The following is a 144,179-nucleotide window of genomic DNA, read 5'->3' as shown; positions in this document are numbered from 1 at the left end:
TCCCAAACATTTTGTTTTGGCTGACTGACAGGTAGATTTGCTCTATTGCTTAAAGCAACAGATAAAAGCATGAGCATCATGAAGCTCACGACTTCACCCTTATAAAATTTCATTGTCATGCTCCCACTCAAAGCCACAAAGGAAAAAACCCCCCAAAGTTTTTATTCTTTTCGTTTTTCTTCCGAGTCGCTGCTCACAGCTTGAGTTTCCTCCTCTGTCTGCGTACTCGTTTCTCTGCCTCTGGAATCTGTGCTCTCCTGCTCTCTTCCCCGAAATGGCTTCACGTGCCGCGCTGACACCCACTTCAGCCCTCGCCCTGTGGAAACACAAGCGAAACCCTTGCCCCAAGTGATTAGTTTGAAAGGACCCTCTATTTGTCCTGTCTCTGGGTTTCTGATCAAAACCAAAGGATTCTCCCTTAGTTTTGCCTGAGAGCTGTTTGAAAAATGCCTCACGATTGGCGGATTGGGTTCAGAAGACGAGCTGTTAAGAAAATTCAACACATACAATGCTTTGTTTAATTTCATGTGTGGTGTCGCCTCTGGCTCCCCCCTTTTCTGCCTATCTAAAAGGGATTTCAGGGTGTGATGTGTTCTTTCAATGATTGCCTGACCTGTGGGTGAATGTGGAATGCCAAATGTGTGTCTGACACCCCATTTTTTCAGGAATCTGTCAAGCACCCTGCCTGTATATGTTGGACCATTATCTGTTTTTATTTCTTGAGGCACACCTAATGATGCAAATGCTTGCAAAAAATGTCGACAAGCATGTTCTGCTGTTTCCCCTGCATGTGCTGAAGCAAAGACTGCCCCTGAGAATGTATCTACTGACACATGAACATTTTTGAGTCTCCCAAATGATGGATATTTTGTGACATCTGTTTGCCACAGCTGAAGACTTTGCAGTCCTCGTGGATTGACTGCTCCTGTTGAAGCAGGTGGTTGCACGAGTTGACAATCTGGACAAGCACTAATGATTTCCCTCGCCTGAGTTTTTGTGAGACGAAAGGATTCCATCAGCGCCTGTGCATTCTGATGAAAAAATGCATGACTCAGTCGTGCTTGCTCAAAAATGTCCGGAAGTGTTTGTGAAATGGGCATTGTCAATCTGTCTGCCTGAGCATTCCCTTCCGCTAGAAATCCTGGAAGTGTTGTGTGCGCTCTGATGTGAGTGATGAAATATTCTTCTTTCCTGCTTTCTAGCACCGTTTTCATGCTCACTAGATAGGAATATAAAACTTCATTGCTGACTTCTTTCAAGAGCAAACCTTCCAATCGCTTGACCACACCTGCAACGTATGCAGAGTCCGTGACCAAATTGAGCGGTTGTTGGAACAACTGAAATGCTCGGACAACAGCTGCCAACTCCACAATTTGTGGAGAGCCTTGAACCGTCTTCACGTTTGATTCCCATTCCCCTGTCGTTGAGTTCATCCACGTGATCACCGACTTGTGTGTCTTCCCTGAGCCATCAGTGAACACTGTGATCCCGTCCAGAGGTTCTTCACTTATTTTTGGCTTTGCTCTGTAGCATATTTGCGATTGCAACATTCTATGTTGTGGAAAATTGATTGTGCAAGCTCCTGGAAAAGCTAACAATGCAATTAACAAATCTTTTGATTTCTGCATCGCCCAATCAAAATAATCTTTTTTCAAAGGCAGATAAATTTTTGAAAATTCTCGTCCCGCCATTGTCAGCAATCTTGTTCTCCCCTTCATGATGATCTGTGCTGCCATCTCCAAATCTGTCAGAATTGTCTTTGAAGGCCTATACGGTAGGAAAATCCACTCTATAATTATTAAAGGATCTCTCTGAGATGCGTCCCATTGGAAGATCAAACCATGGAATTGTGCTTTCTTTCCCATCACTGCCAACTGGAAAGGCAACGATTCAACGAATCGATGTGCCTGTCTCTTCTGAATGGCATCTGTAACTTTCTCCAACTCCCTCTTTGCTTCCTTGGTGAGCGTCCTGGGAGATCGAATGTCTGCATCTCCTCTCAAGAGATCAAGCAACGCTGGAATGTCACTGTTTGTGATTCCCAAAATCGACCTCATCCAGTTGATTTCCCCTAGAAGTTGTTGTAAATCATGCAGATTGTTGACTCTTGTGCTGATTTCCATCTTTTGAGGCCTTATTGTTTTCTCTGAGATTTTCCACCCTAGATATTTCCAAGGCGCGACCTCCTGAATCTTCGAAACACTGATTTCCAGACCTGCCTTTTGCACTTCTGCAATAACACAGTCACGAGCCTTTTGCAGCTCTTGTTGTGTTGACGCCGCAATGAGCAAATCATCCATATAATGAATGATCCTCACCTTCGGGAACTTCTTCCGCGCTGGTGACAAAGCTCGTGCCACGTACCATTGGCAGATTGTCGGCGAGTTTTTCAGACCCTGAGGAAGGACCACCCAATGATACCGCTGCAGAGGCGTTTCCTTGTTGATACTTGGAACTGAAAAGGCAAGCCTTGGAGCATCATCCGGATGAAGTGGAATGCTGAAGAAACAGTCCTTGAGGTCAATGACCACAAGCGGCCAATCTCTGGGAATCATCGAAACAGATGGAAGACCCAGCTGAAGTGGTCCCATGTCTTCGAGGACTTCATTGATCTTCCTGAGATCGTGCAACAGCCTCCATTTGCCTGACAGCTTCTTCTTGATGACGAACACTGGAGAATTCCAAGGGCTGTTTGTCGGCTTGATGTGTCCTTTCTGCAACTGTTCCTGGACCAAGGTTTTCAATGCACTCAACTTTTTTCTCTCCAGGGGCCACTGATCCACCCAGACTGGATCATCTGTTTTCCAAGTCAACTTCAATGTGGAGAGTGCCGCAGTGACCCCTACTAAAAATCCACCTCGATCTTCGTGCCCCATTGTGCCAAGAGATCTCGTCCCCAAACTGTGATTGGCTTCTGCACAACGAAAGGACGAATGATCGCCGTCTTGTTTCCTGGTCCCGTGACAACGATGGCATTCTCACTCTGCAGACACAGAGAAACTCCCCCTATGCCTGAGAGCGATCCCAAGGGCGCAATCAAGCTCCAGTTGCGAGGCCAAAAGATGTAGGATATTACTGTGACATCTGCTCCTGTGTCGAGCATGCCTCTGACCTCTATTGTTCTGTCTCCACAAGTTAATTGGCATGTGAGTGTGGGTCGATCTCGACCTATGTGTTTTACCCATGTGGTATGTATTTCGACATGTTCCCTCAAAGGAAGCCCTTCTTCATCGAAGATTGACATGACTTCAATGGCGTGTGGTGGCAGAGCAAAAGCTCTCGCGATCTGAGTGTTCTCCGCCACGGTCAATGGTGGACGAAGTGCTTTTGCCAGAACTGTCAGTTCCGTATTTTTATCTGCGGAAACAACTGATGGATAAACAATAAGTCCAAGGATTCTGCTCCTGTCCTGTCCTATTATTAAGAAATCTTGTTTTTTGTATGAATCTCCGCGGATCCCTGTTGGAACCTCCGCATGACCTTCATCCAGAAAGCAAATTAATTTGGAAGTTGCCAGTGTGCACTGTGCCCCTGGTGGAAGGAGTTCTGGGTCGCTTGAGAATCGGCTGAGGAGTTTGCTGAGGGCGTCTGCTTGACGATCCCCGATGACTGTCCTGTTGATAGTTGTGTCACCGCCATCACTTGTGTCGACGCGCGCTGACGGTTTGTGGGCGCGCTCCTTCTCCCGTTTCCCGGAAGCGGTAGAGGATTCCCTTCCACGTCTGTCTGGGAAAAACATTCTTTCACAGAGTGTCTTCCTCTTCCGCACCGCGCACAAAGTGGCTTTGCAGGCTTTTGTGTCTGCACTTGTGTGTGTGCATGTGGACAATTCTTTTTCAAGTGTCCAAACGCCCCACATTTGTAGCATTGTCCTCTTGATGGAGTGCTCTTCTTCTGGATAGTTGCAAGAACTTTATTTATGTTTTCATTCTGTTGTTGGAGTACCTTTTCCAGCATCTTTTCAACCTTGTTCTGATCTTCTGACTGCCTCTCCGGGTTTCTTCTTATCTGTTCTCCCCATTCTCCTCTCAGTTCATCCCTCACGATCGACGCAACGTGCTGAGGTGTTCCCACTCTGCTGCATGCCTCCACCATCTCTGCCAAGGATGGCCGTCCTGGCATTGCGCTGATGACCCGTTGACAATCCGGGTTGGCATTGCCGAAAGCTAGACTTTCCATGAGAGGTTGCTTCGCCTCATCAATCGTCACCTGTCGATCCACAGCTTGCGTGAGTCGATCTATGAAAGATGAGAATGGTTCTGTGGGACCTTGCCTGACGCATGAGAATGGGATGTCTGGAACTCCCGCCGGAGCAATCTGCAAGATTGCCTTGCGTGCTGCTTCTTTGATGTCATTCAACACCCGTCGTGGAAGCCGTGCTGCTTGCTCCACTGGATTGTCATCTGGAGGATCTCCTGCTAGCTGTGCTTCTGTGAGGTTTGCGTTTGGCCCACCTTGATAGCTGGCTCTCAACTCTGTGAGATATCTTCTCCATCTTCTGTCCCAGATAAGACTTTGTGTGTCAGTGAGAATCATTGACACAAGACATCGAATGTCGAATGGCGTGAAATCATACGTATTGAATGTCCCCTTCAGGAGCTGTTTGAAGTACTGCGAATTCAGACCATTGTTCTGAATGGCCTTTGATAAGTCCTTGATCACCTCGTGACCCAACCTTTCCCACCTTGGATTTTGGCCTTGTGCATCATACGTCACTGGCATTATTATGTCTCCGGATCCTCTGATCAAACCCTTTTCTTTTGATAATTCATTCCTAATTTCCTTCCAGTCTATTGGTTCTATTGGCTGTTCTTCTTCCTCCTCTTGAAACTCCATTGGCCATTGCCTGCACAATGGAATCGTGGAGGCTCTTGGTGATCCTTCGCTCCATGTCCTTCGACTTGAGGTCTTTGGTCTTGCTCCTAAATCTGGAAATGAAACTTGAGGCTCTCTTGAACGTGTTCTTTTTGCTGCATCAAAAGACTGCAGGAGATTCTTTGCTGCTTCCGCTGCTGAAAGCATCCATGCTGGAATTCCCTCTCTTGCTGTAATGTGTATCATTTCTTCTTCTTGAGGCTGTGCTTCATCGGAGCTGTCTTCAACTTCATATGATCCTGAAGTTGATGGAATATTATCCTTTTGCTGTGTTGTTTTTGTTTTTGTTTTCTTTAATGTAGCTTTCTTTTTATAAATTGTTGGAAAAAATTGCTGCATTGTCGCAGTTTGGCCAGCAGGTGATGTGGTGGCGCTGTCGAGCAGTCCCGACATGTCCTGCAATGTGGTCGTCCCTCCACGAGGTGGCGCTGTCGCCTGCCTGGACAACCTTGATGACGACTCGAACTCCGTCACTTCCTGCTCGGCAGACTGCAACGCTCGCAGCCGTGTTTGAGACCGAGTTTGCATGGCTGTTAACTGAGCTGACATTGAGGGCTGAATACTTGAATGCTTTTGAGTGGAAGGGGTTTGAACCATAGGATTTGAAACTAAAGGCATCGGGCTCGGAGAGGGGGTGGAGCCCCGGGATGTCGAACCCCGAACGTGGCCCCTCCTTTTCGCCCCAGACGTCACAGAGGATCGGACCCGCCCCCGACCTCGCTCCGCCGGCACTTCCCGCGCATGCGTGCCTTCGGGGACGCCCCCTGCCTCCCCTGTACTGACGTCACTGTCTCCGTCCCGCTCCACCTCCGAAGTCTCCTCCCTATTGTCTGTTCCTGCCCCTCTCTCCTCCTCCTCTGACGCTGTATCCACACCCCCCGCCGAAGCGCGCAGCCCCCCCCCCGCGGGTGCCCCCCTTCGCGCTGCAATTCGAGCCGATCTCCTGGTCCAGATTTCCGGGTCTGACGTCACCACTGCGCGTCTCCTGCGTCCCTCCGTGGCAGCTCGCTGGAGCTCTGCAGCTGCTCCGCCCTTGCTGCCCGTGTCTGACGCCGCCGCATCGGTTTGAAAGTCCTCCCCGGCCGTCCTTTGAGTCTTGCTCGACCCGCGCATTTTTGACACCGCGCTAAATGGAGCCGCCGCTGCTTTCGGCGTTGTGCTCGCAAAAGCCGCACCAGAACCCGTGTCTCCCATCGCCTCCACGCCCCCCCCGCCGGCCGCCGCCGCTTCCGCGTCGCCGCGCATGCCGCGAGAGAGCGCATCCCCCCTCCCCGCTTGTTCCCTTTGAACCCCCCTCCCCGACTCCGCCACTTTTTCCACCTCCTCTCCCTCTGATTCCTCGATATCGCTAGGAGAAAACTTTATTTCATCAGGGAGTGGAATGGCATCATCTGTGTCTGAGTCAGAGGGTGAAGCCCCCACACTCTCTGGAGTTTCGGGGCGCTTTGGGGTTCCCTTGGGTTTTCGGGATGGTGGGACTGAAGGCAATGACATTTCTCCCGGTCCCCTTTTCTCGGGCACCTTTCCCCCCGGGCTAATTGAGATCAGAGCCAATCTCTGCTTGGAGCCTTGCTCTGGTCCCTCCGCCCTTTTGGGACCCGCAACAACTTGTTGCCTGGCTGACCCTCTCAACTGAGTCGAGGTCGCCTCTAACATAATTCTTGCTGAAGACAGCAATTTCAAGGCTGTCTTATCATCATTGGTGGCTAGAAAATATAGGTGTCTGTTAACTTCTTGCCAAAAGCCTACCTCAAATAACAACCGTGTTTCTGAGTACGGGTAATTACACCGCACCCACAGCAATAATTCTCTAAGCTTTTTCTTTGGGATCCCCCTTGTGTGTGTGTCTGCCACGCCCTGTAGGTCGGACAGAATTTCTATTTGTTCCTGGGAAAGTGTACCCCCCATGTTCTTAATTCTTGACCTTCTCACCGAATTCCTGTCGTCAGAGCAGTCCGAAGGCTCCTGGTCTCTGGCCTGCAGGTCACAGGAGATGGATTCGGAGGCGCCTTTTCCGATTCCGATCCGGGCTGTCCTGCTACGAACTTTCTTCGGTGGAGGTGGAGTGCGGTGTTCTCTGCGGCCGCCGCTTCTGCAGATTCTGCTGGCTGCTTTCTGGCTGTTTTCCCAAGGAGTTATCAGTGCTCTCCTGGGAATGAGTCCAGTTCGGGAGCTGCCCACTCGGTGCTTCAAGGCTGCCCGGGTGCAAGAGGTGCACAACAGAGCTCACCGTGGCTCAGCGAGTGCTGCCGGTTGCTGCTGGATCGCCGGTTGCTGCTGAGTAGCTCACTGGGTCGTCCGCCGGGTGCCCACCGGCTGCCCACTGGGTGCCCACCCAGGGACGCCAAATGTCGGGTTCGGCTGTCTGTCTCTGCCCCGACACGGGTAGTGTGGTTCTTGGGTGGCACGCGTTTTAAAGGATGAGTCTGGACTCTTCAGCTTTTCGGTCTTCAGGTTGTTTATTATTTCTTATCTACAAAATTTTCTGTCTGCCCAACAGAGGTCTGATCTGCAAGCAGTCACAGGCACTCTCTGACCACCCACGGGGCGGTCATGTCTTTTTATACTAATATCTACGTACACAATATTTACCTTTATTTCCCAATGCTTTTCACCCATGTTGGCAAGTGCACCTTCACCATAAACCAATCCCCAAATGCCAACATCACCACAGGAGATGGAGGACAAGAAGAAGGAAGAAGAAGGACAAGACACGCCCTGATCCCTCCATCTTGTCTCCATAACCCCCCTGTACCTAAAAAACCTTAAAATCTATATTTCACTTTCTAAATGTGTCTATTTTACACCTTTTACTCTAAAGTGATTCTCTTGTCCTCAAACTCTTGTTATTTCTGTGGATGGATCAAAATCAAGCCACCAGACACTCTTGGCAACATTCCAGGATTTTCGAGACCCCCAAGGGTTCTCCTGGCATCTCTGAACATCAGGAATGATGTGCTGAGATCCCACATTTCCCCTATAAGTGTGCAGGGAATAAAATGTGTCAACAAGGCTTGTATCCAAAGTAGAGCTCACAGCCTTAAAAAATGGGGTAATGAAAATGGTCTGATTTCAAATGTGTGTGTTCATGCATGCCATTTGTACCTGCACATATTTTCTCTTGACTCTCAAAGAATAATACCAAAACTTCTAATATTATTCAGATGTATTCAAAGTTGCATCTTACAGTAACATTACTTAATAGTTTGGAATTTTGTAGAATTCCTCATAGCTAATGAAGAATGATTTACAAAACTAATTTTTATACTATATTATTGTAAAAAAGACTAATAAATTTTATGCAAGCGATTCAGTAATGTTTGCACTTACTGGCAACACTTTTGTAGGATGTTGCTATGCATGATGCAAGTTTATAAGAAAGTGAAACTTCTGTTAAATTATTGACAGAAGAGTTTCCATAAACCTGAAATACAACTCAAGGTTAACTTAAATTAGTAAAATTACAGGATGCAAAAAAACAAAGTTCAGAACTCAGACCTTTTTGAACATTTGCAGTTCTAAATTCATATTACATGTAGAGCAGGAACCATTAAAATCTTGACATTTACTGCTGATGGTAGTTAAACTTCACATGGTATTTGCAGTACTCCCCATTCAAGCTTAGGGGGACTGCAAATGCCTCACTAACAGCAAATACCATAGTGTGATAAATGTCAAGACTTTAATGGTTCACTGTAATAATTATGGGATAGATCCTGATAACTCAGACTAATATGTGTAGCATCTTTCTCCATGAAAAATCTCACTGACTTTAGCAGGACTGTTTGTGATAGTGTTTGATCGAAGAGTGAGCTCATTTTTGTAAGCATCTACTGTGAATTTAAAGTCAAATAACAGTCTGTATTATGTTCTTCAGCTTTTTTTTGTAAAGCCAGGTTTTTGCAAACCTGTTTCCAAAATAGGAATCTCCACTAAAGCTTAGTCCAAGGTAATGCCTGCTTGATACAGTATAGGAAGATTCGTAAATGCAGGAAATACATTAACACAGCACTGATCTTAGTTGCCATCTGGGGTTAAAAACATGAAATGGGATCAGCTGTCCCAGCTGTGTCCCCTCACAATCTCTTGCAAATTTCTAGCCTACTTGTTGCCAAATCAGCATGAGAAACAAAGAAGGCCTTGGCACTTTTCAAGCATTGTTTACCAACAGCTAAAGCATTGCTCTGTTATTAACATTGGTTGGTCACAAATCCAAAAGACAGTGCATGCAAGTTACTATAAAGAAAATTATCCTAACAAAAACCAGAACAAAATTTGGTTCCCAAAACTGGAACCAGTAATAATATGTTTAGGTTATGCTACTTGTCAATACATTAAATTCCCCAAGTCTATTTTACCCTCAAGAGTAATTAATGAGTGATTTTCCTATTTTCTTTTAAATCCACATGTTTTCTCATTCATGTTCTTTCCATCTTCTTCCAGTTCCTTCTAGGGAGACAGGAAGTGAGTGAGCAAGTGGTTGTGTGGGAACTTTGCTGCTAGCCAGGGCCAAATCACCACAAGTAGCAATTTTCTAGTCTTTTCCTAGTATATGCTTGCTCCCAGTAGAGCATGAATGTGCAACTTAAGTAAGGCAAAGAAAAGTCATTCTAGTCATTCTATCTGCATCCATAGATTCTTGGGGTGGGATTTAAACTGATTGTTCTTCTTTAGTTCTTATCCTGAAATCTTGTAATGAAGTATGTTTTAGTCATCTGAATTTGAAAACCTTTTACTTGTTTTTTTATTGTTTTGTCAGCTTTCTACTTCATTTACAATGCAATTGTGCCTGCAAGTGTCTGATGTATTTTTAGAGAGCATTTATAGGTAAAACTTGCTAAATATTCAGGCCTTGCAAGTCTTTTTCAGCTGTTGTGATGTAAACATGACCGTTATGTAAATTTGAAGTTTTTCAATGTCTAACAAGGAAGCTAAACTCTCACTAGCTTAAGAATACTGACAAGTTCCTTTCTAGACTTCTGCATCTTTAACTTCTGTTTTTATTAAAGATGAAAGCTAACATTGTAATGCTCTAAGGTAAATTCTTTTGTGTAATATTTTTACTTGTGTAAGTCCCTCAAACAAAGAGATCATGGTTCTCTGCAGCTGTGCAGATCTGTAAGTAGAAATGTTCTTTCAGCTCCAAGCTTGACAGCTGAAAGAATAACCTGAAAGTGAAAACTTATAATTTCAACTCTCGTAACTACTTTATGTCTATCTTATCTTCTGCATGAAAATACCACAAAACATCCTTTCATTATAGAGGCATGCAGTATTCAGCAAATACAATGCAATAAAGAAAGTACAAGATATACTAATGCAAAATAATGGTTGACATTTAGCACACACAAAAGTCAGTAAAGTCAATGTTATGCTCCCCAAAGAAACCATATCTCATCTTCCTTGCATAAACTTATTCTTTAATACATGTGCACAAACCGGCTGAATTATTGTTTCCATGGGAACAGTGTCTCTGGATATCCACATTTGTTATTCCTCTGTGTAGGGCACTCATTAAGAAATCGCCTTTATTGATAACTTCAGTTTCTTAGGCTCCAGCAAAACATTCATAAAAATGTCATGAACGTTGTGGACACAGTAAAGAGTAATAGCTTATTTTCAAATTTTCTGAGAATGTTAGTCTGAACTTCTCCTTCTGATCTTAACTATTGATTTTTTTGTTTAGTTATGGCTTCTGACTATGATTCTTATCAGACTAGGAGTTTTTACTGCTCATGCATTTAAAGACATTGTTGGATGTATATCACTCAAGGATGTGGCAAGATAGAAAAACAGACCTATTACGAGGTTTCATAACTTTTGAAATTTAAACTGTGCTGCTAAAAAGTCTTGAATGTGATTAGAAAAACAGAAAAGAGCCAAAGGTTTTGAAGACTTTGATTTTACAGATTGAAGAGAACATAGGTTAACTATTTGATTAAATATACTAAATAATGAAGTGTAGGATGCTAATTTCCTCATCAGAAGGAACGTGTAAAAGTGCACTTTCTGTAATCACAAGTAATTGTAGTTTCATGTTTGTGCAATACAGCAATGACATATTCAATCATTGTTCATGACAAAACTTCATAATTAAAACATTCGCTTCAGGATATTTTGTTGTTGGGTTTTTTAATAAGGAGGTAGATTTCTCTTTTTTTAATAAGGAGGTGGTGTGTCATCAAAAGACTGAAAATTATTTTTTGTTCATTCTTAGGGCTTTTTATTGTCTTTATCTATTTTTATATAAAAATTATTTTCAAGACAGCTGTGTGTGATCTGCTTCAAGATATTTGTAGAGTCTATTAAAAATAAAATTTTCTTACTCTGTTCCCATCTGCATTACTCTAAAACAACTATAAAAATTCTACCATGGGTTTTTCTACTTTTTTCAGTGTTGGGTTTTATTTTACAAATTAATGTGTGAGTAGTTACAAGAATGAAGTAAAAGTTTTATATTTCATTCCCATAAATTCATACTGTCTGATGTAGTAATGCATGTGATGTACTTATTAAAAGCATTATGTGTAATGTTTTTTGTGCACAACCCAGAAAAAAATACTATGGGGAGGTTGTCCTTTCTGAATGTGCATCCAAAGTTTTGCTTTTAATTTTGCTTACATAATTATTATTTCAAATAAACCTACTTCAATTCAATGAAAGATTTGTAAAACTTCAGGAAGCTGTACTGCTACTGAGATTGTTCACAGATAATTTTGTTTTCCCTTAGAATTCTGGTCTTGGGCCATCTTTGAGACTTGTTTCAAGTCAAGAAAAACAATATGTTCAAGACAGAAAGAAGTATTCTTCATTTGGAAAAACTCAAAGTAATATATTTTCTAATTTTATGTGAAAAAAATGAGTGCCCTGTCAAAGGACTGATAACAAAAGAATTAAAATCTTAGAGATTTATGTTGAAAAAGAAAACTGCAGTCTCTTTTGTGGGCTTCATGACCATATCTTGGACAGGAGTGGGGAGGTTTCGACTAACCTGCTTATCAAAGGCCTTTCATATTGGTTTTGGTTGATATAACAATATTTTAAGTGTATTTTTCTCTCTCATTTTACTTTAAATCTCTTCATGTTTTAAAAAGTCTTATTGCTAGGCTAGATCTGATTTATTTTGTATATGTTATATCTTGATTTACTCTGATAAGTATTCTAAGGTATTAGTAAAATAATAATATAAATAAAACAGAAAGAGATCTCGGAGACATCTCTGAGCTAATTTAAATTAGCTATAAATTAGCAATTTTTTTTTCTTCTGTAAAGAAATACACTATGGGTAAGATGATTAATGTAGTACATTGCTTTTTTGCAGAAAAACTGATGTGGATTTTCCAGAAATGGAAACAGAGGATGACCTGGTATTAACTAAAAACATAATCTATTCAGACATCATTGTTTATTTTGATGGAATGTATACAGACTGGTTTCCCTGTTAGATTCAATACAGGGTTTAGTTATAAGAATCATGGCACATTTGGTTTGAAGAAGTAAATATCAATGTTGATGTAATGTTCAATAACAAAGTGGAGAAGTATCAGTGAAGATGACATTTGATCATTGTTTAAGCATACACTCTATCTGAAAATAGAAATATTACTCTAGTAAGTTAGGACATAAAATATAATGTTTACAGACAGGTTTGACATAGATGCTTTTTCAAAGATGTTTTAAAAGTTTATGAATCATCTTCCTTTCCCCATATCACAAACTCCTTGGCGTAGATACATTTTGTTTAGAGTGCTTCTTTTGAATTTAGCAAGAGAAAAAGTTACTTCCATCCAGTTTAATTTTTACCTGGCAGAAATGACTGTTACAGACAGAGCTATTATAAAGATGTTCAAAAGACTGAATGTGTAACTATCTCTGTCTTAACCTGTTGGACAAGAACAATTCTATCTAAAATTCTATGGAAAAGAGAAATTATCAGTCAGAGCACAAAGACATGGATAGCAGATTGCAACTAGTGCCTGATGTGAGCCTACACTCCAAAGCATAGAATAAAAAAAACTTGAATGAGGACCTAAATCAACAAGAAGTGTCAGAACACTGTAGAGAAAAGACATCCCAGTCTTAATTTTCTTCACTTTTCTGGTATGAAAAAGAGGAGAAAATGAAATGAAAGAATGAAAGAAGAAGGAAGGAAGGAAGGAAGGAAGGAAGGAAGGAAGGAAGGAAGGAAGGAAGGAAGGAAGGAAGGAAGGAAGGAAGGAAGGAAGGAAGGAAGGAAGGAAGGAAGGAAGGAAGGAAGGAAGGAAGGAAGGAAGGAAGGAAGGAAGGAAGGAAGGAAGGAAGGAAGGAAGGAAGGAAGGAAGGAGAAAGAAAAAGAAAAAGATAAAATACAAATCAAACTGACAAAATCCCAAGTTTTAAATAGTTCCCTGAATTACAGGAATATTACTTGTTCTAGTTCCCTCTTCTAGGGTTGTTGGAATTTTCAAGACTACATCTTAAAGAAAATGAATTATGAAATACCATTTTTGGGATATAAGACATAAATATGCCAGGGTAAAAGTAAACCCCACATACCAGGTTTGAGAAGCTGACACTGAAGTGTCTGATCTGCAACTATAGATGGTAATAAACCTTTCCAGAGCTGTGATCTGAATATGGCACCACATGCAGTAACACCTGCATCAGTCTGAGACTAGAGACATTGAGTGAGATGCATCACCTGATGCTGCAGCCTACGCCACCAATAGAAGACATTAAAAATAGGAAAGTAGACTCCTCTCAACACATACACAGATTATTTACATACAGATAATATTATTTTTTCTCATTTTCTCCAACTTCAGACACCTTCAGATCCTTTAGTATCTTCTAAAGATGTGGCAAGCGTTTGGATAACAATAGTGTTATGATTGCAACATAGACCAACTTAACTTAGAGGGAAGAGTTAGTCTTACATCCTTTAGCTGTTTCTGGAATTCTGGAGTGATTCCAAATACTAATAGCAGATGAAGGAGGTACATTTTATTCAGAACCACCTGAATTTACAACAAAACTACGATCATAAATCAATATCTTACCTTGAAATTCTTCACATATTTTTTTTCCCTTATGGAGGATACATGTGACACCAGTGCTGTCATCTGAAGCCTGTTGTAGCATAACACTGTCTTCTAAATAGACCCATATAGTATGCTTTAGGATTTTACCAATATCATATTCAGGATAGGGTTGTTTATTGTGGAATAGTAAAGTGCTTAAGGTGCAAAAGGTGTGTGTCCTTCAGTTATTGATTGTGTAGCCGAGCAGACATAAATATCTAAATAACATAATTACATAACTAAATTTTCTGATATGGGCAGCTCTGGCAATTTTATGCAAGTTGTTAGTCATGGAAAATGCCTTTTTATAATAATCTAATAAAATGATGGAACCCATCCTGGAAAATCAACATAAATGTTATTTGCTCTTGCACAATTGCATACATAATTTATGGAGATGGCAGACAGGTTGACAGCAAACTGATTCTTCGAGAAATCTATTCCACACAAGTGCAGTTAATCAAGATGCTCTTTGGCTGTGTTGAACGGAATATTAGTGGTTGTAATCCCTAAACACATCAAGGAACCAAAGGTATTTGAAAAATTGTCTGTCCAAAACATGCAACACCTTCCAAATTTTATGTGAACATTAAAAAGGAGCAATATTTCCCTTAGATATCATATAACAAAGGCATAGTCTGTCTTTTACTCCCTTTGGAGGAAAATACATTTAATTTTTCTATGTTTATCCAACTGTCTGTCTCTTCATACTAATTTTGTCATTCATGGGAGAAATAAGCCTTAAAATATGAATAGAAGTCTCAGAATCTTTCTTATTTAAATAAAAAAATCAGAGATTTACAGAGTTTTAGAGAAAATAAAAAGCTTCCTTGATGCTTGTCTGAGTGAATGAACTGCTGGCTATATTCTGTCAGTATTAGTACAGCCAAAGTGTTAGAGATTCATTTTGGGTTTATGGTTTTAGGTTTTTTGGGGGTTCTTTTTTGGGTTTTTTGTTTGGTTGGTTGGTTTTTGTTGGTTTTTTTTGTTTGTTTGGGTTTTTTTGTTTGTTTTTTTTTTGACAGCTGTATTGCTAAACAGAAAAAGTCATAATATACATCTTGTCTTTTGGAGTGGGAATGACTAATTATGAAAACATATTTAGAACTTGGAATGTTATCTAAGAATCCAGATACAAAACTTGAATCACCAATGCCGTATCTGAGCTAAGTCTTAAATCACTGTTAAAAATCATATTTTTGAAACTAGTTTGAATATTCATTAAAAAGTTTGGCAACTTTTCAAAAGGGAAAATATGACTTAGAACACCATACAGAATGTCTTACTTTAAACTTATTCAAATACTGTCTTTTAAAATATGTATGTCCATGCTCATAGGCAATGTTTCAGATATATTGTCATTCTTTTATATTCTCATACTTTTTAAATTAACTGTGTATGTAAATATTTAACTGGTTGTATTTCATCAGAATTGACTATCACTTCTTGTACTACAAGAAAGTCAGATTTAAGGATACGTGGGGTGAAATAGCAATCAATAAAAACTTTTTGTCTTGGTTTTGGAGCACTCTGAGAAAAACATTGAGAATTCTAAGAAGCTAGTAAACAGTTGTGTAGGAGATTTTTCTCTGGCAAATCATGAGGGATTAGATTATTGAGTTATAATTGTAAAAGAAGTATTGACTGTTAGTTTCTAATCTGTGAAGAGAAAAACAATCTTGAAGAGAATCCAACCTGTTATTATACTATAGATCTTCAAGAATTTGACAAATATCTTGATGATTAAAATATAGAATCAGAATGTGGGAGATTTGGATTTGCTATTTCATTTTGATAGATTTGGGCTCAAATGTCTCATGGAAATGTCCTAAGCTCCAGACCAAATGTGTGTAATACACTAAAAGTTGTTTCTTCACCAATTCCTGAATTACTGTGTATGTAAGATTGTGAAAGTCCTAAAGACAGAGACAGGTGGACAGAGAGGCCTGAATGTAGTCTCTGAACCTTGAACTCTTTTATCTTTCTATGTTACATAATCATTACCCAGAAACAGAAAAAAAACCCAGAGGAAAATCAAGCAGAACAAAAAATTTTCTTCCTCTGGTAAAGCTGCTCTCTCTCTCAAATCAAACTTATTTTTTGTTTTTCGTCTTTATTAAAGGGAAACAAATTCAGGCTGAGGAATGTTATTCTACCTACATTAGAAATGCACTTGGTGAGGTGCATTTGATCCCACAGTGTGTATTACTGATGAATTATTGGTCTCAGTATGGCACCTGGTGAGACACCACTCATTTTTGGTTTCTACTTGGACATTGAGAAGTTAGCTGTACCTCTTGGGAGCAGCCATCCAGCCAATTTCTTAGCCATTTAGGAGTTCCTACATCAAACTCATACTTCTCCAGTTTAGCAGCAAGGATATTGTGCAGTACTGGAACAGCAGCAAAGGTCTTACAGGGTCCAGGTAGATGCAAACAGTAATTCTTCCCCTACCCACTGACGAAGTGTCTCAGCTCTAGAAGGTCCCTAGATTAGTCAGGCACGGTTTGCCCTCGGTGAAGCTATGTTGGCTGCCTCTAATCACCAGTCTTCCACGTGTTTTGACATGTCCTTGGGGAGGATATGCTCTCACAGAGTTCAAGAAGACTGTTCAGTAGTTCATAGACTCCTCCTTTTTTAAAATGTGTACAATATTCCCTTCACTCCAATCATCAGGAAACTTTTCTGACTGTCATGCCTTCTCAAATATGATGGTAGTGACTTAATGACTCCATCAATCAATTCCCTCAAGCCTCTAATATATTTAAATAACATAAAGTATAGCTTGTTTTCACATGATGGTAAGCCTTAAACATGAACCTAATTACAAGATATCAAGGGATTAGAGAATTCTAATGTAAAAAATTTTGCTGCACAAATAGCATAAAGTGAAGTCTGTCAACCTCTGCACTCGTACCTTTGTTCCCCACAGGTGCTACTGAAATAATAAAACATGCTTTAAACAAGCTTCCTTTGGTACTTCTGAGCAAGAGAGATGCATAGACTATCCACCATGCAGTAAATGCTGTGTACATGTAGACAGGCCAGCCTGTTTCTGAATTGTTTGTTCAAAATTTCTGCTTCTTTTTCCTTCTGTGAAGGCACAGATTGGGATTTCTCTGTATGCCACGGTGGCATTTGTCACAGAAGTTTTAGGAACTTAATTATGTTTAAGATTTCTAGCTCTTTCCAAAATGTGATTGAAGCTGTCTCAGAGATCAAAAATAACTTGCAGATGTAAAGCAAGACAGAAAATTGTATTACTCATGCATGTAACAGTTAGATAAGCAGACTATAAACCAAACATGATGAAAATAAAGGTTTTATAAGGCACTTAAATAAATATATACATTAGTATACTATCTAAATTTACCTTGCCAGATTCAGAAGAAAAAATAATGATAATTATTAAAAAGAAGATGGAAACTACAAAAAAATAGCACAGAAAAATACTGTGTGCCACATATTTTATTTGGGATGTATGATGCAGTATTTCCTTGACTCACAATAATACTTTTATTGCCATAAACAGCTCAGCTGTGGTCTCCATTATCTGTTCTACTGCCTTTTGAAGTTGTGTATAATTTCACACTCAGTTTCCTAAATTGGATTAGCTGAAAGACTTTTTTAGCCAGAAAAGCATGTTCATCTCTGTTTACCTTCTTGTTTTCCTAAATGCACCCCTGTAGAACCTGACTAAAACAAAAGGATTAACTGAAATGGAGCCAACTCAGCAGATGAAAACTGCAAGAATACTGGCAGAAATAGCACCCAGCTTCCCAAGTTTGACAACATAAATAATTTTAACTGTTATGCAAATTTTTTCATGAAACTGTTGTTTATTCTGCAAACATTTGTGCAATTCATGGAGGCAGCAGCTGGTAACCATTGTTAAAGCACTTGAAAACCTAACTGGGAATATTAAAAGGAACTGGACTTAATGAATACACCAATTTGTGGGTTTATTAATTTGTTTCCTCTAAGCACTTACTGGATAACATCATTTCTTCGTGAATAAAGTGATGCTGATGAGTTTCTAGACAAAAGGTTTGAAGGGATATAATTTACAAGCAGCTCACATAAAACCTTAAATTGTCTTGGTCCAACAGGGGCAGTATCAAACATTAACTCCAAATAATGATTGGCACACTAAAGTGTTTTAGGAAAAAAACAGAATAAATTGTGACCTGCAAGATCCGTGTGTCTCCGGGCTGTTGTATGGGTCCAATCCAGCTAGCTCGGGCCCTGGCCCACACGGTCTTGCATGAACAAAGTTACAGATGAGAAGCACTCTTCTCCACATGGGGATGAGTGTCCTGTTTATTGGCTTGGGACTGGACGCTTCCGGTTGCGGTGACCACGCAAGTAGAAAAAAGAGCGTGACACGCCTGCAGTGGAGTTTTATACCCGAGGGGAAAGAGGACCGCAGCCAATGGGATACCCTTGAGGAGGGGCGAGGGGCGGGGTAACAGGGAACAGACCACCAGGGGGTGTAGTATGAGGGATGGACTATGTGATGTGGGAGGGGAAATAACACTCTGCATGACATACCATACTCAGTACAAATTTCCCATCACCCAGGGCAAAACAACTTAATAAACTATTTAGTGCAATACAACAGTGACCTACCTCAGACAGTTGTCTGACGTTTGAGAAAGGCTGATTCTCCCACCTCGATATCCCATTTCATAATATGAACTCACTTCTCTGTCTTGATGATCCACTCATTTGCAAGATTTTTTAGAGCTTTTAGATGGATAGCTTCTAATCTAGCTCTTTGGGAGGAAGATAGGAGGTGGGTGTTGTTCAAGAAGTGCAAGGAGCTGGTATATAAATTGTGTGCATCTCATGGATGTGAAAATGTCCATTTATGACTTTCCCCCATCACAGAACAAGTGCCATAAATACTATGTGTACCTCCTATGCACAGCAGTGGTGAAGTTGTTTCAGTGACATATCTTTTGGAAACAGTAATTCTGAAAATAACATTCATACGTAACAGCAAGAAAAGGAGGAGATAATTCTTACTGCTCCTGCAGGAGTCAGAAATAGAGAAGAGACCAGTAGCAATTCAATTTTGATGAAATTTTTTTGCAGACTGCCTGATCAGGGCAAAGAAGTGGATGAAATTTTCTTAAACAATTTGAAAAACTTTCCATATCACTGCACTGGAATAGATTGACCAGGACTACACTTTTGAATATCTCCAAGGGTGGATATTCCATTTTCTTCTGATAAAAAGTTATCGGTGAGAACCTTGAGACAGGATCTGCTATTCAGTGAAAAGGAAGAACTGGTCAGTGACTGTCTTGTCAGTAGTGGCCACAAATGCTGGAGTTCAAGATCACAGATTAGACATGATTTTTTAGAAAAATATCAGCTGGACTTTTGGATAATTTTTTTCTTGCCTTATTCATCATGTGAATTAAAAGACAGTTACAGTGCTAGGTTAAGATTTGCATTTCATATATCTATTTCACTGAATTGAAAGCAAGTTACTTCTTTCTTACATCATTATTACTGTGGAGATTTTTAATAGGTCAAGTTTATTGACTCTGATGTTGAAACCTCTGTTAAAAAAATCCAAATGATACTGCATGCTGTGGTTTGTAAGATCAAGTTAGCAGTTCAGTTTTTTCACAAATAAATGAAATGGGTATCAGTCATCTTGTTAAACTCTCACATCAAAAATTATTATGTAGAGATGAATACTAAGAGAAATCTAGCCTGACTTGCACTGATACTCTAGTTGTCATCTTAATGGTCCTTATTCCAAAATAAGACAATATATGTATCTGTTGATCCCCAAAAAATTTAATATTTCTTCATTGTAAAAGTTAGTTTATGTTCATAATCTTGGTTGTCAAATTTTGCTTTTCAGCAATATATGACAGGGGATAACAAAATTATATCTAAAGAGCAAACACCAGTTTAATAGAAGTGCTCATTCTTCTTTTTTTTCTTCTGTGTTTATCCATTTCCAAACACAAAATAAAGAGAAAAAAACCAACCAAACAAAAAAAAAAAAAATAGTATAAGGAATGTATTCTTACATGCAATCTTATAAAAATATCCTTCATGGGGGCATGAAATGGTGTCAGACCTGTGTCTATTTGGTTTTCGGATCCATCATGATAAATTTTCCTTTATAATTTAATTAAATTTACTAAATTTACTAAATTAAATCTCGATTCTTTGGTTATCAGATCAAGTAAAAGTAGTTAACCCTCCCTGGTATGGATCCCAACAAAATTTTTACATGGAATTAGACAGTATTCTGTTCTTTATTTTGCCATTTGTGAAGGTTTTTAGATGGTATCATGATCCCCCTAGAGTCTAAAACCATTATTTTCTTATACTGAAAAAGTATTCTATGCATAGTGGAAGAGAAAAGAAAAGCTGGGCAGCTTTCCCTTTAGCTTTCTACTTTGAAATTTCAGCTAGGAAATATATCTTGACCCAATACTTCAAGGTTCCCCAGTTCAGATGAGACATCATAAAAGTGTCCATGCATTTTTTTCCTGTTTCATTTTGTTACCCCACTATAACAGCTTCCCTAGAAAATCTCAGATTCAGCAGCAGATAACGAGTGAAAAAAGTAATTTCTAGTACATATTGCATACTATATGTGTAGACCAGTAAGGAAAACGTGATATTTAAAAACCCCATCTTTCATTATTACTGCATTTTTGCTGCCTCCATTGATTCATGACACAGTGCGCAGCACACGAGAGCATCAGTGATGAGAGATCTGGTGTGGTATCATAATGAAAACTCTAATCCTAGCAATAATAATAGAATTGATTTAAGGTTGCTTAGTAGCACCTTAAGGAGTGCCATGTAACTCAAATTTCCTTAATAGAGATACAGATATGCTACATTTTATCTGTATGAGTTTATTGCTGAGACCATTTTTTAAGGCTATAGATACTGAGAAGTGTACACTTAAAGATTAATAGCTAGATCCAGTGTTAACATAACATGATTTCCACCAGGGAACTATAAAGCTTCAAGAAGGAGATTATAATGAGGTAGAGAGATATTATGGGTATTGTTTACTGTATGCTATAAGGTGTTATTATCTTGTAGATAAACAAGGGTGTACTCATTATTTTACTGTCCTGAACAAAGGGTAAGCACAAGAGAGGCTGATGTGACTTGGGTGCTGCCAGAAGCACCTGTGAGAGATTTAAATGGCCTTATGGAGCACCAGCAACCAGGAGCATGGCAGGCAGGGTGGGCAAAGAGGGACTGAGAGGCCACTGCAGCTTGTGCAGCAATACACACAGAAGGGTGTGTGACAAGGGCTGTGCACCCTGTGCAGCAGGTCCAGAGCCCCGCAGGGGAGGGCTTCACATCTCTGCCATAGTGGTGGGCACTCACCTTGGAGCAGAAACCAATAGTTCTACACAGAAAACTCCTGAGATGTCTGGAGATAGGCAAGGCCCCAGAAGACTAGAGGAATATCTACCTCCTTATGCCCATCTACAAGAGCATAAAGGACGATCCACAATATCATAGCCCCATCCATCAGTCTTATTCCAGTTCCTGGGAAAGTTCTGGAATGCATGCTTATGTGGGCCGTTAGAAGTCCAATAAAGCATGAATGGCTGGGAAAAGTCAGAATGGATTCAGCAATGGCAAATTGTGCTTGACAAACCTGTACATCTCTTATGACAAAGTATCCTGCTTAATTGATGTAGGGCAAGTGGGGGACACTGTTTTCTTGGATTTCTCCAAGGCTTTCCATATGGTTTCCCACAGCTGCCTCCTAATGAAACTGATGCATTACCTGTCTGGGGAGCAGCTCTGTGGAAAGGGACCTTGGGGGTCCTACTGGATGAACAGTGTGCTGTTGTGGCAGAGAAAGCCAACAGGAAGCTTGATTACATTAACAAGGACATCACCAGCAAAGACAAGTCATTATCTCGCTTTGCTGCTCAGGGCCTGCCAGGCCACATCTGGAATACTGTGTTCAGTTTTGGCCTTGGCTCTGCAAAAGAGATGTGGACAGGCTGGAGAGGGTCCAGAGAAGGACCACAAAGATGATCGAAGAAATGAGAAGCCTGCTATGCAAGGAAATACTGACAGAACTGTGTCTGTTCTGCCAAAGACTTTGGGAACATCTTACCACCATGATCCAGTTTTAAAAGGGTGACTAGAAATAAGAAGACTCCTTTTAAGAAAGGAGTCACTTGGTAAGGGATAACGGCTACAAATTACTCCTGTGGGGATTCTAACTGGACAGAAGAGAAAAAATTTTCACAAGAGCAATTAGCCATCATAATCTCCCCATCAGTGGCAATGTTGGACACTTGTATGATTCAGGTGGCCAGGGTGTTGGGACATATTGTCTAGACCATTCTTTTGACAAGAAAGGTTGGTCCAGGTGATCCCTTCCCACCTGGTATTCTATGATTCTATCAAACATTAAAGATTTTCCTGTACTGAATTTATATTAAATTCAGAAAAAGCACTGCAAGAATTTAATGTAATACTAGAACTTCAATTTCTTTTCTTTATTTTTAAGTGGCTGTGAGGCAAAATAGCATTTTCATATATATGGGTATTTTAACAAAAATGAGTGTATCCACTTGAATAAATAAAGAGCTAACCTAGTATTTGTTCATTCCTTGAATTAAAGTCCTGTTGATATTTGGAAATGTCATAGCATTTTCATGTTTTCAAACCTGTATGTTGTCTGATCTTGACTCCTGCTTTGGTATTATCAGACCAGAATACTGTGAAAAAACTCTGTGTTCCTATACCCTGAAATAAATCTGGTTTTGTCCAAAAAAGGTACAAATAGAATTGAGCAACAAAAAGTTTGGGTTATTATTTCCAACCTACAGCAATTCCCTACTGTATAGCAAGATGGATGCCACAGCTTACAAAATTTTATTTGGAAAAACAGAGGCATCAGACAAGTCAAGGCACTTGCCTGGGAGATTTTGCTCATGCTTGTCAGTCTCAGCCAGGTAAGCATGTATTTGAAGTTGACTTTTTTAATCCCATACAATCTATTTGAAGTGCTAAGGATACCCTTTCCTTTCCTTTTGAATAGAAATATTGTCCATATTGTATATGAAGAAGTTTCTAATACTAGCTACTATTGAAAACCCTTTCAATTTGATAAATTTGTATTTTAGATTAAAAACTATTCATTGGAAAAAAATCTAATTCTTCATCTCAAGACAAATTTTCATATATAAGTCACAAAAAACCTTAGTTTTAGTTGGGATTTTTCGTCATATTAAATGAAAACCAAAAAGATCTTGATTGTTATTTCTTTGAGAAAGAAATGAAACCATATAGTTAAAAAAGCCACAGATAATCCAACAAAACCCAATAAACTTACCTCTCTCTCCCTCAAGTTATTAGGAAGAACAGGTTCTGATCAAGTCATTTGGTATGAGTTCCACCAATGCTTTTACAAATCTTGTCTGCTTTATAGATGAGAGTTATAGTGGGCCAAAAGTACCAGTCTGGTGCTTTAATAATGTGTCAGTCATAGTTTTATCAAGTTAAATGCCAAACTGTTTTTCCTGGGAGAACTGCAAAACTGGCTTCTACTTTATATTAAGTTTGAAAAGTAGATAAGATTTGAATAGAGGATGCTCTTCATATACCAAATGTTTAGTGGTGTTTGAAGGTTTGTTTATTTGTTTTGGAAGCAAGAAGAAACCTGTGAAAACTCATAACTATTTTATTTTAGAGCTATGCTCTAAAGTCAAGTTCTATTTGGTCTAGAGTAAGAATTTTTCCACTTGAAATTCCATTTGTTTTTTTTTTCTTTCTTTCTTTTTTTTTTTTTTTAAACTGTAACCAATTAGAATTATCATCTTAATAGTAGCCGAAAGGGTTGGACACCTGAATCTTTACAGTTGGGATTTACCATCAGACTTCTAAGATTTGTTTTCATGGGAAATATATGGCTTTTGGAAGAGAACTCTCAATTTGTTTTATAATACCGAGCCAAGACTAAACATAGGAAAGATAACAAAACCAAATTCTTTGGCTTTGTGCCATTATTTCTGAGCTATGAGCAAGTGCAACCATTTACTGCCAAGTTTAAAGGAGGAGAAAGAACAAATGTATTTATCAGCCTCAAGCAGAAATAAGCTGGAGGGTTTTGCATCATTATATTAATTTCTGGATGAAAATCCACTATAATAAAATTTGAAAACATAATGTAGCAGACATAAATTGCATCTGAAATATTTATTTTGGACAAATGAAGTATAATGGCTACTAAAAGACAAAGTGAATTTGTGCATTGTATCTGTTGCCAACTTCAAGAAAGGGGTTTTTCAAAGAAGGGGGTCTGGTTTTTTGTCTTTTATAGGCATTAATCTGAATTTGATTTTTACCCCTAATTTTGTACAGATGACATTGCTTTTTTTTCAGGTTTCCCAAAGAAACTGTTCTGCTACAAATGGAAGGAAAAGAATGAAAAATATGAATAGTTAATTTTTGTACAAAGGAGAATTTATTCCTGCCTGCTCATTATGAAGATTCTGAAAGAGGTTCACTTTTTTAGTCTCACATGTGCTTCTCACAGAAGGCACCTTGAAACCCTGCTGCTACCAAAACCTTGCCATGCAATCCCAATACAACAGAAATTAACCATTTAGAGGATCATGTGAATAATTCATCTGGGACAGGAGCAAGCAGCGGTAAAGATTTTGGAGGATTTCACTGCAATGAAAAGGCCTTGTCTCTGTGTTAACACTGCTCAGCACTACCAAAAACATCTCTGTAATCATCACTGCATTCAGCACAAATCCAAAACAAAGACCCATATTAGACATATTGTAGCCACTGTGAAGAAAATTAACTCTGCCCCAGCCAAAACTACAACAGTGCTTAACAAGAGCATCCCATGACTACTTTGGCATTGTTTCAATGATTTAAATGGATAATGCAGGTGTTTTATAAAGCAACCTTTGAGGTCTTCAGACTCCTGTTGCTTAACCTCCCTTTTGTATTCCTCAGTTGAATAAAAAATCCCCAAAGACAAACAAAAACCAACCAAATGAAATCCAGACAACAAATTAACAAGAAATCTGAATCTCTTTCTTGGCTTAAAATTACACTGCAATCAGTGTTGCTCTGGCTTCTACCATGTGAGCACAATACAGTATTGTCCTATGTTTGCACTCAGTTATTAGGCACTATGGTGTGAAATCTGCTATATTAAATGTTAAATAAAATACTTTCAATAGCAGAGTTTTTTGACAGAACCAGGTATAAAAGCAGTACCTAGTAGAATATTTTAAGTAGTGTAAGTGGAGAAAACTCTTTTAGAAAAGGGGTGAAAATCAGGTGCTGTGGGGCAGCAAGAGCCACCTTCTCTCTTGCTTCAGTTGCAGCCACAGAAACGTTGCTTCTTAAACCTGTAGTTTTATCAGGAACACCAGGAAAGTAAATAAGATACCTCTGAAAATGGATCATGAGTGACAGCTTAATGGTATGCAGGAAGACCCAAGAACTTTGCTACTCTTGAAACCAGCTGTAGGTGCATGCAGATGCTTATAGTGGTTATTATACTAAATTTCATGACAATCAGCAGAAGCACTGCTAGCAGAGCAAAAGCTAAACTACAAAGAGGGCTACTTTTGCAAGGCAGATTGACATTTCCTTCATCCTAACAGAACTGATACTTTAATTTTTTTGGGGGGGGGAGTCTTTTGGTAATTCTGCTGAAATTTAATAATCAGATTATCATATGAACCAAGGAATGTTAGATTGAAAAATAAGTATATTTAAAAAGAAATATATTTTAAAAGAATAAAATTTTAAATTTATAAATTATAAAGAAAATGCAGAAAACAATTGAAAGATGAGCCTTTGAGACAATGGATTAGTTAGAATGGCATTTATTTAGTCTGTGGAGTGGTAGAGAGGAGAGGGGAAGTGAGAGGAGAGAGAGGAAGAAGAAGAGGAAGAGAATGGGAAGGCCATGCCTAAATTAAGGTCTATTATTAAAGCCTATGTGTAAAAATACAGAGAATATATATATAATTATACATATTAGGAATAAAATAATTAGCTCTGAAGTCACCTTTTTTCTCATTTTTAATAAATGTGTATAGACACAAACAAAACTCAAAAGAAAAGTGATATGAATGAGGAAAATATCACTGATCTAGAGCAATTGCTGCTGAGAGCCCTTGGTCTGACAGGTAGTTCATCAGATGGTGTCTGGCTCATTTCTCCAGCCTGTATTATGACATGGCTGAACTTTCTGGGTCTGAGCAAAACCCTGTTGGGTCTTTTATTCTCTTTTTTGTTGTTGTTGGTTTTTTGGGGTTTTTTCAGTAAAGCATCACAAGCTAGTGAAAAGGAGACAGAAGAAAAATGGCCCTTTTCTCCTATATGACATTTACTCTATAAGAAAAGACAACAGTGAAACTCAGTGTTTCTTACTCGTATTCTTATGATTAGTTGAGTAGTTTCAAGTTGTTCCCACTCATCAGCCAAGGTCAAGATATAGCAGGAAGTCCTAGTGGACTCAAAGAGGGTCCCAAGTAAGCCAAGACATTAACTTTTCAATCCTCCTGAAATTTTCCCATCTTCAATTTTTCCTTTTATGAGAATTCTCAAATTCATGAGAAAGAGAAGGTCTTATTATTTTATCTAATGTAGAACTACTTTTCATACCTTAACTTTCAGAGTTTTTACTTTTTAAGAGCAATCTAGATAGAGAAGATATACAATTAATAAATATTATGTAGATACAATTAATAGATATTATATAGATATTATGATTTTGAATTAATATTAATTATTATTAGTAGGTATTATGATTTTTAATTAATATGTGTTGCTTCTAGCTCTGCCTCTCTTCTGAGACATTGAGATGCAGTCCCAATTCTGCTGTTTGTGTTGTCTTTTTTTTTTTTCAGATTTCTCATCACCCCTTTTTCATTATATTTACTTGGGATATTTTAAAAATTTCCCCTTTTTTATGCAGAGTCCTCTTTGCAGACTGAGTCTTCACACAATGAAATACATCCTTTATCTCTCTGTGAAAGCAAGGCATTAACAAAGTTTCATGTTCTGTCCTTCCACACATAAACTAAAACCTAATTCATTGCTTATCTAGCTTTCAGTGATTTCTAACCTTACATTTCATCTTAAAATTTTTAGACCTCCTCCTAAATTTGCTCAGCGCTTAAACAATAGGTTAGAGGAATTAGCAAGATAAACTACTACTGTGTGAGAATTCCAGCTGTGCATGCTATTTGAGAAAGCTTGTAATTACACTGAGCCTAAATGATGAATCAGTAATGTTCAAAAGAACAAAGACAGCATTTCAAATACTGTGTTACTTTCAGCTGTCATCTAATTTTGTACAGAACAGAAAAAATTTCTCCTACTGACCCCATGCTCCTGGTGAGTCTTGAGCTCTTCTACAGCTCATCATGGAGTATATTGATCAGGACTGCCATCTCAGTGTTATACTTAGAGTTTAGACGTGATATGGGGGTTCAGCTGCAGCCTCATGCAAGCCCATTAGGGAAGGACTGATGGAATAGTCACATGATACTTCCTTTAGGAAGCATGAAAAGACAGACAATGATCCCACTTCAGACAGCCGGTCTTGCAGAGAAATGCAAGATAATTAATATGTGGGAATTGATGGATTCACATTTAGTTTAATTATGTTTGAGAAACCTATATCTCATAAAAATATTTTAATGAAGATCAGAGAGCATAACAGTCTGTTTTAAGAGACTGTTATGACAGTCTCTTGGGTGAGCAGTCTCTCAATCCTAAACAATAGCTTCTAGAGCCAGAGTGTAAAAGCCATAACCTGAAAAAACTCCGAAGACATTGACAAAAAGTCATCAATATACTGTGAGGATACTGTAGCATGAGAAGTTATTAAAGAGTTCATGTTCTGTGGGATTGCCAGCTCTCTGTGTTAGATGTAGTCTGCCTAAGAGCAAGAGGCAGCAGCTGCTGGCAGAGCTGTAGTGTGGCAATGGTAGCAGAGGGAGAGCAGCACATGAAATTCAGGCTGTTGTAGCAAAACTTCACAGCCATAATATTCAAGTCAAGTGTCAGTGCAGGAGAAAGCAAGCAACCAGCTGGCCTCAGAATTGCCTCACCAAATGAGAAGACTGTTAATAACAGATTATGTCATAGGAATTAAATATGTTCTGTCTACCTTTAAATATTTTCTTTCCCTCCTTCATGAAATATTGTTTGCTTAAATAACTGACTTCTATTTGCAGTAGAAGAAAAATGATCTTCACACTGTATAGTTTAGTCCTCTGATGTCTTTGGGTGGAGTCCTGAACCAGTGCTTTATCAGCTATTCAAATTACATGAAAATTGTTGTGTGAAAATTGTCGTGCTTGTTGCCAATCAAGTATTGGCAGAAAGGTTACGATTACTTTGTACGCAAAAAAGGGATGAAGCCGACTTTTTTTCCATTCTATTTATCTGTAAAGTTTTTTTTATTATTAATATATTAGCAAAAAAAGCCTTCTCATGAAAACAACAAACTGGCAGAGATGTGAGAATAGAACAAGGTGTAAATAAAAAAAGTTAAAATCTAAATGTTATTCCAATTAAATGAGAAACAGAATACTGTCAGCAACTGCTTGCTCCCCATTGTTGTAGAAAATGATAGTAGTGATTGGAATTGAAAGGAGGAAGATGCTGTAAATGAAAAGACGCACAGGTGGTAGAATGATTAATGTTGCATCTAAACAGTACAGGTGTCTGGCATTTCTTGAAATGCCCGAGAAATAAATGGGATATATATTCTCCTTGACAGGAAGAGGAAAAGTTTGTGCTTGATTCTCCATCTCAACAAATGAAGTGTTGAATGAACTGTTCTGTTGATTTATTATAGTGGTATCAGCTAACACTCTTATTGAAAAATTTCCCTTGGTATTTTCTGTATGGGCCACTGTTTCACATATTTCCTCTCTAACCATAAACATTTAAATTTAGAATACACTGCATTCAATCTGGTAAAGCAGATGGACATGAGAGATCTCTGATAGAGCTAATTCTGCTCTGTCTCTGTCTCTCTTTCTTACATTGTGGTTTAATCCCAGCTGGCAACCAAGCACCATCCAGCCACTCGTTCACCTTCCCCATGCTGAGCAGGATGGTGGAAAGAATCAGAAGGATAAAAGTGAGAAAACCTGTGGGTTGAGATAAAGACAGCTTAATAGGTAAAGGAAAATGCACACACACGCAAGCAAAATAAAAGAAGGAATTAATTTACTACTTCCCATGGGCAAACAGGTGTTTAGCTAGCTCCAGGAAAACAAGGCCCCATCATGCAAAATTGTGACTTGGGCAAACAAATGCTGTCATTCCAAACATCCTACTTCCTACTTCTCTCAGCTTTATATGATGAGCATGATGCCATAGGGTATGGAATATCCCTTTGGTCACCTGGAGTCAGCTGTCCCGACTGTGTCCCCTTCCAGCTTCTTGTGCACTCCCAGCCTCGTTGCTGACAAGGTGATATAAAAAACAGAAAAGGCCTTGACTCTATGTACAAAGCACTGCTCAGCAATAACCAACTAATCTCTATATCACTGACATTCTTTTCAGCATAAGCACAAAATATAAACCTGTGAAGAATATTAGGCCTACAGTAGCCAAAATCAGCACATATGTAAAGCAAAATATGAATCCAAAGCTTGCATATTTTCTTATCATTTGTTTTTGTAACTATTTGATTTAGAGGATCTTGATCTTGTTCTTCTGCTCTAGATCAATAGGTGCATCAATATCTATTTAGATTTTAGTACATACCATAGTCCTCTTCCAATGACTTACTCATCTGAACAGTTTTTCTTCTGTTGCTTCATCATGAACGGTCTGGAACTCAGCCACTTAGGAATTCTGCTAAGGGAAGTTAATCTCCACCACACTTTCTAAAAATTCATATGCTTGACAAAATTGCATCAGTTCCTGGTTTTACTAGTCCATTTTTGAAAAACAAACAAGCAAACTACTACAACAAAATCATTCTCTGATGTACAGTAGCTTGAAATTTCACTGAGAAAAAAGTAATTCACAGATGTAGATATATTTTAAACCTGCTATCCATTAATATTGTTGTAGACTCACAAAAGGTGTGCATTTCCATTTTTCTATTCAACAACATAGAAAATTAACTTTTGTTAGGAATATTGTTATGTGAAAATAAATGTGGAAATCTTGGAATAATTAATGAACCTGGCCTGATAAATCTGCTAATGTAATTGTCACTTGCCTTTGTAGCAGACAAATATTTCAGAGTATTAGTATTTCAAAGAAAAGTTATTTGTATTAGGTTTGTTTGGTATTTTGTAGTGAGTTTGTTGTTTGTTTGTTTGTTCTTCTAATAAGACTTCTGTTCCTTTTTTGGATAAATCTTTAATATGGAGTCTAATACCAAGAGTTGGGAGTTCATTTATGTGTTTTGCAAGATTTTCTTTCTATTCATGTTCTGTTAGTTTCTCAGAGAAACAGGAAGGAAGGAAGGAAGGAAGGAAGGAAGGAAGGAAGGAAGGAAGGAAGGAAGGAAGGAAGGAAGGAAGGAAGGAAGGAAGGAAGGAAGGAAGGAAGGAAGGAAGGAAAATATCTATTAGGATTTTGCTCAGAAAGGTATATTGTGTATTCTGCTCAGAACCTACCAGAATCTTCTGGAAAAAAAGTTGTTAAAATGCTTTATTTTAACAGTTTGATATTAAAAAAAAGAAAAAAAAAAAGAGAAAGCTTGTTTTTATTAAGAAAATTAATTGAATAATTGATTATAGGCACATTTGATGAAATAGATATGTTCTAACAAAACAGTATTTTAATCCAATTATTATTTTCCAAAGACAAATCTCTCCACACAGACATTTTAAATTACTTATTTTTCTAATATTTAATAACATTTTTGAATTATTTTGAGTGTATAATGGTTTCTATATTTTTCAATATAACAAATGCACTCTCTAGATACAACCTTTTTCTCTAACATGCATTGAAATAAGAGTTTAATTGATAATGCTAATTAATTTTAATGTAATACTAATTCCTTGTTATTTGAAAAGGATCTCTACCATTGCTCAATTTTTGAAGTAACACATCACATATACCCTGTTTACAACAGTCCTGTGAAACACCTCTTAGTGTTATTTTTTCATAAGGATGATGAAATTGTCATCCTGTTACATTATATAATCTCTAAGTAGGAAGCTCTTCATAACCTTGCTATTGTTAGTCTGATTAAGTCCTATAATTAAAACCCTTTAAATATAGTGATTGACAAAGGAAACCTGTTGTGAGAAAATGACAGATGCCAGCAGGGCTTTTTTTTATTTGCAAAAGTTTAGTGCACAGTCCTTTCTAGAATTGCCATTTGCTGACTTTGTTATTTGATATTGGTCCCCTTTCATTACATTATTCCCCAACAGCAACCACATCCCGTGATACTGTCATGACCCACTTTTTTCTTGACAGTTATCCTGGCTGCTTCATGTAAGTGGCAAAGTAAACTGAATCACTGCCTCTGTATTCCAACCTTCTTCCAATCTACTGAGCAGATGGTTTCACTATAGCTTTGTCTAACATTTTCAGTTTAAACGCCAAACATTTTGGAGAACAAGGCTAACTTTTTAGCTATACTATCTCTTTTTTCCTTTTTTTTTTCTTTTTCTTCTCTGATTTTAGGATGCAAAACTAACACAAATCAGTAAATTTATTTTTATACTTCATTAAGTTTGATTCAACTCATAGTTATAGCTCTTTTTTTTAGAAGTTTTCCTTTTGTATGCAGGGGAGGCAAAGTTTACCTATGGACACAACAAACAAGTGCAGCTTTTGGTGATGCTCTGATGTCACCAACTCTGTAGAAATCTGAATTTAAAAAAATTAGCTAATTAATGTATTAGATACTAAAACAAATCCAGGTTCAGTCACAGGCCTTTTGAGAGATTTGAGCAAAGGTGCATGGTCACAGATTCATCTTAGCCAGCTTTATGCTCTCATTAGCCTTGTGCTAGTGATAGCAGTCTCCTGTCATAGTCCACGTAGAGAGATCAGTTCTTCAAAGAGAGATAAAATTGGCTTAGGAAGTTTCTGAAAGTTTGTCTAGACTGCAGAATTTCTGAACATATTCTCAAACCTTATTGTGACCTGCAAGATATGCTATTAGACAGTATAGAACAGTCTTTATCTAAGTAATAAATGCACACTCTATGTTTGTACATCATTCTCATATTAAATCCAAAACATAGCACTGTACCACTTACTAAGAAGAAATTCAATTCTATTACAGTGGAAAACAAAAAAATCTAGGAGTTATGTGATATAAATTATATGAGCATTTAGGTGTTGACAAGGTACTAATAAGACAACTATTTAAGAGTGTTTTGGCAGTTTTTCTTAGTAATATTTCTGGAAAGCTACAGGGAATTTACGAGCTAGTATCCTCTTTGTATAAAATATTTAGGTGTCAGTTTTTAAATCATGATTGCAAGTAACTCACTGTAAAATGACCTATACATGACCAAAACTTAGTGCTATTGCCCACACATCGGGGATAACACAATGGGAATCATATTCCCTCCATCATACATTTCACTTCAGAATTTTGTAGAATTTACTCCATTAACTACGAATACAAATCTTAAGCATGATCTTATGGGACTGAGGTGAAGACTTTATATAATTTTTTTATTATCCTTTCACTGTAAATAGTAGATTAAGGAAACTGTTTAGGCCTGGCAGTCAGGGACAATAATTTACTTAATCACCCTCTCAATAATCAACAAAGCCTGTCTTCTGGACCATTAAAAAAATCAAATCAACAGGTAGGAACCTGAATATTAGACAACAAAGACAAGATTTGTAACCTAAAACATTTTAATGAATCTTTTTTCTAGGTTTCAGAGAAATGGCGCTTTATGTTATGAAAGGGTTTGGTATGAGCTGAGCATGGATTTGAGTGAGATATGGTGTCATTGCCATTTTTACACAGTAATACTGAATAATTCTTTACTGTTTGTATTGGTGTAAATGGGAAGATGTTAGCCTGCAGGTGTGGCAGAGGGAACATGAAGATCAGAGCCAAAAAAGAGAAGGTGCTCCATGACACAGGAGATACTACAGCCAATGGAGAGCATGAGCTAGAGCAGATTTTTTCCTGAAGGATTTGTAGCATGTGTGAGAACCCACTATGGAGCAGATATTTTTTTCCTGAGGGACTGCAGCTCATGGAGAACCTACAATGAAGGAGAGGAAAAGTGTGAGGAGAAAGGAGAAACAGAGAGGAGCTATAATGGACTGACTACAACCCCCATTTCTTATTCCCTGAGTGATCAAGAAGAGGACAGAAGAATCAGGAGCAAAGAAATGAAGCTGAGATTAGAAAAGAGTGAAGGAAAGTATTTTGTCTTTTTCTGTTTTCCATGACTCAAATTAATAATTGTATTTTTCTTTCAATCGCTTAATTATTATATTAATACTCCCCTAGTAAAGTCTATTTTTCCTGCAGTGTCAAACTTGTGTCTCCATCTTTCAATCTGACTTTTCCTACTTGTTTGTCTTATTTTCTCCTGCTGTCATGCTAGGAGAAGGTGTGAGTAAGCAGTTGGGGTGGGCATTTGTTATATAATGGAGATGCTCTGGATAATTTTCCCTCAGAAGATTTTGTCTGCATTTAGAAACTTTAAAGACACTTTTACCCATTTTTTCCATCTCCCCTTTGTGTCCCACTTTTAGTTTTCAGCAAGTATATACATCATGGTGAATAAACCCACCACCAATAGAACCTAAAGGAATATTTTCTAAGTTCCAGTTCTGATGCAGTTGAAGGAATACAGGTAAAATGTATTCTGCTTTGGTCTGTCAGAGACGTGCATCTGATTTGGACTGTTTTATCTTACTACTTGTGCAAAAAAATGCAAATAACTTGACTTTAAAATGTAAGAATAATAATACCTCATTAATATTGTTGCCTGTGTGCTTAAATACTGAAGCAGTTTAAGACTTGGGCAAATATATTGAGTTTAAGAAGTTAGCAGGATCTTAATTTTTAGAGCAGCATGTTCATGCCACAGTATGTGAGATGGTGTTACCATTTCCATTATAAATAATTTAAGCGGTTTTAACTCAGTAAGAGAAAAATCAGTAGTCTTACTGCATTTTAAAGAAATTATTATGCTTATGGCATCTTCCAGGCTGCGGGGAGCATATGATAAAATTTGACATTTTCCTCTAGGGGCTTTAGTAAAGAATCTAGACATTCAGCTTTAACCAGACAATTTAAAAAGGTTTCTAAATACTACTTTAAATGTAAAGTTTATTTAAATGTGATGCAGTTATGTGCCAGGATAGGATGATTTTGAATGTATTTCTACAACATACACTGCAATGACTACCACTATTTGTCAAACAATGAGTGATAAGAGTAGCGTTACTCAGAGGACAAGAAAGAAGTCACAGGAAGGAGAGGATATTTCTTGTTATCCAGGAATCATGGGTGTGCACTAAAAAGGAGAAAATATAATTCCAAGGCTTTAAAAGAAATACCAAAACCACTTAAATTTTGATTTATTTGTGTACTAGTAAAGAGCCTTACTGATTTCTTCTGAACTATGCATTTGGCTGAAGCAGACATTTAAAGAATTCCTGGATTTTTTGCTGACAGTGAGATGTTTTCAGTATTCTCATCCATCTTTCCTAAAGTCTGGAACCAAAAGGGAAAAAACAAATCAAGAGAAATTGAAGAATGAGTGCTTGCCTGGCAAGCAGGTTTCATGCTTTGGTCTACTTTTTTAACAAAATGAGCTAGGAATTAGAAATAATTTAAACAGTGTAGAGACCTTAAACACTGAAGATTCTTCTGGAGCCATCTAAAGTTCAGTGATATGAGTTCTCTATTTGATTCTAAAGCCCAATTTTTTAAATTCTCACTTTCTTTCATCAAGGCTCTGCAGCAGGATTAATGAAGTTAAAGTTAATATTGAGAACTTGATTATGACTGTTGAGAAACAAAGCCGGAGTGTTTTGCAGTGGATGAGTTATCGTTGGTCAAATGCTACCTGTGTCATTAAAACAATGACACTGACTACACCACAGTTTCTGGATTTAAACTTGACTTTTCTTTTTTTTTGGTCCCTAGAGTGTTAATGATTATACAAAAATTGTGCATGCAGTGATCTAAAAGAGCAGCAAACACTTCAAGTAAGCTTTGCATTAGGTAAATACTAGGATAAAAAAAAAAAGACCTGTAGTGGACATATCTAGCCTTCACAAAACCTGAACAATTATGACACTATTCTGCATTTCTTATGAGAGGTTTCAGTTCAGGAAACATCAGGTGTTGCATTTTTGTATCATTGGTTTGGAGCTTTTCCCTCTCTCCTAAAGAGACACCGCAAAATCCCATTTTGTTAAACACTCTTTGTTTTGTCTTAAAGCACAGTCAGTTTTGTCCACTTGGTATGCCCAAATCACTTGAAGGGCTATTGTATAAAAAATTTAAATTATTTCAATCTATTGAAATCAGAATGATCAGATAAAGGTTTTAATTTGTAGACTTGATGAAGAGCTTATTGGATATCCTCAGAAAAATTTTGCAGACCCTGGGATGTTTGTAGTACCAAATTCTTGCACATGTTGCAGGTGGACCACCTAAGGAGCTAAAGGGGCACACATGCCTTGAAGAAAATAAAGCTTTTGAGGTTTTTTTTTTTCATTTTTCTCCCATAACATCCTATTGAGCTTTCAAAAATAGCTGCTGCTTGCTTTACTTTTTGATATAGTATTCTGTCTTACTGTAATTATATCTGGAATTTTATCCTCCACAGTCTTTGAAAATCTCTAACCATATTTCTTGTTTGTGAAATAATCATCCAGGTTTAGGGCTTTAATTTAACACTGCTTTTGTACTTTTAGAAACACTCCATTTCTAATCACAGTACATAGAGCTGTGATTTAAGTATCTATTCCTCTTACAAGAAAGATTACTATAATGTTAATTTGCCTATTGTGCAGACTGCTTTTAAGCATATAATATAGATTTTAATATCCTATTTATCCTGATTGATTTTTCAGAAGAAGCAATCTAATTCTCAACAAACTCACAAGAAATGGTTTTCTCAATTTAAAAAAGTACATTCTCATCTAGTCCTGGCTTTAGGAGCATGGCAGCTAATTTTTAACAGTGCTCATTGATTCTAACCTGACTCTGATTGTTACTGTTAAGCCTTACATTTCTGGAGAAGGTTGGAAAAGCAATAATATAAAATAAAAAATAAAAAAAAAAAGGGAAACAAAGGAGATTTAGGTTTGGTCAGTAGATGGCAGTAAGAGCTAGCAAGAAGCCTGTAGGCTCAGTTCAGACCTTAAGCACATTAATCATATATACAGCAAATTCCACACAGTACAAGCTGACAAAGACCTTGCTTCGCTACAATCAATCTTTATTCACCACTAGATTACAGTGGTTAGATACACTTGATTGCCTCAGATTCAGGATAAAGCTTATAAAAAACTATATATGCAATCGGCTTAAATTTTTGCTATTGTATTTTAGATTTTGCTTTTATTTTCAACCGAGCTTTGGATGAAATTGGTTTATTCTTATCTTTGCTGTGTGACCAGACAGTCCATCTGTTACCTTGACTGAGAAGTTGTAATTTTAATGTTTGGCTCAGTAAATGTTTAAAGTGTCATTCTATTATTTGCAAAGGGAAGTATGCAGCTAATAGACTGTGGTTGAAGGAGAACGTCTTAGCTCACTTGTCTTTATTCCAAGACTTTTACTGCTGCATGTCTATGCTATAAGCTGAAATAGCACCACAATTGTGAACTAAATGCTATATTGCACTGCTGAATCCATTTTGTTCTATTCTATTCTCTGCTCTCATTTTCTATTTCAAAAACTCAGAATGTATCAAGGATGTTCACTTTGGAAAGTTAACAATGCAAACATTCACCGAACACACACTTGACAACAGGAACTGCATATTGCATATATACTGCATATAACTGTATATTTCAAACAAAAAGGAAAAAAAATGGAATAATGATGCAGATTTTTTTGCATTTCATTCTATAATGAAAAAACTTATTTAGAAATGTATATTTAGGTTTGTGCAATCTTGCAGATTTGAACTCCTTAGATAATATAAAATTGAACTCCATGTTATATTTCTTTATTTGTGCAATCTATGTACTTGTGTAGCACTTCCATGATGTTTGGTTATTTAACAGCCCTTTCTCCATGAAAGAAATATCTGTTAGTTCTCTGCTTCTCATTTAGTAATGCAAATATGCAAAATAAAAGAAAATATAGTCCCAAACCATCTTGCTGCATGCAGTAGTGCATTGTATTTTCACATAATAACACCTAAATAACATTCTGTAAGATTAAAAAACAATACAAACATATCAAATGTTAGAATAGAAATTATTTGTTCTATTCAGTTATAACTACAGAGGTTGATGTGGGGTATAAGAGAGCAAATAATCACCTTGGGTCTATTGAAACACAGATAGATAGATAGATAGATAGATAGATAGATAGATTAGATAGATAGATAGATAAATAGATAAATGTAATTAGAGATGGTGACAGGATAAGAATTCTTCTAGTACTTTTTCAATATTAGGACTCTCTACAGGGATTCTGAGTACCTGCCTTTTCTGTTCGATGCTTCCTTTAAAAACTCAGCTGCCACAGTTCAAATGCAGATGCACAAGTGAATAAGCATCTTCCCCAAACCCCTCTCCCTGGGCTACAATGCTGTTTTATATTCTGCTGAAATCAGCTGAAGTGTGTCATACTGGCATAGAAAGAAAACAACAGGTGGTGATTTCAGATTTCCCAGGTGAGGACTGCAATCAGTTGATCAAACTGCAATTGCTTTTTACTCCAGGGTAAACACAAATACATTTGGATTGTTCGTCGGGGTGTTGTTTCACTGGGGTCTGGTTACTTCTGAGATCATCAGCTTAAAACACATCTCCTCTAAAGGCAGATTATGTTGTCCTTTTGCCAAGGACACCCACGTAAGTCACAGTGTTCTGTGCATGCCTGGGCTGTAGAAAAATCATTTGCTTTGAGAAATAAATATTTTTTACTGACAACTTCTCCATTCTAACATCTGTGAATTGTTTGTTTTTCTTTACTCTTTTATTTGTCAGTTTCTCATTAAACAGAGTGTTCCTTAAAAAAAAAAAGACAAAAACGAAAAAAGCCTTGCTGATCAATTGCCAAAGAAAATAGACAGTAGAATTTTACTAAAACCTGTGATTTATTAACTGCAAGTATAAGCAGTATTGAGCAACCTGTAATCTAATCCTTTGGTTTGTTTATTTTTATTTTTGTTGGTTTCTTTGGGTTTTTGTTATATTTGGAGTTTTGTGTGCTTGTTTGGTTTGTTTTTTTGGGTTTTTTTTGTGTTTTCCTTTTCCAAGAGATTGGTAGGCTGTGAAAATCTGTATTCATTTTCTTGATTAATACAGTAAAATATTACCTTTGTTTCTCCACCAGCATGAAGGTTGACAGACAACATTCAAAGAGAAGAATGATAAATATGTATAAAACTGTTGATGCTGGGCTGAAAAGGAGCCATGAAATACCATCATAATATCAAAACTTTGTAGGAAGATGTTATAATTTTGTGTTTTTTTTTTTTTTTTTAATTTAGAGGGCTTTCTCTTAGCTTGTTTGTTTTTTAAATTTGCTTTACACCATCAGAATGTCTGGGGCCTGAGTCTCTTAAGAAAATCTAAAAATCTCACTAATACCTTTCCTGAATTTGTAATCACAGTTTGAAATTGGTTGGAATTGTGAAGGTCAGCAGATCAGAGTGCACTTCATTAAGTTTATATGAGCAAGAATAATCACATGGATTGAAATTAATTCCACCTTATTAATTCTGAATGTAATCAGATAAATATGGGCTTAACAGCTTCTTTGTTTAACCCCAAATTCAGAAAGCTGTTCTGCTAGGAGTTTGTTATGATGGAGATATTTAGAGTCATCTTCTTCTCCATTGCAGGTTTTGTATGGCAATATTATAATGCAGTATGCCTTGCTTGGGAAAAAGGTGTGTTTATGATGTAAATTTAGTTCACTTTAGTATCAGAACTTCAGAGCTAGTGACAGAATGATGTAACAAGTTAATAGCGTCTGAAAAGAACAAAGTAAATAATGACCTACAGTTCAAGTAATATCAATACTTTTGAATATTAAAAAGGTAAAAGGTATCTCAAATCCGAAAACCCACCTTGAGTATTTGGCAATGAAAGAAAGTACAGAAGAAAAGAGAGAACTGCAAGTACAAAAAGACTACAGAGAAGTGATTTTCATGTAGCATTCCAAATTAAGGAATTAGTGTTCCTCTTTATTTCAATACAGTAAAACAATCAACTCACTATCAAGAAAACTGATTTTTTTTCAGGTATCAACAGCATGAAATTATATAATTATTTTGTCAAAGAGAAAAATATTTGAAGCTTCATTAGTCCTTCTGAGAAAATTATCCAACTTTTTTATTTAACACAAAGGCACTTACTGCAATAACCTCCTGCAAAACTTCCTGTGACCCAACTGACAGTCCTTTATATACACAGTTCTTTGTGTTGAATGCCCTTGTTAAGACAGGTAATTTAGCAGTAGAAAATACCTTTCTCCACCTGTTGGCCAGTGTATTCATCCATCATTTGTGAAATATACTGTCTCTGCTTTAGACAGAAAAATTCATTGTAATAGTGTATTGAAACCACTGTGACTTGTTAGGTTGTTACAAGACTTACAGGAACAAAATATGGTATGTTGTGATTAATTATTTTTGCTTGTGGATGCCGGAGCATCCAGGCTGCCTGCTTGCAAAAACAATTCTGTTTTAAGTGGTATTCTCTGATGAAAAAAAGTATGGGCTGGGTGTAGGACAAAAGTGGATAATAAAGCAGGTGGCAAAATGAATTCAGACGGTCAACTGAATAACTGGCTCACAATTCCTAGTGATGCCTCATAAGGATCAATAACAGGGTCAGTAGCATTCAGCAGCATTTATAAGGGCTAGTCTGCTCCCTCAATGAGCTTGTTGAAGATACCAACCTGAGGGAAGCTTCTGACCCTCTGGAGCTTAGGACTGATACCCAGGGTGACCTGAACAACCTGAAGAAGTAAGCCAATAGAAAGGTTCTGAAGATCACCAAATGTAAATGCAAAGCCCTGTACCAGGGAAGAAAGGAGCACCTCTGATAGTGCAGGATGGGGATTGGTGGACTGGAAAGCCACATTTCTGAAAAAACACCCAGTCTCAACAATAAAATGAAAGAGTCAGGAATGTGCCCTTCTGGTAAAGAAGGCCAAATACACCATGGGAAGAGCTAGCAAGAATGAGCCTAGTGGGCCAAAACATGCCATTATTCCTTCCTAGCACTTGTGAGATCGCATTGGACTTATGATTCTGCCTTTGGGCTACCCATTCCAGGAAAGACAATAACATACCTGAGGGAGTACAAGAAGAGTCCATCAATATCAGGAGCTGGAGCACATGAAGCAGAAGAAAATGAAGAAATTTGGTTTGTTCAACCTTACAAAGGGAAAGCTGACAGGGAGATCTTATCTTATATTGTCTTCAAACCCCTAAGAAAAGAGTGTGAAGGAGAGTTAAAATTTTCTCAGAATTTCACAGCAGAAAAATGGGAGGCAACAGATTCAGATTAGAATATGGAAAATTCTCAGCAAAACAAAAAATCAGATGGGTCACTTTAACAGTGATCAAAAACCTTGCTCTATTTCCTGCATATACTGTGGAATATCCATCCCTTAGACACATTCAGAATTTGACTCTAAACAATGTTCTTTAGCTATATGAGTTTATAATTCTTTCTATGAGGGGTTTAAATTAGAAATCTTTTGGAGGTACATTCTGAGTTTTAGAGAGGGAAACTGCATTTGCTGGTTCTGCATGTGAAACTTGGGCTGGAGGGGAAAAAAGAGCTATTTCTTCTCCTCTGAACAAGAGAGATCTGAGTGAAGATGGTGAAGAGTTTTCAGAGGTGGGGTTTTAGAAATGCCAGGACAATGAAGCTTTATCAAAAGTAAGTACTAGCTGTTTCTGTGAGCAGTAAACAGTCTCTGGTGAATTGAAACAACATATTTCTGTACTATAAGTGACTCAGTGAGGCATAGGATATTTTCATTTTACTTTATGATTAATGAGTTGCTTGTGAAGATCACACTTCTACATATTACTGAACTGCATTCTTAAAAGCTTTGGTGGATTGCTCTTGGCATCTATAATTACTACAAATATTATGAGAGCATGTCTCTCCTACATAAAGCAATACCATGTGTACAAAAATATCCTATTGTTTGACGTGCCAGGTTCAATAACAATTAGTCTGCATATAATTCCATATGCATATAGTGTTGATATCTGGGAAGTTGAAATATCTCATAAGGATAAGAAAGACTTAAAAAAAAATGAAGTTGGAATTGCAGTAGATTGGAAAGGTACATACTCAACTTTCTTGTTCTCTACCTTTTTATTGCAATCAGTCTTGGACTTTTTTTTTTTTTTTGCCTAAATGTCATCTGAGACCCTTTATGTATGCAAAGTATTCACCCAGAGCTCACAGGTATGAGAGAAGACTTAGAGGAGACTCATATCTTTCTGAGCAGCAACTTGAAATCTGAAAGACTTCTCCATAGCACCTAAAGCTACTCCAGATAAATATACTAAGGCAGCTGATTCTCATCCTTCCTCTTCTATACTTCGAATGTTATTTTAGATGTAAGCTCCTTAGAGGTCTTGGTTAGTTCTTTCAACTATTACTGTTAGTCAAGCCACTGTGAATGTCTGAGCTGGGAGATAAAGTTGCACAGCTTTCCAGTGAGATCAAGCCTGCTTTTGTCCATATTAGTTTGAAAAATCTCAAAGGCAAGATAATAGTTTCTTTCCAGAAAACACCCTGCAGCCTGTTGTTGCTGTCAGAGCAAATGCTTCTAACAAAATGGTGGGAGATGAGACCTCAAACTTAGTGTTTAACTGAACGATACAATAAAGGTATTTTGGAATGTGAATTTTAACTACATGGAAAATTTGAAGCAGCAGCTTATATTGAAGGGAAAAGCTTTTCCTTTTGATGCAAGATATGCTGACACCATAAGATAATAAATTGTGCATTATGACAATAGAAAAAGAAATGCATTCCCAATTAGCCATATACAAGTCTGCAGTTTACGCCCTTTTAATCAACTAGAACTCTAAGCTGTCTCTCAAGCTCTTAAGGCTCTCAGGGTCAGAATAGCATTTAACATACGCAAAAGAAGAAAAGTACTGTGGAAAAGACAAATATAAGTGCAAGGTGACTCTTCTATTAAGCCCTGAGGGATTTTACACATTCCTTATATATTTTCTTTCAGTAACATTTGGATAAAACACATTAAAAAAACAGGGAGAAGAAACCTAGCATTCCCTATTTCAGAGGTATATCACTTTTCTTTCCCTTCCTTCTCTCCCTTTTTCTGTATTCTTATCCCTTTAAGTCCCTCATAGTAGAATGAGGGAGCAATATTCTTTGTGAGCACTATTACAGTTTTTTTCTGTTTGATAAATGTTTTCGACCTGAAATTCATGCTTTCTTGGCAATCAGTGTTAGCTAGCTATACGCTTTATAAAAATTATTTAACTGTCTATGAGAAAATTTGTTTATGACTGCTGTGTATCATACTGAACTCAAAGTTAGTATGTGTTGGTGTACTTTTTACTACAAGACCATTACTGCCACTTTCTCAAGAAAAAGGGCCAGGAGCACAAAATCCTGAATGATTGCTGTGATGTGTTGACCTCAGCTTTTTGCAGGCACACACCTGGCTGCTCTCTCACTTCCCCTTCTCATCAGAAAAAAAGGAAGAAAATAAGATGAAAGAGATTTAGAGTTGAGATAAAGACAGGGAGATCATTTATGATGTGGGAAAAAAGAAACTGATTGATAAAAATTTATTTAGTTTATTGTCAATTAAAATAGATTGGATAGTGAGAAACAAGGACAAAAGTTAGAACAACACCTTTCGTCCCCACACACTTTACTCAGGATCAGTTAGAACTTTGTTCTTCACTACTTTGCCTTTCCCTTCCTCCAAGCTAACAGGAATAAAGGGAATGGGGAACTGGGATTTGCAGTCAGTACCTAATGGTTCATATCTGCCCGTCATTATTCTTCCTACTTTTCCCCAGTTCCAGTGTGGGTTCTGCAGGGGATGAAGGCCAGTCTGACTGAACAAAGAACTTTGGCTTGAAGTCAGGAGAAAAAAAAGAGTGTATCACCTTTGGACAAAGAGCAGGCAACTTGCGAGGACCATAACAATCTCATGAGTTTATATAAAATTAGAAGGTCCAAAGCCCAGCAAGAATTTGCTCTGGCCAGTGTCATAAAAGACAATGAAAAACTTTTTTTACAAATACATCAACAACAAAAGCATGGCTAGGGAGTATCTTCATAATTTACTGTCTGCCTGGGGAAACACAGTGATAAAGGATGAAGAAAAGGCTGAGAAACTTAATGCCTTCTTTGCCTCAGTCTTTAAGAGCACGACTAGTTGTCCTCAGGGTACCCAGCCTCATGAGCTGGAAGAAAGGAACAGGGAACAGAATGATGCTCCTATAATCCTAGGGGACATGCTGCACTACTTAGACACACAAAAGTCCATGGGGTCAGATGGGATCCACCCAGGAGTACTGGGGGAGCTGCAAAAGTGATCACCAAGCCACCCTCCATCATTTAGCAGCACTCCTGGTTAACTGGAGAGGTCCTAGTTGACTGGAAGTTAGCAAATGTTAGACCCATCTACGACAGTTAGAAGGTGGATTGACCTGACCTATTGGCCCCAGAGCCAGGGAAGATCATGGAGCAGATCATCTTGAGTGCCATCACATGGCACATACACAGTAATCAGGGGATCAGGCCCAGCCAGCATGAGTTTATGAAAGGTCCATCTTGCTTGACCAAACTGATCTTCTTCTATAAGAGGTTTACCTACTTAGTGGCTGAGGGAAAGGTTGTGGATGTTGTCTGCCTCAACTTTACTAAAGTTTTTGACTCTCTTTCCCACAGTTTTTTCTGGGAAAAATTGCTCATGGCTTGGATGTTCGTATTCTTCACTGGATGAAGCGCAGCTAGATGTCCAAAAAAGGATCTGGGGGTCCTGTTCGACAGTCACTAGACATGAGCCAACACAGTGTCCAGATGGCCAAAAAGGACAAAGGCATCCTTGCCTGTATCAGGAATAGTGTGACCATCAGTGCCAAGGCAGGGATCAACCCCCTGTAGTCAGCACTGGCCAGGCCACCTCTTCAATCCTGAGTTCTGGGCCCCACACAGCAAGAAGGACATTGAGGTTAAGAGTCTGGAGCACAAATCCTGCGAGGAGCAGCAGAGGGACCTGGAGCTGCTTATCCTAGAGAAAAGGAGACTCAGGGGGGATCTTCTCACTTTCTACAACTACCTGAAAGGAGGTTGTAGCCACATGGATGCTGGTCTCTTCTCCCATATAACCAATGACAGGATCAGAGGAAATGGCCTTAAGTTTCACCAGGGAGGTTTAGATTCCATAGTAGGAAAAATTTCTTCCTGGAAAGGGCTATGAAAAATTGGAATAGGGGCATAGTCATGCATTCCAGGAGTGGTGGTATTACTATCCCTGGAAGTGTTCAAAAGGTGTGTGGATATGGTTTAGTGGTCAATAAGACAGTGTTGGGTCAATGGTTGGACTTCATGATCTTAGAGGTCTTTTCCAACCTAAACAATTCTAGGATCCTATAATTCTGTATAGTGTGTGGATTTCACTCTTATGTGGAAGTTCTAAATATTTCTCATGGATTCAAGGTTTACTTCATAAATCTCTCCATTCTTATCAAATGCTACCTCAATTCGGGAACCAAATAAAGGTAGAATCCTTAATTCATCACTGAAAATTATGTCTGCTTCTTGAATCTCTGTTTTTGGGTCCCTTGGTGAATAAATAATAAAGTGAAGGACATTTCAGAAATCCTAGCTGACAGACATACAGTGACTTGGGAAATCAAATTTTCAGTTTGCACTGCTTCAAATAGATCAAGAAATCAGCTTATTCCTTCTGAAGAAAACCAAAATAATCACATATACAAGTGATTTTTTCAGTGGACCAAAGACCTGATGTTGCTTTCAACAGCAACTGTTTTACAATGCAATTCTGAATTCTTAACTTAGTTTGATTTGCTTCAACCTGAGAGGACTGTAAATCCCTAGGTTGTTCTATAGAATACGCAATTTTGTTAAGTATTCTCTCAATATTACAGAATAAGATAAAATGCATAAAGATTTTTTTTTCTCTGCCTTAGATGTTCTTTGTGAAGGGTATGAAATAATTGCTTCAACACAATAAGTATCTTTCTAAGGGCTATAGTAAAACTCCCTCTGTCATTGGCTCTTTTGGTATTAAGAGTTTATTGAGACACTTCCTAAGGGCTTTCTACACCAATAGATCCAGACACCTTTTTGCAGTATTTCTAGGTGATTAAGATTCTCTATGAATTTGTACTTTGTCCTTTTCTTTGCACTTTCTGTGTTCAGGCTGCTTTTTATGCTACTATCTACTCTTTGACAGGTGATGCAACTTAACTTGCAAAACAAGTTATTTACCCCAAAATGACAGACCAATCATAACTCCAAAAGTTGAAACTCATAAAAGATGAAATGCGTTTTCTCCATAACTCTTTTTTTTATGAACAACTTTAATTTAAAGTCTACACTTTCTGCAAATATCAGCTATAACTTTCTCATCTGAAAAATAGCTGACAAATTAGCAGTTAAAGTGTCATATACTTCAGAGAACACATGGCAGTTATTAAAATTCATAAGAACTTCACAGTGGTCACAGATCATGTGTCTTTCATCTACGCAGTGCTCTGCACAATTTTCATCAGACATTAAGAGAAGAATTTCTTCAATCCTCTCTGCTCAGAGCATATGCTTTCTACCTGACTTCTGGAAAGTGAGCCTGTATAGGTTGCTGTGACTCATTGTAAAGCTCAGTGGGGACATGAGGCAAAAACTGAACTTGTAGCATGCTCTGAGTTCTTAATGAACTAGCAGCAACAGCCTGTGTGCTTATCAAAGTGCGATGTTTTCTCTTCCCAGGTTAATCAATTTGTGTGTTAATGTTCCTTGCTGACCTGCCAGCCTAGCATCTGTCTGGTACACTCACCTTCCATCGAAATAATCTAATCTGTAAGTACAAAAGTATAAAAGGCCATTGAAAACCTGACACAAAGGGAATTTATATTAGATTTTTATACAATGCAAAAGTAAAATAGCAGTAGCTGAGAGAGAAGGCTACAAAATACTGCATCAGTAAAAAGCTTCTATTTAGGATTATACAGTACTATATACCACAGTTGATACCTGGTTTAGTGGTTTATAAATCTGCTCATATTAGGTCTGTCTGGTGTCATGTATGTAAGAGATTAACCATTTTTTAGTTTCATAGACCTTTTTATTACAACTTGTAATTATCTACAGGAGGAATACTTTATTGTTAATGTCATCTGTGTAAAGGGAAATTTTGATACAGAGGCTTTACTGCTGAAAATATTATTTTCTCTTTTGAAAGCAGTAGGAAAAGGAGATCCCGGTATTTCTTTTAGTAATTTTTTATTGCTGCTTGTAGCATATGACTAATGAAGCTTTCATTCTTTTTGTTTATCTGGAAATATTTGGCTGATTGTATTGCATCAGCAAGAATATCAACACTTCAAAATCACCAGTGACTCTCCTAAAAATGATGTTTTGTACTGATTTCTGCAATCAGAACAAGTAATATTCTTATTATGCATGGCTTGATTATTTTGGTGAGATTTTCCCTAACATATTCCTCAATTATTATCAATTTCAGAATGAATTGAATTGACATGAATATGTATTACACATATTTACAAGCATCGAAGAAAAATATTTATAGAATTATTTCTTCCTGCTTTTGCCTTGTCTTGTATTTTTGTCTTAATTTCTCCTTCCCCTCCTTCTTCTTCACCATTTTTTCTCCTTCCTTCCTTCCTTCCTTCCTTCCTTCCTTCCTTCCTTCCTTCCTTCCTTCCTTCCTTCCTTCCTTCCTTCCTTCCTTCCTTCCTTCCTTCCTTCCTTCCTTCCTTCCTTCCTTCCTTCCTTCCTTCCTTCCTTCCTTCCTTCCTTCCTTCCTTCCTTCCTTCCTTCCTTCCTTCCTTCCTTCCTTCCTTCCTTCCTTCCTTCCTTCCATTTTAGTGTCCACCTACTAATGACCTTCTCTTTGGTGTCATTACAATATTTTTCCTCATAGAATATTTTGGAAAATCTTATATTTAGTTATGCCAACCCTGGTTTCCTCTTAATTTTTTTTTCCTTACAAGTCCATTTGCCATCATTCTTAATTTATATTTAATTTGCCTCTTAGCATCTCATTTTCTTCTATTGTATTTATATTTTTAATTGCTGCCTTCACTTTAGAACGAACACAGGCCAGGATTTTAGGAAAATTAGCATATATTTATATATGCTCAATTTTCTATTAAAATTAATCTCTATTTCTTTTCCCTTCAAAAGAGAAAAAGATAAGGCCTGTAGAAAGAGGGCTCACAGTCCTTGTCTTTTAGATATAATTTTAATATGAATTTGTGAACCAACTTGTGAAAATAAATTTTGGGTGAATTAATAGAGAAAGTTTAGCAAAATATCGCCAACAACACATTCCTATATTGGAGTACCCTGTTGCACATTGTGATAGAAATAAGTGACTTTGTGTTTTTGCTTTATCTACTGAAAAGGAAAATATAGCAGGAAAATCAGTCAGTCATCCAAAATAAGCTCTCTTTTTCCTCCTTATGTTTATATTTTTTTCTAAATATGCATGCTAATTAAAAAAAATATAAGGGATATAATCCATCTTTTCAGGACTTCACTATTAAACACAAGGAATTTATGCTAAATGCATAATCTCTATTAGCTGTACTCTGAACCCTTAGTGGACTTTTATTAAGGAGCAATTAAGGAAAGATTAGAGGGAATAAAACGTGAGAGAGGTTGTGGCTAAAAATATTTGACCCTCTTCCATGGAAATGCAAAAGCTAGCCGAGGACAAAAAGTTACTGAGCAACCTAGGAAAAAGGATTTATTGTTATCTAAAGATAAAGACTTAAGGAATCCCACAGCAATTATTTTTTAAGCAAACTGAAAGGCTGAATTGTCAAGAGGTCAATACTGATAAAACCCCACACTAATTGTGAATAATTTTGCTGATGTTGACAGTCACTATCAAAGGAAATTTTCTTATTAGTAGAATTTTTTACATCTTATGTCTATAACATTCATGTAGGCCAAGTGCCCCCTTTCTGAATATACTCTAGCTGCAAGTCTTAAATATATAATACATAAAATATTTATAGATTAGGCATTTCATTTTCTTAAGAAAGAGTTGCAAAATTTTACTTCTCCTTGCAACAGTAAACTTCTCCATGTTTTAATACTAGCCATGATTTTAACAAAATAAGAAAAATAACATCACAGAGAGAACATTTATTTACCATCTACCACATCTCACAAAAAAAAAATTGGAAGAAGCCTCTGTAAACCATCTAGACCAAAATCCTGCTTGGACAGGGATATATTTGAATTACAGAAGGTTGCTTAAAGCCATGCCTTGTTTAGTTCTGAAAATCTCTAGGCAAATTTCCCTTAATGTTTATTTACTCTTTTGTTTTACTTACATGTGTATCTCAGTATCAGTTGTGGCAACTATGATCATTGTCTCTCCTCCTTTTACTTTGCTTCTCTGAGAAAAAGCTGGCTTTATATCTTTCTGAAATGAACATCCACAGTCACATCTGGTTTTTTCCTAGTCTGTCTCCATGTGCGTGATGCTTGAGACAAACCCCTCTCACCTCACTTTCTCAGCACTGCTGGAATACCTTTTTTCATCTTTCCCTGATTTATTTTCCCCTTCTACTAGTTTTCTACTTCTTTGCTTATCCATGGGCTAACTTAATGTCATCACCTAGTATGCCAAAGCATACAGTAAAACCTAACAATAATTAAAAAAAAAAACCTGTGCGGGCAAGTATATGGCAAATTGATAATCTCTTAAATCAGTACAAGGTTCAAAGTAGTATATGTGTCATGAATTTACTAGAGCACAGGAAACATGCTGTTGCCTGAGCTAAATCTGAGGGGAGGTAAATCTACCTATTTTAGAGTAGGAATTCAGAGAAAATAAGTCATTCAAGGAGAAAAAACAATTAAATAGGAATACAGATTTTGCAGACAAGTGCAGACAATTGCAAAAATTGTCCTTATTGAGGGGAAGAGAAATGTCTAAGCCAAGATTTCACTGTTCTCATATTTATTCACATATAAAGTGTAGTATCATAGAAGAAAAGCTGAGTTGCATCATTCATTTGGTAAGCACCTTGACATGAAGAAGATATCAAGAACAATAAACAGAACAATAGAAAACAGAACAATAGAAACTAACCTTAGACTCAATCTAAGGATGATGCTCAGGCAACCTCTCACTGGGTAATATTCTAAAAGTCTGTGTTGCTGGTATTTACCTCTGGAATATTTCCTAAACATGAAAAACAGAGAATGATTCTTGTTTCTTAAAACCCACCAAAAATCCTCTTTAAAATATAATCTCATGTGCATGAAATTAATATTATGTTAACAGAGAGAGGAGTTGGAAATATAGTGCATGAATTTTCTTTTGGCAGTAAAAGATTTTCTAAATTTATTGCAAGTAATATTCCTCTTAACTCATGTAACTCCTTGTTAGGAATGCAGTTTGTGGGTGACATTAATAATGCAAATAGCCAAACCAGTCTTTGATATGCAGGCACTCAAACTTTTTTGCTTCACTGCACCCAGTTCAATAAGAATATTACTCACAAAGAAGTTCTGAGCAATTTCCTATTTTAAAGCACGAAAATTAAACATCTTTCAAATAGGTAGTTACTATACATTTGCTTTTAGACTTTCTTAAATTGTGACAAAGTTAAATAGTGACATCTTTTGTTATTTACTGTTGGAAAAACAATAAAATAACTATAAATACATACAAAAATATATTAATAACATATATTTGCATCTATTATGAAGTAATTCAATAATTCCAGTTCTTAAGGTACTTTCGTATATGTTAAATGGGGTAAATATCTGCAAAAAGAAGAAAACATCCACTTAGTTTAAAATAAAAATAGAATTAATTTTATTTCTGGTTTCCAGAGCATGGAAGGAGCATGGAAGGTTTTTCATTTGCCCCTTTTTTTCATTTGCTCTTTTAAAAGTTTTCTGTGAATCTCAATAGTATTTTGCTGACATCACCAAGCTGAACAATAATTTAAGAAACACAAATGCTGAAAAATGTTGTTCATATTAACCTAAATTTTCATGGTCATCTGAACAAGTCCTGTTTTTTTTTTGTTTTTTCTTCTTTAAATTGATACTGAAGTTGGTGAAATTATAACTGTGAGATGACTTTTAGAATAAAAAAACAATTCAGAGTGAATTTGATCCCTGTCTTTCTTCCAGCTAAAACCTTTTGCTGGCCTTACTAGCACATCCTGTCCATCTGTGAAGAAAAGGTAAAAAACAATTAATTAAATATGACTAAAATCATAGAAATAGTCTTCATATTAGAGACATATTGTAAACTAACACACTATACACATGATTTACCCATATTTTATTTTGAAGACAAAGTAGCACAGATTTGTCTCCAGTGAGAGATGAGACATCAGCTTTCCTTGGTATCTCTTTAGGTGTCAGGCAAGAGGGTGAACCATGAAAATTATCTGCTATTTTTTTTCAAATACCGTATTTCTATACAAGATTTCTATACAGCATTTCTAAAAAAGCTGGTCTGCTTTTGATCCTATTTTGAAAAAATAGATAAAATATCAGGGTACTTTCTTCCTCACAGATTATACTACAATCTTGATATTGTCAGGTTTTCTCCACTTGTGAAGTCTTCACAGATATACTGGTTTTATCCGCATGAGATATCGTAGTCCGTATTTTCACCAAATTACAGAAGATGATTTCTCTGTTCTTATAAAGTCTAGTTAAAATATAGAATTATTATTTTAAATCCCATTATTCCATTTTAAAAAATAGCCCTCAATAATGATTTTTTTTTTTCATTTTAAGGCTTTTTTACTCATAAAAATGCAATTTAGAAGGGAAGGAAAAAGAAAAAAAAAAACCTCCTAACCAAATAAGGAAATAATCTTACAGGTCTAACTGCATATTTTTCATTACTTTAAGAGAGAGAAGATGGGTTATAGCACATGAGAACAAGAAACTGACCTTTTATAGCAACAGATAAATAAAAGTTTATCTCTGCAGAGAATGTTCTCCCTTAATCTTATTTTCAATTCTGACTTAATCAAGGAGTAAATCAGTTGTTTCTACAATGAAAAGATACCAGCTTTCTACATCACAATCACATCATGACCTAATACCATCTCATGGAACCATCCCCTAGTTCTGCAGGATCCTATATTCCATTATGAAACATTCTCAGTTCAGAAGGCTGAATTTGAAAGAGGGTATGATGAAAAATACAAATGAGGAGCAAGACTAACAAATTTTCAGAATACTGTTTTTCTGTTGCTAGATCCTACCCATAATGTGATATGAAGAGTAGATGACCCTACATTTACTTGTGACCCAAAGAGGGCTCCAGTTATCTCTTAACCTCTTATGAAATTCTGTAGTGCAAGACTATGGTCTTGTTCCATTTTCCATACCAGCAATACAGTTTTCTAGTTTCCCTTTTAATTTTTTTATATAAATAGCCATTTATATATAAGCAAAGGAGAAGGACAGTTTTAGATTTTGAAATACTGTGTGACTACTGAGAATTTGAAAAGTGTTGTAAAAGGCAGTTCAAAAAAACAAACCTTTGATATTGCTAAATCGATGCTGTGTTTAATTCACCTTCAGCATTTTTAGAGGCTTCCACTCACACAACTCCTCCTCTCCCAAAACAATGGCACTAGAGAAACAATCATATTTAGAAACCAGAGGATGACTGCCTTCAATGTTTGTGAATGATGTCTTCTGGAAAAAGATACCTCAGAATGAAACTATTTAATTAAGGCTGCATCTAAATCTGAGATTCTGAGAAAAGTGCTGTATGTGCAAAGTCCATGTATTTTTAATAGACTGATCATTAAAATTTCAAACCTGTTTCATTATTGTGCTGCATGACTGTTGTATCCAAAAAATACTGAGTCTTCCTAATTGATGATTGTCCAGTAATTGGACCAAATAAGCCTAGTTTCCTTGGCTTTGTTATTTGCCTTACAGCTGAAAGTGAAAAAGTTATTTCCATGACTGAAACTGAGACCCTTGCAAAAATCTTCCTCTTTCCATTAACTATGTGGGATTTTACTGTATGCATTTTTCTTTATATCCACTTAGATGACTAAATGTGGTCTAGTGCAAACATATGAATATATTTCCCCAAAGTGGATGCAGCTGTGCCAAAGGGCAGCTAATGTCATTCCCAACTGCAGACTGCTTACAGATTCAATAGCATCTTGGAGGTGGGATGGGGATAAAATTTATTTTGAAGATTCTGACTTCATCTCTTTTCATTTGTCTAAACAGATGAAATGTTTCTTTACAAATCCATTTCTCTCATCGAACAAAACTTAATTTTGGTTTTTGTAGCATTAAGCAGAAGCAGATTGCATGCAGGAATTTCTGCTTCATTGTGATTAAAATTAATTGAGACTGTTAAAAATAAATGTTTTCAGTATGTGGGCATTCGTATCTCTCTTTTTTTAGGGTTTTGTTTGAGGCCTTTGCCACAGCACCTACCACAAAGAAATCTATAATCTCATACAAGACCTCTATTAATGGTCACTATAGCCTCATAAGAATCATTAGAGATTAACATTTTCACTTAGCAAGAAACTCTCTAAGTGCTTCAAGTGCGTTGTTTCAAGCACTATAGCCAGGATTCAAATTTCTGCTTCTGAGTCACTATAATAGAAAGAATATATAATATCTGTTCAGGTCACAAAGGCCTGACATACAGTTTTAACTGCTTCTGCATTTCCTAATTCTGGTTATCTCCAGAAGTGACAGTGCCCAAATTTTCTCCTGGTATTCGAAACCTGAATAGAAAAAAATGTCATAACTATTACAGATCCTGCTTTCTTTACACTATGGCTGTTTTCTTGCATAACCAGGAAAACTGAAAAATTCATAAAATGTTTATAAAGGCACTGAAGTTTTAGAACCTTATGGTAATTCAACTACCAAAATCTTTGAAGTTCAGCCATGACTGTTGGGGCTTAAGTAAGTCCACAGTCTGTCAACTGCTTGTGTCAATAAAGCCAATTCATTAATTACAATGTCTGTATGAGGGGTTTCCAATTAAATCCACACTGTATTTTCTGCATTAATGGCATTGACTTTGAAAACTGACTATTCAGCTATGGGCTAGAGGCAGGGGGAGAGGGATTCACGTGAGCAAGATAATAGAAGCCCAACTGACTGGATTTAACATGCAGCAGACAGATTTCTACATTGCTATCTTCACATTTTTCACATCTAATTATTTTTGAAGTTTCTAATGCATATCTGAAGTGACTTTGGCACTAGGGGTAGGAAACCTGATTGAGTTGACTACTTTGATCCTAGATGTAGGTATCAACTGATCAAACTGACAACTATTCAATAGATATTTCTTCAGTTTACTTAAAATATTGAACAGTATTTCAAAGCCATATTTGAGAATATGAATCCTGGAGTTTCATTTGTCTTCTATTAGCTTTAAAACTTTTTAGAAATGTCTAGAGGTAGCTATATCTCTAAACTTCAGAGTAATAATCATGGGATACTGTTACCCCAACTTACTTATGAAGTCCTCTGAATGTAATCTGAGAGCCTGAAAGAGAGCAACAGAAAGTGTGCAAAACCATTTCCAAACAAGGAAATGTCTTTAACTCCTTTTCTTTTAGACCCACCTTGTCCCAGGAAATTGCAAATATTGAGTGTAAGAGAAATTTTATCTTTATTACTCTATATTGGAACTGAACTTCTTTAGCTAGAACATAATAAATATATGCTAGCTGTAAAATAAAAAATAGTAATGTAATCCTGCAGCAAATGAAGATCCTGGCAACTGAAAAGTGGAGACAGTTCATTTTAGAGGATAGAGAATTTGTAAACAAGAAAGTTATTTGTTTACTAACTTAAGATCTTTGATAATCGTTTAGAGTAGATTGTGATTTGGATTGTACACAATGTCCACTGAAAACACTTTAAGTCTCTGGTGATTTGACTATGTTTGCATGCCAGCTGCCCACCAAAGCCACTCTAACATGCCCTCCTCAGCTGGACAGGGGAGAGAAAATATAAGTAAAGGCTCATGGTTTGAGACAAGGGTATAGAGAGATCTCTCACCAATTATCATCACCAATAAACTTAAAGACTTAGAGAAATCAGTTCAATTTCTAATTAATTCAATTTCTAATAATCAAATCAAAGTAGGATAACAAAAAATAGAAAACAAAAAATAAATAACACCTTTTCTCCAACTCTCCCTTCTTCTTGGATTCAACTTGAATCTCAATTTTCTCTCTCTCCTGCCCTCAGTGGCACAGGGGGATGGGGAGTAGGGGTTGCAGTAAGTTCATCCCATATTGTCTCTGCTGCTCCTTCTTCCACAGGAAGAGGGCTCTTCACACTCTTCCTCTGAATCACCTGTGAGGTCCCTCCCACAGGAGATAGTCCTCCATGAACTCTATGAGTTCTTCCCACAGGCTACAGTTCCTCATGAATAAGTCCAGCATGGGTCCCTTGCATGGGATGCAGTCCTTCAGGAAGGTATTCCTTCAGCATGGTCCCCACATTCTCACAAGTCCTGCCAGAAAACCTTCTACAGCACATTCCTACACTCCTCTGAGGGCTCCTCTCCTCAGCAGGCCAAGGCTCTGCCAGGAGGCTGCTCCAGCAGAGTCTTGCATGGATCACAGCCCACTTTGGGCATCCATCTGCTCTGGTCTGTGGTCCTGCATGGGCTGCAGGTGGATATCTGCTTCCCCTTGACTTCCATGGCACAGCTTTCCTCATCACAGTCATTGCCACAGGCTGCAGGGGAATCTCAGCTACAGTTCCTGGAGCACCTCCTGCTTCTCTTTAGGCACTGACCTGGGTGACTGCAGAGTTGTTTCTCTCTCATATTCTCTCCTCTTTCCTCTGACTGAAATTGCCCCTGCACAGTGACTTTTTTTCCCATTTTTTAATCTCTAATGCCAGGGGCACTACCAGCATTGCTGATGGGCTTGTCCTTTGCTAGCAGTGGGTTTGTCTTGGTGCTGGTTGGCATTGGCTCTCTGGGACACAGGGGAAGCTTTCTAGGAGTTTCTGACAGGAGACACCCCTGTAGTTCCCCACTACTGAAACCTTGTACATAAAACCAGTACAATGTTGTTAATAGTAACAGCATTTTTCTATGCTATATAACTGTGTGAATGAGCTGTAAACAGGTTCATTACTGATTAACCTTTCTTTAATAAAAATTAGACTACTGGGTTTTAATTTTGTTCTGTCATTTTTTCCTCCTTTTTTGAGGGAAAATATGGCAGCCTTGCAGATATCTTTAGACTCTCTTCGATTCCCAAGTAGCAAGAAGGAGACACAGCCAAATTATTTGAGTCCTCTGCTTTTGGAATGTCTGTCTAGTCTGTAGGATAGATTGCATTAAAAAAAAACACATTTACATAGATAAGGGCATGTGTCTCAGACCACAAGAATCCAGGTGTCTGAATTTGATCCTATATTTTATGTTTTTTCCTGTTATTCTATGTCTTGTGTTTGTGAATGGAAATAAATGGCTGAAATGGAGATGAAAGCTAGAATCTTAAACAAGACACAAGGATCTCATTCTCTTTTAACTCCTGCAACACTGTAGAGGCTGTTACCATGCTCATGCTTATTGTAATACTTGCAAATGGCTAATTTGTTGTTTCAACTGTTTGCTCTTGACAGCTGAACAATCAGACAAATAGTATGCAGTTTTTTATCCATTGGCATTTTTCTTCTGGCTCCCTAAGAACTTCAGATAAAAGAATATCTTTTCACTTTCACAAGAAATGGCAGAAACTCACACTGTGCTTATAGATAACAAACAGTAATATTTTTTAAAGCAGTACATGAGGAATTGCTGTTCTGCACCTTCTGTTTCAGTCAATGCATTACAAAAAGTTTACAGAACTCATCTTAGAGTAAATGTACTGCAGATTGAGTCTCTAGTCACAAAGCTGTAAAAAAATTCACCAAAACAAAACTTTTTCAGTCATCAACCGAATATGATAAGAGCTTCTCTGATCCCATGTAAGCATCACGTTTGACTTTGAAAAATGACACCATAAAATGAGAACTTAGACTGTATGTTTTTCTGAAAGAAGTTCTGCCTATAAGTAAAGAAAATTATTGACTTTTCTTTCCACAGTTAGTTGACAGTTACACAAATTTTGGTTTTTTAGTATAGCCTTTTTGTGATTGAAATTAAGTATGTTAAAAAAGGAGGAGGGCTTTAGTCTTTCCTTATAGGATCAGTTGGAATTGCATTGCTCTCAGTCGAGATATTGTCTGATTTTCAAAAATATCTTTTCCTGTTCCTTCTTGAATTTTCCAGGAATTTTCAAAGCATTTTCTTTCCTTCTTGCAAAGACAAGTAATGCCCAGAATCCAGAAACGCAGTGAAATATGAAAAAAGAAAACTAGGCATTCCTCCATTTTTCTTCCCTAAAAATCTTGTCCTAAAAATATATTTCTTGTATTTCTTCTTCTTCTTCTTCCTCTTCTTCTTCTTCTTCTTTCTCCTTCTTCTTTCTTCTTCTTCTTCTTCTTCTTTCTTCTTCTTCTCTTCTTCTTTTTCTTTCTTCTTCTTCTTTCTTCTTCTTCTTCCCATAAGACTTTGAAGATTCTATTGGGGTTTTTTTGACTTTGAAAAGAAAGCATGGGGAAATAAGCAAGGCAAACAGGACATGAACATCCTCTCCCAGCTTTGTCCTAATTTCTTGGTCCTAAACAAGCCTTTCTGTCTTAGAACATGTATCTACATGAATAGATGCAGGCAGAATCAAGACCACCTGCCCACAACTTCATTCTGAGCTGTCTGAACTGCTTGCATTTGTGAAACTTACTAGTGCAGCTAGCAAGGGATGTTTCTTCCTGGCCGATGGGCAGCTCTGCCTTGAGCAGCATGCACAGGGTTCAAGGATATGTGCGCTTATCCATCTCCTTGCATTCAACATGCTTTGATTTCTCCTGGCTCATCCAGTAGAAATTATCTGCACTGCTTCAAGACTGACTTCAGCCTTTCATTAACATGAATGACTAGGCTTGTGCATGTTTAGGAGTTTTGAAAACTCCTTTGAGAAGCTATAATTAAAAAATTGCAATTTTTACAGGAAGAGGATTGGGGGGGGGGAGGGGGGGAACTAAACCAGGTCTTTACACCACCATACTGATAATTTTTCATGTCACTGCAATTTCTGTGAGTGTTTGTTTAATTGTGATTGACTGTGTTTGACATTGCAATAAGGAAAATTGAAATTAAATCTTCAATTAAAGGAAGTTCAAGCAGAAATTGATTTTTTTCTCTTTAATTAACCTATTCCTCAGGAAAATAGGGCCTTTGCAAATCAAACACAACAGGATTTGAAGAGCATAAAAAGACAGCAAATGCTGTCTTTTCATGGCTATAATTTTTCATGGCTATAATTTCCAAACTGTTGGTGCTCTCTTGAACTTCCTTGGGAATGAGGAAATAGACTAATTTGCTATCTTTGTTTCTTTACAGAGTATTCTTTATAACTGTTCACTAAACAGGACAATTACAACACCAGTCTTTACAGGAAGCAAGTGATGTAGATCCATTTAGAAAATATTTGTTTCAACATTAATATTTAAAGTAAATATTAATGATCTCCAGTGAAAAAGACTTTTTTATTATTTTCCCATTTAAATCTTGCCAATATTTTTCAACATGTATATCAAGGAGACTCTCATGCACCTCTAATATTTCAAGCTGAGAAGACATTGCAAAATTCATTTATTTTTGCTTAAAATATTTAGCTATTAGGCATAATAAACTAAATGAAGAAATTAAACATTAAATTGATGGTTTTAATCACCTAGGCACAAAAAGAGAACAGTTTGCTGCAGTGCTTGCAGGTGGGCATGTATTTCTTCTGTATGACCCATCCCCTGAAGGGCCTCTGGGAAATTCCGTCTTGCTGTGCTACAAATGAAATGTCCTCTTGTAGTATACTGAACCGTACCTCAGCAGCAGGAATCTTCCCAATGTCCTTCAAAATATAAAAAAACACAGCAATGATGTGCCTGAGGGGAAACCTGGGAAGCTCTTGTTAAAATTCCATCACCAAATTAAGTGGAAGCTTGGAGTGATTTTCCATCTTCTGATGCATATTGCAGGTTCATGCAGAATGTGAAACCATCTCTTTTAGAGATAAATTATTTCTAGAGTTTTAATACAATTACCTTGGAAAAGCAAATATTTTTCCTGTTGGATAGGGCTGCACTGCACCAAAGGGCAGGTTAAAATACCTATCTACAGGCTTTCTTACATTGCCTTAATATCCTTGATAATGTAGCTGTTGGAAATTTTACTCTTTTTTTTGTAATACCATTGACTTTTTGTCTTTTTTTTTTATCAGTTCTTAATAATTGTGGTCATTAAAATAAATTTAAGTGAAATTGATAACTAGTTTGTGCATTCTTGCAATACCTTTGAACTACTAGCACACATATTTTAAATTAAAAACTCCCAAACCAACAAGCAAAATAATTAGTTCTATTGCAACATAAGATAGTCATCTTCTGTTCCCAGTTGTTATGGGGAAATGGAGTACATAAGTTTACATTATGTCTTTTAAATTAAGAATACCCTAGCTAATGGTTTTAGAATGACAGGGATTCCTTTTAGGGAAGGACAATAATGGAAACTATTTTTTCTTAATCCATATTGCACCTAAATTTAGATTTATGACATAGAATGTTATATATTCCATCAAGTTCTTGTAGACAGATGATTATAAAGTAAACTTATTGAAACATCTTTTGCGAAGAAAAAAAAATAATTTCCACAGTTATAAGGGAAAGGAAACATTTTTAAGACTTTTGAATAGCCAAAACCATAAAGAAAAAAAATTTACATAGCAATATAAAATCATAACACCCTATTTAATGAAATCACTGTGGTCAGAGGTAATCTCTGTAAAATGTCTGACATAACCTCACTGCTCAGAGCATGGTTAACACATAATGCAGTCTGTTTTTGGATGTATATGACAACTTTCCAGCACCTTTCCTCATCACATAGTTAAACAAACAGTCTCCATCACTCCCTCAGTTCTCAGAGCCTTCTCCAGATCAAATAAATCAAACTCTTTCCTCCTTTCCTCATATAAAAAATCTTCCAAGCTCTTGTTCATTTTTATGGCTCTTTCCTGGATGCACCATAGTAGTGCAAGTTTTGCTTCTGCTGCTGAGGACAGAATTAGACTGCACATTCCATCTGTGTCCCACCAGATAAGAGGGAAAGGATCTCCTCTCTCAGCCTACTGGCAATTGTTTTTCACAATCCAGCCCAGAAGTTTGTTGGAAATCTTTTTTGCAGGGGTACATTGGTGCCTCATGAGCATCTTGGTGTCCACCTGGAGGTCAGGGCCTTTTCTGCAAAGCTGCTTCCCATAGGTTTGTCTCTAGACTCTATTGGTGCACAAGGTTGCTGGACACAAATGCAGGACTATGCATTTCCCACTGTTGAAATTCATGAGATTCCTGTTGGTCCATTTCTTCACTCTGTCTAGGTCCCTCTGCAAGGCAACCTTACTGTTTAGTATATCAGTCACTACTCTGAGATTTATGGTGCCTGGAACCTTGCTGAAAGTGTACTTTGGCTCCCTGCCATCTAGGTCATTAACAAAGGTGTTCAACATTGCTGAGCACAGTATTGGTCCCTGGGAAACACCAGCAGTTACTGGCCTCCAGATGGAGTTCATGCCACTGATCACAATGCTCTGAGCCCAGAAATTCAGGCAGTTTTCAGTGCACCTCACTGTCCACTTAGTGGAATTTTATGTGAGACAATGTCAAAAGACTTACTCAATTGAGAAAAACAGGCAGGGCTCCCCACATACTGGTTTTGCCTGCAGCTGAGTAAATTATCTTCACAACAGTCCTCATGGTGCTATATTTTTTTAACTAAAGCTTAAATGATTCTTTAGCTATTGCTGTTCAGTTCTTTCACGGTGTCAAGAACTTCTCTGTTTCTCATTCTGCTCCCTCAACAAGTAAACTGGGGTGCACAAGAAATTGAGACAGCTGACCCAAATTGACCAAAGAGATATTTCATACTATAAGATGTTGTGTTCAGCAATAAAAATGGAAAGGCACTGGCAGAAAGGGAGTTTTTCTAAAATTGCCATTGCTCAGCAACTGGATGGACATTGGTCTGCTAGCTATGAGCAGTAGCATTTACATCAGTCACCAAGGTTTTGTTTTGTTATGTTTTTCTTTCCCTGGTGAGTTTTCTTTTTGTCCTTTCAGTTCTCTCAGCCCTCTGACTGCAGGGCAGGGGTGTCTCTGTAAGAGAGGGGCTGTGTGGAGTTTGGTTGCCTGCAGGGGTTAACCCACCACACCAACCCATTCACTGAGCAAGTCATTCTGCTATAGAGAGCAACCAGCCTGGTCAGGTATGATTTCCCCTTTGCCAGTCCATCTTGGCTACTCCCAATTATTGTCTTGTTTTTAATGTGCTTGGAAATTTTCTCAGGATTATTTGCTCCACCATCTTCACAAGGATTCAGGTGGGGCTGATCAATCTGTAATTCCTTGGATTGTCTCAAATTTCAGATCTTGAGATACAGCTGCTGCTTTCTCACTAATATTAAAGGGAGAAATATAGAAGAAACAAACTTAGATTTGATCCAAGTAACAAACTAATCCCAATTTACTCTCTCCTTAGTCCCTTTGAACACCTCAGCAGCATTGGAAAATTCTCTTGAACCCTCTTGCTATGAGGAAAGTGTTTGTGTTGAATGGATAAGAAAAACAAAGAAACACATACAAAAAAACCCCAACATCCCCCTCCCCCTAAATCTCAAAAATGGAACATACAGAAATTTTCTTTTTAAAAATTTCCTAGTCAGCTGAGGACTTCTTGGTCACTGAAGCAGAGAACTTCACTGAAGTAAGGATAATATTGCCATATGGTCACAGAAGGTATCACCCTACATTTGACTGAGGGGACAGTTAGAAGTGAGAAGTGATGGGTCTGTAATATGGAGAATCAGGCACTGTGGGGTCACTTAAATGCAAGTGGAAGTGAAGGCTACAACTGATATCATCAGGTTTAAGAGACAATGACTTTGCTGTATTACCACATCACAAAGAGTCACAGGGCAGGAAGAATTCTAAGGAGACTACTTACCCCAAATATGCACAAAGCAGGATAAAATATTGTTAGAATAATCCTGATGATTTTGCCTTACATATTTTTGAAGAGTTCTACTGAAGCATATTCTACAAAAATAAAAGAATTCTTCATCGCAGCCTTTAGCAGATCTAGTTGAAGTGGGGGTATAGTAGTTTGCCTGAAATAAAATAGTAGTCCATAGCACTGGGAATATTAGAGATGCTGTGATACTGTTGAAGTATCTTGTATACATACATACTTAGAAGAACTAACAACAACAAAAAAATCCAGCTGATGTCAGTCAATAGACTCCTATTGACTTCAATAGAACTAAGTCTATTTACAGCAGCTAAGACCCCGGCTCCAAATTTCGTAGCTCAATCTCACTATAAAATAGAGAGGAGAAGTCTGAGGAAGCAAACAGCCCACAAAATTAAATTGATCTGCAAATGTGGAGTATTTCTCACCATAAATTAATTTGTCAGCACATACTGGCTCTTATAAAGTAATTTCAAGAATCTCATTTAGAACTGAAGGAACTGAAGTGTCAGTCAATTGTAGTTTGTATGTTTTACCCTTCAGCATACGTACTATAAATGACTAAAAATAGGATTTTTAATGGAAATCCTGCAAAATCCTTGAAACAACAGCAGAACAAATTCAGCTGCAGTAAAACAGCATAAAGCAAATTTAGTAGAATAATATGTAGCCTGTTCATCATCACAAATATGGTAACATTCTAAGTAACGGGATGTCTGCTCTCTGGGCACACTGCAATTACAATGGGTCCACAACAAATGCATTCATTAAACTGAATCTGCTCCAACAAAAATGTAAAAAGAGCTGCCAGAGAGATTGCTTCTTTTAGTTTCCTTTGTTTATCTTTTCCTCTTCTTTCCCCTCTTCTGTATTTGAAAGGGAGATAGTTTTCTTTTATAGCCACCCACTTTAGATGTTATGTTCATTTTATGGATTTTTCCTACATGAGCTTCATATGGAAATTTGTGTTTCTTCTATTAAGGTTCATTTTACTTATTCATTGGACTAGATTATAGGAAAAAGCATATGAGTTAACTGCAAATATCTTGTGTATATTTTTGTGGTAGCTGCCTTTTTGTCAGCTGCGTGAGTGATGCTTTCTTCCAGTTGTATGATAGAATTTTATTGTGCTGAGAATAAAAAACGTGTCACAGGCATTTAAAATCTGTTTAGAGGACCTGATTAATCTAATAGAGGAGCAGATGAGCTCTCCTTTCTTTCTCTTTCTCTCCCTTCCACTGCTATATTTCCTCACTCACTAGTGGCTTTTATTATGGCAATTTATCTAGATTTAGCAGAGCTGAAGGGGAATATAGAGGAAGAAGTGCCTTCCTATGTAGTTAATAGTTACTCTATGACATGAATGGTTGTTTCAGGTTACAGAAAGAGTGATGAAGATAATGCAGTTTCTAGTAATTGAACTTATTTGAACTGGTTCTATTGTCTCTGATAAATGATGTAAATCAGTGGTAGATCTGGCTGCACATATAAAACTAGTGAAGGTGTATTGAAGATCAGGGTCAGATGCTATCTAAATAACAAACTATAAATTTAAGTGGGTTTTTTCACAGTTGTAAAGAAATTTGGTGATTTTGTTATAGGTCTGTGGACGTTTTAATTATTTAATATTAATAATCAAGTCTTTGGAGTAATTAATTGCTAATGATTTTTTTTTTTTACTTTTAAATAAAGGAAGCCATAGTCTAACAAGAAATATGAGGTACTAAGTTTCTGAAAAAGAATGCCGGAAAATAGAGTTCCTACACCAAAAGTTTCAAAAGTGACTGATATTGTACTCTGAATTTTGACAGAATCAGAATGCCTACATTTAACCTCCTCCTTCATTGTCAGGAAAAAGGTTTTTCTCAAAAACTTCATATCATGTAATATTTTTGCTTAACTTGAACAGTCACTTAGCCATTGCAATTCTGTCATTCCCTGGGGTCAAAGAAGCTTCAGAGTCAGCATAAAATCACTGTACAGCCAGAAACTGAATATCTTCAGGAGATACACTCTCCAAGGTCACCTACTCACACAATGTAAACATTGCTTATGGACTTCCATTTTTCCTGCACAGTGGGTTACCTAGAGGAGATGAAAAAGTACTGGGGCTCAATGGGAATTTGAACAGGTCTAATGTAGACAGTCTTAGGAGCCTACCTGTACTTTTTAACAGTGTTTTAGCTTCTAGGACATCCAAATAGGGCATGTATGACCTCTGAGCATGCTTCTAGCTTTTATTTACAAGTTAAGTTGTTCTTGATCACACTGTTGAGTCTGTTGATTATCCTTAAGAGAGAATTTTATCTGGTGGATGGAAACTACAGCCTTGGACATATAATTTTAAAGATCTTAGTGCTTAGTGTTTTCAGATGACTCAAGGCTAGTTCCTTCCTCAGAAACTCAGGACTTTTTTTGAATCTTTGCTCTAAACTACATTCCTACACATACTGTAAGAAAGACTTGGGGACCACATGTGGTTCTGGATTCCTATTCTGTGGCAACTCACTTTAAAGTGACAATTTGATAGAGCTTACAGGAAACCTTGTTTCTTTATGGGATACAGAGAGGTGTAACTGAACTTTGGATAGTATACCCTGAAACCTGGAGCCCTCAGGCAGGTTTACAGAATCTTTGTACAATAAGCAAAAAAGCCGGATATCTTTTCTTTGAGTGGTCTCTAAGTCAAACAGTGCACTGCACACATTGAAATAAGAAACACTGAGTACTGATTGAAGTCTCAAATCCTTCCTCCAGTTGTGCCATGAGTTTCTGTGAAGATTTGTGATTTGTGTGAGATCCTATAGGGGAAGGCAGGTAATGAAATTTAGCTTTGGGCTTTTTTTCCTCCCAAATAATTTTCTCATGCTCAGGCAAATGTTTTGATTTCTTCTCTGACTGCAAGACTCAATCACCTCCTGCTGTGCCAAAAGAGGCACCAACCTCTGAATGGAGCCTGCATTTTGCGGGAGGGCATGTGAAAATTGCTCCAGTAAGAAGGAAGAAGCCTAGAGTTTCTTGGCTTGGATCAACAAGAAGGTTGATTTCTGAATTTTTCAATCTGCTCCAAGGCTTGTTACTGTACATAAGGCAATATTTTGTGTTTTAGTAATCTAATTATTAACAGAAAAAAGCCTTTAGCTTATAACAGATACTTAGTCAAAAATTTCAGCCTTACCTTCATTCTTCTGAGCACACTGAAGAAGAGCTACAGGTTGAAAAAGAAATTCTATTGTTTGCTAAGCTATAAATGGAACATTAAAAATAAAAAAAGGTTAGCACTCCAGCAGGGCAGGTGGATAAATCATATTTGCAAGAGTGTGTGTGTGTATATATATATATACACGTGTATGTGTTTGTGTGTGTGTGTCTGTGTATGACAGGTTAATGTGCATATCTTGAGAAAAAAAAAATTACATAAAAGTACATAGAGTTTTGTGAACGGCTGCAATAAATAATAAGGAACATTTAAAAAATTATCTTTAGCTATCTTAGCCCTTTATAGACTTTCTCCATCAATGGTTTTGGTTCTAGTAAATTTAAAAGAAAGTAATCTAAAATCTGCCCACTCCATCTTGTAAGAAACAAAAGCAGACATACAGCCAATTACATCTCTCATTATTTAATAAGTCATTCTACAATTTTCTCTTCTGGTGTTCAGATGTCTAATAAAGTTTTTGACTTTTCCTTTGCAACTTTGCACAATTAAATGTTTCTAATTATGGGCCAGGTACCTGCTCCTTCACATCTGATCAAAGTGAGATATATGGGTACTATTTAACTCTGAGTACTACCTACAGTTCATTACATTTTTCATGAACATTTTAATTTTAAATGTCCCCGTTGCTCAAAATAAGACAAAATTTAAAGTCAAATACATCTCAGATACTGTTCAAATCATGAATATTTTCATGTTAGAAACTTTCCTGTTACAAAGAAAGAAGAACTGTTGGACCTCTGCTGACAGCAGTCAGAGTTAGCTTATCAGAAAGTGGAAGTAATTACAAGTGAGTTAGTAATTGTCCAGTACTCAGTCAGAAAAGTTTCACCCATTTATTAGTGACTCAAGATTTGAAGAAGTACACTTCAGTTCTCTTTGCAATAGGTCTTTGAGAAAAATTTTTGGCTTGCATTGTTACTTTGATAGAGTATCATGCTCAAGGCAATGATTAATAGTCTGGATATTCCTCTTAAGATATATTAATAGTAAGTGGCATGAAGGCATTGAATTACAGTGAAATAAACTTGTAAGATGTGAATGGGACACAACAGTGCTTCTGGAACTACTTTTCACTGTAGTGAGGAATGTAAAAATCCTTTCATCCTTCCGAAACAGGTTTTACTTGTTTGAACAGATAGATGCGCCTGAGAAAAACAAAATTTTCTTTTTGCATTTGGTAACAAGGAAGAAGAATCTGCATGTGCTTAGCTTTCTTTATTTTCTACAAGTAGTACTCTTTATGAGCAGAAGACATATTGCATTAAATAACATATTTTAAAAGATTCCAATAAACAAAAATGAATAACAAAAACCCACAGCCCTTAATATAGTCTGTTTGTAGATTATACATACTAAGCAAAGTTCAGCCCACCCTTCCAAAATTTCATAACAGAAAGATATAAATCTTAATTTATATTTCATTTAATCATTAATGATGATCTATTACAGGTCATAATTTCCTTTCCTAAATATTTAGCTCTGGTTTTATCTTGAGCACTCCCTAATAATCAGACTATTAAAATTCCATAAAATATTTACAGAAGTCAGAGGGAAAGTAAGCATAAAATTTAAGAAAATTCTTCAAAATGCCCAAGTTGAGGCAAAGAGTAATTTCTTCTATATATGGAGAACTGAGTTTTGATCAGGTGTATAACCTCTTGGGGCCCTGACTGCGTGGTTAATGCTAATTTTTTTTAATAAGAAAAAAATATGGAATCTCCTCTTGATGTCTTATCATATCCTGCCTGGCTTCCAGTAGCCCATCTACAAGATCAATCATCTCCTGTAGGTCCTGGTTTGTCAGGCTCACATGGCCCTCTTAGGTACCCAGGTCATCTCAAATGGCCTAGGTAGACACTTAAATGTAGCAAATTAACTGAATCCTCAAACTTTATTGTTACAAGCTCTTAGATTTTGATATTTTCTGTGAATGCCTACTGTAAAAACACATGAAAGTCCATCTTTCAGGCTGAACAAACTGCAACCCAGGGCTGGTACATACTTCCTATGGAGTGTCTTACCTTTCTGTACAGAAAATTGGAGTTCAGCAGAATACTGCCAAATGGCTTTCATGCATCACCAGGAAGAAAGAAAAAGAAGAAATGCAACAATATATTTCAAACCTTATAACTTTACTGAATATTTTCTGAAAATCAGTTACTCAATCAGCACTCTTCTAAAAGAAAGACATTTTCTGTTCCACTAAGACACACAGCTAGTTACAAAAGGAAGAAAGGAGCTAATCCATGCCTTAAAGCTGAGCTATTTGTACTGGTAAATAAAAAGTAGAGAGACTCTTTAGAACTGCACAAGCCAATCAAACAGATCAATGGCTCACTTCAGCAAAACAAAACCTTGTAATGAGTGTGACTATAACAAAACCTCTATTGTGTCTACTACATCATACTTATGTAGTATGATTTAAAAATATTTCAGCATAGATGGTTTTGAATAACAAGCAACATGTTTATCTTCCCAGTACACAGAAGCATCCTAACATTATAAATAAAAATAATATATATAAATTATATATATATATAATTTAAAATAAATATTTGCAAAATAAACCCCCCAAAATTCTTACCTCCTGAGTTTTGTTTAGAAGCTACAAGCAGCATATATATTATTGGATGAACATTTTTACGGATCTTATTAAGATAAAAAATAAGTGTTTTATTCATGACTGAATGTGGAGGACTGTAAAAATCCAACATGACTTCATTGATTTTTGGAATAGAGGTAGCACACCTCTTCTGCAGGATGCATTTAGAACACAAGTGATTAGTATGTAATTTTTTTCCGGGATAACTGTGAAAAAAGTGCTACACTTCAGTGCTTTTATTGGAACCTTAGATAATTTTATTCTTCTGTATGAACGTACATTTCTCTGATTTACTTCAGGATCTGTTTCTTATCAGCCTTCTGCCCCATATGGCTCAAAAACCAGCTTGTTGTTAAACAGGTGTCAATTTGTCCTGGTCACCCTCCAGCAGTGCTACTCATCCTGCCCCTGCACCATTCTAGTGCAGACCAGAGGGTTTGACACCATAAACCTCTCCTCATCTCCCTTGGCAAACCTGGCCTCAGCAGAGCACCCTGCCATTCAGTATGTTCCTAGATATAATTTGGGGGATTCGTCCTCCAACGGTGCCCCTGTAGGGACTTCCTTGCCCACATGCAGGTGCTGGATGTGACCCCAGTCTCAATTGTGTTGACTTTTTGATCCCTTTCCTCGATGCCACCCCATGCTTTTTCCTCAGCAGATCTGTCCATCACTTTCTTGCAGCACTGCTGGTAGTAATGTTCTCCCCAGCCATCCTAGCTTAAAGCCCTTCCGATGAAGTCAACAATGTTTTCTGAAATTAAAGGAAAAAAAATTTTAAAAAAAATCCTGTTTTCCCCTGCAACACTATTTTTATTTTGTTGTAGACACTGGAAAAAGAGGTTTATAATTTTTTCTACTGCCATAACTGTATAAAGTTCACCACTGAATCACATTCTAAATGACCTATTTTCCTGAAAATATCCTTCAGTTGTAGTAGGTCTGGCTGGAACAGAGTTATTTTTCTTTAGAGTAGGCTGTGCATAGCACTGTTTTCGTTCTGTGCTGAGGATAGTGTTAATATTACAAGGATGTTTTTATGCTGTAGTGAAGGATAGAGGACAGGAACTAAACATAAAATCTACTCAATTACTGTGTGGGAGGAGGTATTTTTCCTCAAATTCAAGTTGTCTCTATATAGACCCTGTGTACAATGTCTGTATTCTTTCTTCCTCCAGGATGAGGATGTGTGGACATCTCTTTTTCTCTCAAATTTTTTCTTTCATTCCATACTATATATGTTTTAAAAAGACTAGATGTGGAGTACAGGGATTGCCTAAGATTTTCCATAACATATCCATAACTCAGAAGTCCATGACACTTGAAAACATACAGAAAATTTGTTTCATTGAGAAGTTTGAATCCCTTATTTCCTAAAACAGTTTCTACATGTCAGAATGGAGTATGCCTACTGTCAAAACTGACTGCCAAAGAATAGAGCCAGAAGAGTGCCAGGTTCTCTCTTGGTGACAGACTTACCAGGGCAACAGTCAATACCATTCATCCCATCTATAGTGAGAGGAGAGAGGATATCAACTTTCTGGTTCCAGACCACAAAGATATTGGAGTGTATAACAATCATGAGTCATAAAATCTCTGCAGTGACATATTCAACATTCCTGTTTCCTTTATATGAATTTTTCCTTAACTGACTTCTTTTTATAAAGAATTACATTGTGCATTCCTGATACAAATGTGCAAATAACTGGATTCTATAGAACTCAAAAGGAAGTTTACTGTAACTGTATGAAAATACCTGTTCTTTAATTACATCTGTTTTCAGACGTGTATAAAGAACATATTTTATCATTTAAGTAGGCAAAAGGCTTTCCTGGAAAGAAAGTATGAGAAGAATTCAAAGATATTTTCATATTCAAACCAAACCTTGAAACTGATACTTTCAAATCTGAAATATATGAATGTATCTAGATTTCAGATGATACGCAAATACAGCAACAGACTGAGAAACGTAGATGGAAAAAATTGCTTGATATGAATAAACAGAGATAATGAGCTCATGTTGCTTCAGATGTGCCGGTTCATGCTGCACATTTGTGCTGATAGAAGCAAAATAAAAAAAAAATAAGTGCTGGACAGCTCATTGCCTTCCCCAAGGCTAGAAATAGCTACATTTTAGAAAAAGAAATATGCCACCTGGGTGATAATTTAAATATACGGACATAAAGTTTCTGACTTCTATGAGGTGTTATCAAAGTCAAATCCATCGTTTTGACAGTACATAATGTATGGTAGCTATAGATCTCAGTCCTTTTGTAATTAGCAAGTTTATGAGGAAGTAATGGTCCATTATTCCCTTATAAATTGTTTGAAATTTGTCCTGTCTTTAGAAAGGGTGACTTTTGAGTTCACAAGTATATTGGCAGGTATGTCTTGAAGTAAGCTGTACTGAAATCAAACAAGGTGATAGTGACAGCAGAACAAAACACAACAAAATGAAATTTACATTCTTTACAATTATTCAGATTTTTAAATCCTGGTTTAAATTAGGTATCTTTTCAGCCAATTTAGCTTCTTGAGGTAAATTAGCTTTTTCTTTCTCTTTCAATTTTTGTTTTTCTCTTTTTTTATTTTAGAAACTGAAAAAATAAGCTGATTTCATTTCAGTGATTTTACGTATTTACAAGTGCTCTTAAGAAAATATACTAACACAAAATTACAATTTTTTTTAATGTGGTGAAGAAAAGCCTGATGGTTTCACATTAAAACATATGAACTGAAACTGGAAATACAGATATGTTTTAAAGGCAGAGTGGTTTACATACAAAATTAACCCACCCAAAGACAGATTGTAATCTGTAAAAAGAAATTGTGGGGTTCAGATGACATAATTGATTACAGCCTCACTGAATTAAAGAAAAAATCCACTAGTACCACTTGGTTATCTGCCTTGACTATGTCATTCACCTGCATATGTTACAGTGCATTCAGATGTTTTTCCAATGTTATAAAATACAATTTGACATTTTCACGACCACATCACCATAACTGTTTTTTCCCATTGCCAATTCTAAAATGACTGATCTGTTTCTATTGTTTCACTCATGTTGTCATGAGAACAGATTAAATTTCTTTTTTAATGACAACTGAAAAAGAATGTTGAAATAGATACAAAATTTGCCTATGTCAAAAACACAGGAATTTTGTTAAGCTATGTGTATCATATTCTGTTACAGTGTAATTTTATTTTCAAAGTATTATAAAAATTGGACTGAAAAGAGCTTTTAACTAAATCTTTTACTTAAGCTTTTCTTATTACTTTTCCCAATGGACAGTAACTAACATTTTTTATGCTTTTGAAATTCCCTTAATTATTTTGTATTAGAATTCATGTTTGTTTATTTAATTCAAGCAGATTATTTCCTCTTGAAAAACTTCTATAATTACTAAAAACACTATGTGTATGCAGTATGTACAATACATTTCATTTGTTTAGGATGGAGAAGAAAAGCCTCCAGAGAGAACTTGTAGTGTCCTTTCAGTACTTAGAAGAGGGTTAAAGAAAAATGGAGAAAGACTTTTCAGTCTGCAGTGACCGGACAAGAGGCAATGGTTTTAAGCTGAAAAAACTTAGATTTAGACTGAACAAACAGAATTTTTTTTATGAAGGTGGTGAGACACTGAGACAGATTTTCCAGAAAAGTTGTGGATGCCCCATCACTGTTAGTGATTTAGGTCAGGTTGGATGTGGCATTGGGTAACCTGATCTTTTGAAAGGTATTACTGCAAAGGGGATTGAAATAGATGATCTTTAAAGTCTCCTCCAATGCAAAACCTCCTATAATTGTGTGATTCTAAGACCGCAATCACACTTTCACATTCTTCAGCTGTGTAGTTTCATTCAATGGTTTCAACAGATTGGTCATAAATTAAATAAATAATCTGTTCTTATATATAACAAACTATGACCAGATTTCAGTGAGTTGCAGCTTCGAGTACTATGTGTGCCCCTATGTTTTTCCTTTCCAAGGGCCAGTACATGGCATTTCCTGTTGCTGGACTTCATGATGTTGTTAGCCAATTTTTTCCAGTCTTTTCAGGCCCTTCTAAATGGCAACATACCCATCTGACATACCTAGACTGAGTTTTGTAGAGCCTACAGTCTTGCTGAGGGTGCACTTTTCCCCTGTCACTGAGGTGAAGCAGTACTGAATTACTGATTGCTGGGACACATCGCTAGTGACTGCGGTCGATCTGGACTTGATATTGCTGACCACAACCATCTTAGCCTAGCAGTTCTGGTTGCTTTCAATCTGCCCATTTCCCTGTTTGCTAAATATCCTATGGATGCCAACAGTACAGAAAATTCTTATTGACCTCTTGGCTTGAGCTATTTAACACTAGTTAGGGAAAACAGTTAAGTCGCTAGAAAAGGGCCTTGGCCAATCGAATATAGTTCAGTTAAACCTCCTTTGCCTGATGACGATAGAAAGACAGCTGAAGAAAGATTTATATTGATCAGAAGCATTTAATTTTATTTTTTTTAATTACTTGGCATCTTGGCAATTACAAGATGATGTCCTCAAGACTTAATGGTTTTTTTCCAGTTATTTAACTAGTAGTTATTTGATGAGTAGTTAGTTACAGTCACCCGATCAAGATTTTCTATGGATATGAATTCTTAAATAGGGTGTTTCCTGACTTCTCTTTTGCTTGATATAAAAAAAACTTAAGCATCTAATAGTAATTGCATCTAAATTCAAAGCGTTTGTGCATCAACTTGTGAACGTGACTCCCTGCACATTTTGTTCCCATTAAAATGCCCTGTGGAAAATCCGCTTTGAATAAAACTAACTAAATAACAAGGCCATGCTTGAGATTAATCCTCCTTTTTGGAAGAAGTACTTAATAGGGATACCAATATGAAATCTATTCAGTCTGTCCACAATAATATTTGTGATCCTTATTAAGAATATGAAAACAGAAAATCATGAAACTTACTTTGCATTTTACTTTACATAAATTAGCAAAATGTCTAATGACCTGTGAAACTGTCTCAAAGTTTACATTAATTGAAAAGATGAGTTTGAATAAGTTGAGTTTCATTGCTGACAGTAAACCAAAATTAAAATTCGTTCAGAAAAAATTCTGAATTTGACCAATATGGTTAATTGCATTTCAGTCTCACAGACATTTATTTGCTTATTTAACTTCATTAATAACATAAAACCAATATGATATACTACCTGGTAATTCTTGACACTGTTTTTTTTAGAGATTTTTTTAATGTAGAAGGGTTTACTTAAACGTTGTGTGTGGAGATATATATAATATACGTGTATGTATATATATATGCGCATATACATACACACTATCTTGATGCATTATAGCAAATGTAGTGTTTTCACTTTGAAGGAATCTCAACTTAGAACCAAAATAGTAAAGACTGTTTTGAAAGGAAGATTTCCTCACCCTAGGATGAAATGATGATTACATTACCATTCCTCCTGTTTTTTCTGATGAGAGACAACATCTGTGACATGTATCTAGGTTGAATTAAACACTTACTGAATTATATTTTCCTATAAAAGTTGGGCAATTTTTCCAAGGGTCTGACACAAACGTAGGGGGATATGCCTGAAGAAACCAGAGCCTACAGAAAACCATCCATACCCAGGCTTATCTGGGAGGACTCCAGGCTGTGGAGAGAATTGATGCTTGAGCAGGAGAAAAGTGTGAGAAGGAAGGAGGACCTGAGTGGAGCTGTTATGGAGACAGCCCCCATCCTCCCCTCCACTTCTTGGGTGAGGAAGGTAGAGGAGTCAGGAATGGCAATATGGAATTCAATCTGGGAAAAAGAGGAATGGGGTAGGGAGGAAGGTCTTTTAGGGGGAGAAGAAGAGGGTCACTGTTTCTCACCATCCTAGTCTATTTTGATGGATGATAAATTTATCCTTCTCAAATTCTGTCTATTTTGCCCATGTTAGTATTTGGTAAATGAACTCCCTGTCTGTCTTTACTCATAAATATTTTCATTGCCATTTCCTCACCTGTTAAGGAGGGAAAGTGAGAGAGAATCTGTGTGTGTGTGTGTACAGTGTGGCAGATGGCCAAAGTCAATCCATTAGAGACTTTTATTATAATAAAGGTACTCAGTCTGAAAAATATATTCACAGAGAAATTATTGTATAAGAAGTAGGTAAGTGTTCCTGAATTTATTTATTTACCTACTTATCTGTTTTTTACATATCTGTTTATCATTCTGGATATTATAAAAAATTGAAATCCTATGGTTTGAGTGAATTGTTGTTATAAACTGAAGGATTTATATAGTAAATCCAGTGCCTAATCTTACCATAGGTATATAATTAGTAGTTTTGAACATAAAACTATATGCTGTCTGCTCCCCTTGGTCTAAGAATTTTGGGGTTGTAGAAGATTTCTGTAATTATAATTGCATCAGGATTACTTAGCATTCATTTGGTTCTAACAAGAAATATTTTGAACATCACTTTTCAATAGAGTGTATATAGAAAGATAATTAGGAACAGAAAAAGAAAATAATTTTCAAAGTCATCTGAAATCTATAAAATAACATGAAACAGAACAACATGCAATGTTGAATTTTTGGATGGATCCTTAAGAAATAGACTCACCAGTAGACCCATTTAGAGTTCCATTTTCTCCTGACTTTTTTTCTCAAACCCTTATTCACCATTGGGCAGCTAATGTAATGTAAGAACTGCACAAGCTGGAAAGTACAGTGTAAGTAGATCATTCCTCAGTGAATCAAAGAGAAATTGTCCTTTGTGAAAATCATACAGCACGTTCAGTGAAAAAAGCAAAAAGAAATCTGGCTAAAAGGAATAAAGCAAAAAAGAAATAAACCTAGTTTACATTCATCCTGCATTAATTGAACACCAGTTGATGTATTTAAATAATGAGCCTAGCTCTTTTACACTTTTGTATGGTCATGAAAGAGAGTGAATTATCTCCAGAGAACAATTCAGATTTTAAATTAAAAAAAAATTCTGTAAAAATATTTTTGTGACAAAGCTTTGATAGAAGCATAAAAATCACACCACTGAAGAAAGGACTCAGTGTAAAAACTTGGTCTTGCTCTTGTCTTCCTTTCACCACACTATTGACTGACTTTCTCCTACTTAGAAGAGTGTAATCTAGTTTTCAAAATCAAAGGCTAAAACTATTGGAAAAGCTGAAATGGAGACTTGTAGTACATAGTCATTATGGTAATCTCTTTAACTGCATAATTTTCTGACATTTTTCCAATAAGATCTGCCATTCAATGTACATAGTTAACATAAAATGTATCAATGCTGTGCAGTAAGTCACATTTTATTCTGCATGTCATGAAAAAAACAAATTGCAAATCCCAAAATAACCCAACAAAAACAAAGCAAATAAACCCCCAAAGACAAAGACAATCAAAAAATCACAAATGCTTATAGTCCATTCTGAGTGAAAACTGAAGAAGTAGAATTTATATCTGTTTTTTGCAAAGGTACACTGTCATGGCTCACCTATTTTAGCACAAATTAAAAAAAGAACAAACCTGCAGAACTCAGATACAGTGAAATTCACAAGTAACAAAATTTACCAATGAATTGTAGAATATTGCTGAAGAAGCACAAAAGACAAAACTGTGAGATAAAACTGTGTTAATCTTAGAGTGATGCATTAATCATGTGCTACTAGCTGTTATTTAGATAGTAATATTCAGTATAGGAGAAAACTATACAAAGTATATGTGAAATCAATGTATTTTGGATTCACTTATTATATCCTATAATTTGTCTTCCCAGGGAACAGAAGTTTCATTGAAACCTCTCGTACATGTAGTTGAAGCATTAATTGAATGGTGCATTCCAGGCTATCACAAGTGAACGTGGAAATACCAAGAGAGTTTTGCTGGGTTGTTCAGGATTTTCAACTCAGAAACATCAAAACAGCTGAGGGTTCAAAAACCAATTTTTTTTGATTTTTCTTTGCTTTCAGTATACTTTCAAGATGATTAAACTCTGTTCTTTAAACACTCAAATATTTTCTTGTCTTCTGGAAGTTTGCTCAAGTATAAATAGAGGTATGTCACATACTGACTAATTAAAAGTTTATATTCCATTTACTTGTGCTAAGCAGCAATCTTGGAAAACCTGTAGTAGAAAAGACATCTTTTAGCTTACATGCAAACTAAAATGTAAAAATATATACATACAAAATTATAATTTTAGTTGTGCTCTTTAATATTTTGGCAACTAGTACAACTCAGAAATAGCCATTCAGAAAGGAATGCTTCATGCTTGTCTTGATGTGAGTAATAAAATCAAAATTAATAATGTTGTTCTTGACTGAAGTAAATGGGATTCATAGGAATTAGATTGACTAACTCTTGGTAAAATTAATATTTTTTAGCTGTACTTTCATTAAGCATAGAATATTGGTATTCACTCTTAATGGAAGCACACACTTGTCTATTTCAAATATATAGAAAATATGCAGCACATTTGTATGAACAAGATTCTCTGGGAATAACCTTGGACCAGAAGAGAAATCAAATTGCAAAATAACTGTGGTTTGGCAAACGTTACTTCAGCAATTTCTGTCAAAAAAATTAGACTGTCTGCCCAAAGACGCATATAAATGAACATTGTTGATATAATTGAACTGATATGTTTTCCTCGAAAAGAAGACCGTGAATTTTTTCTTTATGAAACTTTTTCTTAATGTGATGAGAAATTTATATACAAACCTCTAATCATTAGAAATATTTTTAATCCTCAAAACTTCATTGTGGGCAAAATGTTCTCAAATTTTGATAATCATGAAGAAAACTAATGTATGCAGAGCTGTTTCCTTGCAGTGTTCTTACAAACACCACTGTTCAAATCCATGGTACTATAAGGAAGAATAGAAGACAAAGGTTAAACTTTTACTTCCTTTTATGTTTTATTGAGCTATCTTGAGTGTCAAAGAGATATAAATCCATTTCAGGTGGATGTGGAAAATTCTCTAGTAGCCTTTTGAGTCTACTAGAGAAACATCTGAAATGCAAAGGAAATTCATGCCTTGTTTTTGTTACTGTCATCACTGCATCAGTTCAGCGATGTGTGAGGATATGTACTGAAAGGCTACTGCAAATTCAGATTATGTGGCAATTTTGCAAGCTATCTTTTCTTGTTACAGTCCAGGTTGCCTAGAGGTGATTTGAAATGAAGAAAGCCAAAAGCAGCAGCCTCTTCTTCAGTAGCCCCCCTCCTACCCAAGAGAGCACAAGTGGTGAAACAGAATCTATTTGCACAGAGGTGTCTTGAATTCTGGTGACTGAACTCCACTGACATATATATCAGAATGCAGGAACTGCTAATACAACTTGGACTAAGCCCAGCATTATGTACTACCAGCATTAGCTGGTTTCTGGGGCCTAAAAGTCAAAGAATGGAGTTATGTTTAATCCTGTGATACACAGCCTGGTTTGGAATACTAAACTAGAGGAGACAGTTTTAAATTATTACAACAGCTGTTTCAGAAGATTAAATCTGTCAGAAAAACAAAGGAGAACAGCTTACTTTGTAAGTCTTCATTAACTGCCAAAACAATTCGTAATCCCAGGAAACACTTCCCAAGTGCCACAATTTTTCTTCTTTTTCCTGTTTTATTTCACAGAAGTATATATACAAAATTTATTTTGATGCTTTCTTGTCTGGACTGAGAAAGGCATAAAACCTGTAGCATTTTTATAACTCCTTCTGGTTGCAGTATTAAATGTGACAACAACAAAAAATCCTGAAATCATTGATCCTCTATGGAGGGATGAAGTAAGCAAGGTATTGGTCTTCCAAAACCTCTTTCACAAGCCATCTTTGTGTACTCAGATGGTGTATAGTAACACAATAGGTATAGATGAAGACTCAGTTTGTAGCAGTAAAACAGAGAACATCAAAAGGCAAAAAAAAAAAAGCAAACCACAAAGAAAGAGAGAAAAGGTACAAGGAATTTTTTAGGTCCTCTCTTCCATGTCTAGAGCAGAAAAATATATGTCACATTACTTTGGTGCTGATGTGGCCAGCAGGGAGAATGATGGAGATAGAGAGATTTGTTCTGTATTTCAATCTTCTAAGAAAAGCATCTTTGAATAAAACTATGGGAAGCTGTTTCATTTCTGCAGACTGGTAAATGTATGTTGCTATTAGTTGTAGCAGATCAGAGGTTTGTATTTAGCTGCAGGTTCTGAAAAAATCATCAGCTATGATTTGCCAAATTTGTGAAAGAGCCTGGAGTCTTTATTTTTTCCTTCTTATCTTTAAGGCCAGTTTCTTACCAACAGAAGACTAAGGACTTTTGTTTAAATGGTTTTAGTTTTGCTTAGCTTTGAATAACTGTGTGGTGTAGCACAGTGTTATAGACTCTTAATATAGTTATGCAGTTAACTGATAGGGAAACAAAGCTCATCTGTGTAGTGCAGAGTGACCCCAGGATAACGATGTAATGTACAGGAGTGCAATCACAGAATAGCTGCAGAGGCTTCACAAGAATGGGAGTAGGGTGAAAACAGATTCCAGGGTTATTAACTAATTGTCAACACTCATTATTTTTGAAAGGAATGCAACTTCAGGACATGGGTAAATTTAGTCCTTTTACAAAGGACAAATGAAAAATAAAGAAACAGAATAAAATGCAACATGGAAATTCTGGTATACCATGGAACTGCAGGCCAGTGAATAAAAAGTGTGTTGTGGATGCTGCAAAGTGTGAAAGATTATTCTAAAAGGACCATGGGATGAGGATGAAAGCACCACCATCACTATCATCATCATTCTCTTGGTGAAGAGCTGCAAAAGCTGATGACTCACCCTAACCTTCCTTCGTGCTGAGGAAGAGTACAATCATCAATCTTAGATGCACTGAAAATAGAGGGGTACTTAAAGAAAGAGAATAAAAATAGATACGGGAATAAATATAATTTTCCCCATCCTGATCAAGAACTCCATTCATTTCAAAACTGGCAGTTCCTTTTCCACAGAACATCATGGTTTTGCTGAAACAACACTTGGAAAAAATGAATAGTTTTCCAAAGCTCTTAAAAACATTAAACAAAAGTATTTGCAATACTCCTGGAATGAGGCCACTAGATATCTAAATGTTTGCAGGAAAAGATGTTTAGGGGAGGCAGTGGGGGAGCACATCTCTTATGAGAGCTCAGCCCTGAGAAGACTGAAAGGGGACCTTGACAGTGTCTGTAAGTATCTGAAGGGAGATTGCTCTCCACAAGTGTGGAGCCAGGCTCTTCCTGGCTCTACCAAGCAGTAGGACCAGGGGTAATGAGCAGAAACTGATAAACAGAAAGTTCCATCTGAATATGATAAAGAACTTCTTTGCTCTAAATGTGGAAGCACACTGACCAGATTGCTCAGTTAAGTTGTGGATTTTCCCTCACTGGAGATAATTCAAGACCCATCTGGTCCCAAACTTGTTCAATGTACTCAAACAGGATAACCCTGCCTGAGCAAGAGGAGTGGACCAGATGACCCACTGTGGTACGTCCCAACTTTACACATTCCCTTGGTCACATTTTGCTTATACCTTCAAAATAACCACAAAGAACTTTAAAAAAAACCCTTGTAAATTTATTTCTCTCTGTACCCTCAGTGTATATATTGATTTCCTTACTACTTAAGTTTTTCACCTAAGCGGTTTTTTTTAATCGATAGGAAGAAGGAGAAACATCTAATCTGTGATCTGTCTCATATCTTAAAGTGATCAATTATATTGCACCAGGAAAACTTCTGATTTTTATTAACAAAAATTTTGTAAAAATACAACCAAACAAAACTCCCAAGTATTTTGGTATTGTTGACAATTACAGTGATGAGACATGACTTAACCAACGTTTGTGCACTGTGAACATGAGCAAGCAATGATGGCCATAAATATTGTATCATTACAGACAGCCAGTGGCAGCTTGCATGTAGTGTTTTAATTTGAAGGCTTGGAAGTTTGCAACTGTACAGAGAGGTTTCAATTTTATTGTTCCAGCCTAAACATATATATTAAATAGCCCCTAAGTATTAAGTTTTATGATGCATACATAAATTAACTGGATTCTCAAAGGAGTTCCTTTCTTGAGTAGATTTAGTCTTTATAAACCCAAAATCCCAGTGTGCAGATTAGTGAGGTGCCAGGAAACAGCAAATTAAAAATCAGAGAGAAAAACCTCGCCCATTGAATTTTAAAGTGTGGATATCTATAGCTGAATTAGTCATTCTAGGTGGTCTTTGGAGACAATAGAAAGATATAAGTGCTTTTAGGCATCTTCTTATTCTAAAGTATATGTTTAAAATAAGTGAATTGAATCTTAGCCCACAAGACATATTTAATTCCCCTTTAAACTACAAAGAATATGTAATGTGACCACTGAGAAGTGGAAAATTACCTTGTAGATGGCTGAAGTCATTCAAGAGGAATCCTTTTACTCTTGACTACTAATCAATTCCCAAGTCTTTTCCATGATTTCTGCAGTGAATAAAGAAATATCATTTTGTTAGGCTGTGCTAAGAGATGGTAGGATTTTTCACTTGCTGTCTCCATTTGTGTGCCTTTTTCAAAGGCTAGGTTTAGAACCCAGCTTTTACTATGAACATGTTCTACTATAAAATCAGTCTAATGTAGAAAATTTCAAACTAACAAATTATTAAGGAGGAAAAAAGGCATTAAAATAGTCTTTGTTGATTTTATAAAGAAGGAAATATTGAACCTAACTACAGTAAACAAAGAATCCAGTTATACCCAGAGTATTACAAATTCTTCTATTTTAAAAAGTGATCAACTAATACTTATAAAACTATAATGTTATAAAAAAATCCCCTAACATTACTGAAAAAGTTATATGTTCAAGAAAGCAAATATTATGAAAAAAATATAATTTCCCTTTTAAACATTTCTACAAGGCTACAACCATAGCAATTTCAACATCCATAAAAACAACAAGAATTTTTATTGAAATATGAAAGCACAAATATATAAAATACAGTAAGGTAGAACATAAGAATAGAATACTCTTTCAGACACACAAGTAGCCCAAAAAAGTGTTGTTATGTTATTGCAAAAGTTCCATACCTTCTCGGTGATTGCTCATGAGCAGCTCCTCACAGCACTGACTACTACTTCTTCACATCACAGCCAACAAACACCACCTCCCTACTAACCCAGCTAACCCACTCTTTTGTAGCACTCGCCTTCTTATTGGACACAGCTGTGGCCTGTTAGGGGCAGGGCTGTTCCTAATCTTTGGTGATCAGTGCAGCTGCAACTCCTCAGGTGTGAGATTGCCTTCTACACTCTCTTTATTTTCTTACATTCTATCCCTCCAAAAATTAGTATCCTATTTCTAACAGTGATCATCAATGGATACCATGAAAGAGGAAGAGCAGGACAAATATCTCTTCTAGGAATACATCTCCTAGGAATATTCCAGATTTAATCTAGTTTCACCTCAACTGACTTCTGCAGATATACTACCTGCTCAGCAGGTCAGTAAAAATTTGTTTGTTCTGATCCTGGTTTGTATTGTCTCCATCTGATAGCCTATAGTTCTATATTCTTTCTATGGAGATGGCTTCTGGCTTCTCTGAGATGGTCAGGTTAGCAAAACTGTTAAAAGAAGGAGCATGCATTTAGAAATTCTGACCATAATCGTTTTGCAGCTGATGACCAGAAAGGATGCCTAATATAAGTGATGTGGAGGCAGAGAGCAGAATTGTGAAACATGTAGGGGCAAAAACATTTGGTATTGTACGTATTGGAGAAGGGTTTACAATCCCTGAAAATTCCTGTGTGCTATGGTGCCTGTTGTTTTCTTCAAGGACTGTGGATGTTTTTATTCAGTAGCTGGGATTTTTGTAAGGAACAGAGGTTTTATAAACCAAGATTTTATGCCTGCAATAGCTGCATCTTTCAGGCACAGAACAAATTAACAGAGATATAATATCTCATAGATTTCCATCTCTCCATACGTATTTTAACAAACTAAATTTCTCTTCTGGGGCCCTCCCAGAAAACTACTGATATTTGAAGGCTCTACAGCATTTTCAGAATAAAGCTTTACTTTGATAGACTGCTGCCTGAGGGAAGGTGGAAAGATAATGAGCCAGAGAAAAGAGTGATCTGAGGGAAAGAATGCAAGAGAGGAAAGCTGACAGTAAGTCTTAATTTAAGGCTAAAATCTGAGAAAGAATTTAGGTTTGAACTTTATGGCAACTGAGACCACCAGTCAACCTTGAAGGTTCCTGTGTTTCTGCCAGGACAATTTCAGTGTCTGTGTTTCCACTAAGGGCATGAGCTACACTGTACAATTTATTCCTGATATAATCCAAACACTGCTTCACAAACTGGAAATTGGCCTTTACTGATCACACCTGCAGGATTGTAACTCACATATTCTAGTGTGATCCTACTAAACAAGCTAGGTGTGAAAGATCCCAAAAGCCCAGTAAGAAGATATTGTGTTGTGCTCCACATCAGGAAGTTATCTATCTTTTTTAAAAGCTGTCACTCTTATTCTTCCCAAATTCCCACAACAGAGCAATGTGAACCCAGAGGTCTGGATTTACCTGGCCACAAGGCTATAAGCACCAGCCTTTGTCTATTGAGAAGATCTGTTGCAAATGAGATGAGAGAGTGAAACTAGTAAAGATGTTTTGTGATTTTCCAGCTTGGAGAAAATAACCGTGTCTATGAGAAATAAAATTTCAGATGAATATTACGGAGAAAATAAACTGACATTCAAAATTAAATTTACTGCATTTTGGAACTGTTTTATTAAACAGTGTCAGTATCCTCTCTAGTCAGTGAGACAAGAATGTTTAGGAGATGTCCTTTGTGATTCTGTACTATATAGGAGGGCATGATCTTTTATGGTTCATTGTTTCACTGGTTCTCTGGACTTTAGATTTTATAAGAAAAATCCCTGTTCCTTGTCTAAGAGCTAATGTAGGAATGTTCAGATGTGCTCTGAATTTAGTGTAAGTAACAAACTGGAACTTCAAATTTTATTTCACGTAGTAATCTTTTATTATAATACATTTATTTAAACTGTAAAAAAAGCCAACAACAAGCATTTCTGAAATTAGCACTAATTTTATTGAACACGTATACATCAAAGATTATGAATTTCATTTTAGTGCTGAAAGAATGGAGAATTTTTCAGTGACATATTTTCCAGCAAATATACACTTTAAAGCGACAATTTAAACTTATTGTTGTTCTAAAATTGTGACTATATGTACTTGTTTTAAGCTCTTTTTCATCCTTTCACATTACTTAACAGTCTGCAGTAATAGCAAAATTATGGAGGGAGAGAGAAGGAAAACACTTAAAATTACAGTTTGATAAGAAGCAAAGAAGTGGAAGGAAATAATAGAAGATAGGAGACATATGCCATCATATTACAAAACATCTTGAGTAGCAGCTGCAGATTTTCTTTAAAACTGAAAAAGAATTGGCCAATATATATATATGTATATATTATGTAAAATGTACAAACAATACTTGCAGATCAGGTTTTCCTGTACACAGAGTGTGTCTAGACTTTAGAGGATTTAATACCCCAATGAAATGAGTTGCTGTGAATAGAACTGCAATGTAAATGACTAATTTTCAATATATATATCAGTTTAAAATGCTGTCACAGTTAAACAACTATCTGAAACTCTGACAGTATCTCTCTAGCTGTCTCTTCATATGACAGTGGTGCTCATGTAAGACTGTATTAGCTTCTTAAACACTACATAACTTCACAAATGTTTCAGTTCATCATTTGAGCATACCTGGCTCCTTGATACACATTTTTGAAACCCATGATAAGCTGCAAAGACCATTTTATAAGGCAGGAAAGTGAATAGTGGGGTTTAAATGTAATTTTTAGGTAGAAGATACTAAATTTGAAATTTGACAACGTATTTCTTCGTGGTTGCTCACTGGACATATTGAACTTGGTACATAATCAAATGCACATAAAACATCTGTGAACAGACTGGAATTTTAGGGGGTTTAAGTTTTTTTCCTAACTCCATTTCTTTCCTGACACAAATATATGACAAAAAAACTTGAGAAGAATGACTGTGAAATGCAAAAAAATTGACTAGTACCTTGAGGGGCTGTTAGTAGGCCTCTCTACAGTGAATAGAGTGTTGGATAAGAAATGCATCAGGGCATGGTAAATTGGTGCACACACTGTCTTAATGTGTCTGCAAAAACCCTACAGTCTTGTACAAGTAAATTTTTTTTTGCAATTCATAGACTATTCTAAAATTGTAAAAATATTCTAATAAGACTCAAAGAAGAATTGAGTCTCTATCTTTTGGTTAAATAACCCTTTTAAATCTTTTTCAGAAAACAAAGAGACTGTGCCGCTCTGTACTTTACAGTTTTCTGGGATATTTTTTGTTGTTTAAGCACCTTATAATAGTACTTTTCTTACAGTGCTAGCACACAAAATAAGAGAGTGCAAAAACAGAGTGATAGTGAAATCTATCTGTAAGTTTTAATTTTAAAAAGGGAAGGAAAAAATTACTGTATTCTAAAATTTGTACTCTTCATTGTCATAATCCCCTTGTTACAAGCAACATCTTTCTATTATTTTTTTTTTCAATCCTTAAAATCATGACTATAGTAAGACATCAAAGTTTGAGTTGACATTTTATTTTCTGGAGTGCAGATACATATGCACTTCAAAGAGGATTTACTATAACATTAATTTCCTAGTTAAAGGATCTTAGTAAGAGACTATTCATAACAAAAAAAAAACAGGGAAAATGTTCTTGAAAAAAATTTTCTGGGAATTGGTATGGTGTGTTTTAAATCACACTCTCATTTTTATTGGGCAGCAGTACAACAGCAGTCCAAAACAAAGCTGACAATTGGTCTCCAGCAGGGAACTGTAACACTAGTTATCCATCAAGACTTCCACTGAGAGACTCCTCTTATGATTTCACTGATGAGATTTTGTAGTCCATTTGCTTTGAAATCAGTTTATTTCCCTACTTGACTCTCCCTGGTCCTCACCAAAACTTTAGACTGTCATTTGTCAAAGCTTTCCAAGTCTGGCAAAATAAGAACCAATTGATAGCAAAATTTTATCTCAGTGGAAGTTCATGTGAATTTCTACTGCATGTGTCAAAAATACTTGCTATAAATATGAATATTATTCACACTTTTCTTCAATACCAATCCATAACTTTTTTCCAACTCTCTTAGAAATTTCCAGGATATTGACCAGAAGGAATGACGGAACAAAACCTGACAAAAAAATTTAGGAGAGCACTTATGAGGGGAAAAGCCTGTGGCCTCTATTGCACACTGGGAACTTTTTATAAAAACAAAACAAAACCAAAAAAAGGTCAGCATGTCTTAAGTGCCTCCCACATCTGATGTTATTGCTCTGAGACTGAAGTGAGTAGTCCATAACATTGAAGTCACTTGAGAAGACTTGTGATGCATACTTAATTCACCCTTAACAAGAAGAAATTAATCAGAACTGCTATTATATAATATTACATAAGTCTGAAAATAAATTTGCTATCACTCTAGATCACTTGAGGACTCTGGGTACTCCCAGAGTGGTTTGTGACAAACTTCTCCATATGTCTCTATACTCCCAAAAGGACTAAAACATTGCAAACAAGTTTGTAAAAATAGTCCCTCAGAGGAGATGGTGACAACAGGACTAAACACCTACAGTGGTAAATGTCCCAGTGCAGTAGTGTGATTTACATCCTTACTGTGAAAATAGAATGGTCTTGTCAAAATTCCATACCCTTGGCAGATGCCAGTCGCCAGTCCATGCTGTTGTCTGAACCACATTTTGAGATGGTCTAACATGGCAGTCAAAATCACATTGTGAGGGACATTTAATAATTAAATAGTGAGGTCCCTGGCTTGCTATGGATACCCTGGGGAAGAGAAAAAGTATGTGAGTATTGTCAAAATAACCCACATCATCTGACATTTAATGGCTGTATGAGTTTAACAGAGATTTAGTGGTCTCTTCATATTCAGTGCCACCACATAATTTTCTCTGTAAGGTTATTCAAATCTTTTTCAAGTGGTTTTAGTTTTCAGCATCCACAGCTACCACAGCAAGCCTAACTCCACATTGAATGAAAAAGTTCTGTCTATTGAACCAGTCTGTATCATCTGGTTCACTCTGTTCCTGGTGCTAGAGAATTGAACAAGTTCAAGAGAATTTTCCCTGTGGCACTGGGCAGATCCCCTGGGTTGGATGTGATTTCAGCAACAGGGTGGCAGTTAAGGGTAAATGATCAGGGAGAGCTCTAGAAGAGACCCTGAGAGAGCCTGTAGAGAGAACAGAGGGGACTCCACACCTGGCCCCAGACCCATGTGTGGTACCCTGGTGCTATCCTACCTGACCATGTTGTCAACCCTAAAGGACAGAGGAGTCAGCTCTTTTCTGAACTTACCTGTGACAAAGTGTTGGGTATCTGAGCATTGTACTACTCACACTACCAATTTAGCCCAAAACTGTGACAGGGATACAGGATTTAGAGTCTGTTTTATAGCCCACTTCAGTAATCTGTCTTCCATGCTGATCTACCTAATCTAATGATGTTTTACTTATATGAAACTATTATAGTTCATAGATCATTCTTTATGACTTCTTTATACCTCTTCCATCTCTACCTTATTTTGAGAAATACTCATGGGTCATCACAGAGGTACACAACGGTTTACTTTCTGTTCTTTTACTAATAATCATATATTTTTGTTATTTCTTTTTTGAATTGGGTCAATAATTCACAAAATTATCTGTCACACCCTACAATAAGATTACTTCCACCAAGCTTAGAGCCAAATATTTGTAAGATTGAGATTTATTTTTTGTAGGTGCTTGCTTTACATCTATTTATGCATCCATTTATTTATGTTTTTCAATTTGTCTCTACAGAAACATATGAATATCTCTGTGAATTTTATCACTCTTGTCTCCATTTCCTTTTCCATCAACATAAAGAGGAAAGCTCTATTATTCTACTATACAGAGATAAGTAGTCCTGTAAAAAGAGTAAATCAACAACTGCAAAACCTGGACATGGGTTAATTCTAGGTTACATTCTGGAAGTATTGCTTCACATTCTAAAATGAGGTATGTTATCAGACCTTAAAACATATAGTGATGAGTGAAAGGTTTAGTTTTGTGGCCACTGTCTCTACAAAATATAGATTGATGTGGGTCGTCAATGTAAACTAGGAAATTATCTTCCCCACAAAATGAACAGTCATTAATGGTCTGATGCTCTGGACTATTACATTCACTAATATGGTAGAACATAGCCAAGGTCATGTTTAACACCCAGATTGATGAGGCAGTAGTGTAAGCAAGAGGTGTTCTTTTGTATAACCAGAAATCTGGAGCAATCAAAAGACTAGAGGCAGGTAAGATTTAGTAATCTAATTATCACAGATTTGGAAGGGATTAGAAATGAAGGAGAATAAGATTACCCAATTATATGGAACTTCTTATTCATAGCTGGATTATGGGCTGACAATATAATTTTATCAATGGTGACCTCAATTTGATTTCTATTCATACCGTAAAGAAGGGTTTTGAAAAACCCTTCTTTACTTAAATTAAAATCTGCACTATTATAACCTAGACATTTTATTAAAAATTTCCCTATTTGTTTTTTTTTTCTCCCTTTTCACAATTGCTGTTTAAACTAGAAAATTCCTTGTTTTAATCAACTTTAACTAATTGTTGAGTTTACGTTATATCTGTTATCGATTACATCATATCATTTTTACTAAAAATGTATTTTCTTTGTGTAACTCAATAAGAACAAGTGGAGCTTTAAGAATAAAACTGGAAGTAATGTCCCTACTCAGAGAACCTTGAAGTCTAAATGAGACAGAAAACACAATGATAAGTGGCAGCATAGAGGGAATGAATAAACAAAATGGAAAGAAAACTGAAGCAGGAAACTGTCCTTGGGAATGCTATTTAGAAACGTAGAAATAGTTCTTACAATTTTTTAAACAGTTTTTTCCCAACCCAACTCATTGTACTCATACTGTCAACTCCCAAGAATCATGAGCTGGAATGAAACGGGAGGCAAAGCCACATTGTCAGTATAAATATGCCAATAGGAACTATATCTAATTTTCAAAACTGCACAGAAGCTTGTCCTCTCCTAATGCAGAGTTAAGAGTTAGCTTCATCATTAGCTGATAAGCACAGCTTTTATTAAGGATTTGATGCTTGAGTCATTTAAAGGCTCCAAAGGTGATTTTAGAAAGAGTGAGTTTTGAGACAATAGTCAATATTGTTTAAAATTATTATTACTGTCTAATTCATAACACTATATTTCAGACTTGAAAGCAATCTGTCGCAGACATCTTTTCATGAAAATCCTTTCCTTAGGATTTTTTTCTCCTGAGAAGCTGAGAGGCCTCAGGAACAAATTGTAAACAATGGTTATCTGCTGCTGTGGAATGCAACAGGTGCATCTGTGATTGCCCCATCTTGGATGTTTATAATTAACGGCCAATCCCAGCACAGCTGGCTCAGACTCTCAGCCTGAGCCACAAAACTTTGTTATTCATTCCATTCTATTCTTAGCTTAGCTAGCCTTCTGCAATGAAACCTTTCTTCTAGTCTTTTAGGATAGTTTTAATGATATATATATTAAAAAATAATAAATCAAGCCTTCTGAAATATGGAGTCAGATGCTTATCTCTTCCCTCAACCACAAACCCCTGTGAACACCATCACAGCAATCTTCCCAGGAATTTAAAAAAGCAATTATGTTGCACTTGCTGAGTACTCAAGACTTAATAATTTTTAACTGGATAAACATAGACATGTTATTGTTACATTGGTTTTATTTAAAATTAAGTGAATTTCCATATTTCAAGCTAACAATGAAATTATAGACAAGGGTATTCAAGTTCTTCAAACAATGTCACTAACATATAAAAATTCAAAATCTGACAACAATCAGGATAAGTTTATTTCCACCCTCAAAATATGTTTTTGTTTTAAAATGTTCTATTCCATTTACAGGAGTAATGTTTTTATGGGAAAGTATTAGAGTATCGCCCAAACTCTAGACTAGTTACTATAGCATGTAAAACCATTTCATGTACAGTAAAGTAAAAATAGATCTTAAGCACCAAGGTGTGAGAAATAGAATACCTTTTTTAAGAACTCAGCAATGTCTGGATCACTGTTCTACAATTCTACTGGTGTTATTGGAAGAGTTATTTTTTATGGCAACAGAGATGAATAACAATTTCTTTTTCTCTTTTTCTTTCTTTTCTTTCAAGCTCTGTTGCTTCTGCCTCCGGCTTCAAATTCATGGCAACTTTCTTTGTGGCTTTATTGATTTTCATCAGAAGGATTGACAAGGAGATGTGGAAAATAATCTCTCCTTTTTCTATGAAAATTCTCTAAAACCATGACAGTTTTCAGAAATAAAACACATACATTTATAAATTAATTATTAGATAAATTTATTAAGTGGATTATAAATAATACCCATAAATCCATATTTACTTTACAGGATTTTATTTTGGCTTCTTATATTGGCTTGTTAGTTTAGCAAAGCATAGCCCACCACAGAGCTGTTAGCACTCTGGAGCTGGGACAAAGACAGCTGTGTTCAAGTTCAACTTCCCAATCAAGCAAAACAACACTTAAAGCACCTACTAAATGAAGTGCCATAATTGCAATAATTTAGTGATATAAGCCTGATATTTACAACCAAAGTTGTATTTTGATCTGTCTTCTGACAAAGGCTTCATCAAAACTATCATACTTTTCTGTGCTAGATTTCAATTTTAATTTCAATCCTAATTAAAATAATGACAGCTTTTGCTAGCTTTAGCTGGCTCTTAATGTACAATTGAGACAGAAGCAAATAGTGTTATACTACCAAAGGACACAGAGAAATACCCTAATATGAGGCCAGATTGGATGGGGTTTTGAGCAACCTGGTCTAGTAGAAGGTGCTCATGACAGGGCAGCTGGAACGAAATCATCTCTAAGAACCCTTCCAACACAAACTATCCTATGATTCAATAATGCTATTTTAATATTCTAGAAAGTAAACAGTTCCCTTTTTTTATTATTTTTTTAATGAGAACTAGAGAGCAAACAGTAATAAATGGTGTACCTCAGTACTCTCTACTGGGACCAACACTATTTAAGATCTCCATCAATGACAGTGGGATTGAGAACACCCTAAAAAAGCTTGCAGATAACATCAAACTGGTTGATCCTTTAGGGGAACACAAGGTCATCCAGTAGGACCTTAACAGACTTGAGGAGTGGGACCATGTAAACCTCCTGAAGCCCAACAAGGTCAAGTACAAGGTCCTCTGCCTGAGCCACAGCAATATTCAGTGTCAATAAAGACTGGGGGATGAATGGATTGAGAGTATCCCTGCCAAGAAAGACTTGGGGGTGCTGGTGGATGAAAAGCTGGATATGACCCATCAGTGCACACTCACTTCCCACAAAACCAGCTGTATTGTGAACTTCAAAACAAGTGTGACCAGTAGATCAAAGGACGTGATTCTCGCCCTCTACTCCAGCCTTGTTAGACTTCACCTTCAGTGCAATATCCAATTCTGAGGCCTCCAATACAGCAAAGAATTGATATGTTAGAGTGGGTCCAGAGGTGGGTCATGAGGAAGATCAAAGGTCTAGAACACTTCTCCTATGAAGAAGGGCTTTGGGAGCCGGGTCTGTTCACAAGACAAAGATCTCAGGAGAGACTTTATTGTGGTCTTTCAATACTTACAGAGGTCTTGTGAGAAAGATGGACAGAGATTTTTTTACCATTAATGGAATCATAGAATGGCATTCCTGATTTCTCATCTTCTTCACTGGCATATCTCTTTGATATTATGAAACACATGGATGAAATAGTACTTCAATACTGCAGTGACAATACAAAATGTCTTTGAAAGATCTAAATCTCATTCATTTAAAAACAGACTCATGAGTCATTAGTATATTCAGGAGTTCTTTGGATGACAGGACTGAAATTAATTTCAAGATGGTGACATTTAAATTTAGTTGTCTGCTTCCATTATCATCAGCAGAGATCAATGGAGCCCACAGAACAAACGCCATGTGAGGGCCAAGTCAGTCAGCTGCCCAGACATAACTCATAATACCTTTTGAGAGGCACCAGGATTTATTAGACATCCACACAGAGATGGCAGATATGACACTCAGGAGACCAACATTACTTTTGAATGGCAGCTGGAGGACAGCCAGTATTTGCTACGGTATCACTCATCTTCCTGGACAACTCTGTTGAGGCATTTGAACAGAGTCCAGTGTATCTGTTAAATGTCTTCATGGAAGGCCAGGGAAGAATTACAGTTGGCAAAGCTGAACTTCAAAATTAATTTAGTGGTTCATTTGCAGTTTATAGCCAATTCTCTTAATGAAAGGTTTTTACTGATCAGAATGACTGGACATCAGAAAGGCATAAAACACAACAGAGGCATACAGAAAAGATTATACGCACAAAAAACTTACTTGAACAGAAGAATTAAAAATTTTATTGTTTTACTGGTTCACATCTTCAAAAGTCCAAGCTTTTTCATTCCTGCTTGACTAAAATAATCTAGAAGAAAGTTTACATATATGGTGACGTAGCATTATGGTGCAATACAATGTACTAAATTTAGATACCAAACACTCAAAAATGTGGCCAGATCCAAATGTCTGCTGATGCAAGCAGTTCCTTAGAGAGACATAAATAAATCTTAGACTTCTTAAGAAGTTTTTATCACTGAAGTAGTTTAACATTCTGCCACCCTACTGAAAAAAACCAGAAAAATCAATATTTTAATTTTTAAGTTTGGTAGATGATAAAATTCTGAAATTCCATGTATATTTTACAACATTCATGAAATTGTAATATTAATTTTTTTATCTACAGTTTCATTTTTCTAAGCACAACCACTAGACAAATATGCCACCAGGAACAAGTGTAATTTGTTGTGGAGATGATGTATCAGCAATTTTATATAACTTGTTCATTTTTTATGATAACACAAAAATGAAGATCACATTTCTGACTATAGCTTTGACAAAGATATAGTTAGGTATGTCTAAGAAATTTACTGTTCATTTGTTCTGTTGCTCAGATATTTTACTCCAAAGATACCACCAAAATGTGTTTCTCATTACATTGAAATGAAATGAGTCCCTCTGATTTCTAGTTCATTGTCAATGGCTATTATTAAAATGAAGATCATGTTTCAATACATTGTTATTTATTACCTTTAGAATATTTGATTTCTAAAATTTTATTCTGTGTATTTATCTACAGAGAATTACGCTTATTTTTCTTTAAAGTAATTCCTGGATGTTTGGGTTAAGAACTCTCCAAGAATTACTCTCAAAATGCAATCTGAACATGACTGCAACAGCTTCCTCTGTCCTACACAATTATTCAGTGTGCTCTGAAAGCTCCTCATCTTAATACAACTCTCTAAAATTCTCTTTAGACAACAGTTTTCCACAAAAATATTAAATTTGTTGTATCCATGATGTAGTTCTAGCTCTATAAGATTAAATACCAATTAAATTCTTCATTGCTTTTGGTATTCTAGGAGTTCCTTTTGGAAGCTAACAAATATGTTTGAAGTTTTTAATAAATTCTGGTATTGAGTCATTCTGAATCTGAGCCATTCTTTAGACTAACGTCTGCTTATCTTTTATGTCTACTTGAGTTACACATTATTTTCTTAGAGTCGGCTCCTGGATCCATTCTGTAGGGTTTATGGCGTGCTTACCATAATTAGAAATTTTTCTGGTTTGTGTTCGAATTCTTTGTCAAAGTTTTCCAGTACTGGAAAACTTCTGGAAAAACTCTTTACACTGAGAACAAGAAGTATACTAACTTTTTAAGACAGAGATTTATTTCTATATTTTGTTTTGTAGACCTTCATGGAAGACAAGAAAAACCAAGTAGTAGTTAAGACTAATGAAAGGCCTCACATATTTTTTCTGACGTACTTAAAAAGGATAAACTGTAGCTCAGAAATAAATCATATCATAGGATCTTCTATTTTTTAAAGTTTTTGATCAATGCTATTACAAGCATGATAATTTAACTGCAGTTTGGGAATTCATGTTGTGAAAAATGAAGTAGCTGTTTTTATTACAATTTCTAGTTAGAAATTGGACAATTGCAGCTATTTGAATTGGCAGAACTCAGACTTCTGTAAGGCCTACTGCAGAAATAGTTAGAAATATCACCTTAGGTACTTTCAACTTCTAATTTACTCATTACAGGAGAAATGAAAGTGATGAATTTAAAAGTATCTGCAGGCAGAGAAGTTTTACCACTCTTAAGGAATGAAAAAAAAGTTAAGGATGTCATCTGCCTGAAGGTATGTTCAGAGATGATAGCTTGACTACTGAGATCCAGTACTGTCTGTAGATAGCTCTGTAGACTGACAGACTTATTCCATATGTTACTTTTCATTTGCCTCACTGACACTGGATTCTGTAGTTAGGCTCTGGGGCAGTTACAGATCTGTTAGGACAGACCATGGGGCTTTTGTTCTCTTCATAAAGGCAGATTTACTTTCTTCTTAGTCTTTAGGAACATATACATTAACTTAATTTTTTTAAATTATTGTTTTCAGATAAATCTGGGTGGATGGATCTCCACATCTTAGGATAAAGGGAGAAGAGAACTACTCCTTTTTCTATCTTTATGTACTGGCCAATTCTCCATTCTGAAATAGCTATGCAGACTGTCAGTAGAGAAGTTTCCATGAACATCCAGGGCATATTAAAATTACAGCACAAATGTAAGCCATGTCTCTTAAAATTATCACTTCAGTTAAAGTACTAGCAAATTTTTATTTTCATGTCTAGTCCTTAGACATAGCTTGTGGTGGAATTTTCTGCTGACGATATTAGAAAATTTATTTTGAAGATTACTAATAACTAATATAATCAAGTTAATTTTATATTTTATATATATGTATTATCAAAATTAATTAAGCATTATTTTAAATAGTAAAATAGGTTTTATATTTAATTGTATTTAGATTGTGGAGATTAATACAAAAATTCTCCATCTTCTACTTTCGGAAAGTAGAATATAAGAGAGCAAATTGTGATTTTTTTCTCAAATTTAAATGGACTGAGCTAACGTGATATGAGTCTTGATATCTTTGACATACTGGAGGTGTACATTATTTCCATAATTTTCACTGTCTACACATCTACAGTATTATAATACAATGACCTGTCTCTAGCAAGAAATTACAGTAGTGAATTATTAGGAAACAAGCAATTACACAATAAGGTAGACAGAGAAAAGGCCATAAAATGGAAGAATAAATGTTTTTCTAATCAAATACATATGCTTTGAAAACCAAGATGTAGGATTGATTTTCATGTCTTCTGGGGAAATAATTTAATTTAATTATCTACTGTGTTAGCCTTGAAACTCAAATTAATCATTATGCACCTGATAAAAAGAAAGACAAATATGACAGCAAAGCAGACAATTATTTTAGTTTGTAGTGCTGAGAAAATAATAGTAGAATGCAGCGCATAACTATTGTTATATCAAACAGCCGGTTATTTAAACTGAAAGATAACTGAAGAAATTTCTGCACTGCAGTGTACACATTATGTTCAGAGGGAGCTATTCTTCAAAATATTATCAGAATGTCTTCATAGCAACAGGACTGGGTAAATCATTTTTATAAATCATTTACTAATCATTTTTATAAAAGTAAAAGAAAACATTCCTTGATGCTGTATTTCTAAAATGGAAGACCTTACTTTTTTTTTTTTTTAATGCTTTGTTATAATTAAAACATAACTAGACAAGAATCCATGCTGTAGGTCAGGTGGACAGTTGATGAAAGGTTTTGTAAGTCCATTGACTTCACCAAGAAAAATGTTGTATTGAACTAGTAGAAAAGATCTGTGAGAATAAAAAAGCAATACAAGTCTTCCTTCTCTTTATTTGTCCAAAATGTAACAGGAGAATGCAGCAATAAATGACAAAGATACACATGCATTTTAATTACTTATTATTGAATTTTCACAATGCATTTCTGAATTATGGAGGTATTGCATCTTGATTAGAGGGCAGGACAGATGGTGAAAGCATAGTCTGTGTTAAAATAACCTCAGGTGCCAGCTGACTATGCACTTCAAGCAACATTTCATAATAACAAAACTAATTGTCCAGCAAAAATTCAAAAGATGTTCTATGTAAATATTTAGTACAAAGAGTCATTGAAACAATGTGTCTTCATTTTTTTTTCCTTCTGTTTTCATACTGGCTGATAATTTTATTTAATCTTTTACCTACGGCCAAGATAAGCATTAGGTTGTTGAATTTAAAGAAAGAAGGCAAAGATTTAGTTTGTGTCTGAAAGAAATTTCATCTCCATTGCATACACATACTTTAGCCAACAAAACATATACAATACTTTAAATTTTTTACGGCTGTGATGCTCTATGGAGTAACACAGACAGAAATGTGCATCTCCTAACCAGAGTCTCCTCTATGACAAAAAGTTGAATTTTTTTTCTCCTCTCACCTACCATTTCTTAGGACACAGCATCAACAAAGGCATGGGTAAAACATAACAATAGGAAATGGTAATTTAAAAATAATTATTTATGGGCCAATTTTATCCATGGTCCTGTTTCATTTTTCTGTGGCATACTGAAGCCTTGACATACTTTCTCTAGATATTTGAGACAGCTAATTCCATGTTTTCTGCCTGAAAGAGTCCATTATGTTAATGTAGTATAACCTCTTCAAAGCAAAGGATAGTCCATCCATAAGAGTGCAAAAGGAACAGTGCCAAGCACTATTGTAAAATTGGGCATTCATGCACACAGAATTTATGATTTTGTGCAAAAATAGTTTTGCCCTGAATGTATGTGGATAGACTGAATCTGTGACAGGCTAGTAATGGTTCTCTCTTCTAATTGGGAAATTGGTGAATGTACCTATGGAGGAACAGATTTTGGAAAATAACAGTACCAAAACCACCACAACAGAAAACCTTCCTCTGGTCCATTGAGATACTAAGTACAAAGTGCACTATAACTCCATCAAGAGTGAGATAGAGAAATGTTATTTAGCTCCCATATCTGGTTGAAATTATTAACTATGCATGTCACAGTAGCTGTGAAGGAGATATCTATATGGTATTGTTATCCAAGCGTAATGGGTTCTCGCCAGAAGAAAAATTCTATATATGGGCTAGAAGGGACTGCAAAGTATTTTGATAACCCAGTCCAGATGACAGCAAGGTACACCATGATATTCACCCACCTCAACAATATAGGACTTGGTTGTAGATCAGTTTCACCATGTTTCAAAAGTATTTTTCAAAATTATTTCCATATTCTTGCACTGCTATATTTTAACATTTCATTTTTTTATTATGGGAAAGTAATTATAATAATTCATAAGAAAAAGTCTTCTGAAGGTTCTCATGAGTTTGTGTGCTTACTTCCAATCCAAGATATTCTATGATTCTATGGTAACTGAACCGCACACTAAAGCAAGTTTTGAAATAACAGCTGTGATCTGGATTGCTTCAGCAAAACACTGACTGATACATTTTTCAAGAAATTTCGTCTAGGCTTCCATTATTCAAATATTTTACACACAGTGTACAATGAAACATGTTGTTCCAGTGGGGGCCAAACCCCAAGATGAACAGTAAAAAAATCAAAGCAGGTATAAAAGAAGATAACAATGATCTGTCAGTAATGATTAAGCTTGCAAGTCAATAAACTTCTCATGCTTCTTTGTTGAGCAGGCAAAAGTTATTTTAGCATTTTCTGCACATTGAGCATATGCTGTGCTTTTGGAAGGTTTGTGCTAATTTCGATAACTGACAAGCAGCATTTTTCAAGTACACTTCTGAGGACAATATTCTCCACTTTATTTTCTAAGGAAAATGGGTTTGGAAATGTAAGTTCAGAACAGCAAAATTAATATAATAGCATTTATCACCAAGCAATTAGAATAGATTCAAATACACATATGGACATTTCCCCTAAAAAATAACAGAAAGAAAGCTTTTACTAATTACTTCCCTCCACTGCTGTTTTTTTTGTTGTTGTTGTATTGGAAATATATACTGCTTTTCCCAACAGAGTTGCTTGCTTTCATCTACAGGAAATCTTATTGCCCAGATTCTCTTCAAGTCCAAACACGTGCAGTAATGCTGATATGTATGGAGTGCTGAGGAAAAGAAACACAAAAAACTCAAAAAGGAACCCAAAAGAAAACAGTAATAACAAGAATATAAATCTCCTGAAATTGCTCCTAAATTAACAGATTTATTATTGTTATATTTACCTCCTTAGCACCCAGTGATATGAAACAGACTGGTAGTGTGTGAGCACAATTAGCTGCAGGCATATCCTTTAAACATGGTTTTATGATAATTATTCCACAGTGAGAATGGATCCCTGTTGCTTATAAATTTAATCATAAGGTGGAGAAATTAAATTACAGAAACAGGGGTAGTAACTGAAAGGAACACATGAAATTCACAGCAAAGTACAAATGACAGAATACCAAACTCAGATATGCAGGGAACACTATGCCATTTGAATTCAGCTCAGTGAGGAGACCATGAAGCTGTTTATGGCTGCCAGAGAAACTACAGAGTAGCTGAACAGTCAACAAACACTTCCTCACTCTATCTGCAAAGGAGTTTTTCTAGAGATGATGCAGCACCAACCTAAAGTATCATTGGTAGAGTTAAACTGATATGCATATTGCTAGGGTGATAACTAGAAGCAGTGGTCTATATCAAGTCAGGGATGTTATTCTATGGAATGCTGGCTGTTTAGTTACTGTGCATGTATGGAGTTAATAGTTTCTTGAATGACTAAACAAAGGTATTCTTTACAAATTTAGAAACTATCTCACTCTGATGAAACAAATGCCTACTGGCCCCTGATGTCAAAATAGAGGGTTTTGCTTGTATAATCTAGTCTTCCATAATTATGCTAATGCCATGCCTAGCACTGATAAGAACAATTTCAAATTGTAGAATAATTTGGATTGGAACAGATCTTTAAGATCACCGAGTTCAACCATAAACCTAGCCCTGCCAAGACGACTGAATAAAAAATTTATTGAACTGAAAGTCAACATAAGGCAGATAGGATATGTTCTGAGACTGACACAAACAAAAAGGTAAAAGCTGTACATATTAGAAATCACTGATTATCAGAAGACTATGCTCCCAAGATAGACTACTACACATAATAAAATTAATCTAACCAGAATAAATATGCAATGTTAAGGTAAACACATGAGTTTTGATCCTAAATTAATTTTGACATGTTGATTAATAAGCTAAGTTTTCTTAAAATTTACAGAATTCAAGCACAGTAAGCTTGTCAAAAGCATTTCAGTTCTAGCTGACATGGCTCAAAGCTGATGACTAACAGGTGGTGATGAGCAAATTCTGAAAATAGTTTTCAGCTGTTTCTGACTGTGTAACTAGTTCTAGTTTCCAAAGCTCAGAACCAGAAGCTTTCACAGTTTCTTTTTTTTTTTTCCCTCCACTCTATTTATAGACTATTTAGATAAGCTCACAGTTATGTGACAGAAGTTGGGGTTTCTTTTTTTCAGCTAGGGTTGCTTGCTTGAGCACCATTATTCATACGAATAAAAGGAGTATTTAGGAACTGACAATCTTAAAGCCATATGGATCAGTGCAGGTATGAAGGTAGGAGGAAAGGTTGGTATGCAGGTGAGATAGGGGCAGGAATATATGCACAACTTTGCTAGTATTATAACTGCTAAAACGCTATTCATGCTCTTGTATGAAACTAGGGCAAGTGATTACTTACTTACTGTTTTCATTATAAAATTCTCTTTTATCTTTAAAAGACCCTGTTTCTCTTACTTTTAACTAGCTTTTTATTCTTAAATTTCCTTGTTGCTTATGCATTTGATAGTCTTCTCCATCCTTAGGATACTAAATTAAAAGTTCACAGATCTTCATTTAAAAGCATGAATGAAGAATATTGGCAGGATAGAAAAATATTTTTATTGCGCTGTAAGTTATTCTTACAAGGCAAAACTCAGACTGTTTGGTTAAAATTATTATTCATCCTAGCACAATGGGACTTCTCAGTAAATTAATATCTGTCTCACAGTACTGTCTAGTACTAGCTCTTTACACAGGTGTAGTGCATCAGCTTAGCTAGTTTATCTCCCTGACATTTGTACAGTATTTGCACATAACTACATGCAAACATAAGCATAAAGTTTTGGTGGAAAAGTGACTCTTTTTTTTTTTTTTTGTTTTGCTAAGAAATCATTTATTCTGGCTAAAGGTCACTGAATCTTACCTGTTAGTATGATTTTTTTTGTGTTGTAACATGGCAATAGCTGGAAAACAGAGCATGACTTTTTTTAAAAAAGGAAGACTATCTTATAAACAAATCCAAGATCTGCTTAATGATGATAATAAAAGTAAGTTTAAATTAATTTTTGGTATTTACTTCCATTTCAACAGTACCAAAACCATCTCAATTTTTTTTGCTTTTTTTTGTGGATTTTTTTTTTTTAATTTTTGTTTTTAGAGGGGTTTTGGTTTTTGGTCTTTTTTATGTTTTGGCTTTTTTTGCTAAGTGAAATTAACCCATTTGACAAGAACATCAAAAGTTTATGAAGAAGAATGCTACAAGTCTTGAGGAAACCAGTGGTACATTGGTTTCAGAGAAAACTTGTGGTTATTTTTACGATAAAGATTAACTGCATCAGCACAGACATGAAATCTTGTGCATCAACAGATTCACATGATCACAAGCCAATGATTAGTTATGAAGATGTCATGATCCACACCAAATCCAAAAGCAGGTTTAGATATATAATATTAATAAAACAGAGAGCTTTTCTATATTTGCAAAAACTAGCATAAGAAAATGCATGTCTACTAAAAGGAATAAGAAAAACACTCAAGCCAAAAAAAACCTAAACAAACCAGGAGAAAATCTATGGATTTACTTCTTGCTAAAATACATTTTCATTGAGTTTCATTCAGCTGTTATTCACTTGAGTTTCTAAGAATAAATGGATTTATTTTTTACTGTCTTATATACCAAAGCACCATTCATATTAAAAAAGAAGTTCAATGCTCTTTAAAATTACTTTCTAAGGACCTATTTTATTAGAATGAATGAAATTTCCAGATTACATGATGTTCCTTTTGTGCCTCCACACTCAAATTTTTAATGTTATTATTCCATTCATGCCATTCAAGGCCTGATTAAAATATTTTTTCAATTTTTATGTCATTTTCATTGCCAGTTCTGCAAAACAGAAGAAAGTCCATGCTGAAACACTCTCCCTCAATTAGTTCTTTATTTTATAGCTACCATTCCTGCTCACCCCACATATAATTAATGGAAACAAAGACAGTAAAATCCAGTAATACTTTATAGTCTACCTTTTTATTATTTTATCTGGTGCATACCAGTCCTATTTGTCTCTTTCACATAGTCCATAATTCTAAAAGATTAGTCAGTGCACAATACTGCCAACTGTGTAATATTTTTTATTAATCTCTACCCAACCTGCTACAATAATTTATAGTTCAACTCCTAGCATCTGGACAGAGTCCCATCTTCTATATTTAGTCCTTATATCAATATTATTATCTACTTTTCAATGCATTTCACGTAAAGGACATGATCCCAATTTCATAAATAACATAAATAACTTTTCTTCATCACCACATTTGGACAAAATACTTCTAGGTTACCATTGTTTAGGGAATTTTCTCCCCAAAATATTCTAATCCATTCATTTTGTGTTCTTTTTGAATAGCTTGCTATCACCATCTGCTTAAGGTCCAAAGCATCCCTGAGTTCTCAGAGTCCTTTTCTTCAATCCTGCTACTTTCTGGTTCTTTCCAGACCTCCTGTTCAACTTCCTATGACTAAACTTTTTAAGGTTACTCCTGCAGTAGAATACTATGAAAAAAGAGAGAGATGGATGCTGATTATATGAGTTAACTGAACTTTAATTTGAAGAAATTTATTAATCTCTTCACTCTCTGTGTTTGTTTGTTTGGGGATTTTGTTACCTTTATCTTTTCTTTATGTTTTCATCCTAAACTGTTTTTTTTTTTGAAAAATACTTGCATAATTTCAATGGTTGTCATTATTTTTAGGACTATTGTTTCATTATCCAACTTAAGTAAGGGACAGATTTCACTCTTAGTTCTGCCACTACACCCAGCTTTGTGCCTATGAATGAGACATTAAGTTGCCTCTCCTTTTAGCTAGCAGACATTTAGTCATGTAGATATTTCTAACTGTTAGCATTGGGTGCACTTGAAGCCTGATATAACAGTGAAGATAACAAAGAATCACTTGTAGAAACATCATTCTTATTTATGATGTTTTAGACAGTTTTCTTTACATATTGCTGTGTTGCTTATTAAGGTCCTTCATTTATGAGTCGGTTTTTATTCGTCTTTTTTTTCATCTGCCAGGAATCTGATTACAGTTTGTGTTTGTAGTTGGGTCTGATAGTTCATTATACATGCTAAGTGGAGTGGTAGCCATAACCTGCAGTTTCTAATTCTATATGTTCAGAACTGTCTATTCTGTGAAGGGCAAAATTTTTAATACCCAGACTAGACATTTCCTATCAGCTGAATATGTTTGGGTTACTAAAGAAGTTCCCTAGGAATTCTTCAGCAAACTGTTTAATTTTTAAGATGCTCTAGGTAAATGCAAGAAACCACTACTTTGCTTTGAGAAATAGAAAGTTTAATCTCATAAAAAATTAAGGAGGAAATATTTTCCTATAATTAGAAAATATATGATATATAAGTATGCATTCACTTAAATAGTTACTTATTCTTTCTTGTCGTACCTAACAGATAAAAGTGTTAAGTACCTAAAAAATAAAAGGAAGTTTTAATGAATATTAATATGATGAAACCTACATTTCTGAGGGACCAAAAATTTTCATACGTTTCACTGTAACATGATGTAAAGTCTTAAGTAAATGCACAGTAAATGAGAATTGGAAATTGTTTCCTTTTTCATTATGAAGCATTTTTTTCAAAGATTATTACAAGGAACATGAAATGCAAAACTAAACAGTGAAAAATCTGAAAGAAAATTATTGGTAATATCATAGAACAGTATTGATTGAAATTAAAGTGAGTTTCACTGCTCTTGTTTTTTTAACAAGATTCTTTTATATTCCAAATGTATAACAAATTTCTTTTGTATTCCAAATGAACTCAATTTCAAGTCCAGCAGAATACATTCCAGCCTTTTCTGGAGATTCACAAGAGTAGTTACATAGTTAATCCTAGTGAAATGCAGATTTACTGATTTATTTACTTATGTTCTAATTCAGCTGAAATTTGCGCAGAGCTTTGATCTTTTTTCCTTTTTTTCTATTGTCTTACAGCTTGAGATATAACTGTAGGTTTCCACCTTTCCATCTTTATTAATATACCACTGTATAAAAGAGTAAAGAGGAAAAGACAAAATCTTGCATGCTAATTCTTGTAACCCTCCCAAAGAATTAAATGGAAGACTGATTATTCAGCAAAGTGTATCTATAAAAAAGGATGTCATAGACAAAACAAGCATAGAATACTATAGTTTTATGTAGTGAGCCCTGTAAAATTCTTAAAATGTTAAAATATTGGTGAAAGAGCCTCTAGGATTCACCTAATTTCCCAACATTTTTCCATAAATATCATCTATAATATTCAAGATTCAAATAGCATAGAGCTGAAAAATGCTCCAGAAATTACCAGATTATATCTACATCTTTTATTAATGTTTAAATCTACTATATTCATATAAGCATCTTTTCCTGCCAGCATTTTTGGATGGTTGATTTAACACTTATCAACATACACTTGGAGGTTAGGTGAGATATCAAAATGTACCTGAAGTTTCAGTAACTGATTTCACCCTGGATACTCATTGACTATACCTGAGATTTAAAGACCCAGAGTTTAATTCAACTACATAGTTGAATTAAAAGACTTAAGGCACAAGAGCTAGGGATCTGTAGAACAACCTAACTTTTCTGAATGAAAAACTAGAAGCCATACTGGGTGACCCTAGCAAATGATCTTACATATATCTGACTGTACCATTTGTCAAGCCTGTAGGTCAGAAGTAGATATCTTTATGTAAGCATTTTAAAGTAGAAATTCCAGTCTTGAGCTGAAACCTGCCCTGAGTACTGAACTAACAAGAACTTAGTGTGCCAGAACATTTTTCTCATGTATTTACATTCATGTTAATTGCTTTTACTAACTTGAGAGAAATGTGACTCTCTATTAATGAGTGATCTGTATGAGAATTTTGCAGACAGTGGATCCAGATGCTAATAGATCCCTAAATGTGTCTCAACAGTGATCACTTTCTGTGAAACTAAATAGTTGTTTTCGGAGTCAAAAAGGAGCCATTAGCCTTGAACCCTACATTAAGACATTGCTTAGCAGTGCCTATCAGAATGCAAATTAAATAAACCTGCCAGTAATCCACTACTTGTTCAGAGCAGAGACATAAAACCGAGCTGGGTTTTTTTTTTTTTTTCACTGTCATTTTATAATAAATTAGTGGCTAAATATGTCTCAGAAAGTCACCTATCTTTAATGCCTCTTTTGGCTTAATCTCAAATGTTCTACCATCCCAGGAGAGTGTCTTTACCATTGAATCTGGTTTCCTTTTTCTCCGTGTGTCACTACATAGGCTAACTCAAGTGGGAAGAGAATATAGGAGGACTCTAGTCTGACTTCCTTCTTGATACAGGGCATCTCTGGGGTTCAAAGACATTTCTGTCCAGTTGAGTCTTGAATCTCCCAAAGCACCATCCCTCTGGGAAACCTTCTACACTGCACAGGGGTCTTCAAGACATCAAGCCCTGGTCCCTCAGTCGTCCCTCACAGGGCAAGTGCTGCATTCTGTTCTGATGGCCTTCTGCTGAACTCACTCCACTTTACTGATGTCAACCCTATTCTGAAAATGGATGCAGTAATATTGGTGTGACAAACAAGTGTGGAGTAAAGGGGATGATAATCACTTCTTTGGACCTGCTCTCTGTGCTGCTGTTAACACAATTCTGTATCCCATTGCTATTTCTGCTGCCGGGACACATTGCTGACTCCAGTCACTATCTTCAGGGACTTTTTTCCCTTTCCCAAAGCTGTTCCCCAGGTTGTCTGTATCACTATTGAATTTCCTGATGTCCCTGTTGGCCTCTTAGTGTCTGTCACAATTTCTGTGGTTGACAGGAGCCCCAGCCTCATATTACCAAGTCACTCCACTTTGCAGTCAAAAGAAAACTTCGTGAGAAGTGAATTGTGTCTTCACCAGGTACTTGACAAAGATTTTGAGCAAGATAGATTGATGTTTCCCAAAACACTGCTAGAGCTAAGTGCTAGTATTCTAAAATATTTTGTAAATAGATGGAATTATTTTGTGTAAAGCAGTCTACTTTCATGCACAGTGATGTCTGAAATTTATAAATATGCACATGTTTAAATGGAAAATCCCTAATATAATTTAATGAATCATAACATTTTGATTCGGAGCACACAAACATAACTAGCTTAATTCAAACTAAGAAAACTATGAAAAGCATGCTAAGCATTCCTAAGAGATGTTCAGAATGTAACGATGCACCATTCAGACAAGTCAGCATTAAAGCTCAAGTCTTTGAAATGAAAATCTGGAAAAGCATTTTGGGTCGTTTGTAAAGATTTTCTACAAATAACACAGATGTTGTAATTTCCCAGCTTTAATGGCAATATGCTGGTGAAAGGAAAATTGTTTTTAAGAAGGACCAAGAAGAGAAGGAAGGAAACAAGACATGAATAAAATAATTTTTCAGTTTAATCCAAGAATTAAATTTTATTCCTCCTACTTACTACCCTCTAGATTTCTGAAACTTTGACAGCATGACGTCCTCAGCTGTGTAATTATGTCTCACTGCATAGACTGGCACTGGTAGCAAACCATTAAACCATAGTAAATTTCTGAAAGACCCTTTTTTCCCTCATGGAAAATATACACTACACTTGGTAGATTTCCTTTATTTAAATCTGACACTTCAGCATCTGTAAATTATTCTTTGAATATCTGAACATATTTTTGTTGATGTTGTGAATCAGCATATTCTAACTGTGGTGCCAGAAGGCAACATAGGCATCAACATTAAGGCATCAACTACATCCTGCTACATCAGAGACCTGTAAAATATCTAAATAGATTTCAGTTCCACACAATGCTCCAAAATCATTGAGCGGTTTTTTGGATTTCCAATGTAGAACAATTAAAAAAACCCCTCTGTAAATCAGGAAGTATGAAACGGTTCATTATTTTTGCATGGAAAATAAGGGTCTTAAGCTACTAGATATTATAGTTTGATCGGCAAGGTTGTACTTCTGAGTTTGCAGAGTTTTTCAAATGCATTTTTACTTTTAAAAAATATATTTACACCAGATACTTGAGTTTAGATTTCTCTCATCAGCTACGTACTTCTCTTCATAAATTGGTCCCTTTAGGCACCCTTTGAAAATAGTGAGAAGATTCATCATTTTATTATTATTATTTCTGGTTTTAAAGTAATCTTTCTTACATAATGAGTGGTTCAGAAACACATTTTCTTTTCAATGACTACAAATAACATCTGATAAGTAAGATATAGATATCTACATTACACTTGTCTAAAGCTAGGTGAGATGAATCCCACCTCAGCTTAAGAAATCAATGAAAATTTTAATGTAGTCATGTCTTGTGTCCTTCTGGAGCAGGAGTAGGAATTGCTTGAAATAAATTAATTGAGAAGGGAGTAAATAAACACATGTATACATAACTTTTAATAGCTATAATAATATAATATACTTAACTTTTAATTTAATAGCTATTAGCTCTACAGGCTGTTGCTAGAATTTATTAAACCTTCTGCAACAAACACAATTCTTTTTGTATTATTTCCCATTCATTTCATTCATTATTTGAAGAAAAAAGTAATATTTCAAAATCTCCTGAAGCGTTCTGTAAAAACAATACCTAAATTTTAAGAACATTTTATCCCAGCATTTTCATCTCCACTTTCAATATATACTGTTCAGAGGTGGCAATGAGCAAGAAATCAGAGCTATGATGCACCTTTAGTACGAGGTCAAGTGTTTCAGTAAGGTAAAATGAAAGCTAATGTGTGGAAACATAATGGTTACATGTATCAGGCTGCTAATACCAGCTTTTCCTAGCATAAAATAATTGGTCAAACCCAGAACATGTTGCACAGGGTTACATTTCTAAAACCACCAGTAGTCCTTGCACAAACACACCTTGACTGCAGATGTTATCATTCTGTACACAGAATGATGTACACAGAATTCTGTACACAGAATGATAGAGTTCAATACACAGAGTTCAAAATAATTAGTGATCCACTATATCTAAATAAGCGAAACTTTCAAAGCACTGAGATAAATTCATTATCTTTCAAAATTTTTAATGCCAATATTAACATCTAATTAAAATTTGTCTTCTTCATTTTTCAGTTTAGCTCCTGCTGTATTTCAAGAGTTTATTCCATCTAACTCACTTTCCTAAATTATTGACTTATATCCTAAGCCATTTAAAAATCACACTTCTCTTTGAAGTCAACAGACTTCAAAAGTGGGAATACTAGCTTGAAAGAAGGCCTTAAGTTTAATCATTCAGAGTCAGGCACAAGTCCAAAAGATGAAGAAGAGTACTGTGACTTAAGGCTCCTGTGTAAAGTGATGATTGAAAGTAATGCATGCAGAGTTAGCCAGACTGAGTCCTACTTACCCAATTTCCTGTTTGTGCTCACTCAAGAGTAAGTGACTATCAAGTGGATTAAAAGTGGATACAGACTGAAGCTGGCAATTTCCACAATATTCACAATATCAGCCTAGGGCTCACAGACAAGACCTACAAATACTCAAACCTTTCCGGAAACAAAACTGCATGCCAGATGGGGAATCTCTGTAGCACTAAATACATGTCTTTAGGCAACTGTCATATGAAACCTACCTTAAATGTCATTGATATCTCCAGGAGAGTCTTTATACTTACACAGTTGTGACATCTATATAAGAAATTCTTTAAACTAGCAGTGCGTATATTTTTGGCTAAGTTACACCTAACATTTCAAAATGTAAACCAAAGAACTGTGCTTTATACATATTTCCAGTTAAAAATCAAACTTGAGAAAACATAGCCATAGATTTTCATGAATAGGTTTGACTGGAAAAGATTTTGATTTTGTGATCATCAAAGCCTTAAACTTGTATCCATTAATTCCTTATGAAAAGCATTTAGTTTCTTCTTGAGTGAAAACTGGATGAAAAAATAGCTAATCTTGTTTTTCAAAGGTATTTTATTTCAGTTCTTAAATATCTTGAATGTCTTGTGTATTTTTTTAATTTTTAAAAACGAAACTATTTTACCACGGCCTAACTGAAATAGAAATCAGAACTGTGAGAGATATTCCATTTTAAATGGACATTGTTATTACCTTTTTAAATGTAACAAACATGCTCTTGATCTGATGCCTGCTATGAGACACAATGCAGAAGGTCTCCAAAATCAATCTATGTTAGTTTTTTTCTTCGTTGTTATCTTAACAACCACATTACATCCAGTCATTCTCTGGCACTGTGAATGCATTAGTTCTAAACTATATTCCTTTGCAGCTTTTCTGCATAGTCTTTATTTTATTTTTCTGATCAACCAAGAAGTTTTGGCAGATATAAGGGAAAGGAAAATATAGTATTTTCTGTATAAATATGTTTTGTTTATTTTTTGATATAGCAAGTGAAAAGGGAGAGTCCACTTGAGAAGATCAAGGTTCAGTGTAAGACTGAGTTTTCAAAAGACATCTCCCTCTAGACTACAGAGAGCAGCAGACAATTATAGCAAGCTTAGCAATGTCAGAATTACTTCTCAGACAGCTAGAAAACCTTAATCAAATCTGGATTAAGTTGCTCAGATGAACCCAAGGCCTTATTTCCTGCATCAGGTTTATCCAGTCTCAAATGCAAAACAAGAGTTATGCTGATGAATCATTCCATCATTTAGTATGAGAGATTTTGAGGACTATTCCTTCTACAAAAAAAACAAAACAAAAACAAAAACAACAATAACAACAAAAAAACCTCACCCACAGTAATTTGCATCGGTTTTCTTTTTTTTGCCATCACGACTATATGTGCAAATGTACTTTTTCATTATTATTGGGATGCCCTTCTGTGTTACTTAATTGAGTCCTGGCCAATGTACTAGCATTTAAACACTGCCATTAATAAGAATACTATTTAAAATTTGTTGAGACAAATGAGACTGCACAAAGTAGCACATGTATTTTACTGTGTAAATGTATGACAGACTTAATTTTAAAGGTAACAATGAAAAAATATGACTGGAAGTTTCAGGGTAGAAACTTGGACACATTATGTGCCATTTTCTTATTTTTATTTCATTATACTTGTGAGAGATAGAACTCAAATCAGTCACTGAACAATGTGTTGTACTCATCTGGAACCTCCACAACAAAAAGCTTTCCAAATAGTTTCACTTTTTGTTTTGAGATAGTTAAGGTAAACCAAGTGTCTTGAATGTTCTAAGATGTATCCTCCATAATAATAGAAAGTGTCAAGAAATCAGGATTCTATTAAACACTGGTTTCAAGGGAGTTTTCCTATGAGCACATACAGACTGTTGTGGGTTTTTTTATATTTATGATTTTAAGCTTTCTTTGTAAGCTTTTGAATACTTCACTAAAGTAATCTTCAAGTCTGTTCTGCAACCCTAAAGGGACTGTGTGGTCTGAGCAGTAATTGTGCCTCCTGGCTGCTGTGAGGAGCTACAGTCTCAGCTGCAGTTCGTGCCAAGGCAGACTGAACCAGACAAATTTTATGGGGATGTGGTAGGATATGGTAGATATATATGGTGGTAGATGGATGTGGTAGACATAAGTGATGATCAGAAACAGTCATCATCCCTGCAGGAGCTGGGCAAGGTGGGAAGAAGATGTACGCCATTTTAGAGTCAAATGTTTGCAGGTAGCAAGTAAAACTTTTGTATTACCCTAAAAATAGAACTAAAGAGCATTTGTCTGTCATTACCGTGATTACTGTGCTTATTCTACTCCAACTTGCCAAATAATGCATTTCAATGCATTTAAAATTCCTTTAATGAAACCTTTCTCTCACCTCTAAAGATAAGTGCCTTTTAGACTTTAAGCTTTTCAGGGCAATTTTATTGTGTATGATCGTGGGGCTTTTTACACCATGAGCCCTCCTTGAAAATTGACTTTAATCAGCAATAATAGTACTGCACAAATTCTTAAAATTTAGCTTTACTGGAAAGTTTCCACTGCAAGGAAAATGACAAGTGAAACTTACTCTGATGAATAACAGCTACACAGAAAAGCATCAGAATAATTGTAATGGCTAAGTTCTGCTGGCTTCTGTGTAATGTAATGAAGTCAGTGCCTGCTGTGGCCAGATAAATCAAGTATTGCTTTATAGTTTGCAGCTGGACTTTTTAGTCAGATTGCTCACAACAGTGCTGCTCCCATTATGGCCATTATGAACAGCACATTTGAAAAATAAATAAATACACAATATGCTAATGTAATCTTGTGATGATTTAGTAGCAGCATGCAAAATGTGCCCAGTTGTTGCTGGGGTAGGCAGAGGAAATTTTACTGCTTGCCAGAACAAGATGATCTATCAATCCTAATACTTCAGTTACCCAAGGTCAAAACAAGAATTTTATCAGATTTTTTTCTTCTTCTGTGATTTTTGGGACAAATACCCAGGGGTAGAAGACATTTGCTGGTGTTTATAGTGCAAGTGAAAAAATGCTTTAGGTACAGTAGGAAGACTTCAATCATTTTATCACACACAGAGGCTTTCAGCACATTTAGAATAAGCAAAGCCTTTATATAGATTTCTCAGGGCACAGTTTCCTCCTAGGTAAATGCCCTCTGACTACGTGAATTCAACAGCTACTTGCAGGAAAATTTCATGAGAGGGCTACAAGTCTAAATTATATGGAATTCTTACAAATTTTATGCCGCTGTAGCTGAACACCACCATTTTCTATTCATGCAGTAAAGATGTAGTTGTATATCAGCTTATTACCAAACAGACAGCACCCAGATAGCATGGCAGCACCTGCTCAGGCTGGTACAGGCATACCTTCAAACCATACACATCACATATGTCCATTTGCTCAAGAAGGGGATATAAAAAGAAAATAAATTTGTGGTTTTCAGTTTTAAAAGAGACATTTCTTGACATCTAAGCCAGATCCAAGGGTCCTTTATACTTAATCCTGCATAGCATACTGTTACTAATCCTGTGCAAATTTAGATAAAGCTAATTTCATTAATATAGATTATTTGTAGATTCCTTTGCTGAGTTCTGTAAAGTGATAGAGGCCTGAACTTTTGTAACTTCTTACCTTGGATCTAAAGAGAAAATACTCTTTAGATAGGCATAGCATAAACCATAGCTATTTCTAATAGTAGCATTGTTATTTGTGTCAGTTTTCTTTTACCTAGATACAGAACGAGAACTGGTTCTCCTCCTGTACCCTTGCAGGAACAGGATCTCTATTCTAATATTACTTTTTTAAAATTAACTAACTTGAGTAGTCCTAAACCACTTTCGAATACCTAGAACAGCTACATTCTTTCCTCAGAGAGAAAAGAAGGTTAGAGCCTATACTCACAAGCACAGTCCATATTGGAAAGAGTCAATGTTTTGATGGGAATTCAAGAAAAAAGAGAGTGTTTGAGAAAATTCAACCAAAGATACGCTTATGCTCGTGTCAATGATTCTCACAAGCTGAAAAAGAATTCTGAGAGGCAGGCTTCTGTTTGTTGAAACTCTCACAGCTTCTCTTTCTGCTGAATTTGAGTTTCATTTATTACCTAAGCTTAGCAAAATGTTTGTTAATGTAGATAGTCTTGATCTTCAGGAGGTGTTTTTCTTGCTGCAATCCTGAACTGCTGCTGCATTTCATGGGCTCTTTCTCCGCAACCATTTCTTCTGGACCACCAGGTGATTCACAGTCCTCTCTGTGACTGTAAAGTTTAAGTCTGACGTCCACGAGGCTTACTTGGCATCAGGACTTTCTATCTCCAGAGTTCACTAAGATCCGTCATTGATACGTGAGTTTTTATCAGCAACAGTCCAGTTCTGAATGTCGTCTATATTTCATCAGGGTCAAGCTGATTTTTGAGATCCAGAGTTGGAAGTAGGTCAGTGAAGCAGTAAGAATTATCAGAAACTGAAAGCTGTCAACAGAATGTGGCAGTATATATGGGGCACTGCAGAGGTGCCAAGGACCATTATCAGTTGGTAGAGGAAGAGGGGCTAATCTGAAAAGCAGAGGAACTATTACAGATAGTGGGAATAACTGCTATTTTCATCAAGTCCAACAAAATGCTGGAGAAAAAGGTTTGTCCCAGGTCCTGTGAAAAGAGCATTTAGGAAATAAAAAACTAAGAACTCAGTGCTATGTCTGGCTTCCTAGAAAAAAAAGCTTTTGTTATGTGTGAAGTTTGTTTGGAGAGAATTTTCCCAGAGAAATGGTGAAATGTACCAAATAACACTACTTTCTGCAATGTGCTTGAATTTGCTACCTTTGGCTTTGTCTCCACAATTTCGATTGCATCTCCATTAAGTACAACAGTAAACAGATGACAGTTCATGTCTGCCTATAACATTCTGGAAATAATAGCTCAAAAACAACTGCATCTCAACCATGTCTGAGAAGAAAATGACAGAACCTGCACTCCACAGATGTTACTCCTGCCTTTAATGCATTGCTGCTCAGATGCAGAAGCCACGAGCACCATATAAAACCTTGCAGAGAATGTAGTTAGAATATTCTCAAGCAGAGTGCAATCCCATTCAGAAATGCAAAACAAAACCCATGCTCCATTTAACCTCCAGTAAAACCCTTAGAATGTGACTGAAGTGGAGCATGAATGATATACATGAAAGTCTCTTGGCTCTCTGTTCCAGACTGAATTTTACCCATGCTGATTCTATGACAGGCCTAGTCTGTTGCCATTCATAGTTAAGTGACTAATAATCTCTTCATAACAGTTCCACTTGTAAATTGAAGTTCCTATCACTCACAATGATAAATAGCAAATCATAATCAGTCAGGTATTTCCACATAAAGGATATATGTTTTAACTTGGCTATATTCTTTATTTTATGGCTGTGAAGAAAAGCTATCTCATACACAATAATGCCATGACTGCTTGATATATTTTCATTTATTGTGATGTTGATCTTCATGTTTGTTTTTTACTCTGGCTACTACTGAAAATAATTAAAAACAAAACAAAACAAACAAACAAAAAAACCAAACTAAATCAAAACAAAACATAAAAGAAGACAGAGAAAACCTTGAAAATAAAGCATCTGTACTTGGTGATTTTGACAATCTTGACAAATCACAGTGAGAAAAGATGTATTAAACTATCATGCTGAAGTTTGCCCAAGGAATAAGGAAGAAAATTCAGTGGGGAATAAGATTGTTTCTTTTCTCTTTCACTTGTTGTCATAAAACCAAACAGAATATTGACGACAACATACAAAAATAAGTACTCAAAAATACTTTCGCAATGATCTTTTGCATGTGACTATATCCTGTCCTGGATTTTTTGACCTATTTTTTATGCTTTTGGTTCCAGCTAATGAAACAGTCAGTAACACAAATCAGAAAGCTTAAAAGACTGATTAAACTTTAAATTATTTTACTGTTTTCAGTAACATAATCATACTTAATACCTGGAAATTTATTGATTAAAAAAAAAAGTGAAGGAAAACAATGGAAATAGCTAAATGGTGAAGCTGTACTCAGACTTATCAGAGCCTTATTATAAACATTTTGAATATCTGTTTCTCATTTCAAGCATCCAAAGGAATCTTTTTGACTCCTTAGGTGTAATTAAAGCATATTAAAACAGCTAAAGACTTCAAAGTTCTATTAAATTTTCAAAAGAAACCATGTCATGAAGAATGGTGTATATTTGAATCTGACCGAACATTGCAGAAGTTACTCATAGGTAAGCTGCCTATGACATGATTTGCTTCAGCAACGATTTTGACCATGGCTATCTTACTTTCTCCTCAAAGATCTAAAGAGCTGTTCTTCATATTTATCTTTGCTTCAATTTTTATGTATTTTCCTCTATTCTCATATTATTTTAAATTTCTTTTTTAATCATTATTTTTATTCTTACTATTAAAATTATTACATTAGAAAGCAAGAGTGACAGGTTGGACTGCAACTCTTATTAATTGTTTTTTATCATTTAGAGGGTGTTTAGCACTCATTTCAGTTGCCCATACAGAATCATATACTGTGTGTTTAAATACCTCTGGTTAACCTGCCTGTGCTTCAAGCCCTGTTAAAAATGAGCACATAATTCCTGGTAGGCCCTACTTGGTGCCTACAAGGTTTGTCTCAGATAATTCTTGCCATCTTAAAAGAAAATAGTTGCCTGGGTGTAGACAATTAAAGTCCACCTCTCAATGCATTTGAGCTTAACTTTCAACAAAATGCTGGTGTAAGATAGTCTTCAACAACACCTTAAAATAAAAGAAAAAAACTCCTCTTTGCACAGGCTGTGCAAAGAGACAGGAAATATCCAGAGCAGTAAATCAGATGTGGTCTATAACCACTTAAGTTCTCTACAGCTTTTGAAATATTTCACTAGTAATAATTTCAGCAGTGGGTCAAAGGATGTCCTCATTAATTATATCTTGGCTGTTGACAAGCTATATCATAACACTGTTCTGCCTTTTCTGCTTGAAGTATTGTTTAATGCCCATAAATATAAAAGCTCTCTTGATATGAAAAAATCACTCCTCAAATCTCTTTTTTGTATCATTATATACAAGCAATAAAAGTTAAAACTAAAAATGATAGTTAAAAGTCAACAGCAATTGATAAATTTTGCTTACAAGATAGATAGAACTTTAAACCATTTATGATAATTTCTGGATGGCCATAAATTAGGGCAGTCTCCTCCCTACCAATACCTTACTACATGAACCCAATACAATATATTCTGCTTTTCATTCCATTTTATTTTTCTGCAAAACACTTTAACAGAACAGTTTAAAAGAGCCCTGTAGTTTCTAGTTTCAAGTTCCAAAAAGTGAAAGTGGAACTGAGCTAGAGGAAACAATGTTAGTGTTGGTACTGTTGATTACATACAAATGTGTGAGATATATATATAGAGATATAAATAGAGAGAGAGATTTTTTTCACCTTTATATGAAGGCCTAGAAAATAGAAAAAGATGTAAGCAGCAAACTAATGCTTGTAGTTTTGGAATCACCTTTCTCTGCATGAACATATGTCATCGTGCAAGATAGGCTCTGTTAGTCTCTTTAACCTGCAAATTTCTTGAGTTCTACAGATGGAAACATCTTTCCTAACTTTTGCTCTAGCTTATCCTTAGCTCATAAGATAGTTTTATCCCAGAATTTAAACAATAAAATCAAAGCACATTTAAAAGAGAGCTGTATCAGGCTCTTCCTTCCTTGATTTCATGACATTACACATAAAGAGTGTTCTGTGAGGCTTGTATTATTCATGGGAGAAAATATGGATTAAAAAAATTCAGTAGTGCAAGTAAGGATAAATATAAGAATCATAAAGACATTAATACAGGTTCAAAATAAACAATCATGATTGCTTCATCGTGGGACATACAGAAATAATTTTCAATTGAAATAATTACTTTAGTGACCAATACAAGAGATAAACTCAAAACAACATTAACAAAGGAATGAAAAAATTATAAACTGCTCCTTTCTTTGAAATAGAAGAATGAAACTATTTCTAGCATCATTAAGGACAAAACCATTCTAAGCGTATTTTTTGCAGTTACTTCAGATTAACAGACACAGTGGTAACAACTGATATGTTGTTACCACTTTGTTGTTGTAAACTTTCAACTCAGTGTCAATATCCAAGCTGGAAAGGGCCCATCAGTATCAAATCCAACTCCTGGCCCTGTGCAGGCACCCCAAGAATCACACCATGTGCCTGAGAGCATTGTCCAAGAATTTCCTGAGCTCAGGCAGGCTTAGTGCTGTGACCATTCCCCTGGGGAGTGGTCTCTCAGAAACCTCTGTCTTTGCTGCTAAGTCTGCCCATTCATGACAGAATGAAAAGCTTAGCAAACCACACAAATTATCTATAATCGCTCTCTAGGCTACTTACGGGTCACTTTAGCTCTTAGCCTATAATAAGAACTGAGAAATCTGTTCTTTATTTTTTTTCCCTTATAGAGTAATTCTTATTAAAAGGACATGAGCTGAGCGTTCAGAATGAAAAAAAAAGTTCAGAGTAGTCTTTTACTTTCCTGAGAACAGGTTAATCGCTAGTTACAGCTGTGTAACTGATTGTTTTTGGAGTTTTTCCACTTCCTGTAAGTAATTCATTATTCATTTAAAATATCTGCTGGAGTAGACATGAGAGATAATATAGAAATATAAATATAATTAGATTGGTCCCATTATTAATAAATATTTGGCCTGCATAATTATTACACTAGAAGTGGTTTTGCTTCTGCTAATGATTAGAGAATTGGTGGCATTTTTCTGTCCTTTCAAATTTAATGTAATTCATATTTAAATGCACTGAGGAAAAAAAAAAAACCCAAAAAACAACTCTGGCTCAACTTTTTTTCACTGAAGGTGTAAAACCTAACAACAATCAAAACAGAACAAAATGACTTTATACTAACTCAAACATCAAATTGCAGGGTCATATTTTCTCAGAAAATGAGAAATCTCACAGAACTCAGGGTTAGGCCTTTAGAAACAATAATATTCTGATTAAATAATCATTTTCATTAAGGGGCTTGTTTAGAAGAGCAACCAGACCAAATTTTAATGTCCCCAATACATCATAACAGAGCCTCTTTACCTCTACCATGGGACTTCTCAAGATCACCTCTTCTATTAGACAGTTTTTCTGTGTCATTTCCTAACAGAATGTTAACAGACTGCAACTTATAAAACATAGTTTATGATCATGCACATAATTTACTGTACAGAAGATTTATTACTTAACATAATTTTTTCTTTTTAGGCAGAAGAATGATTTTAATGTGCAAAGTAAAAAAAAAGTGTAACTTACTGCATCATATCTTACCATAGCAGAAAAGTTTTCCTATGTGCGTAATAACAGGAAAACATATTTAATGGTAATCAAAATATTTATGCAAGATGAAATTATCTAATACAGTAAAACTAGGTACTCAAACATATTCCCTTGTTAAATGATTTAGTGATTTATCCTATTCAATGGATTTAAGAGATTCAATGGGTAGGTAGTCAGTGTAATCCATATTTGAAGCATTAATAAATTCTTTTATTTTTTAATTACAAACTATAAAAATTATAATACATTAATATAGTTTTGTATTTGAAAAAGATTAACTGTGACAATTTCAAATTTAGCACTATGTGAATGTATAGTCAATACATATATAGATAAGTATTACTTGTATTACATAAAAATACACATAGAAAGAATGAAAACAGAAAAAAAAAGCCTAAAAAAACAAGACCATGATAATTTGACAGTTAATTTGATTCTGATGATCAAAAATAAATATTTTTAAAAAGGCCTACTGAAAACATAGTAGTGTCTTTGTATCTTGTTGATGTTGAACCTTTTGCTTAATGAAATTTTGATCCTCTCTGTATTATATTCTTTTACTATTTTGCTATATTTACTACTTACACTTGATAAGTATTTCCTATTCACTGAAATCTTTTCCCCTTCAAGTAAGGTCAAATTTTCAACTACATCATCTTTTCTCACTAATTTATATGGATGTAGTTCTTCTATGGAAGAGTTATTATTTATTAATTTATGAAGTAGCCAAAGTAGAGCCCTGGTGCAACTATAAAGTATGGGCAAATATTAAGTAAGTTGTTAAAATATTTACTTTAGACCCAGGCACAGACATACTGAAATAATGTAATGGAAGCAGTTCACAATCATTTTGTAGCATGCTAACAATGCTAATAACATAATTATTACTTAAGAGTTTATTAATATTTTATGAGAAAATTAAGCATAGAGAGAGAAATATATTGCATAGTCAGTCACAAAGGGGAAAATGGAGATTTGTGGTGGGACAATCAGGAGTGAAAGAAAGGGACCACTTGATTCTAGCTTCCTTCCTCGAACTGCTCTGAAGTCTTACCACCTCAACCTCAGCAGCTAATGACCATCATGGACTAAAGACATCCGTGTTGACTGCACAGGATGAACACAAGAATGGCAGAAAAAGAAGGGTGACTAAGCAAGATACAAGGATCCCCCTCATATTGCAAGCAGACAACTTCCCATTTAAGCTTGTGAACATGAACTTTTTACTTTTATATATGAGATATATGAGCATCCAGTTCAAGTTCCTCACATTACAACAGAAAAATGTGTTAGGGGGCACAGGACTCTGTCTTAGCAAACATCGAGTCACTGGTTTTTGTAAAAGACCACAGATAACAAAACAGATATAACAGATTTCAGGATTTTTTACAATCTTCCTAGATTTTTATTTGCTTTCCTTAATTCACTCAGTCATTCCCCAGAGTTGTGAAGACCCTGGGGGGCATCCCCTAGGTTAGGGAGACACAAGAAGTGGCCCTCAAAAAGCTGTTAAGACCCCATTGGCTCCTTCCCGTTTCTATGTCCCTGAGCCACTCCCTTCCTGACTGGCCCTCATCTTTGTACTGCCCCAAGACCAGGGTCACCCCTGGCCCCTCGGGACAGGACAGAGAAGCCTGGAGTCCCCCCATGAATGTGCCTGGGACCCTGAACATTTTACCGGGCAGCTGAATTAAACATCTGTGGATATTATGCAAAGGCCCTTTTTTCTTTCTTACCCTGGACTCTACTAGAAGCAATTCAGGCTGAAATACAGAGTGGCTTGTGGGAGAGAATTGGAAGAGTAAAAATGAAAAACCCACCTGGGGTGAAGGCAGTTTTACAGGGTGAGCAAAAATTGCTTGCTCAAGCAAAGCAAAATAAGGAATTAATTCACTATTGTTCAGTTCTTTTTCATTAAATGAGCCATCTATGACTTCAGAATCAGAATTAAGTGTAGCACAGTATACACCTGATATAACAAGGGCCTTGAAAACACAAAGAGAACACAACAGGCCCAAGGCTATAAGAAGTTAGGAGAAGTTATTTGGTGTTCATTGAAGTGGTATAACCTTGCCAGGTCTTTAACGCCAGTGTTAGAGACATAAAGGGATTAAACCCCAGTTTTCCAAAACATGTAAATACCTGGTGCTTTTTAAATTAGAATGCAAGATGGTATGATAAGGTAGTTAAGAACAAGGTGTAGAATGGATTAGCAAACATGTAAAAGTGATTTCAAGGTGATCTATGATTTAGGATGAAATATTAACATGGCAATCCTTTGTCTCCTAGGGATTGATGCTAATGACTAACCATAATCTATCTATCTTTCTTTCTTTTTCTTTCTCTTTCTTTCTTTCTTTCTTTCTTTCTTTCTTTCTTTCTTTCTTTCTTTCTTTCTTTCTTTCTTTCTTTCTTTCTTTCTTTCTTTCTTTCTCTTTCTTTCTTTCTTTCCTTTCTTTCTTTCCTTTCTTTCTTTCCTTTCTTCTTTCCTTTCTTCTTTCTTTCCTTCCTTCCTTCCTTCCTTCCATTATCAATTCCTTATTACTCTTTGGACAACCCCTATAAAAAGAAGGTAACAAAGCATTGACTAAGTCACATATCTGTACTCCTCTGAATGGAAAGGATAAAGAGAGAGGTAATCTATTAAGGAATAAAACCAAAGGGAAAAAAAAACCCACGAAATGTCATTTCATTATATACCTGGATAGGTGACGTGTGAAACTAATGACAATATTACTAATAATGTTGATACTAATAATAATGATACAGAAAAAAGTAAGAATTGATGTTATTTCTAGGGAACTTCTTTCTATTATGATGCTCTCTGATGAAAAGCAAGCCAAAAACTATGTAATTATATCCTGGATGATAGTTATGCAGCTTCTAAAAATGTTTTTTAAATCGTCAAGGCTTCATCTGAAAAAAGATTCAAGGTATATTTAATATTCTAGAAATACTAGTCAAGTCTTGGTTTTGCACATTAATATTTCAGGACTGGAAGGTGGGGGACGGGGAGGGGTGGGGGAAGTATGAAGAAGATTAAATGAGTAATGTTTTCCTTCTCAAAATTCCATCCTGTCCCTCTGTTACACCACAATGAACTTTAATAAGACAAGTACCATGAGTTGCTGAGGGGTGTTACTGAGTTGCTCTCCTAGTTACTTTTTGAGAGAATTGTATCTGGGTTGAATAAAGTATTGTTTCATGTGTAGATCAATCAAAAACGAATATTCCCATTGCAGCTTTGAGAAAGGTAAAGCAGAACAAAAATATAAAGAATTCATAGCACACTTTTTGTTTGGGAAAACTTTGATAGACCTGAAGCTATGAACCCAACTCATCTGTGCATGAAAAGTATTTAAAATCTTCTTTAAATTAATTTTCTATCTCAAAAGATATGAAACAATTTAAAACTTTCATTACTTAGTTCAAACTGAAAGTATTCTTCAACGTTTTCTCTGATTTATAACTAAAATGTAGTATCCTTATTTCAAGCCAGAAATAAGATAAAAAAAGGTATTTTTTTAAACAAGAAAAAAAAGTCTTCAAATTCAGAGAGAGAAAATATTTATCCAGACATTCTACCCACACAGTTAGTACATTAATAGAAATTAATAATCACAAAGGTAGATTTAAAAAAAAATTAAAAGTGTAAAGCATCTCAATTAATTGAGATTTAGGCACTCCTTGAGGCATTAATTATGGCATTCTGGGGATCTGAGCCTGTCTTCCCTCTGATCATCACACACACACCAGTGAAGAAGGAACTTGGATAAAACTGAATGAGAGCAGCACTATTGCAATCAGGACTGACTCAAATGTGCAACATGCAACAATCTGATACCTCATACCATTGTTCCTGCTTGAAAGACTCTTACCAGGGATGAAAGCCAGAGTCATGGATTATATGGTGGGAAGGAGAGTCTGGCATCGGTCAGTGGAGGATGAGAAATTGTTTTGTGAATCACTTATTTTTCCCCTCTTAGTATCATTATTGGTATCATTATTGGTATCATTATTATTTACCATTATTACTGTATTTGACTTTATTTTCAATTAATTAACTCTTCTTATCTCAACATGCAAGTTTTACTTTTGTTCTCCTCCCCATTCCCCTGGGGTGGGGAGGGAGACGGGGAGGTTGAGTGAGGGGCAGCATGCAGCTTAATTTCCAGCTGGTCTCAAAACACAGTCCTTCAAATCCATCTCTATTTTAGAGAAAAGGATCTGGGAGGATGGTTATCAAATTTTTTACTTCTAGACTCTTTGATTTATAGGAAAATGTCAAAATTCTTTCAAGACTGAGTTGTACTTAACGAGACAAACATAATGCGGGAAGGATAATGTCTCCATCTAAGGCTGAATGCTTCTTCTTAATAAGAACTGTGAAATAGCTTGCATCTGAAGTACCTTTGTATAAAATAAATTTTCTTCACTTCTCTATAGCAATTTCTAAGAAAATATCTCTGAAAGTATACTTTCATCCTTTATCTTATAAATGAAATTTTAATAAAGTAGCCATAAACCAGCAATGTTATAAAAATACACATTATAAGAGTGGGCAAAATGTAGCCAGCAAAACCATTTTTCATACTGCTTTTCTTTTTTTTTTTTTAATTATGACAGAAATGATAGCAAAATTGTTTGGTGATTAATAAACCACTCCCTAAAGTCTTTTTTGAAATGAGTAGGGAGAGTAATTAAGGGTGATGTCCTCTGAAGACAGCACTGACAGCAAAAAGTCCATTAACCAAATATAAAAGGACTAACAACTAACGCATTTTTTTAATGTTTTTGCAGGCTATGAAAAAAGTTGAAAGTATTGATTTACCATTCGGCGAAATTATGCTTGATTATTTTTTAACCTTGTAATTATTTTTTTTTAATAAACTGTGTATGGATCTATAGATAAGATTTAAATGACGCTTCATCTATAACTCATTGCTAAACTTCTCTGTAGTATTTTGATCAATTAAGATATTCTAAATTCCCCAGTATAACCTCACAGTATTGTAATTTTTAGGTTTTATGCAAACAGAAGTCATACTTAGTAGCTGAAATTCATATTGGTACTTCAAAAATAATCGTGTGTTTCATGCAAATTTCTGACATGCTGTATGAAGTCATGTTGTTTTTTGGTCAGAATATGTCACATTGTATCATGTCACAAAGTGTCCTGAATGGTACTACTGTAACAGGCCATGACAAACCAATGAGACACACATAAAGAAATGAAGCATTTTTAAGACTATTTTGCAATCACTGGAATCGCAAGTATCCAGTTTAAATATTACACTTCAAACAGATGAGTGTAATTTTAGCTGCATTTGTGCCTAACTCTCATGTTAAATCTCCTTTCTTTATACAGAATTATCCTTCATGTATGTGCAGGTATAGGTATATAAATACACATGTATATATATAAATTTTGGTCTGTGTAACTTGTTATATGTAGCATTTTGTAGTAACCTAAGTGTGGTAGCAAGGTGCTCCCACTCTGTCCCTGCATCAATGTTAAAAAACACTGGTAATGAGTTAATTCTAATGGGTAGAGTTATGTCCATAGCAGACCTGATGTGTGATGGTGCATCTAATCCCATGCTTGGAGCACTGTCCTGTGGTCTTCGTTATTTCTTTTTAGGGACAAGGACAAAAGGACTTATTTAAAAGCTTCCTTTCAGCCACAAGTAAGTGACAGTTACTATACTGTTCTACCCTGCAGGGAATATTTTAAAGAGAATGACTGTCACATTCATGATAACTTATCCAAAAAGACTGGTCAGGAGTTCTGATCAGCCTGTAACAAGTGTTCTGGTGGTTTTCAGCAGAATTGACATAGGAAATTTTTTTTTTTAAGATCCATTTTCATGCATATCCAAGGAAATACTGCTTCAGAAAAATTAATAAAGACTATGAAAGACTTAAAAAATTTAGATTCTCTCAAGAGTGTACATCACAAGTGGGAGTTTTTGATCTGCCTCTTCTCAAGTGTCGCAATTTCAAACCCTAACAGGAAGAAAGTGTTTTCTTATAACATTGTCAGTAGCCAGCACATTAACTATGTCCAAGTCAATTAGTTCTTTCTCATACAAATCTGCTTTAGAAGGAAATATCTGAAAGTCTTGGAGGCATGAGAAGCTGTATCTGTACACCTCAGGATCCCTGACTGCCTTTGACTTTCATATATTTAGTATAATAGACATATTCTGTTGAATCCCATCATTATTTTTAATTAATTACCATATAATTTATTTATCAAAATCAAAACTGCTATCATCTTGGCTCTTTTTTCATTTATTGTAGACTCTTTCCATAGGAAAGAAGAGAATTTCTAAAAGTTAGGCACTAACAATTTTACAAATTATAGTATATATTGTTTGGTTTCAGTGCACCCGCATCAAGCTGATGGATATAACTCAGTTTAGTGCAGTAGATGAGACTCTAAACCTTAAACAGTGAGGGAAGTGGGGCACTAGAGTAGTTTGCCCAGAGCAGTGGTGGATGCCCCATTCCTTGAACTGTTCCAGGCCAAGCTGGACAGGGGCCTGATCAATTTGACTAGTGGAAGGTGCCCCTGGCCATGGCAGGGGGGTTAGAACTAGATGATCTTTAAGATCTTCTTCAAACCATGCCATTCTATGATTTTATGATTCTATAAATAAACAGTAGTTTAAATATACTCAATGACTCTGTAGAGTGTTGCTTACTTTTGTTCTCTCAAGTTATACTCCATATATAATCCATAGATGAGATCAGAAATAAATTACGGCCCTAGATTTAAAGCTATAATTTTTCTGTTGGCATGTATGTACACAGTGATCTAATAGTTTTTGATCTTACAGGTAGATCTCCAGAAATCTTGACTTTAGCTGCTAAAGAACAGCATTTAGCCAACAAATATAAATAACTGATAACATCATAATACCATAGGCAAATACCTTCTTGGAGAGAAACACTGACTAATGTAATCCACACCATCTAGGGAATCAAGCACACACTGATTCTTGAGTCAGAAATTGTCTGTGTAAAATTTGTGATTTTCATCAGACCAGCATCATGCATTTTGCTTCAGTGCCTATCAGGCCTCTGGGACTTACTAACCTTTATGGGAAAAGTCTTTTATAACTTACTACCTCTTCTAGGGGGCTTTTTTTAGCTTCCTGTAAAATTTAATGGAGGATAGAAGTGCTATAAAATCCTACAGGAGATGTGACATCTTATAGGAGAATGACAATTCTCATTCAGTTCCCTAGATAAAACTTCTACACTATTACTTCCCCACATCACAGAATCACAGGATCAATTAACTTGGAAAAAGACCTGACACCACTGAGTTCAACCTGCGACTGAACAAATCCTTGTCACATCCACTCTTTCCTTAAACCCCTCCAGGGACGGTGACTCCACCCCCTCCCTGGGCAGCCCATTCCACTATGAAGTGCAATTTCCAACTCATTTATATTTTGTCCTTTTCAGTTCTGTTAATTTGTGTTTTCTATGTATACATAATAACATATTTTCTTCAAGCATACAGATAATAATTATATTGTGTGCTTCTTAGTGCATTAGATTCTTTAAAAAACGCACCAGACATAGCTGTAGATAGTTTTAAAGAAACAATATATAAATATTCCACATTTTTTAGATTCAGTATTTTTGTACATTGATTTCTTCCAAAAATTTTTAGTGAAACATTAAGCTCCCTCAGCTGGTTACCAGTGCTCACTCTTTTTAATTGTAATAAGAATAAGCTTAATAAGCTGACTCTGCATTTTTAAAATGATAATGTTTTAATGAAAACCCATTTTTTGAACTTGTTGTTAAACAATTCAATTGACTTCCATTCAAATAAGTCAGATGAATGTCTGTACATTGTCAAGTAAAGCCATGGAAAGACATGTTCATAAAAGAATCCATGTTTTCTCCTGCACACCTGCTGAAGACAGATATATTTTTTTGCATAAATTAGGGAGAATTAGGGAAAAAATGGCAACAAGCTGTTTTGAAAATGTTTTAAAAGGTTTAAGCTGAATTTCTTGTCATCACAATAGTTAAGGATGAAAATATGTTTTCCCATAAATGATCAATTATTTTTGTAAATGGAATTTTTTATCATAAAAATATGACCATTTCATATAGAATCAGAATTCAGGTTAAATTAAGATATGCACGCTGTGAGGCATATTAGGCTAATCATCTCAAAGTCATTCTGTGTAAGGCTGCAGCATAAGGTCTCAAAGGGGCTGCAGGTATTTTCCCCCCTCAAAGGGGGCAGGCATTTTCTGTAGTGCACTCCCTAAGTTTTGATTCTCTATGCACATCCTGCTTAGACCAAGACTGCATTACCCAGATAGCCATTGATGACATTATACTAGGCATTTAATTTTTTTTCAAAATAAACTCAGAATATAAAAATATCTGTAGTTCTTTGTCATAGCAGTATGTTTAGGGAATTGTTGATAAGAACATTGGCCCTGCAGCTCAAGTCTGTCATTAGTGATCAGAGACTAGAAAGGGAGCTTTCTGCAGTTTATCTGATAAGCCTGGCAGTAAAGCCTGGAGTTCCTTACCTGAAACAATATGAGGAACACAGGCTGTTTTCAAAAAAACTAGCCCATCTTTGAACAAAGTGCCAGGCTCCAGAGATGCAAAAGAGAAGATGCAAAGAACCAAATTTGGAGCAGATATTCAAGCTTGTCCATTTTAACATTAACCACACTGAGCTGACAGACAAAAATGAGATCAAAGCAGGAGTGGTACCTTAACGACTGTTTCAGAGATGTTTATTAGGATTAAAGTGTTTGGGTAAGCCAATATTTTTATTTTCTTTAAAAGCTACTACCATCTTACTTCAATAGCTGTGTCCTAACAATACTTAAGGGCTCAAAAGATAGCTGGAGAGAGACTTTTTACAGGTGTCTCTGGTGAGAAGACAAGGGCAAGTTTTACATTGAAAGAGGGTTACCTTAGATTGCACAAAAGGAATAATTTTTCTACAGTGAGGGACGTGAGGCACTGGAACAGGTTGCCCAGAGAAGCTGTGGATGCCCCATCCCTGGAAGTGCTCAAGGCCAGGTTGGATGGTGTCCTGAGCAACCTGACCAAGTGGAAGGTGTCCCAGGCCACTGCAAGGAGGTTGGTACTTGGTGATGTTTCAGGTCCTTTCCAATGCAAACCATTCTATGATTCTATGTGTCTCTTAGTGAATGGTGAGAAAAATGTTTTGAGTTTTTTATGTGAAAGATTCAGAGTACAAAGTTCAATAAACAATGTGACTTAACATTTTCATAACTTATCCTCCTCATAAGGCCCAACATACTGCAAAGCATACACACATCCTTACTTATTTCACCACTGAGTTGCACAGATACGTGTCTGGAAACTCCGAAGCAGCATCAAAGTCCACAACACTAAAAGATGGAAGTTTCCCCTTTTCAGCTAAATTGAGTGGAAACTGCTATTACATACTGTAGTTTTGATTTTTCTACTGGTCAAGAAAAATGGAAACATAACAAACAAAGTTTAATTACAAAAGGAGATATTTCAAAAATGCATTAAGGCTGAGAATAGAGATAGCAAATATTTTTAGGTAAATTAAAGAAAAAAAAATCAAATAATCCCCAAAGGAAAAAATCCCTTTCACACAGGACAATCTGTATGTCAATTGTGTGTTTTCCAATATGTTATACAGAAAATGCAACGACAGAAGTTTGTATGATGGCAATAACCTTTTAATGACTACTAGAATTTTTTTTTATTTTATTTAAAGTAGCTATACAATCATGTAAACTTAAGGTACATTTATATAAAACATCAAATGATGAATGTAGAATTTTTATACAATCTGATCCTGATATCCTAAATAATCCTGTTATGTTATGTATAAGATCCTTACTGGGCTAAAACCAAAACCACACCTGTCTCCATTAAACAGAAAAAAAAAACATTCCTCCTAAAAGATAGCATTCTAAAAGCAGAATTATTAAAAGGAGTAAATAGTAGGCAGATTGTGAAATGACTATAAGACCAGAGAGATGTACAGATGTATAAATGAAGTACTAAATTTTATGAGCAGACTTTGTGGAGCCATTTTGTTGGATTTGAGTCAGAAAGAGCCATTTCAGTGCATTCAAGAGACAGGAAAAGAAACCTCTATCAACCCAACGGCCAGCAGAAAATTTTCTTCAGGGAAAATGTATCCACTTCTCATGTCTCCCATTTTGGTATTTAGTTTAATGCACATCATGTATTTGGCTTCTGTCTGTGGTTTTCTTTCCCAGCATAATTTTTGCAGCAGATTTGCCCTGAAGCATTAACTACCCTTGATAGTTTTCTCCCTTACTGTGTGATTACTTGCTTAGCATAATGACATTTCTGCTTTTTTAAATTAGTATGGTGTCACAGGAACTACTGTCAAAAAGTTGACTTTAATGCAATGTGATCATATCAGTAATGGTAAGGACATGTGGAATGTTAAAGTAGCTACATTTCAGGTGTCCTGAGTAACCTTGCAGAATTTCCATGCTTTATTTTGGACAGAAAATTTTGACAAGGCATTTAAAAAAATCAGAAAAAAATCAGACCTGTAATATAAATATAGCAAAACACAGCTGAATAAAATTTCCCAACAGAAAAACTTATTCTCTTTAAAATGAATTGTACAAAAATCCCCAATATCTCATTAAAAATACTAATTTTATCTGTGTTCTCCTAATGCTAACCTGCCTTACTATGATAATATCAAATTATGATTTTCTTCACTCATTAACTGTATACTAATATACATTATATTTCAGCAACATATTTCCTCCTATAGTCTTCATTATGCTTATGTTATAAATTATACATTATGTTATATATTTTAAAAATTGAATTATTTTATATTATCAGAATACATTTTTTCAAGAGACTCTTGATATTAGGTCACTTCTTTTATTTATTGGCAAATTCTTTACTTTTAGCTCAAACTCACAATGCATTAGTTTTATTAACTGGAATTTGAGGTGACCTAAATTAAAATTGCTGACTATTTATTATGTGACTTTGTAGCACAATAATATTGAACATTGCTCCACCACTGCTCTGATTTTATTAATGTACTAAAACCATGAAAGAATTCTGGAGCATGGATAATTTTTGAATCAATAACTACAATCAACAGTAAAGAAGTTTTAGAGTTTTACTGTTCTGAGCAGTGAAAAGTTTAAGCAATATTACAGCAAAAATAAACCAGCATAATACTAATATTTTTCTCTTTACTATTGATTCATGTTGAAAATAATGCAGTGAGGAAGGTACTAAAGGATAGGAAGGCAGTCTTTTCTTTAAAAAACACTGAGCAGTTAAATTGTATAATCCCACTAAATATTTTGAGTAAATCTTCATATAAATTCAGGGATTAAGTGAGAAACAAATGAATTTATGAATATTTGTAATTCTCTTGTTAGTAGCAGATATTCCCTCAACACATGCTACACAAATACAGAAAGAGTGCTTCTCATAAACAAGCTATTGAAATTCTGTTTTTTTGCATAATAGAGCTGGATTAGTTCTGTTCTGCTTAGTCTCCAGGCCCAGGGAAATGCAAATGCACATGTGGGTGTCTAGCTCATAAGCTATACTTAACTGTATTTAGGAGGTCATATAAATGCTATGTTAAAATTTCATCAGCTTTCACCATTTAATACCACATTATTCATATGAATGCTGATATTCTCACATTTTTCCTAATATCAGAAAGAATCCAAAGACATTTATATACATTAATCAAAGTATTTCAATGTTAAACTGGTTAATGTAGTTCAACTTTATTGAAATTATTACTAACTTTCAAAAACAGGGAATGCTGAATATGATAATTATTATGCCTTGAAGAAGTTTGGAACAGCCTATGATCTAAAAGAAAAATAAAATCCACTCCTAAAATAACTAACCTTAACAAGGTTTTTATACTTGGTAAGGATAATGAGGTTCTCAGTATATACTATCTACTTCATTAATTATGGAAAATTTCATGGTTTGGTTTTTTTTTAAAGGCTATTAAACTGGAATATAATTAAAAATATAATAGCTGAGAACAAATGTAAATATTTCTGGAAGTACGACATTATTAACTCTGTCATAAATTAACCATTATGTGGAATATATTGGTGTATTTTTCACATACAGCTTTGCCACCACACTTCATTTCTGATCTACAAGATCACTTCTATTCAGCACTTGTGTCTCAGCCAATTAATCAGTGGTAACTGTGTCACGTTTGTGAACAGATTCAAATAGTTACTTCAGGTATTAAGAAAATATTCTCTAGCTTTAAATAATTTAAAGTCTTGACCCAGGAATTCTGAGGTAATCACAGTGTTCTTGGGGCTTCTGTGTCTCTTTTTGTCAGCAAAAAACTGGGGTTAGTCGAATGCTGTTTGTTATATTTTTCTGGTGTCTGGATGATTTATACAAATGCATTCCTGTATTTTCCTTATCATCCTTTCTGCCAACTAATTTGAATATTTCTCTTTAATTTTTCATTATATAAATCTTAGTGAAGAAATATGGGTGCTTTAAGGCTTTTATGCACCTCATAAAAATCCTTCAATTATTATTTTTCACAGTATAACATCCAGAAATCTCCAGCACACCCTGCGGCTGGATCTGCATTTCAGTACATCCTGCTCTAGGCAGATTGGACTTGTTGGCCTCATTTCATTTGCAAGGAAAATATGCTTCAATTATCTCCATGAAGAGACCTGCTAGAACATATTTTTTTATTTTCCCCCTGTGGAAGGAAATTTGCATGTGCAGTGGAGTGGTGAGCTAGCACAGTTCCCCACAACATGGAGCTGAGACTGAAGCAAAATACACTTGTGCCAGAAATGAAGGATGTAGTGCAGGGCATCCTCAGCTCAGAGGCATAACCTTTTACTCCATAATATATAGTGGATAGATACATCACCATCCTGCCGTATTTTTTCATGTCTCATCTTCATGGATTACAACACTACTAATAAATTAATTGAGTTTGAGTCATGAGGTAAACAGACACAAAATGATAAAACACACAAAACCCCCAAAAGAGAGAAAAAAAGTGTCCCAAAAATTGAATTATCTTATTTTTCAAAGCATGTAAATATCTAGAATTATTTACCTCTGGTCAGTATTAATGCTCAAATAATAGTTTGGAATTTTCTGAGAGAAAACCAGCTATTACAGGTTAAATGGTTCAAAATATCATTGCAGCAATTTTACAGTATAGTTGATTGAATTCCAGTGCCAAGGTAGTTTCCCTGCTTATGTATAACTTTGCAATAGAAATGTAGCCACTACATATTTTTCTATATGTAGTACAATATGGGATGCTGAGCTCAGAAATAGATGGAAAATAACCAACATAGCTTAAAGATTTCTCACACTTCAGTTTATGAGGTAGATTTTAATTTACCATTCAGACACCAAGACATCTGTTCAGCACAGTCAAGTGGAGCAGACACAGAGAAGGGGCAGAGCACAAGCAGGCAAATATATGTCTGGACAACTTGTCTCCTGGCCAGAACCTCTTCCTGAGCAAGGAATCTATATATACCCATTTAATTTCAAAAGTTTTTAAAACACAGAAAATAAATGGGCTACTTTTAGTGTATTTTGCCCCCTTTTTTTAGGAGATTTAGGTGAATAAAGATAATTAATTTCCCAAATTAATATATCTAACAGGTAAGCAAGTACAAGTAGATTTATCCATATATTAGTATAATTCAAGTAATTTGCAATTCAGCTAAGACATTGTAGACGTTCAACAATTAACTTTCGACATGATTAATCCATGAAGAATTTATAAACATTTTCACCTTATATGGCCACAGAGAGTTTAGAGCACATTTACAGAAGACTCATGGACAGCTCCCTTTTTTAGCAATGCTTATTAGTTGCTGTGGTAGGATAAGTTAAGCCTAGTTAACATAACTGCTGCCATAAACCCATGAAATTTACCCGCTTTTTCTCTAAGTAGTCAGTACATGACCATCCTCTAGTTATGAATGACAGAATGAAACTTGAATATAGGAAATGGACAGTGAAACTATACAAGCTGATCATCAAAAATGGCAGCAGGTGCAGAAGCATTTTCTTTTGACAGCCAAAACAGCAACACCAAGTCAGACACCACTGCCTTCTGTTCTTTTGTTCTGTACCGCTATAAAAATCTAACTCAATTTTCTGTATTGCCATATATTGGAGCCCTGAAGGAAGAAAGTAGCTTTCTCCTTGGATTTCCCACTCCTTAATTCCTCTCCTCCAGGACAAACTAACCTCTACTTCTCCATGTTTTCTCTTCTCTATTTATTCAGTTCATGCTCTAGTTGAACTTTTACAAGTACAGAAACAAATAAGTGAGAAATTCAATTGGGGATTCCTGTCTCAGAATGGAGAACTGGGGATCATCTGGTTTTGTCTAGGATAATTTTCTTAGTTGCTGCTACAGTGCTGTGGTTTTGGATGTAGTATGAGAATAATGTTGATAATACATTGTTTTAGTTATTACTGAGCAGTGCTCACCCTAAATCAAGAACTTTTCTGTTTGCCAAGCTCTGGCAGTGAGGAGTTGCAGAGGAAGATGGGAAGGAGCACAACCTGGACAGCTGACCCAAAGGGATATTCCATGCTACAGAAAATCATGCTCAGTATATAAACTGGGGAGAGCTGCTTATGAGACAGGAGATGGAAGAAATTTCTATAACCTTTCAAAATATATGTAAAAACTGTCCCATGATATTGCCTGAAAATTCCTATGTGGAAGATTAGCCATGACACACTCCCCACTCAATAACTTTTTCAATAATTTATGATTAAAACACTTGAAATATAGTCCCACAAAAATTCTTTCTTGCCAACTATGCAAGCAATTAAATAAATTTTCAGGCAGGTAATTTTGTGAAGGAACTTATTCTTGGATCCTATTTTTAGTGAATTGTCACTCTAGTATATCTAGCTTTCTCAGTCTAATGATCTGTTGTTCTCCACTTAGTCTATATGAGAATAATTCAAAAGTTTTCTAAAATTTACAGTCAAAAAGTTTAAAGCTTTTTCAACCTAACCCAACTACTCTGATTTTTGAAGCTAAACTTTGCATCTTAATCTCTTATACAGACTGCTTACTAATTTATGGGTGAATTTCAAGTTGACTTCTCAAAGATTTTTTTTCTTTTGGAGAGAAAAGGAAGAAAGAGAAAGAGTGATTTTGTAGAGCATGGAATTAGGGTTTAAGTCCCTTTTAATATTTTAATAACCTAACATAAAAAATGCATGTTGCCCCATTATTCTGAAAGAAAGATAATTAGAAATAAATATTAAAAATGTAGCTTGAAATAATACAAATAAACTGCCTCTAGATGCAAGAATTTCTTCTTTTCCTGCAGTCACTGAAACTACTAATTATCTGGGGAAAAAAAAATCTGTGTAATCCTGTTACTATTCAGTGAAGTTTTCACTAAGGGAAAGATAATAGTATACAATACTGTGAGAAATTATATCTGATCCAATGAGCCTGAACTTCTGTTGTATTGAAACCTAATTCTGTTGCACAATGTTATGCAGAAATAAGGGAATATGGAGGAAATCAGGTGTTTCATCCCGCAGGGCTCCTTCCACTAGGGGGAGATGAAACTGCATGTGAATATCACACACTGTGATCACATAAAAATGCTTTATTGAATAATGTACCACTACTTTCCTTGCTCTACTTTGGAATTCACAATGTTCTAGATCTCCAAAGTCCAAATACTACCTCCTGATGGTATTTTTTGCTGAAGTTTTCACCCTTTAACAAATATTTTGCCTCTTACTAGGCATAGAGAAAATAGAGAAAATAGTCAATATTTATATATATATTCAACATATACATATATACATACATAGTCAGTACTGTGCAACTTCAGTGATAGTATATCAAGCAGTAGCACCAAATATTTTTTCTTTTTTAAAATCCTCCATGTTCATGAGGAGGATTTTATATAAATATAGACAAAATTTTATATAAATAGACAATATAAATAAATATAAATAAATATATTTATATAAATAGACAATATTTTATATAAATATATAACTTATATATAATAATAAAAAATATATATAAATATAGACAAAATTTTTAAGAAAGTATTAATTGTTACCAATCCAAAAGTCACTTTTAATAATTCAAGTTATGCAACATGCAGCCACTTCTACACAATCATTTGTGTGAAAGTAAGTAAGAAAGAGTTTTATTGCGCAGACTTGTAACTATTTAGAGTATCTATGAACACTGTAGAGTACTGAATTTTTAACTTCTTATTTTGTATTCTAAAATAAGATACTAGCTCTAAATGCCAGACTATCTTTGTAGACAGTGAAGAAACACTATTACTTTGTTTCTAGAATTTTTTTGTCCTTCTTTGGCTACTTTTGCAAGGTGGGTCTAGTAAGTGCACTTGTAAGATATTCTGTCTTCCCGCTCCAGCCCTTTCCTTCTTCTTCCCCTTAGATTTTGTTACTAGTCATGACACAAAATGGTCTGGGATATCCCTTTGGTCAGTTTGGGTCAGCTGTTCCAGGTGTGAACCCTTCCAGCTTCTTGTGGTCCTACAGCCTCCTTGCTGGAGAGGAGGAGAGAACAAGAAGAGCGGAGAGAGAGAGAAGACCTTGACTCTGTGTAAGCACTTCTCAGCAATCTTTAAAATATCTGTTTACAAAACTGTTTCCAGCACAAACTCAAAGCACCATAAAAGCTGCTGTTTAACTCTATGTCAGCCAAAACTGGTGACATCTTTGCCCTTTTTTCCATACTGATTCTTTCAAGCTCAGGTCCTGTGCTATCTAAAATATCCCCAGTAGGCACTACCCGCTTCTTGTCCTTTGATGTATTTACAGAGCTATCATTCCCTTAGTCTGTGCACCAGCGCTACAGAATATCCTATCCAAAATATGCTCAGGACAGAAGAGGTGGTGTATTACATGGAGTTACTGGGCTCCAAAACCAGCTCAGCTCAGGTCGCCACTGCACTTTCTCCAGGATAAGAAAAAATAACTGCACTCATGATTTCCTTCTTTTAAGTCATTCTTAAACTAAAAGAAAGAGAGACTCTATGCTGTGTTTTCTAGGATTGCTTTTATCAGACAGCTACTTGTCTACAGATAGGTCTTCAAACCTGTGCATTGAATGGTATAAATTCTCTGATTTTCCCATTATATTCTTTAAAACTCTATGAAACTATTTGGCCTCTTTTATTTGTTTTATATTTCCTTCAATAGTCAAAGTTTAACAATTGTTAAACTGTGTCTATGTTTTGCAGTTTTCAAAAAGTTATTTTTTGTCCTGCTTTTAATGACTTTAAGGAAGCAAATTAATTTGTTTCTTCACAAAAATGTATGTTATAGGAAATATTGCCAAGTCTTAAATGCAGTTCTATCCATATAGCTTCTGACAAAAAAAACTGATTTAAGAAAAGGATGTATTGTCCAAATAAAGAATTCCAAAAAATTTCTTGATCATAGTCAAGAAACTTTTTTTTTTTTAATTCCTAAAATATACAGATTATAGGTTGTTGCAAGTACCCACTCATGGGCACTTGAAGCAGAAAGACATATAGATTTTAATCAAGCTTCCTGACTTTTGAGAAACACTTAAACCCTTTTTTTTCTTTCCGTGTAATCAGGGTTCACATTCAAAATTAAATTCATTATTCTCTTTCATTGCTAATCTTGGCAGCAGTATTTAATTCCTGATATTCATTAATTCTTCAGTCAATATGTTTTATTCACACAGACATTTAATTATTGGGTATCTGATATCTTGGACATGTTTGTGCCTGTTGTCTGTGAGTACATGCCAGTGTGTATAAAGTGCACATATTAGGAATATGTAATATAAAAGTAACAATGAGAGTAATTTTTAAAAATATCAGCCAGAAGGTCACGCTTCAGAAATAATTTCCAGAGGAGATTAAAGTACAGTAGGCTTTGACTACCTCTGGGAAACACTGAAACCTTCCTGCTTTGAAGAAGTTGTTTCACTCTAATCAGAGTGACAGTCACAGCCTATAGACTACTGATTTCCCCCAAATATTCCAAACTGGAGATCAATCTATTTATTAAAAAAAAAAAAAAAAAAGACAAGAATCCAAACCCACAGCATGACCATTACTCTAACACGCATGCATTTTCTGAAAACAGAGTACACCCTTGCCTTGAAAATCTACTAAGGAGCTGGAAGTCATCAGAATTTATTTCACAGGAGGAGCAAGAATTGAGCAGCAGAAAAAGAAAAATAAACAAAAAACAAGCAGATAGCCTAGCCTTTGGAGTTGGATTACTCATGTGTAAATCACGCACATACAAAAATGAGAATTTTCAGGTCTAGGGCCCTAGGCTACCATTTGTGATGTCCGATTTAGAAGAAAATTATTTTCTTCATTGTGCCAATTACTTTTTGCTTATTTTACAATAGCTTCAAAATAGATCATTAGCCAAATAGCAATTACCTTGGGCAAAGAACACCTCTTAACAATGCCCAAATTATTTGGCTCACGGAAGCAGTCCTACTTGTGAAATTAAACTGCAGCTAAAAGGAGGTTTTAACAAGAGGCTTACAATTTTAAATAATTTCAAATGCAATTTTTTTCAAGAGTAATATTTAGTTCCAGGCATGTTATAATTTCAGTATTAGCAAAATGAGATTTAAATTAGTACTGAATCATTTGTTTTGGAAAAAATCTACTATCCCCTAAACTGAATGTACCAGCTGCTGGCTACCTGCAGTTTTGTTTTAATAAGATCATTAATTATAAAACAAGGCAAGTGCTAAAAATTCATAATCTTAAACTAAAAATGGAATAATCAATAAAACTGCTGCATATACACCTGCCATCTTCATTTAAATTTGTGAATGTTTTACCATTCAAGTTTGGGCATTTATTACATAAAATAATGCTACAAGTCCAAATAACCAAATTCTACTAAAGAATGAGAAGCAAGATTTAAAGTGTAAGCTTATAAATTAATGTATAACTTGCAGAAGAACAGGAATTTTTCTGTAGTCCTTATTAAGACCAGGGCAAATTCTTTCTGCATTAAAGCTACAGATACTTTACTGCTGAATATAGCAAAGACTAAAATGAAACTAAACTTTTCATAAACAGGGCCAGGAGTAGAATGTGACACCATTTCTATTCCTTTATTTTATTGTGCAAGCATACCAAAGAATGTGAATTAGTTTTTAAGGAGCTACTGTCAGTAGACCTTCCAAAACACCGCCCTTAGGGCCCATAGGAGCAATGAAAACACAATTCCCTTTGATCTAGGAAAATGGATGCTAAACAAACTCAAAAAGTGGTCACCTGTTAATTAAAAATTAAGAGGAAAAGTCAGACTCTAACTTGTACCTTGGGTTCTTCAGGAGAGATTGTGGAAAATTGCAGCAGTGGCTGTCAATTGTCAGCGTCCGGCTAGCTCCAGCACTGCCAGCAGCACGAGGGGGCCTTCTCCCGAGAGCTGCCTTCGGGATAGCGCCTAAGGCAGTGCCCAGCTTGCGGCTGTAGGCACACCTTGTGCAGGACGGAGTCTGGTAAAGGCTGCAACCAGCGGAAAGAAGACGGCGGACTCCAACTGCGGCTTAATCCAGGCTTTAATGAATCCGGAGGGACCGACAGGAGAAGATGGGGGGAGTGGGGGCCCTGACAGCAAGTTTTAAGGGTAGGGAGGTGCCAGGCATTGGGCCAATGGGGGTGCAGTGGGGAGTGGGGTCCAAGGGATTGACACGTGGGCAACACCAACGGGAAACATTCTGGGGAGGGGCCCCGGTTCCTCAGCCAACCATCGAACTCCCCTGCTGGAACATTCTAGCAGTAAGGGTGGGGAGTGAGAGTGATTGGCGAGGTACCGGGGAGGGATCAGAAGAAAGATACAAGAAGATACAGGGGTTTCCAGGGAAACCAGGGCGGAGTTTAGAGGATACATTGTTGGCTGAGGTGGAGCCAGGAAGACAGACAGCTCCAAGGCGGGAAGGGAGAACTGGGGCAGAACCATTTTCAGACAGAAGGGGATTGGAACAAACCAACCTAATAACTTAACAAAACACACTGCAACAGAAAATAAATTCCTAAACTTCATTTTTCTTTGTCTATTCTGGAAGCCAGGAATATTTTCCTTCTAAAGTTATTATCAGCCTGTCTCTCTGAGTATTTCCTGACCCTTCTGCCCTGGCATATTATGGGAGGAAATTATGAAGTGGCACCCTCAAGCAGGGGGAAAAAGAATATGCATTCTCCTGAAGACTTGTCTGCTTGCAATACTTTAGGTACGAGGCAGTAACAGAAGTCTCAGCCCATCCCATCCCTTTGGGCCTGAGGAGGGAATGTTTTTGACGCAGAGAGGGAAGGAGGGAGGTTGTGAATCATGGGAAGAGAGGCTTGGCTATCTGACAGTGGTACATTGAGACTCAGATTTCATTTATTTATATCTGAGGGAACTTATCAGTCCTATCTGAGGCACTTAGTATTTACGCATTTATGTAATGATGCTTTGAATACATTTCTTCAACATTGTGTAATTACCATACATAATATTTAAAATCTGAGTAGAATCTGGATCAAAAATAGTGTCAGATAAGGTTTCTTGTTTCTTTTTTTTTTTGCTGTTCTATTGTCCAAAAGGTCAAATATTCAAACCCATTGATTAAAATACCAGTCAATGTTTTATTTTATGTCCTGTCTTGCTTCTATTAGTTCACACAAAGAAAAACAGCTCCTGCTTGCTTTTGGTTATTCTGATGTCAGCACAACTTTGGAAAAAAAGAAATCTTTACTTTTTTATTTTAACTTGGAGAAAAAAATAATCATCAAAAGTTGAATGAAAACGCAGACATGTTCTGAAGTGGTTTTTATTTTGAGCAATTACTTTTGGCAAGTTTCAGCTGATTGAAAACATCATGACTGTAAATATATATAATCACTATTGAATGATAGATTTATTAAAGAAAGACTAGAATGATAATTTTCAAATGAATATTTTTGTTCCTACAGATCTTTTTTTAAGAGCTGTAACTAACAGAATCTTTTGGCATAAAGCTCATGGTATTCTTAACAAGGTAATTGAAAAGATTAATGGGGTGAATAGATGAATGGTGTGAATTCTCTTGTCAATAGTAAAATTTGGAAGGCAACATTTACATACTGTACTGCAAATACATCTTTGTGCTCAGTTTGGTTCAATACAGTAAGTATAGAACTCATGGGGAATATCACTACTGAATTAACCTGCCTTTTCATTTAAAAAATTTGCTATATATGAATAATCATCTTTTAAGCAGTGCAGTTTGATACTTCCTCAGTGCTTTTCACAAGTTCTTTTCACTACTATCTACCTATAATACCTGAATTAACATAGGGGAAACAAAAAAAAAAGTAAAATCAATAAGACGCACAGTTACATTCCCTTTGTTTTTGTTTTTTTTTGGTGTAATCAGTTGAAATTAAGTATCAAAATAGTGCAGCAGACTTTGTACCTAGTAAAGATACCATATGATGAAAAAAAAGTGAGACAAAAATTCTAAATTGATATTTTGATAAAAATAACACTTGTTAAATTGAAGATCTGTCTGCTACCTCACTATTATTTTGAAAAGTATCATATTGTAGTACTTTCATTAGAAATTATTTTCTAGACAACATGGTGTTTTTTGAACTTGCTTGAGAGTTATTGTCAGAAATCTTTATGACTCCAGCTGCACTAACCATCTGCCAATATTGTGATCAGGAATAGCTTGCTGCAGCACAAGCATGGGAATTCCATATTGCTTGGAGAAAACCAGCAAGAGTGGGCGGTGGGGGTTTGCCAGGTCATCTAGAGCAGATGACTAGAGACTCTACCTTCCTAGAGGTGGTAGCTTGTGTTCTGCTGAGATTGAAGATCCAGTTACTTCTTCCTCTTTCCCCTTCTATTCACCATGTTTTGTATCTTATCTATCCTCACCTGCTCCTTTAAAATATATTCTTTGTATTTTCACTTTTGTTTTTTAAATCCTATGCTTCAGGTGATAGATCACAAACTTATAAATCTTCCTTTTAGATCCATGCAAGTCTGATGGAGCACTATACTCTTGCTGTCTTCTTTTGTTCTCTGAAAACTTTTGTGACAAATTCATCTCAGATGAGTAGGAGGAAAGGATTTGAAGCATGATTCTAAGGGCAAGAATGGTATAGTAATGTTTTGTTTCTGCTTGGTGCCATGAAAATAATTTGGGGAGGTTTCCTCATGTTCTGAAGATTTTTACCTCTCTCATGCATAAATAAATGTCTGCCACAAACCAGCTCATGCTGTGAGCCCAGATCCATCTATAATGCCTGCTTGTATTATCTGCCTGGTTCCTTCTGGCCTGGATATTTGCTTTTTCTGACTCCTCTCCCTGAACTGCATATTCATAAAGCTGTCTTTAGATTTGCCTCATTTCATGAAGCTCAGGGTTTGGGCCATCACCTGACCACTTGTCATGTGCTTGAAGGCTGTCAGGACAAATGTGTGGGATTACATACCGGTAGGGACCCAGTTTCTGGAGCACTGGTGAGGAATATTCCTTGCAGCACGTGACTCTGACTACAGGAAGCTTCCACGACTTCATTGTTTCTCTCTGAGCAATTTTTTTTTTGTTGTAGTAATTGATGGGTAGATACTCAACCCACTGGAAAACTGCAATCTAGAATAGAAAGGAGGCAGTGATTTAATGCTGTAAGGAAGATAATAAGGTGATACCTGGCAGGCAGGCAGTGAATATCAAACTGGGCGTATGAACTGTGGTCAGATTCAGGAACATAACAGGCAAGTGTATTTAACTCTCTATGTCTGAGTCTGGTATAAAGGCACAAACTATGCTTAATAGACAGACATGTAGGTCTTTTACCAAAAAATCTTCTGCTTACCTTCTCTCTGGAGCAGCTATATAATATGACTTATTTGTGCTGTATTTGCCATTGAGATCCTGATACACTTAAAAAATGTAAATAGGCTGAGCAGGGGGACCTTATGGTTGCAGGGAAGCAAATACTTGACTTACTATACTAGGTGCTATCTTAACACAGTTAATTATTTCCTGAATAGTTTTCAGGGTTTTTGTAGCCAATTTCTATCTCTTGAAAAAAGATATTTGATTCCCAGCTGTTTGGGTTACTGTAGATAAGAAATATATGCTGAAATATGTCTGCAGGCTTCTAACACAAGGGCTCATTCAGTATGTGTCAACAAGCAAAACTTTCAGAGCAATAATTAATTCAGTCAATACAACTATTTCTGGCTTTTAAATCCACATTTGCTATTCACTTGGAGATTTGACATTAATTAACAACTGTTAGACTACATACCTCAGACTGGTAAATTCTGCATAATCTGAAGTGTTTGCTACATATAAACACAGGTTTTGTGTAAACTATTTCAAGAATTTTATAGCCAGTAGCAAGGTAGTATGAAGAGTATGCTGAAATTAGAAATTGTAAGAAGAAACATTCCATCACAAAAATACACCTTCATATGGGTTGCACGTTGTCCTTTCTTCAGGTTTCAGGATTTATTTGCTGCTTAAAAAGGTAGGAATTATAGGATACACAGCTATCTTGCTTTCAGAAGAAGCATGAGAATAAAATACAAAATTTGAAGTCATGGAGTTGAGACCTTAATGGCTCCACTATTCCCCCCCACCAAAAAATAAAATAATATTGGTAGATAGTTATTAAACCATTTCACAAGGTATGTTGGTTTTTATACTGCTTTATTTATATTATAAGTTGTTTACAAAAAGAGAAGATACTTAAATACATCAATACGTACTTTCAAAATATTTGTAACATTTGCAAAGTTTGTCATTCCTTTGTTAGTTCCATGTGCACACTGTAGCCTTTGTTACTTTTTTTTAAAGTAACCAAGTAACTTTATAGCTAACAAAATAAATAATGCCTAAATTTAAATGTTCATTTCATATGCAATGAAGTTATCAAATCCATTAGCAATTTAGATAACTGTGTATGTTGCCAGGGCAAGACTGGCAGCACTAAGACAACTTCGAAATAATGTGCCAGGAATTTTTCTGAGCATTATAAACTTTAACAGACTATCTTCAGCATATCAAGGCATAAGTTTTTTGTTTGTTTGTTTGTTTGTTTTCTTCCTAGAAGGTTTGACTATGAGGCAAAAAGAAATTTGCATAATGAATAGATATGTTCAGTCTACTGTGAGGAAAAATCATCTGTTATGTTCAATAATATATGCTTCATACAAATATATTGGATTACATAGACATTTGTCTAATAATATGTTTGAGTTCTTACTACTTTTCAAAATAAATTTTCAGTTTCCACTGTTAATGTCATATGATAATTCTTCCTTTTTTGAGACACTGTCTTTATTATTTTATTCTCGCCTGTTCTTTTTATTGGTGTCTGAAATCAGGGCTAATTAAATTTTTTTTAAGAAAAAAAACCCCAAAAACACCCTAAGGAATAAAACAAAGTTCTGAAAGAGATATATAGAAATATGCTATAGCTTAAGGTTGTTAAGATTTCAACTGACCCTGGTGTACTTCACTAAGATGATGTGTACCTACTTTTCCTGTTCTGATATTGTTTATTAAAAAATAAAAATTTTTTAAAAAGTCTAAAAGTACATGATAAGTAAATATGTTGACATCATTAGTAAAATGAATAAAAAAGTAAAAATGTAACTAATAAATATATTTAAATCAGCAATCAAGTATGTGTGAAAACCATGCTTAAATGTAAATGGTCTAAGCACAAGCACCTGCCTAAATTTCAGTGAGGAAATTATAGCTGTGAAAATTAAAGCGAAGCACACCATTACTTTACAGGTTCATCCTTTTAATTAAACAAAATCAACATAGGAGTCTTGCACGTAATGACTATGAACTGAGGCAGGGCTAAATTCCTTAAATTACTTGAAAGATCCCCACAAGTATGTGATAAATTCTGTGACTTTTGGGGGGAGCTGATTGTTTGTTTGTTTTCTTGTTGCTGAGTGTCATGCTAAAATAAATAAAATTTAAATCCATGTTCAGTGCTGGTGGCTTTTTTCCATTTTTTTTTCTAGGGAGAAAATTCCCTTTTCTTCATTTCAGTTCCTATGAAAAGGCATGCTTGTGATTTCTCATATCAAAAATGGGTATGAAACATTACAGGAGTACTATAAGTTTTTATTCTAATCAGTCTAATGGAAATGTCTGTAGATCAGGAAACTTGATTCATGGCAAAAATGTTCAAATCAGTGTGCACTTTATTCTAAGATGTGATATATTATATAAAGAGTAATATGACAACTGTCCTTGGAAATTTGGACATAATGATTTCAGCTCTGTGGAACAAATCCAAAGATTTGTGAGGCTTTAATGATTAATTTTTAGGGGCATTTTGAAATATTTTATGTTCTTTTTTTAAAAACATTAAAAAATTAACAAATAAACAAGAGGAAACTATTTGAATTATTTCCATTCTCTACTTATACAAGTATACTCTGACAGACACCAATAAGACAGGAGTTTCAATCTCTGGGCTTTATTTTGTGCACAGAGACATAGGCATAAAATACTGTAAAACCACAAATTATTAAATAATTTCATAGGAACTTGTGAAAGTTTTGTATTTAAATATTTGTCTCAACAGCTTTAGGAATGTTGTATTTTAATATCATGACCAAGTCAATGGGGTATAGAAAACTGCCCATCTTAACAGCCAATAGTACTTTGTCACAGACATCTTTTCACTAAAAATCCTTTCTTTAGGATTTTTCCTTCTGAGAAGCTAAGAGGCCTCAGAGACAGAATGTTAAGCCATTGTTTAATGGTTATCTGATGCTGTAGAATGCTACAGGTCCACCTGTGACTGGCCCATCTTGGATGTTTATAATTAATGGCCAATCAAGGACCGAGCTATCTCAGACAGGGTCCGAGAGAGCTGCCTTTGTTATCATTCTTTTCTATTCTTAGCTTAGTTATCTCCTGAGGAAACCTGTCCTTCTATTCTTTTAGTATAGTTATAATGTACTATGTATATCATAAAATAATAAATCAAGCCTTCTGAACATGGAGTCAACATTCTCGTCTCTTACTTCACCTGAAAACCCCTGTGACCACGGTCACAGTCCTTTATTGTCTGTAAAGGGAATTTCAACCTGTAATGCATTGTAGAGACTGGCATAGAGAGTCCTGGGTCTGCTTGTTTTAGTCTGTATCCCCAGATGAAGCCAAAGCCACTAGCATAAGTCTTTCGTGACAGAGTCTAGACAGATATGTATACATATATATATATATATATACAAAATGTCCCAGCTTTGTACTTCACTTCCAGAAGCTGATAAAAAATTATTTTAAAAGTGTCTGTTGCCTTTTTGCTAAAAAATCAATGTAGCTGTGGGAAGAAATTCAACCATTAATGAAACAACAGTTTATGTAATTGGATCAAAAAAATCTCATCTATAATTATTTTTATATATTTTCACCAAATATAGAAATTATATAACTATCTGAGGATGATACATTATATGGACATTTCAAGTTGTCCAATTTTTTTCTCCCTTTGGACTTTTTCTCCTTTTGGACTCCCAATAGATTTTGGACTATTACTAGCCTTAGGTTTCCATACATAAAAAAAGTGTAATAACTTTTGCACTATGTTAGTGCTGTTCTTCTTTCACGGTTCTGGTTTGATTGCTCTCTTAGGGCATCGGTCGATCAAGAATTCTGTGCTACATTTCTGGGCTTTTATATATATATATATATTTTGTCTGCTTCTGAGGCATTTAACAAGGTTTTCTTAGCCTTTCAGGTTCATTGAGCTTGCAAAAGTTGTGGCAATGTCAGCTTCCAATCTTATGCCTTGGGAAGCAGAGGGAATTGGAGAGGTCAGGGGCTGCTGGGCAGCAGTCAGCTATTAGAGTATAAAAAGTAATAATAGTCATGGCTCACTGAAGAAGGTAGCAAGAGAACCCAGAACTGAGCTCACAGCAGAGCAAAGAAATGCTGACATTGTAAAAGTAAACAATATATATATAAAATACAGAATATTTCTTGCACTAGAATCTTTCTAGTATAGAGATTAGGTCAGACCTCAATTTATTTACTACAAAACAACCAAATTAACTACATGAAATTATTTCTTTCCTGTACTATTTCAGGATATTAGACTGCAGATAGCTTTTTCTTTGACTCCCTTTCACTAAGTTACCTGCACAGTGTTATTAAAAGCTGAATCGTATTCTGTCTAACAACTGGTACATTAGTTGAGAGAATGCTAGTAATTGTTGTTAACAATTAATGTAAGTTTAAAAGTCAGGGAAAAGGTATCATCAAAATATCTTGGGATGGAACTAAACAGGTAACCACAAGGAGAAGGCCTGAAAATGAGGAAAAAATATTTTTTAATGTTTTATTTTTTTAGAATTTGTAGTGGTTTTTATCAAAGATGAACTAGAATTGACTATTTTCTTATCAACTGTTAGAAATGGTGAGAGCATCAAAATGAGAACAGATCTAACAGAACTATAAATGCCTACAAAAACATTGGGCAGAGTAGTAGCTTCTCCATGTAAAAATCTGACACAGCCCTTAGTGTGACACCCAGTATTGCTTTTTTGCTAGCAGAAATAAGTATGCCCTTATAAAGAACAATGTCAGTCAGGAACTTTAAATGATGCATACTGCCTAATAATGTTCCTTTTTATATTATTTTTGAAAAATAAAAACCCAAAAACAAAACAAAAAAACCTCCTAACATTTTCAATTCTACTTATAGAAATTATTGCCTGTGATACATAGGAGGTAAATGGAGCACAGCAAGCCATAGAACCATAGTCCGGTGTGTGAAGAAATGGAAATTCTTGACCTAAGGAATACAACCTGATGAAGCGATCAGAATTCCAGTTTCTGTTCCATGGCTTTATTTGCTCCCAGAATTCTAGAGAAGTATACCAATTTTGACTGAAAGCTAAAAAAATAATTAAATGTTAAATAAATTCAAATATTCAGAATGGGATTCATAAAGTAAGAAGCCTATCCCTAGATAAGTGAATTATTTCAGTATAAGCATGTGTCAGTAGTTATAAGGAATTAATTACTTAATTTGTTGCAATGCTTCCTATACAGAATTCTATCACTGACTTGGCATCTTAACAGGATAATTTTGATTCAGTGGGTGATTTGGGTAAATTTTGCCAGGGCAGCTTTTATTGTTCAGTGCTTTCAGCTGCTCAGAATCAGCATTCCAGACATGCTGCTCATGTATGTTTCCCAAGTAAAAAAGAGGGAATTTTGAGCTGTAAATTGCAATCTAAATAGTGACCTACTGAGTAAATCACTATTCCTCTATCGTCAGCACCTCTTCTTCCCAACTTTGGGGGCAGTGTTGCCGTAGCCACTCTGCTGAATGCTTGTGTAACATTGCTTTCCTAGTGATAATGCTGCACAAGGTGTCAGGATGTGACTTACTTTGATATGAATCTGGAGGTAAAGATGATCTTGCTGTCCCCTGATTTCCCTTTATCTCTGTCTCTTGATTGCTGCAGTCTTTTTTTTTGATAAAGTCTTTTTC

At 35.7% G+C, this 144,179-nt stretch overlaps 1 long non-coding RNA gene across 1 annotated transcript; it reads right to left on the bottom strand.

Moving 5' to 3' along the window:
- Positions 1-32,789: 32,789 nt before the first annotated feature.
- LOC118688646 (uncharacterized) lies at positions 32,790-135,170 on the bottom strand. The gene is made up of 5 exons (XR_004980495.2): positions 134,985-135,170; positions 79,711-79,790; positions 49,453-49,545; positions 40,414-40,551; positions 32,790-33,166 (listed from the first exon to the last, which is right to left on the bottom strand). It is a non-coding gene; the product is annotated as an uncharacterized LOC118688646 (long non-coding RNA).
- Positions 135,171-144,179: the final 9,009 nt, after the last annotated feature.

Source organism: Molothrus ater, chromosome 2, assembly GCF_012460135.2.
Source record: "Molothrus ater isolate BHLD 08-10-18 breed brown headed cowbird chromosome 2, BPBGC_Mater_1.1, whole genome shotgun sequence".
NCBI classification, from domain to species: Eukaryota; Metazoa; Chordata; class Aves; order Passeriformes; family Icteridae; genus Molothrus; species Molothrus ater.
The sequence above is the reverse complement of the archived record's forward strand: the minus strand, read 5'-3'. Positions and strand labels throughout refer to the sequence as shown.